This window comes from Aethalodelphis obliquidens, unplaced genomic scaffold (genome assembly GCF_003676395.1).
Source record: "Aethalodelphis obliquidens isolate GAN/ISIS:26980383/991018 unplaced genomic scaffold, ASM367639v1 scaffold42, whole genome shotgun sequence".
Taxonomy (NCBI): Eukaryota; Metazoa; Chordata; class Mammalia; order Artiodactyla; family Delphinidae; genus Aethalodelphis; species Aethalodelphis obliquidens.
In genome coordinates this window covers 12376000-12498583 of record NW_020837986.1, presented here as the reverse complement: position 1 = coordinate 12498583, position 122584 = coordinate 12376000, and the positions used below count along the sequence as shown (strand labels likewise).

Genomic DNA, 122584 nt, shown 5'->3' with positions numbered 1-122584 from the left:
AGCCAGGTGTCCCAAGCCCAGAGCCCATCATGCCATAATCCTCATATTTCACTATCTCTAAGCATGGGTCAGGGCAAAGGAGCTGATTTCAATAGCTCTCCAGAGGTTAATATCGGTCAGCTGGTGTGTGCAGAGGGAGAATGGTGTGTAAATGGGATGCACATAGTGTATCAATTGAGCCTCAGTTGGACTTGGCACCTCTGAACCTGTTTCTTCACATAAGATAGGTTATAATCATGGCCACCTCCATGATTGGAGTTATGGGCCTTAATAAGGCCAAGTTCAGAAAGGGTCTGGTCCAGGGTTGGAGAATGAGAAACCAGCTATTTTTTTAGGCACTTGCTGGGCTAGGACAGCTCAGGTGCAAGTTGCCATGGTGAGACGATTGTCAATTAGCAAGCCGAGCCAGGCTGGCGCTCTGCTCAGGTGTTCAGGCCCCAGGGGCCTTGGCTGCCCTATTAAGCCATCTTGTATACAGTACTGCACCAAATGGCAGGCCAGGATGAAGCAAAATAAACGGCCTCGGCCTCAAAACCCCAAGAGAGGAGATGAACTAGCTCTTCAGGTGAGGGGCCCTTGGGTGTCCTGGCCTCCCTGTGGGCAGGCTAGCGGGGAGACCTTGTTGGGGCTGCCGGGGCAGTTCTCTGTGTTTTCTCAAGATGGGGGCCAGGTTTGGATAACAGTGATCCCAGGTCTGGGGCCAAATGGAGAATGTAATGAAAATTCTGATCTTGGGGAAGTAGTTGGTTTGCACCACAAGTAGGCCTTTTCTGAAAAAGTCTTCCAGTTGCCTGCGGCTGTATCTGGGGTCTGGCATGTTGTATCACTTGGGCAGGTGACCCTTGGAATTTTTCATCTCTATAAAAGTGGGAATCATAAATCCTACCTACTTCCTAGGCCTGCTGTGAATGTTCAAGGCTGTGATCCGGGTAAATTGCTTTGCCTGGTGTCTGGCACGTAGTAAGCCCTCACATGTGATAACGAAACCCATTAATCAATGCAGTGTTAATGACGGTGCTGGTAGTGATGGTAACATCCAATATTAATGTATTAAAGTCTTAAAAAGGAAGGACAGGTAGTATTCACCTAGGTGTTTCAAAGGAGCTGGGCTCAGATGCTAACTATAGCAACAGCAGCATCTGGCATTGAAACTGTGTCCGTCACCCCCCTCCCCTCCATCATATTGGGGTCCCCGTGCTCCTTGTTAGGGAGAGTTGATGGGGGTGGCTTTGGCATCCGACACTCAAGAGACCTGTGGAAGGGATCTTGCCTGGGGGTGCAGGGACTGATCTCTGGACAGTTTCTCCATGGCTGTTTGGTGGGGGATGAGCACTAGATAGAGAGGGTGCCCCACTCTACCTCAGTCCCTCTGGTTTTCCAGCCAACTGCTTCTTGAGGGATTCTCTGTTCCAGGCCTGTGTTTCATCCTTGATTCCTCTCTGCAGCCAGACTGGATGCCTCTCCTGGCTTCACCCCCTCCTTATTTGTGACGTTGGATGGGCTCCATAGCCACTCTGTGCCTCAGTTTATCCAGTGTAAAATGGAGATAATAACCTCATAAGGTTGACGTGTGGATCAAATGATTCAGTGTCTGTGAAGCACATGCAGAGTGCTTGCGGGTAGTGAGTGCGGAGTAAATGGCGGCTGCTTTATTGTTTGCTGTTAGAGAATCCTCCCAGCAACCCTGAAGTGAGGCAGTGATTATTGTGATCATAGGTAAGAGAACTGAGGCTCAGAAGTCTAACATACCCAAGGCCACACAGCCAGTGGCAAAGGAGGTGTAAGTTAGAATCTGTTCTGTGAATCCATTGGTCTCACCTGCATCTCTCTCTCTCTCTCTCTCTCTGTGTGTGTGTGTGTGTGTGTGTGTGTGTGTGTGTGTATGTTTGGATCCTGAAATTACCTGCTGGCCTTTGCAGCCTATGGTACAATTTACCTTTCTTGCTTCTTTCCCTTCTTACTTTTTTCCAGCTTACCTTCCCTCCCTCCATTCTGCCTTCTTTCCTTTCTTCCTTCTTTCTGTTTAACTTTATTACTGGAGTTGGGACTACTTACTCTGAGTCTTTGCATGTGCTGTTCTCTGCCTGGAACAGCCTTCTCCACTTTGCCAGACAGGTCCTCCAGTTCTCACCTCTTCCAGGAAGCCTCCTTTGCCTCCACTCTAGGCAGCATTAAGAGACATCCCCTAATCTGAGCCCTCCTTCCCTGTGGACAGATAGAAGAATCCATCTCAGCACAAAGCACTCTGTATTATCATTTCTTACTTTTGCAGTCCTCTCCTCCATGAGCTTGTGAGGTCCTCAAGGCAAATGAGACCTGACACCATTTTTTAGTTCAATAATCTTGTCATACATTTGGAAAACTCGGGTCTTGAAGTTATAGTGTTTTGGTTTTGTTTTCGGAGAGGAGACTCACGATATCTATCTGGGAAAATGAGATTACCTCATACTTTAAAACGGTAGCTTAAAGACGCATAGTAAAGTCTCCCAAATTTCACCTGCTGGATGGAAGTTCTTTTTTCTGTTTACCCTCTGGCCTTTCTCAGTCAAAGCTTAATCTGACCCAGACAACCTTGGCTAACCGCCTCAGGGAGGAGGGTGGAGCCTGAGGAGATCACGTGACCCTCGCTCTTTGGGGAGCTGTCTCCTGGGAGGGTAGATGAGTTTTATTTCAGAGGCCCTCGCTCAGAAACCTGTGATGTCCTGTGTCTCCAGAACCAGGTTCAAACTCTAGACTGGCACTTGAGGCTCTTCTTGACTTGGCTTTCATTCCCCACACCCATTCCTCCCCCACCCAAAATGGCTTTTAGGTACTGCTGAGAACAATCAGTTGACAGTAATTGAACGTTGACATTAATCGAAAGGGACTTCGAAATCACTAACATTTATTGAACACACACTATGTGCTAGGAGTGGCCTAAGAACATTACACACATCATTTGATTCTAACTCCTAGCAGAGTCAGGATTTGAATCCAGGCCTGCTGGCTTTGCTACTTATGAAATTCACTGAAACTGTTGGAAACTTAATGTCCTTGTGTATAAGATGATAACACATTATATTGCCCAAATCACTTATGAATATCTTTACTCAATTATCCAGACTTCGTATCAATTCACTATAGTGCTAATATTACTACTACTGCTGTAATCATATGGTTACAGGGCTCTTTGCTGCATCCTCTTGTTTGTCTATTCCTACCCTTACTCTTGTGCTGGGTTAACGTCTCATATTTTAGGACAACTATCAACTCTGAGAAGCCTTCCCATACTCCTCAGGTGAGGTCAGGTCTCATGCTGCACTCTTGGAGCGCTGCGTACCAGAGACTACCCAGCTGTATACTGGTGGTTAAAATATTGAAGTGCCTCCTGGCCAGTTGATAAATAGCTCCTACCCCAAGCTCCCCAACCTATTCTTCCCTGAACATCTCTCCAGGCCTCAGGGGAGGGAGAGACCCAGCCCAGAAGAGGCCTCCGGGACCCCACCTCTTGCAATGCAGGTGCCATCACTCCTGCCACAGCCTCCTCCTGCCTAACACTGTCTGGTTTGTAATTAAACAGTGATGTGTAATTAGTTATGTGCTTTGCCTTCCCTGCTGGACTGGAAACTTTAAGAGCTCAGAGGCTATGTCTGGTTCTTGGTCATCACCAAAATCCTAGGGCCTGATTGATCAGGGAAAATAAATATTTGTTGAACACAAGAATAAATGATATTTGGACAAGGAAACCAGCTAGAAACCTGGATCAGTCTTTGTGATGCTGGGCAGTTGACCTCTCTGACACTCAGTTTCCTCTTCTGTAAAGTGGGTGTAATTCATTCTTTGAGCAAGTCTCTACTAAGAACCTCTGTATCAGGCTCTGGGACACGGTGGGAACAGGACTGAGAAAAGCCTTGCTTCCGTGGAACTAACGGAAAGGCAGACAATAAAGGCAAAAACAAGATGATTATACTAAGAAAAAAACGGATGATGAGGTTGTAGGGTCATTCCAGATAGAATAGTCACAGAATGTGTCTCTGAGGTGACTTTTAAGTCCTTCCTCAAAGCCCGTATTGATTTATTTTTTATCCAATAACTCATTTTTGTAGAAATTCATTGTAAAACCAATTTTTTTGGCTACTGGGGGTGTAGAATTTGTAACTGGATCCCGCCTTCTAGGCGGAGTCACACCGGCACGAGGAGGGATCTCATTGGTTGCGGCAGACCACGCGGCTGCATTGCCCCGGCAGCCGGCGCCCCGCCCCTTGGGCACTCCAGCCGTCGATCAAGTGTCGGGCTCCGCCCCCAGTGCGCGGCTTAGTCCCTCTCTATAAAAGGAGCCGGCGGGCGATGACGAGCCTTTACGTCGGCGCGTAACGGGGGGGTGCGTGTGAGGTCATCGCGCGGGCGGGCGGGCGGGGTCAGGCGGTTTGAACGAGACGAAGACGGAACCGGAGCCGGGTACGGGCAGCGGACGCGGTCCAGCCGAGAGCCGGTGAGCCGGCTAGCGGGCACGGGGCGGCGGCCGGGGGCGGGCGGGCGGGCCTCGGGGCGGGTAGAGCCGGCGGGTTCTGCGAGCGGTGCTCGGGCCGCTCCCCTCAGCGGTGCCGTTCGGGCCGGGTGGGGGAAGGGCGGGGCCGTGACCCGGCGCGCGCGGGCCAAGCTGGGGGAAGCGCGCGGGCCAGGCTGGGGGGCGCGCGCTCTCCGTTCTGCTGGGGGGCGGGGCCTCGGGCCGGAAGTGGGGGCTGCTGCTCGGCGGCGTGGGGGCTTATGGGCTGCGGCCGAGGCGTGGATCCCGGACGGCGGAGGCAGGAGGTTCCGGGGTGGCTGTGCCGGGTAGGGGGCGTGTGTAGTTGAAGTGGGTCCTGCTGGGAGCTCTGAGGACCCCCACTGTAGGAGACGGTGCTGCCTGATTAAGAGTTCGGGTTTTGGATTCATACCTGTATTTAATTCCCTGCTGTGCGATCTTGGGCAGGTGTTTTAATCTCTCTGGGCCTCAGTTTTCTCATCCGTAAAACGGGGGACAAAGATAGTACATGCGGAAAGCTCTCGTCGTGGTACATAGCAAAAAAGCAAAAAGCAGGCCAGCTCACTGGACTTCCTCCTTTCTTCATCGGTATTTGTTGAGCGTCCACTAGGTGCTAGGCACTGTGCTAAGCGCTGGCTGTACACCCAGGAGCAGGAGGGCAAAGACTTGCTTTCTAGGAGTCTACATTATGGTGGGAAGACAGGAAATGAGAAAACTAATACTTGGAAAAGATAATTTTATATGCTCACTGGGAAGATAATATAACAGGGTGACATGAACAGTGCTTTTTCAGTCCCTGCTTCACAGCTGACCTGGGGTGCTGCAGGGCAGAGCTTGGCTTCTCCTCCATTTTGGGAATGAGACTCCTGAGGCCCTTTGAAGGAAGGTACACCGGCCCTGCCATCCACCTCTGTAATGGGGTATCTCTAAGAGTAGTAATAATAGCTGTTTGCTAATTGGGCACTTGCTGTGTGCCAGGTGTTGTGTGGCATTATGTCATTTAATATTACACTGTCTCTAAGAGTTATTATCTTCAGTTTACAAATTAGGGGACTGAGGCTCTGAGAGATGATTTGCTTTATGGTGTCCAGCAAGTGGCTGAATCCACGTCTGTGACTTTCTTTTTTTTTTTTTTGCGGTACGCGGTCCTCTCACTGTTGTGGCCTCTCCCGTTGCGGAGCACAGGCTCCGGACGCGCAGGCTCAGCGGCCATGGCTCACGGGCCCAGCCGCTCCGCGGCATGTGGGATCTTCCCGGACCGGGGCGCGAACCTTTGTCCCCTGCATCGGCAGGCGGACTCTCAACCACTGCGCCACCAGGGAAGCCCGTCTGTGATTCTTGAGTCCAGGCCCTTAACCTCTGTATTATGCTGCCTCCCTGAGGATCAGATCTAGACGGCATGTTTTATCCAATGTGCCCTTTGCGGTGGTGTGTCAAAGTGTGTAGTGGTTTCTGGCACATAAGGAAGCTTAGGACATGCTGTGCTTTCACTCAGATTCTCATTTAATCCTCACCACCACCTTGTGAAGATATTGTTCATCTTTTACAGGTGAGCTCTTTGTGATCCGGAAAGGTGAAGTATTTACTTAGGGTCACATTGCTTTTTTTCTGGTGGCACCTTCCTCCCCCTCTTTCCATAGGGCTCAGTATGGTGCCTTGAAAGTAATAGGTGCTCATCAGCCATCAATGAATCAAAGTGGGTTTGGGGGCCTGCTAGGAGACCTGCTGAAGGAGAAGAGATACCTGGAGAGGCAAGGGGGAGCTTTTTTCAAGGCACTTGAAACATGGATCAAGGAGCCTTTTAAGGGGGTGAGGTTTGCGTGATGGTATGGGGTCTTCCATTGAGGCCAAGCAGTGGGATCCTTGTAGAGGAAGAGTGAGCTATCACGAGCTGTAGCTGAGGCTCTGAGAATTGGGCTCTGTTTTGATTGCCTGGAAGAGCCAATTAAGTAGTTGAGTTAGTGGATGTTTACTGCACATCTACAGGGTGCCTAACCCCAGTGGGGTTAGTGGCTGCAGAGTTTGCAGAGCACATGGGGCCAGGTATTAATGTACTGCTAATGAAAGAGTTTTGAATTATATGATGATGAAAGACCATTAATGTTTTCTGAGCTGGGGTGTGGTCAGGAGACACACGTGGCTTAACCAGCTGCTTACACTTTATGGCAGCGTGACACACACATTACCCGATGTATGTATATATGAATGTCACCAAAATAGATTACAAGTGCTCAGCCTGGGACCGTGGTGGTTTTTATTTGGATGTGTCTCACCTTGGTACCTGATAATAGCATTTTGCGCACAGTATGCATTTCATTTATTCATTCATTTGGGATTTTAAACAGAGGAGACCCTTGGTCTGATTTTTGATCCAGAAGATTCTCCCTCACTGCTGTGTAAAAACAGTTTGAGTTAGAGACTAATTTGATGGCTGTTGTGGTGGATGGAGATGAGAGATGGTGGTGGCAAGTCTCAGGCACTGTTTTTGGCGCTGGAGATAGGAGGATGAGTGAGACAAGGTCCCTCCCCGCCCTGGCGCTTGTTTATTTAATACGAAATAATTTTTTGTGCATTATCTCATTTAAACCTCACCTCACCCTTTTCAGATAGGTAGCATTAACTCACAAGATAACTGAGGTGTATTGAAGTTAAGTAACTTGCCCAAGGTTATACAACTAATGAGTGACAGCCTCACGTTCAAACCCAGGCTTCAGATACTCAATGGAGCAAATTGCCTACTGGTCCACATCTCATCCGGGAGTGATTCAGAAATGAAGAGGTAATGACAGTTGCAGAGGTTTGAATGAAGTGCTGTGGGATTAATTTCCCAGTGGAGTTAGGAACTAAATTGTATTGGCTCCTTGTATAACGTGGTTTTCTCATTTGAGTTTAAGTAATAGTGTTGATAGTTTGCTTTCTGAAAAGAGTTTACACAGACACATTTTTCTCTCTCCTGCCAGCCTGAAAACAGGTAGCATTTACTGAGCCCGTTGTGTGCAAGTCAGTGTGCCGAGTGCTGCGGGGAATGTGGGATGTGAGGGCACAGACCTGCCAAGTCATTTATCTCTCTAGACCGCAGTCACCTCTGTTCATAAAAAGGGGATTGGATGGGAGATCTTCATCTTCTGGCTCTCACATTCTGTAGCTGTGTGACTCGTGAGGCGTGCAGGAGACACGTGGAAGTCTAGCTAGTTGCTAGGTGAAGGAATGAAGGGCCACAAGAGAGCATGGCGGCCCATGGTGGTTCCAAATTTGCTCTGAGTTTTTTTCCTCCTGTTGGTCATATTGATGTCACATGAAATGAGGAAAATTTAAATGTCAAGATCATCTTGAAATTTAATATTTTATAGTCATGTGTCCTCATGGTAATTGCCCAGGGATTTCATTTAGATCTGGATACACCTCCCCTTATCTCATATTGCTTGAGTCTTCCCTTCCCACTGTCTGTTCTCCACCAGCTGTCAGGGTGATCTTTTTCTTTTTTTTTCTTTTTCTTTTCTTTTCTTTTTTTTTTTAGCCACACCGTGCCAGCGGGATCTTAGTTCCCTGACCAGGGATCGAACCCGTACCCTTGGCAGTGGAAGCATGGCGTCATAACCACTGGTCTGCCAGGGAAGTCCCAGGGTAATTTTTTCAAACTTAAACGAGAGTGTGATTCTACCCCACTTAAATCCCCACAATGGATTCCTTAACAGTTAAAGAATAAAATCTAAACTCCTCAGCACAGCCTGCAGTCCTAACAGGATCTGGCTTCTTCACTTCTTCTCCCACTTCTGTTCCTGCTATCCCTCTACTCACTGGCCTGTAGGCACCCTTCTTCCACATCTTCGCGGGGCTGCCTCCTTCTCATTCTTAAGCTCAAACATCAACTCCGAGAGGCTTTCCCTGACCACATTCCCCTCCACCTTCATTATGTAAATGGTTGCCTGAAATGACATTTGTGTATGTGGTCAGTGTCAGACTTATACTAGAAAGTGAGCTTCCTGTGGACAGGCAACTTGTCTTTCCTGCATATCTGTTTCCCCTAGAACAGTGCTTGGTAAACATTTTCAGTTAATGTGTTTCTCTGTGCTTGTTGTTTTGAATTGGAAAGCCTGGCAGAAAGGTGAGGGGCAGATTTTCTAGGGGCGGGGAAAGAATGTGGATGATGGGGCCGGGCAGACTTGGCTGCCACTTCCTAGGGCTTCTGTGCTGCACCTTTTTCCTTATCTGTAAAATGAGGAGAATAAAGTGAGCCTTGCAGTGAGTTGTTGGGTTAAGTGACAAGTGTCTGCTAAGCTCCTGGTGCTTAGTAGGCCCTCAGATGCCCTGTCTTCAGGAGGCTCAGCAGAGAATTGGTACTAAGGTCTCTTCACTGTGAGGTCATTGCCAACACCTTGTAGTACTTAGGTTATTGAAAAGGTAATTTACTTTTTTGATTATAAAAGTGGACATAGTCTTTAAAGAAAATTTGGAAAACTTTATAGTGGAAACTAAAGAGAAATTAATACAAAAGCCCACCATCTGAAGAAAACTGGTGTAAACATTTTGATATGTTAGTGGACAAACTTGGATTGACGTTTTCTAAGCAGAGAACATTTTTGCTTGTGCATCAGCCTCCCTTCATAAAACAATCATTCCTTTACTTAGTGTCTTTTGTAGCTTAAAATTTTATGCCAATCACATTAAAACGGGGCCTGAATTTTAGGCTGGCTGGTGTTGGGTATTTCATTTCAGGTCATGTTTATTCATGGAAATCCAGGCTTGTGGCTGGAATCCTAGTGTCTCTGGTTTGGCCTGTTGGGGAAGAAGGTGAGGCTTATAAATTGAGTGTCCCCACAGGTCTGCCCTGGTGACTCCAGGAAATGCTTGCTCCTTCTTGCTGCCCAATAACACGAGTCCTTCTCTTTTCCTCACATGTGTAGAAGATGGCAGTGAATGTGTACTCAACGTCGGTCACCAGTGATAACCTCAGTCGACATGACATGCTGGCCTGGATCAATGAGTCTCTGCAGTTGAATCTGACAAAGATTGAACAGTTGTGCTCAGGTAAGAGAAATCAGTAGGCCCCTTTTCCAGGAAAGTCTGCGGGTCCTTCAGGGATGCACAGGCCCGTATCTGATTGCAAAAGGTGCAGGTTCAGGTTCTGCGTTGGGGCTGCCCGGTTTCTTTCAGCTCTGCCCTGATTCCACTTCTGAGAGGAACTGTGCTTAAAAAGAGCGTGCTCTGTTCTGGCCTGTGTGTCTACCGTCTCCTGCTGTAGAGGCTCCATTCTGAGGCCTGCAACTTAGTCCCAGCTTCTCCATCTGCACTGTTGTGCATCCAATTTGAAGTGACTTATTTAAGGACAATAATTATAATTGTTCTAGTTCTATATTAGTTTATCAGTGGTGTTTCTTTTTTTATTTATTTATTATTTATTTTTGGTTGCATTGGGTCTTTGTTGCTGCGTGTGGGCTTTTCTCTAGTTGTGGCGAGTGGGGGCTACTCTTTGTTGTGGTGCGTGGGCTTCTCATTGCAGTGGCTTCTGTTGTTGCAGAGCACGGGGTCTAGGCGTGCAGGCTTCAGTAATTGTGGCATGTGGGCTCAGTAGTTGTGGCTCACGGGCTCTAGAGCACAGGCTCAGTAGTTGTGGTGCATGGGCTTAGTTGCTCCACTGCATGTGGGATCTTCCCGGACCAGGGCTTGAACCCATGTCCCCTGCATTGGCAGGCAGGTTCTTAACCACTGTGCCACCAGGGAAGCCCTCAGTGGCGTTTCTTATTCCCAAGTAGCACAAGCCCAAACTCAGGCAAGTTTGCCATTTCAGCCACAACTTTATTGACCTACTGTTTACTAAGAATCTGGCAGAGAGGTAATGATTTAAAACAAGAACAAAAACATGTTCTGTTTCTGTCTATACTAATTGTATAACCTTTAGAAAACTAGAGAGAAGAAAATAAAAAATGCCGGTGGTTTCATTTTGAGAAAGCCACTGATTGGGTGTTTTCTGTGCATATATATATTTGTATATATTCCAGCTTTTTTTCACTTAACATTAAATTGTGGATATTCTCTAGTTTCTTTCACTGTCTTGGAAATAATTACGTTTAATGGCTGTATACTATTTCTTTCTGTAGATATGGTGGAGTTGTTTAATATCTTCCCAATTTTTGGACATTTAGGTTATTTCCAACTTTTCTTTCTTTTTTCTTTTTTTATAAAATAAATATTTATTTAGTTTTGGCTGAGTTGGGTCTTAGTTGCAGCATGCAGCATTTTTTAATTAAGTTTTGTAAACTTTCAGATGATTGTAGAAGTGTACAGGCATACCTCGTTTTTTTGTTGTTTCTGTTTTGGTTTTTTCTTAAATTTATTTACATTTATTTATTTAGCTGCGTCGAGTCTTAGTTGCAGCACGTGGGCTCTTTGCGACACACAGGCTTCTCTAGTTGCAGCGCATGGGCTTAGTTGCCCAGCGGCATGTGGGATCTTAGTTCCCTGACCAGGGATCGAACCCGTGTCCCCTGCATTGGAAGGTGGATTCTTTTTGATTTTTTTGGCTGCGTTGGGTCTTCACTGCTGCATGTGTGCTTTCACTAGTTGCGTCTAGCCGGTGCTACTCTTTGTTGCGGTGCGCGGGCTTCTTATTTTGGTGGCTTCTCTTGTTGCAGAGCACAGGCTCTAGGCGCACAGGCTTCAGTAGTTGTGGCATGCGGTCTCAGTAGTTGTGGCACACGGGCTTAGTTGCTCTGCAGCATGTGAGATCTTCCTGGACCAGAGGTCGAACCTGTGTCATTGGCAGGTGGATTCTTTTTTTTTTTCTCTCTTACATAAGTTTTTTTTTTTTTTTTTTCCTTGTGGTATGCAGGCCTCTCACTGTTGTGGCCTCTCCCGTTGCAGAGCACAGGCTCCGGACACGCAGGCTCAGCGGCCATGGCTCACGGGCCTAGCCGCTCCGTGACATGTAGGATCTTCCTGGACCGGAGCACGAACCCGTGTCCCCTGCATCGGCAGGCGGACTCTCAACCACTGCACCACCAGGGAAGCCCTGGCAGGTGGAATCTTAACCATTACACCACCAGAGAAGTCCCTGGAAGGCGGATTCTTAACCACTGGACCACCGGGGAAGTGCCCAGGAATCTTTAGTTGTGGCATGCGAACTCTTAGTTGTGGCATGTGGGATTTCGTTCCCTGACCAGGGCTCGAACCTGGGACCCCTGCATTGGGAGCGTGGAGTCTTAGCCACTGGACCACCAGGGAAATCCCTCCCCTGTGAGATTTAATCTCAGTTTTATAGATGGTCAGAGAGGCTAGATGTGAAGTTGTACAGTGAGACAGGGTTGCCCAGGAGTCATGCTTATTAAACATCAGTTGCTTTGTTAGTCTTAGGCACTGGCTGTTAGTCTTAGATCCGTGCTGCTTTCCCCCTGCTTTCTGTTAATTTCCTCAGTTTCACTGCCACATCCCCATTTGTTGGAGGCTTTTAAAGCACTTGTTTGCCTGGTGATTAATGGGGGGGATGAGGTCATCTTAGTTTTCTTTGGAGCCAGCTTTTTCACCAGCAGTTTCTCCCTAAAAATTACCTCTTTCTATTATAAATATACTCCAAGATGTATTTCACTTAGTTAATTCAAAAATGAGATCTCTTTTCACATGTAGATAAGTTGTATATGTGCTGATCTGGCTCCAGATTTGTCTCATTCAGACAGGGAGCTGTCATGAGTAGTCAGGACTTGGCATGAAGAGACTTCAGTCTGCACTGAGCCATGTGACTTTGGACGAGCCCCATAACTTTAAAAAAAAAATTATTTTATTCTTACTTATTTATTTTTATTTCTTGGCTCCTCCGTGCAGCATGTGGGATCTTAATTCCCCAACCAGAGATTAAACCCACACCCCCTGCATTGGAAGCACGGAGTCTTAACCACTGGACCACCAGGGAAGTCCCAAGTCCCATAATGTTCTGGTTCCTCATCTATAAACTGGGGTAGTAGGATCTGGTTCACCTTTTGCGCTGTTGTGAGGCTCACCTGTAAAAATAGCTCTCAGGGCTTCCCTGGTGGCGCAGTGGTTGAGAGTCCGCCTGCCGATGCAGGGGACGTGGGTTCGTGCCCCGGTCCGGGAAGATCCCACATGCCGCTGAGCGGCTGGGCCCGTGAGACATGGACGCTGAGCCTGCGTGTCCGGAGCCTGTGCTCCACACGGGAGAGGCCACAACAGTGAGAGGCCCGCATACCACAAAAAAAAAAAAAAAAAAAAAAAAAAAAAAAAAAAAAGCTCTCAGATACTGATTCTGCACCAGACCCTTGAGGTGAACCTCGATCTCTCAAGGGGCAGGACACATTCTCGTTTTACACAGGAGGAGACTGCGCGGGGCACAGCTTAGACGTTATAGAGCCTGATTTTGAACCCAGGATCTTTCTGACCACACAGCCTATACTCTTTCTGCTGTATACATGCTGTGTCTTTTAAAAGAAGCATTTGGAGGAGAGTTGAACAAATGTAAATTACATATTATCATTTATAGTGATATTGTCTCATTAAAAATCTGTGAAGAGTTTCAACTTTGCCTGCTGCCTGCCATTTTTCTTATCCTAGATAAAGGGCTTTTCCCCAGTAGAACGTACAGAATACTTCTTTTTTTTTCTTTGAAAATTTATTTATTTATTTATTTTTGGCTGCGTCGGGTTTTCATTGCTGCGCTCAGCCTTTCTTGTTGCAGCGAGTGGGAGCTACTCTTCATTGCGTTGAGTGGGCTTCTCATTGTAGTGGCTTCTCTTGTTGTGGAGCACGGGCTCTAGGCTTGCGGGCTTCAGTAGTTGTGGCACGTGGGCTCAGTAGTTGTGGCTCATGGGCTCTAGAGCACAGGCTCAGTAGTTGTGGTGCACAGGCTTAGTTGCTCTGTGGCATGTGGGTTCTTCCCAGACCAGGGCTCGAACCCGTGTCCCCTGTATTGGCAGGTGGATTCTTAACCACCAGGGAAGTCCCAGTGCAGAATACTTATGCACGTGATTTATAAACAAACTTCTGTTCACAGCTAGTTCACCTCTTGAAAGCCGTGTGGAACTTTTCTCAGAGTATGTAGAAGGTTGTGTTGTGTTTCACATTGACGTGTAGGAAATGGGGTCTCAGCTTCCAGTATGAGACCAAACAGGATGAGCCGCAGACACCGTGTCCCTGAAAAAGGTCTGCTGCCTGGGGATTGGAGTCAGAGAGAAAGTGAGGCTCCTCAGATTCTCGTGTTTACTGAGGCCCGAGGAGAATCCGAGTGACGTTTAACACTGGAGCCTGGTCCCTCCTGATCTTACTTCTGATGAGCAGGGGGTCATGCAGATCAGAATTCTCTACCAAGCCCAAGCTTTGAAAGGTAGGAATAGGTTTTTCCCTTGAGAGGGCAAAGCTCTGAGGTCGTACACTACTCATGTGCTGGCTGCCTGTGAAATGGCTGGGTTTTATCAGCATTGTGGGCTCCCTGCCTCCAACAGTGAAGTGAGCCATTGCTTAGCCTTGTAGTGAGATAAGGTGAGGATGACTTTCAGTGATAGAGTGGCCGCTTGTTTCAGGATTCATTACATTCCGTAGTCTCTCTGTTTTGGAGAGTTAGTCAAGTATTTTGAAAAGATAGTCATCAAGGGAAAAACCCCGATCACAGAGAAAGATTCTGATGGGATCGCTTGTGTCAGAAGGGGGATGCTGAAAAAAAAAGGGAGTTCCTTGGTGGCCTAGTGGTTAGGATTTTAGGCTTTCACTGCCGTGGCCTGGGTTCAATCCCTGGTTGGGGAGCTGAGATCCTGCAAGCCAGGCAGTGTGGCCCAAAAGAAGGGATGGGGGTGGGGGTGCCATTTGCTTTCCATTCCTCTCTTCCTTCGATTCCAGTTCACGATCAGGCCCCTCTGCGCTTTTCCAAGGGCTCAGCGTGGTGCTCTGAACACGTCAGGTGGCCCTCACTGAATGTTCTTGGATCCCCCTTCCTTGCCTTCTCCCCTCCATCCTGACCTCCTTCACAGTTCTGTGCTGTACAGAGTAGAAGAGCTGTTTGGATGCTCCCAGGCAAAAGCTAGGTTTCCTTTTTTCTTAGCTCATTGTGGGGCCCTGCCAGCCCTCAAGTTGATATAAAATAGCTTGTCAGTCTTGCTCCCAGAGCTGCTCTGAGAGTGAGACCAAGAGCCTGACCAGGCCTCACCCATTTTGTTTTCTGCTCAAGTTGGGCTCCCTTTTCCAGACACTCCGTTTTGGGCCATAATTCCACCCTTCTTCTAGTGTCGCAGGCCTGAGAATCATCTTTCTAGGCTAACTCACAAAATTCTCTGTGTCTCCTGCAGGGTCTTTTGCTGTAACCCCTTCTCAGTTTGCAGGCTGCTGCCATAGTGGCCTCCTAACGTTCCCTGCAGGCTCCCCTCCCCCACTCTTCTTTTACTGTATCAGATAGTCTGCAGCCTTTCAAAGAGACCATTTTTTATTGTCACTTCTCTGCTCAAGGAAGTACCTCTTTAAATTATTTTGCCTAATTCTTCAAGTACCTCTTGGTGTTAATTAAAGCAAGAGACAAGAAACTTATTTTCTTCTGATTATAAGTAATGAGGTCTTCTTCATAGAAACATTAAGAAGAAAACCATAATCTGCTGTATTGTCACAAGTGATAGTTATTGTTATCTTTTAGCTGCATTTTTTCCCCCTAATTATGGTTTAATTTATTGAACTCTTACTATAGGCCAGGCACTTTCTAAAGTGCTTTACCTATATAACCTCGGTGTGGGGGGTGGGGGGGAGGTAAGGACTGTCATCACCATTTTATAGATGGAGAAACTGAGACAGAGAAGTTAAACAGCTTGCCCAAGGTTACTCATTTTAGCTGTACGTTCAGTATTTTCTATAATTTTAAAACATAATTGACATACTTTTTGAATAACTGAAAGTCTCAAATGGTTTACAATTCAAAAGGAACAAAAAGATAAACAGCAAAAAGTCTCCCTGTGAAAAGTAAGCCCATCTACTAGCCACCCAGTTCCCCAACCCTGAAGTAACCAGTGTTATCAGCTGGGTGGCCTCCAGAGAGAGTGTATACAAGCAGAAACATCCATCTGTCTGTGTTTTGTGTGTGTGTTCTCTTCCCCCCTTTTACACAAGTGGTAGTGTTTAATTGCACTGAACACTCTGGAGAGTGTTCCATATGCATGTAGCAGGTGCCACTTTCCTTTCTTTTATGGCTGTGTAGTGCCATAATTTCCTTGGATCAGTCCCCTATTAATGGACATTTAGTTTGTTTCCAGTCTATTGCTATTACAGACTGTTGCAGTAAGTAACAAATACAAGCACACAATGTTGTATGGTTTTGTTTCTTGCTTTTAAAATTAAAATAGGATTATGTTTCACTTGTTAAAATGTCTCGAGGCCGACTTTTTTTTTTTTTTTTTTGCTGTACGCGGGCCTCTCACTGCTGTGGCCTCTCCTGTTGCGGAGCACAGGCTCCGGACACGCAGGCTCAGTGTCCATGGCTCACGGGCCCAGCCGCTCCGCGGCATGTGGGATCCTCCTGGACCGGAGCACGAACCCGCGTCCCCTGCAATGGCAGGCAGACTCCCAACCACTGCGCCACCAGGGAAGCCCGAGGTCGACTTTTAATGTCTGCATTAATGACTCCTCACAGCCTTCTATTTCCAAATTTTATTCATCCTTTAAGATGACTTAAGCCTCACCTACTTCCAAAAGCCTGAACACTTTTACATTTAATAGAGTGTTTCCTTTGTGTAAAACTTTGAGGACTCTTAATCTAGAGTTTTCTGATAGGAAGGCATTTATCCTTTTTTTTTTTTTTTTTTTGGCCGTGACGGAGCATGTGGGATCTTAATTCCCTGACCAGGGATCGAACCCATGCCCCCTGCACTGGAAGTGCAGAGTCCTAACCTCTGGACCGCCAGGGAAGTCCTGAAAGGCATCTATCCTGTGTAGAATATTGACTTCAGCTTTCATCTAATTCTCCAAGGGACCCTTGACCCAAAAGGGTTGAGAGCCAGTGCACTTGAGATATTGCAAGCTTTTGGAGAAGGGGCTGCATTGTGCCCTTGTGTGTTCTGTGCTTGTAGCACAGATCCTGGCAGAATAGGGCTGCAGTCAGCGGAGACTTGGTGGTTGGTGCCATGACACAGCTGGTCCAACACTAAGTCTGTCTGCATTTTCCAGCCACAGATTTTACATAGACCTGTTCTCCTGCCCCAGATCATTGGGACAGCAGCCATGTAAGAGGGGTCCTCTTCTTTTTTTTTTTTTTTTTTAATTTATTTATTTTTGGCTGCATTGGGTCGTTGTTGCTGTATGTGGGCTTTCTCTAGTTGTGGCGAGCGGGGGCTACTTTTCGTTGAGGTGGATGAGCTTCTCATTGCAGTGGCTTCTCTTATTGCGGAGTACAGGCTCTAGGCGTGCAGGCTTCAGTAGTTGTGGCATGCGGGCTTCAGTAGTTGTGGCTCACGGGCTCTAGAGCATAGGCTCAGTAGTTGTGGTGCATGGGCTTAGTTGCTCCGAGGCATGTGGGATCTTCCCGGACCAGGGATTGAACCCACGTCCCCTGCATTGGCAGGTGGATTCCCAAGCACTGCACCACCAAGGAAGACCTGAGGGGTCCCCTTCTTACCCTGCTTATGTTGCCAGCCTTTGTTATTAAGGCAGAGACTGGAAGGAAAGCCCCTTTTAACCTCTTCTGAAACAAGCTGAGACATCTACAGGCCAGGAGTTTTGAGCCCTTTTGTAAAAAAGCAGCTGACAGACTTCTTTGTAAAAAACATTTACCTTCTTTTTTTGTGTTTGATTATAAAATAATATTCATTGTAGTACATAATTAATATTTTAAAAATAGAATGTATTCAGTACCAGTCCCCAGAGATGGCCACTGTTCAATCATTTTTGATCTAAAAGCAATAACTTTGTATGGTTTAATGTAATACATTGTGTTTTTTATTTTTTAATATTTATTTATTTAATTTATTTATTTTTGGCTGCATCAGGTCTTAGTTGTGGCACGCAGGATCTTCGTTGAGACATGCGGCATCTTTCCTTGCATTGCGTGGGCGTCTCTCTAGTTGTGGCATGTGGGTTTTCTCTCTTTAGTTGTGGCACACGGGCTCTCTCGTTGAGGCACGCAAGCTTAGTAGTTGTGGCTAATGGGCTTAGTTGCCCCGTGGCATGTGGGATCTTAGTTCCCTGAGCAGGGATTGAACCCACGTCCCCTGCATTGGAAGGTGGATTCTTTACCATTGGACCACCAGGGAAGTCTCCACATTATGTTTTCTTCTAGTCTTTTTTTTCCTATGCATATATATTAAGGTGGATATTTTTACATATATGAAGACATTTTATAGATATGTTTTTGTATCTTGCTTTTTCTTGTAATATTAAATCTTGAGCTTTTTCCCCCACAATTGAAAAAAAATGTGCTTTGAATGCTTGCATAATATTCTCTTAGGTGAAGGTGTGCAAATTACATAATTGATTGCTCCTATTTTTGGACATATAGGTTGCTTCCATTTTTTACTCTTGTAAATAAAGTTACACAAGTTTCATGTGTAAATCTTTGCTGTATTTTTTAAAAATTGGTATTACTTTATTAAATTCACTTTTTTTTTTTTTTTGCTGCACTGGTGGCTTGTGGGATCTTAGTTCCCTGACCAGGGATTGAACCCAGGCCCTTGGCAGTGAAAGTGCAGGGTCCTAACCACTGGACTGCCAGGCTATATTTTCTTAAAAATTCATTTCCTTAGGTTGGCTCCCGATGTGTTTATCAGCTGTTTACATTTTTTTGTGTGAATTGTCCAGTTGATTTGTCTATTTTTAGTGGGGTCTCAGCATTTTTCTTTGTTAAATCTTTTTCAGTCAGAGTGTAGCAGCATGGTATACCTCTTTCTTCCCTGATTCGGGAAATGCTTCTTTATTCCAGGGTAGGGTGTCCTAATATGGTGGATAATGACATGGAAAAGAGCAATGGACCAGAAGTCAGGATACCTGGGGTCTGGTTCTAAGCTTGGTCTCTTGCCTCTGTAGTCTTTGGCCACAGTTTTTGGTCCTCAGTTTTTACATTTATAATGGCTATAAGGATTCTTCTATCACTAAAATAAAAACAACATTCTTCAAGCAGGTTTTTTCTGAGAAGCAGATGACTGCCGTTTTGAATGGAAAGTCCCACGAATGGCCTGAGAATTTAGTAAATGCACATTATTTTGCTGGTTCAGAAAGAATATCTTTCATGTGTAAAGCAGTGCTGTGGGTATAGATGCTTAATAGATTATCTTCTGTGTGTGTGTAAGTTGATTTGTATGCATCAGGATCCGAACCAGATCTGTATATTGCAATTGGTAAATTATGACTTTTAAATCTCCTTTATTTTTTTAAAATTTATTTATTTATTTTACTTATTCATTTTTGGCTGCGTAGAGTCTTCGTTGCTCTGAGCAGGCTTTAGCTAGTTGCGGCTAGCAGGGGCTACTCTTCGTTGCGGTGCGCGGGCTTCTCACTGCGGTGGCTTCTCTTGTTGCGGAGCACGGGCTCTAGGTGCGCGGGCTTCAGTAGTTGTGGTGCCTGGGCTTCAGTAATTGTGGCTCGTGGGCTCTAGAGTGCAGGCTCAGTAGTTGTGGCGCATGGGCTTAGTTGCTCTTGCGGCATGTGGGATCTTTCTGGACCAGGGATCGAACCCATGTCCCCTGCATTGGCAGGCGGACTCCCAACCACTGCGCCACCAGGGAAGCCCAGTGCCTCCATTTTAAGAAGCATAAATATTGCTAATTCATTGCCTGGTACGTAATTCCCACAGTATATTTCTGTTGGATGAGTAAATAGCCACCTCAAGAATCAGGCTTTCACTTTCTGGTGCTCTTTTCTACTAAGCATGTCACTCTGGTCATTGAAATGCTTCTGCTTTCTTTGTATCTTTCCAAAAATAATGATAATGACACTGTTTATGCCAGATCTGGCAGAGAACAAATTTGGCCTGATGTAAAATAAGTTGAATATGCATATTAAGATGGCCTCGTTCTGCAGAACACCTATTGCTTAGTCGCTGGATTTCTTGCCTCCTTTCCTGAAAGGGCAGTAAGTGTACATGAAGCCTGCCCTGTATTAGGAGAGTGTATTTTGGTAGGCATTAGAGAAGTAACATTCCTGGAAATATTAAGTGCCAAGAAAACACTTTTGGGGATGGTGATGGATAAAAATGGGCAAGTGGAGGAAAAATCGGGGAGCAAATGAGATGAAATATATGCATTAATTTCTTATAGTGGCCTTTAAAATTGAAAAAATTTAAGTGGAGGAACACAAAAATGTCTTCTATTCACCTTTGTTTATAAAATAATAGGTAAGTTTATTTAGAGATGTAAAAAGCTCAGGGAGGCAAACATCTTAGAAAAAACTTTTTTTTTAAACCTGTGTCAGAGGATGGATCTTCGAAATACAGGGGAAATCCCTCCTCCCGCTGACATTCATTTTTCTTTGTAGTTGTCATTTTATTATCATGCTGGTTTTCTTATAAAGAATAGTTTTAAAATTTCATGGGAACATTCCTCTTTTCATCATGGGGTTCCAGGTTGCAAGTGTGTTGTAGAACTTACCAGGTAAAACCACAGTCCTATTATCAATTTTGAAGTCAAGTGGTAATGAAGCTTTGGGGTTTTGTAGGTCCACTTCACAACTTTTAAAATTTAGTGGGTTAAGCAGGTTTGGGTAAATTTTCACTCTGCTGCTTTAATAGCTACTGCATTTAATGACCTAGTGTGTATTTTCTTCTGTTACTCATTCAGGGGCTGCCTATTGTCAGTTTATGGACATGCTGTTCCCTGGCTCCATTGCCTTGAAGAAAGTGAAATTCCAAGCTAAGCTAGAACACGAATACATCCAGAACTTCAAAATACTACAAGCAGGTTTTAAGAGGATGGGTGTTGACAAAGTAAGTAAACTTTATTCTTTCATTTAGGGTGTTTCTTAACTAGTGGTAATTACTAAGGATACAGATTCTGGGCCATGACTTTGGACATTTTTGTTTTTCTTTTCCCAATTTATATGGTTATCTTTTCTCCAGTTAACAGAATTTACTGGGAGCAAAGTTTCCCTCTGCTCTCCTACCCCCGGTTCCCTTATGGTCTTCTTTCTTCATTATGAAATTGGTAACTGTCTGAAAGATCAATCTGTAAATCTCTACCCATGATTTTTTTAAAAAATTTTATTACTGTTTACTCTCTATTAGTCTGAGGTCTAACTCGTTTAATCTCTGAATTTACTTCTGTAAAGCATACCATATGGTAGAATAAGTAGCTCTAATAGAGAAGATTCTAGAACTACTTGATTTTTTTTTTTTTTTTTTTTTTTTTGCTGTACGCGGGCCTCTCACCGCTGTGGCCTCTCCCGTTGCGGAGCACAGGCTCCGGACGCGCAGGCCCAGCGGCCATGGCTCACGGGCCCAGCCGCTCCGCGGCATGTGGGATCCCCCCGGACCGGGGCACGAACCCGCGTCCCCTGCATCGGCAGGCGGACTCCCAACCACTGCGCCACCAGGGAAGCCCTAGAACTACTTGATTTTTATAGTAAAGTACAAAGAAGATGGCTGGCAGGTGCTGGAATGTTCCCTTTTGCTCCCAAGGTTATTTGAAGCTACCAGAAACACAGACCACCAGGCTTCATTAGGGTAAATAGCTTTGTTTTGGTAGATAACAGATTATTGCAAAATTAAGTAGTTTCCCCCCATTAGAAGGGCTTATCCTTTAAGCCATTTGGGGGGGGGCATTTTTTTTACTAAAGCTTGTAATCGTCCCCTGATTATCTTACTGCTGTATCTGGTTTTTATTTACTTTGAAATCAGTCTTATTTTTATTTTAGTTTTGTCTCTGTACAATATATAAAATACACATTTGTGTTGGAAGAATATCATTTAGTTATCAGGCATAGTTTAAACTAGGTGTAGCTTATTATATGCAGTAATTTTTCTTTTTATGGAATTTATTTTTTTGAATAAGGAAAATTTTTGAAGTATATAAGTTAGAATAGTGCAGTGATCTCCCATGTACCTCAGTGATTATCAACTCAGGGCCAATTTTGTTTCATGTATACCTCTACCCCTCCCCCTGTACTCGTGGATTATTTTGAAGTGAGTTACAGACATAACATTTTATTTGTAAATGTTTCAGTATCACACAGAGAAATTTTTAAAAAATTATTTGCTCAGATGGGTGGGTATAGTTCAGATTGTAACTGGAATCCTTGAAGAGTTAAAAGATAATTAAGCTCTGGCCAGCAGTCCCACCATTTGAAGTAATACCTGGTAACACAGTATTCTTGTACAATAAAAAACTTACAGGTCCTTTGAAGTATGTTTAATAGGACTGGAATTACTTGAAAAACATACCATTTTGTAGAAGTCTATCCCAGGACTGATTCTGTACGTTGACCTATTTTTAATACAGAATTTTTTTTAGCACAGTTCATCGTGGATGCCTGTGGTTAGTTTGTGCTCTGGATTTCATACCTTGTGACAGGCACCGTGGCTGTGCAAGTTCCATGGGAGCTTTACTCTTTACAGTGGAATGACATATCTTAGGATGTGTTTGGATGTGTATATGTGACTTAATGTATGATACTTGTTTCTTTTGCATTTCTGATTTCTTTTGATGGACTTGGAGGGGGACTGGCTGCTGTTAAGTTCTCTGTGGAAGGCAAATTGAATGAAACCTGCTCTACAAACTTCCAGGGGCTTACTTAGCACTTAGTTCTTGCCTCTAAAATATTTTTTTCTCCTTTGGCAGAACTTTATACTGATTTGATGGACATGTTTGATGCTTGACAGAAGCTTCTTCTTGCTTTGGGCTAAATAGTCTTTTGTTTCTCTGCAGATAATTCCTGTGGACAAATTAGTAAAAGGAAAGTTTCAGGACAATTTTGAATTCGTTCAGTGGTTCAAGAAGTTTTTTGATGCAAACTATGATGGAAAAGACTATGACCCTGTAGCTGCCAGACAAGGTCAAGAAACTGCGGTGGCCCCCTCCCTTGTTGCTCCAGCTCTGAACAAACCGAAGAAACCTCTCAGCTCTAGCAGTGCAGGTAAAACAAACGAACAAACAAACCAAACAAACCCCAGAAACCCCCACACAAAAAATACCATTTCCAAATACATTCATTCTTATAGTAGTCAGTCAGAAGGGTTTGGGTAGCCGTAGGCTTAGGGAGCTTAAAGAGCATAAGCCCAGCCACATGGCCGAGGCATGGATTGTGGCATCAGGGCCCTGTGTTTGTTCTTAGATCTCTGGAGGCCTGTGTAATCACTTCACCTCTACCCTGCTGTTTCCTCCTCTGTAAAAGGGGAATTTCAGTACTTGCCCCTAGAGGGCTGTTCTTGAGGCCTGAATGAGTTACTGTATCGATTTGGCCAACACACTTTAGTTGGAATAGACGTCCCTCAGGTTAGCTCACATAAAAGAGAGTTAGTTTGAACACAAGGGCATTTCATCTTAGAGCCCTCGGATGGGAAGTTACAACCATACCTGAACTCCCAGGAACTGAAGGAGCTTTCTAGGTCTCTTGGGGACTGCTCTTGGCTCTGTGTCATTGTTCTGTCTGCAGACCAGCTTCCTGCGCTTACTCACGGCTTCCCTGCCGTCCCTAGAGTGCTAAGTTCTGTGCTGCCAGCAGAATCTAGGAGTCAGGGGGAGGCTGTTTTTAGACACTTTCTTTAAAAGTCTTGTCCTGGTAGGTTTCCCCAAATTGTTTGCAGTAGTACACTCACAGAACATATACTTTGGGGCAGGGTGGATGTTCTGCAGATGCTAACTCCTCCTCAGAAGGTGGCAAGAACGTTACTTAAAGTCGTGTAGTACCTTGAGAGAGGCTGATCCATCTGGTAGGTAGAGAGGGACATTGAGTACTTTGTAATTTTGATAGCTTTATTGAGCTCTGATTCACTTACCATACAATTCACCCATTTAAAGTATACAATTGAATGGTTTTTAGTACATTCATAGGTGTGTTCTACTATTGCCATAATCAGTTTTAGAACATTTTCATTACCCCCCAGAAGAAACCTCATGTGTGCTTAATAGCAGTCACTTCCCATTTTCCCCCAACTCTCCTCCTTCCCTGCCAATCCTAAGCAACTACTAATCCACTCTCTGTCTATGGATTTACTTATTCTGAACATTTCTGAGTGGGATTATAGAATACATAGTCTTTTGTGTCTGGCTTCTTTCATTTAGCATAATGTTTTCAAGGTTCATCCATATTGTATCATATATCAGTACTCCATTCCTTTTTATGGCTAAATAACATTCTATTGTATGGTTGTAGCACATTTTATTTATTCATCAGTTGATGGTGATTTGAGTTCTTTTCAGTTTTTAGCTCTTAGGAACAATGCTGCTATGACCATTCATATACAAGTTTCTGTGTGGGCGTATGTTTTCTCTTGGGGTATATATCCCAAGAGTATATACTCTTTTTTTTAAAAAAATTTTTTTAACGTCTTTATTGGAGTATAATTGCTTTACAGTGGTGTGTTTCTGCTTTATAACAAAGTGAATCAGCTATAAATATAGATATATCCCCATATTTCCTCCCTTTTGTGTCTCCCTCCCACCCTTCCTATCCCACCCCTCTAGGTGGTCACAAAGCACCGAGCTGATCTCCCTGTGCTATGCGGTTGCATCCCACTAGCTATCTATTTCACATTTGGTAGTAGGTATAAGTCCATGCCACTGTCCCACTTCGTCCCAGCTTATCGTTCCCCCTCCCCCTGTCTTCAAGTCCATTCTCTACGTCTGTGTGTTTTTTCCTGTCCTGCCCCTAGGTTCTTCAGAACCATTTTTTTTTTCTTTAGATTCCATATATATGTGTTAGCATACAGTATTTGTTTTTCTCTTTCTGACTTATTTCACTCTGTAGGACAGACTCTTAAGTCCATCCACCTCACTACAAATAACTCAATATCGTTTCTTTTTATGGCTGAGTAATATTCCACTGTATATTTGTGCCACATCTTCTTTATCCATTCATCTGTCAGTGGACACTTAGGTTGCTTCCATGTCCTGGCTATTGTAAATAGAGCTGCAGTGAACATTGTGGTACATGACTCTTTTTTTTTTTTTTTTTGCGGTACGTGGGCCTCTCGCTGTTGTGGACTCTCCCGTTGTGGAGCACAGGCTCCGGACGTGCAGGCTCAGCGGCCATGGCTCACGGGCCTAGCCGCTCCATGGCATGTGGGATCTTCCTGGACCGGGGCACAAACCTGTGTCCCATGCATTGGCAGGCGGTCTCTCAACCACTGTGCCACCAGGGAAGCCCCATGACTCTTTTTAAATTATGGTTTTCTCAGCGTATATGCCCAGTAGTGGGATTGCTGGGTCATATGGTAGTTCTGTTTTTAGTTTTTTAAGGAACCTCCATACTGTTCTCCATAGTGGCTGTATCATTTTACACTCGCAGCAACAGTGCAAGATTCCCTTTTCTCCACACCCTCTCCAGCATTTATTGTTTGTAGATATTCTGATGATGGCCATTCTGACTGATGTGAGGTGATACCTCATTGTAGTTTTGATTTGCATTTCTCTAATGATGTTGAGCATTCTTTCATTTGTTTGTTGTCAATCTGTAGCTCTTCTTTGGAGAAATGTCTATTTAGGTCTTCTGCCCATTTTTGGATTGGGTTGTTTGTTTTTTTGATACTGAGCTGCATGAGCTGCTTGTAAATTTTGGAGATTAATCCTTTGTCGGTTGCTTCATTTGCAAATATTTTCTCCCATTCTGAGGGTTGTCTCCAAGAATATATACTCTTGGAGCAGAATTGTTGGGTCATATGGTAACTCTGTGTTTAACCTTTGACAGAACTACCTGACGGTTTTCCAAAGTGACTGAATCATTTTATTTTCCCATCAGCAGAGTATATGAGGGTTCAGATTTCTCCAAATATTGAATACTTTTATTCTTTAGCTTCTTAGAATGGGGAACTGCATAGATAACCCTGTGCATTTCATGTTTCAGATGCTGCTAACAGGCATGTGGAGACTTGCATTAAGTATTTAGTCTTCAGGTTAAACATATGCTAGAGATCCTCCAGCGGAAATGCCTGTTACTGTGGGTGAAAGGCCTGATGGTTATTGAACAGTTTGGGATGTCAGGAAAATGAGATATTTTTAAGCCTGGCATAATGTACAAGCTTTACAAAATACTTGCTGAATGAATAAAATCATGAATGATAAATTTACCTTGAGGTAGCCCATTCTTGATTATTCTTAATTATTTTAACTTGTAGATAGATTGGCTCCTTGTCGCTTTTTCCTCGTCTTTGTCTGTTTTGGCCATTCATACTGAGAGAAATCTTTAAGTACTGGTCAGTGTGCTGCTTTTCTCTCCTAACCCTTCTAAACACCTTTTAAAAGGGAAGCAGGACGGGGTTTTGAAGTCATTAGTGGTCAAAGCAGGCTCTACCCTCTCATCTTCCCAATCCAAGGAGCCTGAGGTTCTGAGTTAGGAGGCACCTTACTTTCCAGATGGGGAATTGTGGGCACCCCACAACAGCTGGGATTGTGAGCTCCTGGCCTGAAGTTTTCCTTTGCTCCATAAAGCTGCCCTGTCTGTGGATGTGGTTGGAGCTGGGTTAAGGTAGATCATCTGTATGTACCAGGATGACTTTGCCTCTTTCAGATGATAGTCCTGTCCACCCCAGCGGAAAAAAGGCCACGCCAAAGGACTTATTCCCAGCACGAAAGATCGTGGCTAAAATTGGTACTTAAATGTGCTGCCAGGATGAAAAACCACTTTGGGCAAACATGGGGTGCAGTCTTGCATGCTGGGCTCTCTCTGTTGGGTCTCCTCACTGCATAGCTGTGGAGGGCAGTTGGTCACAGCCTCCTTTTGTTGTCTGGTGGGTTCTTTTTTGTCTTGAAATTTCTCCTCTTAAAAAAAAAAAAAAACAACTCTGCTCCTCTCAGCTCCACAGAGGCCCATTGCAACACACAGAACTACTGCAACCCCTAAGGCTGGCCCGGGCGTGGTGCGGAAGAATCCTGGTGTGGGGAACGGGGATGATGAAGCAGCCGAATTGATGCAGCAGGTAGGCACCTCTTGTGTCCAAGACAGGAGCCACCTTGGGGGAAAGGTGCTTGCTGCCCTGACCAGGGAGGCTTGTCTGTGTTCTTGTGGGAAGACCTGCCTTGTGTGCATACCAAAGCAGTCTTCATGACACGTGTGAGCACTTTGGAGCTGGTGGGCACTGCGAGCCTGGAGGTGACGATGGAAGAGAGAGGGACCCGGCATTTTTGAGTGCTGTTACATCTATTTCTGTTAGAAACCCATGTCTGTTTGGAAACCTGCCCATACGATGGAACCCTGTTGAAAGTCTTTGGAACGCTGTCAGGGTTCTGTGGGATTCGGAGAATGTCTCCTGAATTTTGGCTCTGACAAAAGATAGATTTCCCTTCTAAATGATAATTTAAAAAAAGATTCCGCAGTCTCTCTGCTGAAATCCTGGGCCACTAGAGTATCAAGTTGAGAGTGGAACTGGTATGCAAAGCCTATTGCTTTTCTGTTCTTAATAGGTCGATGATTTGAAACGTCTTCAGGATTAAATATCCTGAAGGTACTTGGGAGAGGTCTCTGTAGATCAGAACAAATTTTAGACTTTTAGACATTTTCTCACTAATTCTTATAGTTTTATTTGTTTGTTTGCTTTTGGATGATTCTCTTGATTAATTCCAGATTTAAAATCAAGGATGCTCTGTGATTCCTGTGACTTCGGGATTGAACCCTTTTACTTTCCTTTTAAAAGCCAAGTCCTAAAGCCTGGAGGAAATGGCCTCACTTTAATCCAGAAGCTCTTGTGACCCAGATCATACTTCTGGGAAATCAGGACACAAAAGCCTGCTCAAAGATCACATTTGGTCTTTTTCATTCTTTGATTTGTGTGTGCCTCATGGTCACAGGTGCCTTGGGAGCGTGGAAGTGACAGGGTCACCATCCCCATTGTTGTGGCAGCCTCAAGCACCCTGTGGGCACTGTCACTGTGAGTGCATAAGTCCTGGAGAATAAGGAGCCTTCCCTGTAACTGTTGGTGTCCAGGCACAGGTGTACACAGGAAGCAGTCTCAGTGAGAAACAGGGTAAAGAGGTGTCATTGCCGAGGCCTGGCAGCCAGCACTGGGTTGGCCTTGTGCTCTCCAGGAGAAGATGCAGTGGGTTCCATGGGACTGCTGTTCAACTGGTGTCCGGTGTGAGGGAGCACTGACTTTGGGTTGCGTAGATTTGGGGCGCATCCTGGCTCTGCCACTTAACTTCTACTTGGGGCAAGTCAGTTAACCTCTCCGAATTCACTGCCTCGTATGCAATGGGGCTAATACTTTGGTCACGGTATTTGAGCGGATTTCATGAGGTGATGTTTTGCCAAGTACCTGGAAGGGTGTTTGGGATAAATGGGATAAATGGCAGTGGATGAAAGACAGTTGTGATTGTTACGGTTCTTGTCTATGGGCTTGATAGAGTGAAATAGGTTCTGAAGTATGTTTTTTTTTTTTTTTTTTTTGCCGTACGCGGGCCTCTAACTGCTGTGGCCTCTCCCATTGCGGAGCACAGGCTCCGGACGCGCCGGCTCAGCAGCCATGGCTCACGGGCCCAGCCCCTCCGCGGCATGTGGGATCTTCCCAGACCAGGGCATGAACCCGTGTCCCCTGCATCGGCAGGCAGACTCTCAATCACTGCGCCACCAGGGAAGCCCTGAAGTATGTTTTAAAAGTTCATAGGAGTTAGATTTTTTTTGGTGAAACACACAACTGTTAATAGCAAAAACAAAACTACCGTTTTTAGAGTGTGAGCGCCAGTGCTCTTCTAAGCATTTTCTTTCATTTTTGCAGCAGCCATGTGAAGTGTTACAGAGGACAGTGCGGCTTGGAGAGGTTAAATAGCCTGAGTTGAGGTTTGGACCCAGCTCACAGCCAGCTGGTCCAGCCCTGCCTCAGAACTGATTTGTTTGGCCTGAACAGGGTTTTGATTTTTATTATTATTCTTTTTAATATGAAGGATTTTAGATTCTTTCCAGGTTGCCAAAGTCCTGAGCACACCCTGTTACTGACTCCCATGGCTCATTTACATGATGTCTCTAACCCTGAAAGTATTTGAAGTGGTGACCCTTCTTGATAAAGGTGTGGAGGTCTGGGGGACACGACTGATGTGGGGAAAGTAGAGCCACATGGGCTTGGTGGGCTAAGAGGAGAACAGTGTATTCTACATAAATTACCTTGTGGTGTTCATAAACTTTGGGAGATCTGCAATGATTCCACACTGTTAAGTCATCCTGGAGAAATGTTCTTTTAGTTGATTTTAGTCCAAAGCACTGATGTTCAGTAGAAATAGAATGTAAACCAGAAATGTGAGGCACATATAGAACTTCAAGTTTTCTGGTAGCCACATTGAAAAGAGTAACAAGAAACAGGTTAGATTAATTCAAATAACACATTACCCAATATATCTAAAATATTAGCATTCTGACATGCGATCATTACAAATAATTATCAGTGAGATGTTTTACATTTGAACATTGTACTAGGTCTTTGTAATCCAGTGTGTGTTTGATCTTTACAGCCTGTCTCAATTGCACTGGCCACATTTCAAGGGCTCAGAACACCACATGTGGCTCATAGCTACCTTATTGGCCAGTGCAGGCCCAAAGCATTCTCCTTGGGCTTCTTAGGTTACAGCTGTTACTTAACTATAAGAGAGTGTTCTAAGAGTGACGCTGATTACTGGCCACAGATTTTTAATAACCTTATAAATAAGCAGTTAGAAGAGTGCCAAGTGAAAGCTGATGACTTAGTCTATGCGTGTTGTTTCTTGTGGATTCATAGTTATTGAGTGATGTCAAGGAGGGCTGCTGCTTTGGCCTTGTGGGTGGGACCAATCCGGCTGGGTTCTGGTGCCCTTGTTGATTTGTAGGCCAGAGAAGTGTTCAGTGGGTTTGTGAGGGAGGCACTAGTGTAACGTGTGTGTACAGATGGACTCCAAGCCACTGTGCCTCGTGAAGCTGTTTTGACTTCCCTTTCCTTCTCTTGTGACTAGAAGGCCTCTTCCCTGGCTCATGGACCTTGGGCTGAAGATCCAAGGCAGCTTCCACTACTGGGGATAGTCTACTCTTGCCCTTTTGTCCCCTTCTTGTACTCACTCCACTTTGGGAGTGACTGACAGTTTAAGGAAAGGCAACAAATAGCAGTTAAAGCAGGGGGGGGGGGGGGGGGGGCAGATGGATGATTTCGTTTTGCTGGTGACTAGGTGGTGTTAGTACTTTATTGAAACTTTCAATTATTTTTACTTATTAAAACAAATTTTTTTTGGATTACTTTTTGGCCGTGCGGAATGTGGGATCTTAGTTCCCCCACCAGGGATCGAACCCATGCCCCCTGCATTGGAAGCGCGGAGTCTTAACCACTGGACTGCCAGGGAAATCCTTTCAGTTATTTTTAAAAGTGATTTCTGTGGTTGCTAAAGGAATAGTGAGAGGGTGTCTAGAACCTTGACTCTAGTTTGGTCTTTTCAGGCCTTTGATGTTGAACGTTGAAATTAATTCTTTGACAGAATGGTCCTGGTGGTTCCAGTCACCTGCTTCTGGATCATCTCTGGATGCTTCTCAACTGCAGGTTACGAAGGGACAGGATTTGATCCCTTCGGTTGGGTCTGGCTTCTTCATCAGGGAAGCTGGATAAGCTGTTTCCTTGTTTTTGCAGCTAGAAGTTCAGAAGGTAGACTAGATTTCTCTGGTGTTTCTGGCTCTCAGAATTCCCTGCTACCCAAATTGTTCTCAGCAGCTGTACCTTTGATTCCCTAGCTCGGCCTTCCACGGGGCCCTAGCCTGTAAGGCCTGTGAGGATTTTATGCTGCACCCTATGCCATGTATTTTGCATTCGGTGAGAGTTAAATTGAATTCACATTATAGATTTGAGTATACTGGAACGAAGACATACCGTGCTTAAAATACACGAAGGGCTGTGAGAGTTGTTACGACTTCTATTACTTGTGGCTGGATAGAGTCCTGGCGCAAGCACTGAGATTTATTTCTTCATTGCCCCTTTGTGGAAATTAGAGTCCCTCAATGGGGCTCCTGGACGATCCTGCAGCACAAGTGGTGTGAGCTGACAAGATGCTCAGGGGAGCTAGCGGTGGAATGTGGTGGGGTCTGCTCCCTGCCCCTGCTGTCTTCTCTCCCTTTTGAAACTCTCTTGGGAGAGAGAGTGATGCAGGGACCCTCTCATCAGAGGATGCTTTTCTTTTGAGTCATGGATCGCCCCCTAGCCCCAACATACTTGGGGGGAGAAAGAACCATTGAGTTTCCATGCCCAGGCCTGCCTCAGTGCTAGCTGTCTTTGGCCAGTATTAGTCATCTTTAGATAGTTTTCCCCTCCTGGCTTATCATTTCTACCCTGCTCCCTTGGACCAGACCCTCTCTTACCATTGACTTCAACTTGCAGAAAGACCTGAACTTGATTGACCAAGTGCCCTGGTAAGGACTCAGTATATGATGGGCAGCCACTCTGCTGGGCCAGGTTGTAGATTCTGCTTCTGTATTTGTCTCAGGCTCCTATGGGTTTTTCTCTTTGATCTTGTCTTAGTCCCTGAGAAGTTCCTGCATGTTCCATGATATAGCCTGTCCTTTCCTGGGAATTGTTATAGTCAGGGTGCCATGAACAAGCCCATGTTATTTATCTGGGGCTGAAGAAAATTGACATTAAACTGAAGTGGGGTTTTGTCCTTGTTAGAGAGTTTGATGAAAGCCCACATCTCCTTTTGGGTTAGAAGTTTATCTGATGTGTTGTTGGTGCACGAATGCCAGGTGTCTAACCCTTTCTAATGTTTTGTGCAGGTCAACGTATTGAAACTTACCGTCGAAGACTTGGAGAAAGAGAGAGATTTCTACTTTGGAAAGCTAAGGAACATTGAATTGATTTGCCAGGAGAACGAGGGGGAAAACAACCCTGTATTGCAGAGGATTGTGGACATTCTCTATGCCACAGATGTACGTATTGACGTGAGGATATTTTCTTGCCATTTTGCCACCTAAGAGAAGATAGAAATATTTTTTCTGGTTGGTTTCGGCAAACTCAGTACTGATGCTTGCTGTGTTTCAGCATAACATTCATCAAAAGACTTCATCTTTGACCCTTAAAGTCAGCCAGAGAGGGCACTACTGCCCAGCTTCAGCCTCTACCTTGAGGTCTGTGAGCCTTTGAGGCAGGCATAGGACACTCAGGTGGCTGGCTGCCCTGCTTCTGTAGTTTGTGACCACTGATAGGTCATGAGTGCCACAAGGTGCTCTTAACCCCCCTATCCCCACTCCACCCCTTTCAGCTTGGACCCCTCAGCCTGAGGTCTGCCTTCTTTTTAATAGGGCCCTAGGCGTGCCCTGGAGAACCAGGCACATGACCCCTATTTGATGTCTGCTGCCCACAGCTGTCAGAGTGTACCTTTTTCCTCCCAACCTGGAGTGTATCTGGTTCCTATTTCCCCAAAGTGCTTTGTGGTCAAGTTTCTTGGGATCCATGTGTATTACACAGCCATATCTGCTGATATTAATCATGCTATGTTAGCTGAACAAGGAAAACTGATTTTCCCTAGATTTAGGATTTGACATCTTGCTGTGTCCACTGTTTAATGGCTGCAATTATTTATAATTCTTCTGCATGCCTAGCAAGGTCTTTAGGATCAAACTACAGTATATGTCTACGTGTTTCATAGTATGTGGCAGTATACAAATATAAGGCAGCATTAATGCTGTTACTAATAGTGTGCTCTAAACATATCAAGTGAATTTGGGGGGATTAAGACAGATGACTGAAAAGTTGATAATTTGTTCAATAAATCCTTATTTCGGGCTTGCTCTGTGCCAGATAATACAAACAAAGGGGTTGAAGATATAGGTGTCCTCGATCTAGTCTGAGTATTATTTTAGTAGAGTCATAGCTTAAGTAAATTTAGCCATAGATATTTAGTTAAAAAAAAGATGGGGGTTGAAGGGGAAGTCTAAATTCTTATGGCATTGTGGCCATTAGCACATGCCAGATGCCCTGGAGTAAGTTTGAGGTGGGAGCCATGGGTGTGATGTTTTCCCATGCTTCTGATGTTGGCTCAGCCTTGCAGCTATTACGTGTGTTGTGGGTGTTTTGGGTAAACAGAACACCCACAACACCTGCAGTAGCATGTGTGCATGGTTCCTAAGTGCAGGCAAAAAAATGAATGAAGGAAAAGCTGGCTGTATGGACAGTTATTGAGAGGAGATGGTATGGCACCATTATGGTGACTTCAGGGATTTTTGAGGGTAAATTTTCTTAAACAACTTTATTGACATAATGAACTGCACATATTTAAGTACAACTTGATGTGTGAGATCATCACCATAATCAAGACAGTGTACACATCCATCACCCCTGAAAGATTGAGAGTAAATTTGTGCTCAGTTTTTGCCTTTTGTGGGATGTGATTCCACTGCCTAACTAATAAAATAGTGGTCACTTGGCCTTGTGCCATTAAATGCCAAGTGTGTGGTAAAGACAGGACGAACAGTTGACTTTGAGAGGCTTTAAATATGAGGAAAGTGAACCCACAGTAGAAACTGATCTTTCATTCAGCCTTGAGTAATAGCTTTCCCCTCTCATTTTCCCATTTCAGGAAGGCTTCGTGATACCTGATGAAGGGGGCCCGCAGGAGGAACAAGAAGAGTATTAACAGCCTGGACCAGCTGAGCATCATCCGAATTCTTCACTCCAAATCATGTGCTTAACTGTAAAATATTCCCTTTTATTATTCTTAGAGGACTCACTGGTTTCTTTTCATAAGCAAAAAGTACCTCTTCTTAAAGTGCACTTTGCAGAAGTTTCACTCCTTTTCCAATAAGTTTGAGTTAGGAGCTTTTACCTTGTAGCAGAGCAGTATTAACATCTAGTTGGTTCACCCAGGGAACAAAGAGGCTGACCATGGGGTTCACTGTGTGGATGCTGGTAGCACTGATGGCTGGAGAAGGGGGAGACCTCAGTAGAGAAGTGTAAAGACTGGTTTGAATTTTAAGCTAATGTGAAATCTTGACAGAGAACGTTTTAATAAATAAATGCCTTAAGAGTATTTAAAAGATGCTTCCATATTTCAAAATGTCAAATGTAACATGACAGGAGCTTCTGTGTGTTTGACATTGTGTCTGGGAAGGAAGGGCCAGAACCTGGAACCTTTGGGACCTGCTGTTCCCAGCCCTCACGGGGCTGCCTGATCCTCATAGGCCCAGACCTTGGCCCAAAAGGAAAGTTTGAAAAGTTGCTTTGTAAAGCCATTTAGTGTCCTTGACCAGTTGCATCCCTGATAAGAAGCAAGAGGCATTGTTGCCTGGATGAATAGAGGGGTGTGTTTCAGCCCTGAGACATGTTGAGTCGAAGAGCTTGATTTTCATAGAACATTTCTCTGGTGATTTTTCCAGTTATCCCTGGTATTTCTATGTACTGTGTTTTGTTGTTGTTGTTGTTGTTTTTTTTTTTTTTTTTGAAATGAGGTGTGTCCAGTTTTTAAATCTAACAACTACTTTTGGGGACTTGCCCGCATCTCTGGGATTTGAATGGGGGTTGTGTCCCATTTTACTGTCTTTTAAGTTTACATTTAACATGTTTCTCTTCTCTGCTCCCCTTGCCCACTGGGGACTCCTCTTTGGCTCCTTAAAGTTTGCTGCTTAGAGTGGAAGTTCAGCAGGCAGGTGATCATGCTGCAAGTTCTTTCTGGACCTCTGGCAAAGGGAGTGATCAGTGAAGGAAGGCCACTGCTACCTTGGGATCTGCAAGGCTGGGTGTTTTCGGTACCTGCTGTCCACAGCCCTCCACTGTTATCGGAATACTTTGCCAGTGCACTAATCTCTTCGGAGATAAAAATGTTAGCGTGTTACTAAATGTTAATTTTCTTTTGCAGAAAATACAGTACCATGTCTGAGTTAATTATTAATATTTAAAATATTTCATTCCTTAACTCCCTCATTTGCTTTGCCCACAGCCTATTCAGTTCCTTTGTTCGGCAGAATTCTGCAAAATGTGTTACCCACTACTGAGATTGTTCTGCCCCTGATGTATTTGTATTGATTTGTTTCTGGTGGTAGCTTGTCCTAAAATGTGTGTAGCAAGCAGGTATTTTATGATAAAATTGTTGTGTAGTGCATGCTCTGTGTGGAATTCAGAGGAAAACCCAGATTCAGTGATTAACAATGCCAAAAAATGCAAGTAACTAGCCATTGTTCAAATAACAGTGGTGCTATTTCTCTTTTGTGGCCTTTTAGACTTTTGTTGCCCTAAAATTCCAATTTATTGGGAACCCATTTTCCACCTGGTCTGTCTTGACAGGGTTTTTTACTACTTTTAAACAGTTTCTAAATAAAATTCTGTATTTCAAGAGTGTCATGTCTTCTGAAATTTGTCTTGCCCTGGGTATATTATTTTAGGTTCAAATGGTAAGGTACCCACGCTTCCTTCTTAAATTAGGACTGATCTTTTGAAATCCTTCACTGTTTTTTTTTTTTTCAAATGTGCTTATTTGTAAGGCTGTTTCTTTTTTCTCCATTCTTCACAGTACATTTCTCAGCCTCCTGCTGTTTCACACTCTCATGTTACTGTGAGAGGTCTTTCAGAAGTCCAGGGCTTGGCCTAGCTACCGTGAAACCTTTTCAGGCTGTTTCCTCCAGAGGTATATAGGACAGAGCTTGGTGGATACCATGGGGCAATACTTTTTTTCCCTGAAAGTATGTTTCAAAGGCAGTGAACACAGTCAATCTGTAACCTGAAGTCATCACCATTTTTCTTCCCTTTTAAAATTCTGTGCTGTAAGAAACGAGTTCAGAAGGTGACGTGCTGCCATTTTCAGTATAAAAGAAAGTTAAATGGTCAGAAGGTAGTTTTCTATATGATCTGTAGGGTACCCACCACAATTATGGATGCTCTGTAAACCCAACTAGATGATGATTTTGACTAGGGTTACACCCACGTTACTTCCTGTAGAAGTTAACGGTATGAAACCTTCCTTAAAATGTTACACATCTTCAAGAAGGAATTGGAAACCACATGTGTTTGTAATTTACAAGAGGCTACCTCCAGGAGTGCATGGAGTTTGCGAAGATAATTTTGGGTAATGTCAGCTGAGACGTTACCTTGGGAAGAGTGAAGCTGTTAACTGTGTGTATCTCTGACCTAGTAAGTCCATTGGCCTGACTCTTTAGGCTGAGGCACAGTCTTCTAATGTGACTAATTCAGGTTGGGTCACTGGTGCGGTGAACTTGAATTAGCTGCTTAGTTTGCTTGGCAAGTTCTGTGTTGCATGCAGTATACGTAAACAGATGACTGGATTTAGGATTCACTCGTGCTGGTGGTCCTCAAACTGATGGGCTTCAGAATCACCTGTAGAACTTGATTGACATTCATTTCTAAAGTCCAATCCCAGAAATTCTGAGTCAGGAGATTAGAAATCTGCATTTTACTGTATACCTCAGGTGACCGGGGCTTAATGTGGTCCTCAGACCTGTACTTTTTGGCCTAACATTTATGCCTGCAAGTTCAAGTCTAATTCTGGCAGGGGGGATATCAGATTGGAGTCCTTGTAGGTCCCTCCTAGCTTTGTGACTTTTGAGCTAATTGATCCCTTTTCTTGTTCTGACCTGCTAAACAGGGATGATGGTGTTGGCTGCAGTGCCTCCCTCACTGGGTGCTTGTTGAGATCAGAATGAGCTGAGAAACAAAAGGTGACCACAGCGTTAGGAAGCCCTGCACGGGTTCTTGATCCAGTCTGAAATTGTTTATAGATCAGAAAAGCTTAGGGCACAATTCAGGAGGGTGATCCTTAAGATAGACTTGGAGTTATTTTGTAAAGTAAGTAACAAGTTCTTCTAATGTTTCTTTTTCAGCTTGCGGGGGATTGATGAGTCCAGCTCCTTTTAGTTTTCAGACTATGATTTTCATCCTGTTTTTCCCCCAGGTGAAATCGTGTTCTAAACACACACCTTTCCCCTTTTTCTTTTAAATGAAGATTCATTGATTCAGTAATTGATTCATTGATTTAAAGATAGGTATTTCTTCAGGGTTTACTCTCTAGAATATAATATGGTGTTGGAAAGGAAGCAGTTTTCTTTTGCTATAACCAAAATGAGTCTAGGGAAGTTTTTCTTTAAGGATTGTTTTGTGAGATTTGGTATGAGGAGCTCCTTTTGTGATGTTTACCATATTTCACCATAGTCTACAAACAAAACCTAGGCTTTAAGCCTGATCAGCCTAATCGGATTAATTTGCTAGTATGTGGGTGACCCAAATCTGACTGCTGTCAACAGAGTGGAAGTAATTGCTTTGCAAGCTGAACCTGAGCCTTCGGTTAGTGTTCGTGAGTCACCAGTCATTTTGCTGGTCTGGCACTGTTGCTGTTGTTTTAAAATTAGGAGTATGTCGTACTTTTGAATTCATACATTCCAGTTATAAAATTTTAAAACCCGATGAGTTCATATTTATTTCTTACACTTGCAGCTTTTTTCTCAGTTTTCATATGTGACAGTATAGATGAATATGCAGAGTCCTTGTCCGAAAGAAAGCCCACAGAGGAATTCTGTGCTTTTACATTGAACTTGACTATGCTTAGAACCATTATCCCAGATGCCTTCAGCCAGATTGTTACGCAGGTATAATTTGTGAAGGTCTGTTTCCCTTTTGGCTTAATCTGAGTTGGAAAGCAGTGTTACCTTAGCCTGGAGCACAGAGCTTTCTGTTGAGGTTGTGGTCAGGTTGCCTCATTAATTTCGTTATGTAGGTAAGCAAGTCCAGCCCTACACACACACATTTAAAGTAACCTATATTTCTTTTGTATTGGATGCTCTGATGTTCTGAATTGTAAAATGTAAGTAGCCTTCACAGACATGTTTCTGCAGGTAGGGAGAGGCAAATCTTTGTCTTGTGATCAGTTGAAAAGCAAAGCAAGTTAGCCATCAAAGCCTAGAACTTTGTGAATGGTATCAAGAGATAGATTTAGAATTACAAAGTGATCTGTTAGCAGTTTGGAATTCTGTAGGATGTCTTACCTTAAAAGTTAAAAATTTTTTTCCTTAACTTTTTCCTGGTTTACTTTGAATATTTTTCGCAGTCTGTGGGAATTGGTGAGGATAGGCTTGATGTAGGTATGAGGAAAAGGAGGAAGAGCGGTTTATTCCATTTGCTGATGTCTTTAATTTTTAGTTTTGGTGGGAGAAGGAGATTTGGGAAGCTGTAGTGAGATTCAGTCCATCGGGGTAGGTCTTAACAAAGCTGGCTTTGTGGCTCTTACTAGTTTCCAGCGGGGACAAAGATGAGTTTCTAAGATTCGGCTTTCATGGATGATTCACAAATTGCAGTTTAGACTATTAAAGTTAAGCCAAGGTCAGGCATGCAAGTGGGTAGACTGAACATATAAAGGGGAGCCCTTCTCCAAAATGAACAAGGGAGAAGTGCTGTGATCAGGAGGCCAAGGATCAGGACCAGGGTCCTTCCCAAGGCCCTGCATCCTTGGTCTGCAGAGCATGGCTTTTCATTGGCTCAGTGAAGAGATGAGCGAGGATGGTTTCCCTAGGAACCTTTCTGAGCCAGGAAAACTTACTTAGGTCTGTAAAAGCCAGTAGGATACCAGAGCCAGAAAGAGTGGGAGAGTGCCCAGTTCCAGCAAGTGTTGCCTCTGGAGGCCAGTTTTCAACAGTTGAGAAAGTTTTGGTTCAGAGACGAGCACAATGTTTCTCAGCATCAACTACATACATTTTGCATGTGAAGTTTTGAAAAAATTTGCACTGACAATGAAATGGTTTGTAAAGCGTACATCCTTTTGTATTTTAATAAAAGTTTTGACTCTAAAAGAAGAGATTTTGACAGATGAAGTAAAAAGTGGCTCAACACATGTGTTTGGCTTTTTTTCCCACAGGCTGCAAGCTGCAGGGAGAGCTTTGCTTAATACATCCATCCCTGAACCACCATTTAGTGCAAGAATCTAAATATGTTGCACCCAGGATCTGTCACCGTTTATCCTAGGCTAAGCTTGGGTGACCTTCAGATTTCTTTCCTGTCTTGCTTCACAGTTGTTTCATCACGTTCATATTTATATTTCTCCGATTGGGCCCATTTATATATTTTGGAGTAGTTCTAGTGATTTTAAGATCCAGCATACCTCAGGGTCATCTGGATTTTAGCATTCTAAAGGTTTCTAAACTGATATTGCCTTTTTTTTTGTATTTTATATGTTTTTTTACAACGTAATGTGAATTAAACGTGTAATTATATATGACTCCTGTTTTTACTTTGAAATTTTAAACCCTACTAGGAAGAATGGAATAACCTGTTTTTTACAGGTAGCTATAGGCTAATCGCAGCTTGCCCCTGTGTGTGCGCCTCCCTCCCTAGTAATTTTAAAGGCTGAGAGAAGAAACAATAATTCAACGTTGAATGAAATAAAAATTATTTTTAGAAATTTCCTAAGAATTTGTAACTCTCTGACTTAATTTCTTTTCTTTCTTTCTTGGGGAGGAGATGGGTAATTAGGTACTGAACCACCCCAAGAATCTGCTGTTTTTCTTGAATCATGGTATTTTGAAATCTTTGGTATGTGAATCCTGAGTACTCTTTGGCAGTGTGGTAGGAAGAGCATTGTTTTAAATGTCATGTGAGTTGAGTTGTTAGTCTCAACTAAAGGTGTGATCTTGACATTAATCCTCAGGGTCCCCTCCAGTTCCAATGGTCATTGGCTTCTGTCTCGTTTATTCGATTTTGAAAAGAAAAAAGCCTGTCTTCTTAGCTATCAAGTTGCGCCTTAAAATTTTCAATAAATTTTATAAAGCTGAGAAGAATAATTGCAGCTTTACTGAAGACTAATTCACACATATAAATTGTATGTTAGGTTACAATTTTTGACGTTTTAAATCCCGCAGTGGTAAAGCTGGCGAGGACAGAGTTGGCGCTGCTGCTGAGTGGAGTGGAGCTGCCTTCCCTGGAGCAGTGACTGTGACCTTGAAGCCTTCCGGCAGCATTCCATCTCCGCTTTTAGGGAGCAGAGTAGAATCTCCTTAGGATCGGCAAGCGATGCCTGAACTAGTCTCAAGTAGCACTTTGAACTTTTTTCCAGAATTATTTTGTGCAGAGGTTTATCTACGAGATTTTTTTCTTCTTAAACACCTTCCCTCCTGCTTCTTGAGTTAATAAACTTGAATTATTGATGATCACGATTTTATTCGTTTTAGATGTGGGTTTTCTGAACTTTTCCTTACCTAAGAAGTGGAATGAATGCATCTTACTATTTCCCCTTTGTTCTCATGTTTCTTCTTTGGGAAGGAAAGTTACATTTATTGTGATAGAATTTAGCATATTTTGGCCCATGTAAAAATGTTGATAAACGCAGGGGCTGCTGTAAGTAGAAATGATAACATTGGATTGGAAAGTGAAAGCCCCAAACCAAAAGACAGTGGGGAATAGTCAAATCGGCCTTGTCTCTGTTTTTTTTGTTGTTGTTATTTTTTAAATAAACCCTTCTCGTTTATTAATACCTAGTTTAATAAAACTCTGATTTAAAAGACCTGCATCTTTTATGACATTTCATTTCATTGAAAGTCTTTTGTCTCCACTGTTGATGAAATGGGAGCAGGAATTTTTTCTCTATGTGGGTGCTCTCTTTGTGGTGAAGATATGGGGAGGGGTCTTGGCTTGGTGAACAGTTAACATTTTGGTAACATCTAGGTCATCGTGAAATGTGATTCAGCTGGGTATCTTTAAGTCTGGAATCCATGTCCCTGGTTGAATTCTGCCCAAGAGATTTGCCTTTGGCCAGCTCATGCTGCTGAATTGTGCCAGGGGCAAGATTGAACAGTGCTGTATCAAGTCCAGGCCTGCCATGAAGTCTGGGTTTATAGGACTCCCATCTTACACACAGTGCTCTTGTAGTCTTCCTCTTTTCAAAGAGTTGCAGCTCACGCATCTTATGTTGAGAGAGCTGCTGTGCCTTCCACTGTCCTCCAGCTGTGGGGGCTAGTTGGCCTTTTGGTTTCGCTGCTTTATCATTAAGCTCCCAGGCATTTTCCACAGTTTCCATGAGTTGTGGGCGCTCTGTGCTGTATTTGTCCTATGGGCCGTTCTCCACTCATACTTGTCCTGGCTTTGTGTGCTGTAGCTCCTCCTGTCACTGTCTGCTGTAAGTTCAACTTCATCCATAAAAAGAATGTCTCAGATTAGATGAAGCATGGCTGTGGTTATGGTTTGTGGGATGGATTCTGCTGTTCCGTTTTGTGTTCTGCGTATGGAATTCTATCTCATTTTCCTGGTTCTAAGTGTGGCCAGCTGACCCTGCAGTCAGGTTGAGGCCCTCGGAGTTCACAGAGACTTCATAGAGGAGCTACTTTGGACTTGGGGACAGCTGTCAAGATGTCTCTGTCGAGAAGGAAGTTGAAAACCAATAAGCCTCTGTCAAATATAGCCAGCAGTGTTAACTGGGGAGAGCAAATTGGGTCAGGGTGAGTGAGGGTTTGGGGTTAAAGTCATCTCCAAAAGATTGGACACCTGGGCCCTAAAATCCATTTGCCTGAGATTAAAGGCCGAACAGGAGAGCTGAGCCTGTCTGAGCTAGATTTCCAGGACAGCTTTAACTGCATTTGGCCTTAAGTCATCTGCCCCTGTAAATTCTTACAAACGAATTACTTAGCAAACCAGTTTTTCTCCCATCCTCCGCCTACTTCCCTAGTGGCAGTTCTAAGCTCTCACCCCTGTTTCCAGGTTTGTACCGAACCCCACACCCTGGCCCCCTTCCCCTCAGAGGAGGCTTCCTCTGATCTTACCTGGTCTCATTCCAGATAGATATTTAACTCTACAGCTGAATCTTCTCTTCCTTCCAGTATCAGAGGACTAGTACTTCTCTTTGCTTCTTACTCTTGTGCTTTGCTCTTGGGTGTCTCTGTTGCCCTCAACCAATATTTTTTCCCCTTTGTGGCGTCCGTCCACGAACATACAGAGCTCCTCCCTTTCTCATAAAACTCGTAGTTTTAAAATAATTATTGTAGTTTTAAATAATTATTGTAGTTTTAAATAAATTTAATTATTATAGTTTTAAATAAAATAATTATTGTAGTTTTAAAATAATTATTTATAAAATAATAAAAAGATTTAAATAGTTGTGAGAATAGTATAAAGAACTCCCCTTTGCCCAGACTGACTAATATGGTGAACATTTTGCCGCATTTGCTTTATCATCGTATGCATTTGTTGAACCATCTGGGAATAAATTACAGATATTGTGTCCCTTTACCTTTAAATACCCAAGTGTGTATTTCCTAAGACCAAGGATGTTCTCTTGTATAACCACAGAACAGTTGTCAAAAGCAGGAAACAACATTAATTCAATATTATCTAAGAACGTAGTCATGTTTAAATTTTGCCGATGGTCCTAATAAAGGCCCTTAGGCCTTTTCCCCACCCAGTCTAGGATCCAGTTCAGAATCACGCATTGCCTTTAGTTGTTAGCTCTCTCAGTCACCTTCAATCTGGAACAGTTCCTTAGGCTTTGTTCTCCATGACACAGATTTTAAGAGTAAAACCCAGTTACTTTGTAGAGTGTCCTGCAGTTTGGGGTTGTCAGGTTACGTATGTTTGTGGAGGGTACCTCGGAAGTGGTGATCTTGAGACCAGCGCGGCAGGAGGCAGGGCCTTCGGCTCCCTCATCAGTGATGTTAACTTTAATCACATGTTAACCAGGACTTTAAAGCAAAACAAAGTATACTTGATTTCTGTATACATACCAATGCTTTGCTGCTTAATATAATTGTGGTGATACACGTGCCTTGTGTTAGTGCACCTTTTTGTATTCCTTTATTCTTGGCCTACCTTTTTTTGCCACATTGGCCCCCAACTCCCCATAATCCATATGTACTCATAATTTTGTATGTATTGACAGTACAGTACCCCCTTAGACCCAGGCAAGAAGGGCCTCTGCCCCGGGCTGAGCTTCAGGGCATCCCACTCTGTCCCTCCTCTGGCCATGTCCCTCTCCACCAGATGAGGTAGGTTCGAGGGGCTAAGCGGATGGCCACTCAGGCCCCACCGGTGTGCTGCCCGCTCCCCCCACCCGCCGTCCCCTGCTCTAAGTACTGGAATTCCCCACCCAAATCACTTCGAAGCTGATTCCAGAGTCTTTGTAGGCCTGTTCCTCAGAGCGGCATTTTTGAGGGCAGCCTTGCCAAGGCTTGCAGTGACCATGGAGCAGTGGAGGCATGGGGGAGATGCAGCCTGGGTGTATGGGCTGGGGTGTCCGTCCACATGCCACCATCCACAAGCCCCCTCAGCAGGATGGAGAGGACATGGGGTTGGGCAGAGGGCTTGGAGGCCACACTGCCAAATTCTGTCAGTGAGCTGAGGAATTCAAGAGTTCTAAATTTGAACCTGGCCTTCCAGCTTGTTATGAAAGTGTATTTGTGAAGGTAGGAGAATAGAATGTATTTTATTTAGCAGTGTAATAATTTATAAACGTTTTAAATAACTAGACTTGCTATGTGGACCAATATTTGTTCTTCTGCTCTTGGCCCCATAATTATTAAGGGTAGTCCCATTTACAGATGTGTGTATGTGTACACACGTACTTATATGTATAAGCATGTACCTGTTTGTCATTCTTTTATAAATATTGGCATCATTCTGTGCACTCTTTTTGTATCTCATGGAAATCCCTCCTGGTCGTCTGCCGAAGGTCAGATTCATCCTTTTGATTCCTTGGATAACGTCCTGAGTGCAGGTGTACTGATTTATTCAGCCATTCCTCTACTGATAGTCATTCACTTTATTTTTTTGCTGCTCTGAACGATGTTGCAGCAATGACTTTTTTTTTTTGCTGCACTGCATGGCTTGCAGTATCTTAGTTCCCTGACCAGGGATCGAGCCCGGGCCCCAGCAGTAAAAGTGCCAAGTCCTAACCACTGGACCGCCAGGGAATTCCCAGCAACCACTCTTGTACAACGGTCTTTCACAGATGAGTAAATTGCTACCCACCATTCACTCCCTTGAAATAAATCATCTTTTTTTTTTTTTTTTTTTTGTGGTACGTGGGCCTCTCACTGTTGCGGCCTCTCCCGTTTCAGAGCGCAGGCTCCGGACGTGCAGGCTCAGCGGCCATGGCTCACGGGCCTAGCCGCTCTGCAGCATGTGGGATCTTCCTGGACTGGGGCCCGAACCCATGTCCCCTGCATCGGCAGGCGGACTCTCAACCACTGCGCCACCAGGGAAGCCCGAAATAAATCTTAAAGATTGGTATGAACCTTTTTTGAATTAAAAAAAGAATAGAGAAATGCATGATTTTAGACTATAGAAATTCTCTGTAATCTCACCTGCCAGAAATAATTGACATTACATTTGGAGTTTATTTTTCCAGGCTCTCTTTCCATGCAGGTGGCAACATATACAGGTATATATTCTGAACAGAAATGGACTTATGAATACACCTCTGCAGCTTTCTCACTGGTGACCTTTCATCGCCGTGTTCAGTGGCCTTCATTTCTTATCATCTTGGCTCACTCTGGAGCATCCCAATCTTCCTGGTTGACTCTGTCTTTTGTGTGTTTCCCCTCCTCTCTCTATGCCCTAAATGTAGCCACTCAAGTTTCAGTCCCCGTATTTCTAGGTATTTGTTTTTTATTTCTAATTGGACAGCCCAGCATCACATGCATTAAGCCACTTTCCCTCATTGCTCCGTTTTCTGGAAATGTTTCTGGCATTTCCCTCAGTTACCCTGGTTCCTGGCTTCCAAGTCTCCTTTCCTTTGGCTCTTCTCTCTCCTTTGGTCCTTATAGCTGAGCTGTCGCCAAGACACGGTTAGGTTAGGACACCATGGGCCAGTCTTCCTCCTCCTCTCTTCCTCCATCTTATGCTGATGAGTTTTCATAGTTGCCTTCATGAAAGTTTTCATGCCATCCTAGAGTGCCCTCTTGATTCCTGCTGGTGGTACTTGCTGATGAGGTGGATTGACACTCCAGTAATCCTAACACAATGCTGTCTTCCATCATCTGTGGAGGTGCCATTGACCCAGTGGAAATGTGCCCTTTGTATTCTCATAGCAGAGCTCCATGGAATGGACCCCTCCCACACTCACACCTGACCCCGTGCTGCGTGAGGAGAAGTCCTGCCTCCAGGGGCACTGAGGGCAGGTGCGTGCACACAGTGGAGAGTCAGGGGCCCATCTTGCCCCACCTTTGGTGCATGTGTTTGACCCTTTGGAAATGTGCTTGCCCCAGACCTTATTTCCCTAATCTGTGAATTATAGTTGGACCCCCACATGGCCTCCTAAGCCTTTTCTAATTCTGAAGAAAGGGTGACTCCCTTTAGGAAGCCTCTGGCATTAAGCCAGGAGTATAGTAACCTGAGAAGCCTCAGGGCCTCAGGACAACCCTTTCCCATCAGAGGAAAGGCGGCTCACAGGTATAATAAGCTCTAGAAAAACTCCCTGTTGGAGGATCCCCTATGAGAAGAGGGGTGCTCATCAAATACGGGCTGGGGGTCCATGGGCACGGGGCAGCCATCCTCTCCCTTGACCTTGACTTTTTTCCCACCCTCCTGTGACTCAGCTAGGTCAGCCTCCCACATGGTCCTTACAAAGACTGGAGTTAAAGCAACTATGATTCCCTATTCTAGGTCAAGACCAGTGTCTTCTGAGGACTTCAGAGAGAGCTCTTTATCTCAAAAGGTAAGAAAGCCATCAGAATTGATAACGGGAGGGGGTGTTCCAGAGCCACCAGACATCACTCATGGGCATCCAAGTCTGGCGGTTATCAGCTTATCAGCCTCTGCACGGGGAGATATTTACAAAGTAACAAGTCTACTGCAGTAGGCTGGTTTTCCCTTTTAAAGCATTGTGTGGGCCAAATGCAATAAAACTGAGGCCACCAATTTGCAGTCTCTACATGGACTGTACTTAATTTTGTCCAGCTAAGTTGTGATAATGGTGGGGTGGGCTGTACAAAGTATTATGAAGCCAGATGAGTATTTAGTGTCCATTATGTGCTTGGGGCTGGGGAAAATAGAATTAGTATAGATTAAACCAAGATAATTTTAAAATGCCCTGGCCTTCAAAGAGCTCACTGTGAGATGGGGAGTAATAACAGGAGTTCTCATTGATTGTGTAATACAATTTGTTGGGGCTTCACATGTGTTCAGGTGTCATTTTATCTCACTACAACCCTTCAAGGTGGATACTGGGGAGAGATTTTGCAGATAAGGAAACTCATGGCTCAGAGAAGTGATGTGATATGCCCATGATAAATTAGCTTGGGAGCAGGGAGCCAGGCAGAATTCTAGCCCAGAGAGCTCTGGGACTCTACAGCCGTGTGTTTCCCATCACACCTTGCTGTCACACATATGGATAGACATGCACAGGTGTCAAGCATGCAAGGCAGATAGGAGCAAAGAGTTTGGAAGCACAGAGGTGGCAATGATGACTCTCACCTGAAAGTTATTGAAAAGCTCCTTGGAGGAGGTGTCATTTGAGCCAGAGTTTGAAGCATGGGTAGGAGTTCATCTCTGGGGATGATGGTCTGTGTTGCATAGAGGGAAAGACGTGAGGAGAAGTGGAATGCTGTCTGTGTGTTGGGGGGTGGTGGAGAGCAGTTGGCGTGCCTGGACCATGGTGTCTGCATTACAACTAGAAAGACAGATCAGGGCTACATTGCAAAGGGCTTTGAGTGCCACACTCAGGAGTTGGGGATGATGGGAGTAGCCTGGAAAGTGTCAGCTGGGATCGAGTCGTGATCAGATTTGCCTTCCAGAAAGATAATTTGTGCGAGTGTTTTGGGAGGTGGATTTAAAGGGAAGACCAAATTCTGGTCCCAGTTGGGGAAGGTCATTGTACTTGTCCCAGCAAAAGGCTAGGGTTTAGGGTGGGGCAGGGATGTGGGAGAGGAGGGTCTAGATATAGGAGATGGATCATAGTAAGAATCAATAGGAAGGACAGTAAGAATGCAAGGGAGGCAGAGGGAAGAACCAAAGATGGCGGTGCGATTTCCAACCTCGGGGCCTGCGTGGCTGGTGAGAGCATTAACTAGCTCATCTGTTGGGCTCCGTGAAGGCAGGTCTCCACTCTGTTCGATGGTGTGTCCACAGTGCCTGGCACTCAACGAATATGCCTAGACCCTGAGGGAATGAGGGAAAGTTCACAGTTGGAGGAGCACTGCGTTTGGTGTGACTGGGGTGGGGAGAGTGAGTAGTCCAAACTCCACCTTGTCTTTTGACTTTCTGAACCGAAGTCTTCTTCACTGCCCAAGGCCCAAAGCAGTGCATTTCAGTGGGCAACACCCAATGGTTATCACATAGTCCACACCTGGAGTCTTTTGGGGGAGGTGGCCTTTGATGACCTGAGTCTTCAGGAACCTGCAACACTCTGCTAAGGGTCAAAATGAGTCACGTGTAGGGGCGGCAGAGGGGAAGCTTTGTTGAGGGCTGGGGGGATGGGGAAGGCTGGGTGGAGAATGCGGGAAGGTGAGCAGGAGGTGGCGGAAGCCTAGAGCCCCCGATGGAGGGGACTGCGTGAGCTCGGCTGTCGCGCACAGGTGATCTGACCTGATCCGGGGTGTCTGGGCTGGTCAGCACAGAATCACATTGGCTGGAGAAGATGGAGCTGGATTCCTTGGGCTCTTGAGTTCTGACCACTGAAGATTTGAAACTATATAGTTACTCAACTGAAGCACCTTGTCGAGTCCTGTGATGTGTGAGGTGGGACCTTGGCTGTGTCTGCTAACCTCGCTGAGCCTCAGTTGTGGCATCTGTAAAAGGGGAACAGTAGTTAACTCCCCAGAGTCAGGAGAAGCGGTCTAGATCTTCCTTGGGCTTCCTAGGCCTAAAAGTGGTTAAAGACTTACTTGTTTGCATCAGTAAGTAACACACCACAACACTACCTACCCCAAAGGTGTGCTCTTTCAATAAGATGTGCTGAAACTGTTCAGCTCAGGAAATCACCCCTCTCAGGGCCTGGTTCCTGTAGTCAGCTGTGTTCCAGGTGTCCTCTGCAGGTGGGTCCCAGAAGAACAAGGAGGTTCTCAGCTCCCCGACACCATCCGTCTCCCTTAGCCAGACATCCGACTTCCAACACGAGTCTCAGCTGTTCACTGAGCCACACCTGGCCCAGATGGAGAAAACGTTTCAAGATGAGGTCGACTCGACTGGAGGTGAGGCTACGTCATGGGCTCAGCCTCTGGCTTCTGCACAGGGAGGGACCCAGGACCTGGTGTAGGTGAAGGGTGCAGACTTGACAAGTGTTTTTATATCCAGTATCTCCTTTAAAACTTTTCGTCGTTATACTGTGTGGGTATTGTAAGCCTACTAGAGGCTATGTGGGACCGAGGAAAAAAATACCCCTAATCCAAACACTTGGGTAATCTCTATCAGCATTTCAGTATGTTTTCTTCCAAACAGTTTCATATGTATGCTTCATTTTCTATTGCTGTGTAGCAATATTCCCACAAAATTAGTGGCTTAAACCAGCACTTGTTTATTATCTCACCATTTCAGTTGGTCAGGAGTCTGGGCACAGCTTAGCTGGCTTCCCTGCTCAGGGTCTCACTAGGCTGCAGCCAAGGTGTCAGCTGGGGTTGCAGTATCATCTGGGGCTTGACTGGGAAGGATCCACTTTTTTTTTTTTTTTTGCTGCGTCGGGTCTTAGTTGCAGCAGGCAGGCCCTTCGTTGTGGCACACGGGCTCCAGAGCGCATGGGCTCTGTAGTTTGCAGCACGTGGGCTCTCTAGCTGAGGCGCAAGGGCTCAGTAGTTGCAGTGCATGGGCTTAGTTGCCCCTCGGCATGTGGGATCTTAGTTCCCCGACCAGGGACTGAACCCGCATCCCCTGCATTGGAAGGTGGATTCTTAACCACTGGACCACCAGGGAAGTCCCGGAAGGATCCACTTCTAAGTTCACCAGGTTGTTGGCAGAATTCATCTCCTTGAAGCTGCAGGACTGAGGGCTCTTGTTTCTTCCTGGCTATTAAAGGGCCACTGTTTTCAGCTCCTGGAGCCGCCCAGTTCCTGGCCCTGTGGGACTCACCAACACGGCTGATTTCAAGACTCAAGTCAGGCAGGAAGATAGCAACTCCAGCACGATGTGTGCTACAGTCTCATAATCATGCACACACAGTCCCGTATATCCTGTCACCTTTGCCGTATTCTGTTGGTCAGGAGCAAGTCACAGGTTCTGCCACACTCAAAGGCAAGGGATCACAGGAGGGCATGAACGCCAGGAGGTGGCCATCATGGGGCCACCATCAGCCTCTCTGCCCCAGATGGCTATGTGTGTTTTCACATGTCTGTAATTGTACTTTATGTAATTTCAGACCCTTCTTTTTCTCTTAATGTTAATTCCTTAAGGGTTTTTTCATACTTTATGTGGTCTTCTGAATCATCCTTAGCAGTGAATGCAAGTGCTCTACTGGTTGACTAAGCCATTTCCCTAAATGAAACATTTAGGTTTTATTGAGTTTAAATAACATTGTGAAGAACATCCTTTGTGCATCAAACTTTTTTTCTCTTTAGAGCTTGATTTATGCCCTTGGGAAGATACACATAAACTTAAATTATTCCTATTGGAATACTTAAAGTCATCTTCATTTCTGTCCACTAGACTCTGAGCGCCAATGCTGGGGCCATGTCTGCTTGCCCCATCAGTTTGAGTATTACAGCCACACCGTGTTTTGGCAGGAAAGGGTAACAAATGGTCAGTTTAAGAAGAGCAAAGTGAGGTGGGGGAGGGACAGTTTGTGTCTGACCTGAAACTGAGATTGTCCCTAATCAGAGTTCTTCGGGTGTCGGTGTTTGGCGGCCAGGAGGTGCCACCACTGTGTCTTAGAGGACCCGACAGCCCCAGCTTTAGCCACAGTTTTTATTCTGTTTGTCTTTTGTTTTGAACAGGTAATATAGGCACACAGTTCAAAATTCAAAAGGTGCCGTTACCTCTCCCTCTTTTCGAAGCAGACCACCATGCAGTATTTTTACAATGCTGCATTACAAACGTTTTCCAAAAAAAAAATTCAAAAGGCACTTTTCTCATGATACCTTTTCTTGGTATACAGAGAAAATGTCTCCCTGGGCCAGACTGTGCTGCTCCATCCAGCATGCAGTCCCTGCAGGCGTTACTGCCTTCTGTTTCCTGTGACCTTCAGAAGCACAGAGTGCCTGTAGTTGCTTCCCCCTCCTTTTCATATGCACTACTGTCTACACTGCTCTATTCCTTGCTTTTTTTCCTCCAGCTTTATTGAGGTATAATTGACAAATAAAATTGTAATGTATTTAAAGTGTGCAAAGTGATGATTTGATATCCGTATACATTGTGAAGGATCTGCACAATTGTCTACTCCTTGCTTTTTTTTTTTTTTTTTTTTTGTTTTTTTTTTGTTTTTTTTTTGTTTTTTTTTTGCAGTACGCGGGCCTCTCACTGCTGTGGCCTCTCCCGTTGCGGAGCAACAGGCTCCGGACGCGCAGGCTCAGCGGCCATGGCTCACGGGCCCAGCCGCTCTGCGGCATGTGGGATCTTCCTGGACCGGGGCACGAACCCGTGTCCCCTGCATCGGCAGGCAGACTCTCAACCACTGCACCACCAGGGAAGCCCTACTCCTTGCTTTTTTAAAAAATAATTTTTATCTAGTTTCCCTTCTTGAATATGTCTTGACCTGATATGTCTTGAAATCTTTTCCTATCAGTGTAAAAAGAGCTTCCTCATTTTAAAAAACAAAACAGAAAACTGGCCGTGGTTTTAAAATGGAGGAAAGGAAAATTCACTCTTAGCTGATGGAGGGTAAGGGAAAATAGGACCCTTTTTCAGAAACCTTTAAAAGAGGTGAATTCTGAGCATGGGCTTGAAACCGTTTCTCGGGAACCCTGGCCATTTGTGCTTGCCTCGGAGGGAAGAGGGGAGATACATGGTTCTCTTCCCTGTTCTGCAAGTTCCCTTTTTGGGCTGTAGTGGTTTTGCTGGTCTTGAAAGTGTCCACGTACCCCTGGCCCGCTGCCCGGTGGGGCCTGCCTGGGGGAGGCTGCAGGCTGCTCAGGGGTCGTGGGAGAACCATCGGGCTAGGGGGCCCTGCAGCTCGGCCTGCAGGCAGGGGGAACTTACCTTCTGCTCAGGTGCTCCTGGGTGGACGTGGGTGGCACACAGTCTGAGTGCCACCCACCCTTTATGCCAACAGACATTTTACCAAGCTCTGCCGGGCCTTATGGTTTATATAGGCCTCTGCTGGATTTTATTCAGTTCTCCCAGAAGCCCTGTAGCAGGGGTCCTGACTGTCCGCGGGAGGCACCTGGGGGCTCTGCGCAGACAGGCATCAGCCACAGGCCCCGACAGAGTGGCCAGTCCTGTGGCACCAAAGCCTGTGCCTTCTCGGGCATCCCCACCATGTGGAGCACCTCAGATGCTAAAATAGATGAAAGAAGGCCCCTTCAGTGAGAGCAGGGCTGTAAGTCCAGTGTGCAGCATCATCCTGTCCTCCATGATCTGTGTGCTGAGAAGGGCAGGCATGCGCTCTGGACAAGCGTGGGGAACAGGTACTTATTTCCCCTGGAGGGCAGAGTGGAGGCTAGGAAACAACATTTTTCTTTTCATTTCTTTCTTTTCTTTTTTTCAATTGAAGTATAGTTAATTTGCAGTGTTGTGTTAGTTTCAGGTATACAGCAAAGTGATTCAATTACACATATATATTATTTTTCAGATTCTTTCCCATGTAAGTTATTATAAAACAACATTTTTCTTAAGTATTTTTAATTTAGCATTTATTTTTTTAGATGCTTATAAGTATATAAAAAACAGAGATAAATAATCCATTATCCTACCTCTTGGCATTACAAAGAAAGGAAGAGAAAGGGGCGGGGAGCTGGGGGCACTTGGCACTGGAAGAGTACATGGGTAGAAAGTTCAGACAACACAGAGAGGTGTGGGTGCAGCGGGAGCCTCTCCCCCTTCCTCCACCCCTGACTCCTGCCCCACTGTGTTCAGAGGAGGTCATCCTTGACCTGCCTGGAGAGGTGAAGTGGGAATTTCCCAGGAGATGGGGAACAGGGAGGGTCAAGGCAGGGGCCTGGCATAGAGGTGTTGCTGGGCTAGAGGGCGAGCGGGGCATCCTGGAGCAAGGCTGGGGGGCCAGGTGGCCCTGGGGGGCTGGTGGGTGCCCTCGGGTCACAGGGCCCTGAACTCCGGCAGTGGGGCTGATGGGGAGGTGGCACATCTAGGCCTGTTTGAGAAAGGTAAGTGTCATGGTGGCCAGGAGGTCGGGCTGGATGTGGAGCCTGGGGGGGTTGTTGAAAGAGCTCATCATGTGATGGCCTCACATGGGGTCCTGGAGATTATAACAGAGAGGAGAAAGTCTTCTGGTTTCAAATCCCCGCTGCACCACTGTGTGTCCTTGGGCAAATCCCGCACCTCTTGTGCCTCTTGTGTGCTCATCTGTAAGATGGGGAGAATGACAGTGCACCATTCTAGGACCACAGGACTCACCCCTCAGGTGTTCTTCTTGGGTGACTGGGTGGAGGTGATGCCGTTATCAGAGATGGTAAACACAGGAAATGGGAGCAAGTTTCGGGATAAAGATAAGAAATTGGATTTTAAACATGCTGAGTTGAAAGGGCCGGGGGGACACTTGGAAATATTCAGGGACATGGAGAGAAATTCTCTCCTGAGATGTAGAGATGGGTGAATAGATGAGGTCGTTCAAGGAGAGTGTCCAGCAGAAAAGAAAGGGACAGTGATGGGAAGAGCTGAGGCACGTGACGAGCGACAGGACAGAGCAGGTGACGGAGCCTGGGGGAGACGCAGCAGCCCGGGGAGGCGAGACTGGCTGGTGCTTGGCTGCCAGAAGGGAGGAGGCCCCGAGGGTGGGGTTCGAGGTCACTGGGGCCAAGAGGAGTGAGCTGGCAGGAGTCAGGGAGCCGCCCAGAAAGTCCCTCCTGCCTGATCCTAGGGAATGTAGGGGCCCCCTCCGCAGGGACATGATATTTCCACTTTTGTGCTTCGAGAGCTGTTAGTGAACCATTTGGTGTGAGGGGTGAGCACTTCCTTTTAGCCGTGATGAGCAGGGGACCTGACTGGCTCCCACAGTGTACATTTCTTTTCCAGGACACCTTTGTGTCTATTCTCTTGTTATACTCAAATTTTTTTCAGTAAACTGTTTTTAAGAAGGATATTAAAATAATACAGCAGCGGACAATATATACAAGTTCTTAAACACCAATGAAAGGGGCTCTCCCTGTAGTGTTGTCAAGAGGAGTTTGTTCATTAAACCCGCACAAAGGCCCTTTGACTGCCAGCTCTTTCCAGAGGGGACAGCTCTGTGCTCGGGGACTGTCCCCTGACATCCATCTGATACACGGAGGGGCTGTTACATGTCACTCAAATGTGTAAGGCTCTTGGCTGTCGCTTCAGGTCAGCAGGATGGCTCCTTCTTTAAGCAGGGCAGCTTTCGTTCAGGCTTTCATTTGTTCCTCAGTTTAGCAGTAAATGTTGCTGTAGTGCCGTGCTGGGTGTTGTATGAGGAGCGTGGAATAGGGTGAGAGCGTGACCCCAGCTTGCTGGGGATGGTCTGGGTGCCATCACTCACCAGCTGTGTGACCTTGGGCACACGATCCCACCTCTCTGTGCCACAGTTTCCTCACAGCACCCCCACCCCGCCCCCGCCCCCACCCGCCACCATCAGGTGATCAATAAGAATAAACGCAGATGGTAGTGGTCCCCAGTCATAGTCATCATGTCCCAGTGCCAACAGAAACACTCTGGGAACAAACATTTGCTGCGTGCTGAGGACCCAGTCAGAGAGGGGACAGGCTCAGCCCTGCACTGCCCGAGCTCATGTCCAGGCTGGTAAGGAGGAAGGTTTGGGGGGAAGTAGGAGCCAGGCATGGGGCTGGGCCGCCCCCTTCGAGAGTCCCTGGGAAAGGCTTCCCTGTGGAGGAACCAGATGGTGCAAAGGCCTTGAGGTGGCAGGGTGAGAAATGGTGTGGGGACATGGTGGCTGGAGCAGAGAATGAAGGGGATGGTGGTGAGAGGTGAGGTCCGAGAGGAGCAGCCTTCAGGCCATGGCGAAAGCTCCAGATATTTGGAGGGGGTTCTAGAAGTTCTTTTTAAAAACTGTGATTCTTTTTAAAAAAATCTAGACAGGAGTAATTGATCCATTTGCAGACAGATACCCCTGTAGCCACAAAACCCAGCAGGGGAAGAAATTTTATCCCAGCCCCTCTGCCTCTCCCCTGCCCATCTTTCCCTCCAGCCCAAGTTTGTATTTTCATTGCCTCTAAAAGATGTGTTTCACCTCTTCCTCTATAGCTTTGAATTTATTTATGTCCGTTTGTTGCCATTGTTTACTTATGTTTTTTTTCTTTCTGTATTTATTTATTTATTTTGGAGTTTTCATCAGTTTTCTTTGTCTCAATGCCTGGTCTGTCTGATTTGCTCAGAAATGGGATCTGATCTTTTTTAGTACCCACCCCCGTCACTGCCGTGGGACCAACATGGTGCTTTCACGCGGCAGGTGTGCAGCCAGTATTTTTGGGTGATCGCATGTTGAACAGATGAGATGCAAAAGATGACCCGGCAACGTGATCCTCTGTGTGTTCCCCCTCAGCACCCAGATACCCAGGAACGCTGTGGCTGGTGATGGGGCCGAGGGACTTTTGGTGAAGTGGACGGTGTTCTTCCTTCTCTCTTTTGAAGCCCTGGACATGAAGACTTTCGTTAAGGCTGTGAAGAAGATTCTGAGCAATGCGTCCATCGAGATGATAGAGGCGCTGTTTTTGAAGGTGGACATGAACTGTAACGGCCTCACCTCCGCTGCTTCAGGTGGCTGGAGGGTGCAGTCCTTGGCTGGTCAGTGGGGCACGTGGAGGGCTGAAGAGGGGGGTAGACTCTAGGGGGCTTGCTGGATAGAGGGAACACTTGGAGTCTTTGAGGGGGCCCTCCTGAGACCCCTGTGAGCTGGGCTCACTGCAGCTTGTTCCCCTGCCAGGGTACAGGAGGGTATGTGACAAACGCTAGTGACCCCTGCCCGAGACTGGCTGAGCACACAGCAGTGAGCGGCAAGGACCCCTGCCTGCCACGTGGCTCTCCTGCACACCAGCCTCCCATTTGGCTCAGGGGATTCCAGCCGGTGCCACAAACATCTCTTAGCCCTTTATGGTCACTCAGTGGCTGTTAAATCAAAAAATGTCAGGGTTGGGCTTCCCTGGTGGTGCAGTGGCTGAGTCCACCTGCCGATGCAGGGGACACAGGTTTGTGCCCCGGTCCGGGAGGATCCCACGTGCCGCGGAGCGGCTAGGCCCGTGAGCCATGGCTGCTGAGCCTGCGCGTCCGGAGCCTGTGCTCCGCAATGGGAGAGGCCACAACAGTGAGAGGCCTGCGTACCGCAAAAAAAAAAAAAAGTCAGGGTTTTAGAGCATATTAATAATAATGCTTTTTACCCCTGATTTTAAATGTTCTACAGTGCATGTACAGCATTTAAGAATGCAAAAGAACACAGTAAAGTACAAAAAACCAGTCTGATGTATTGATGTAGCAATGCTGACAACGATAACTAGCATTTACACCAGACATTGTGCTAAGCAGTTTATATATTATTATACTTAAACCTCACAGGAATCCTATGGGGTAGGTGCTGGTAATGTACCTCCATTTGACAGATTGGGAAACTGAAGCAAGAGAGGAATAAATTGGGCCAGGGTTACAGAGCTAGTTAGCAGCCGGGCCAATCTTCAGACCCAGGGATTTTGCCTCAAGAGCCCATGTGTTAACAGCTCTGTCATACCTCCCCCTCAGCATAGATGTACATTCTGTTTCTTTTTTTTTTTTTTTTTTTTTTTTTTTTGCGGTACGCAGGCCTCTCACTGTTGTGGCCTCTCCCGTTGTGGAGCACAGGCTCCGGACGCGCAGGCTCAGCAGCCATGGCTCATGGGACCAGCCGCTGCGCGGCATGTGGGATCTTCCCGGACCGGGGCACGAACCCGTGTCCCCTGCATCGGCAGACAGACTCTCAACCACTGCGCCACCAGGGAACCCCTACGTTCTGTCACTTTATGTGTGTTTTTTGTTTTCATTTCTCTTAATACTCTATAATAAATATGTTTCCAGCACTCTGTCATCTACACAGTGATCTTTCTTCATAACTCCCTGTTTTTTTTAAATTAATTAATTAATTTATTTTTGGCTGCTTTGGGTCTTCGTTGCTGCGCGTGGGCTTTCTCTAGTTGTGGTGAGTGGGGGCTACTCTTCCTTGCAGTGCATGGGCCTCTCATTGTGGTGGCTTCTCTTGTTGCGGAGTACGGGCTCTAGGCGCGCAGGCTTCAGTAGTTGTGACATGTGGGCTCAGTAGTTGTAGCTCACGGGCTCTAGAGCGCAGGCTCAGTAGTTGCAGCTCGTGGGCTCTAGAGCTCAGGCTCAGTAGTTGCGGCTCGCAGGCTCTAGAGCGCAGGCTCAGTGGTTGTGGCGCACAGGCTTAGTTGCTCTGCAACGTGTGGGATCTTCCCGGACCAGGGCTCGAACCCGTGTCCCCTGCATTGGCAGGTGGATTCTTAACCACTGTACTACCAGGGAAGTCCCCTGTCTCTTGTCATAGCTTCATATGGTGGCCCATTTCGGCCTTGGCCATATTTTCGTGAGGCTGGTCAGTAGAGTCTAGATTTGCCTTCGTGGCCTGGCTTATGGGTCCTCCCCAGCTATTGACTTCTTGATATATGAGCTGGGGCAACTCATCTATACTTATATGGGCCTTAGTCTTATTATCCATAAAGTGGGGTGAATAAAGAGACTCAGATGCAATGGCAAATGTGGAGCGATGTGAGGATTATCTAGGATTACAGAAACGCGTTGAGGGAGGCGCTGCTGTGCTGTCTTCACAAATGCACGCACAGAGGCCCTTTGCCGATCCAGATCCAAGAACAGCTCTGGTGCTTGGCTTCTTCCCTCGGCCAGAGCCTCTGGGGGCTCCCGGAGCCCCTTGGAAGGGGCTGGGAGAGACGGGCGAGGCACTGGAAGCCGGTGCTCTGCCAGTTTGGCCGACGCCCTCCCTGCTGGCGTTTCTTCCTGAGGCAGCAGGAGTACCTGGACTACGTGATGCATGAGTTCAAGGGGAAGGAGAAGATGATGAGAAGCCAGTGCTACCTGCGCTTCCACCTTCCCATGAGGATCATACCCCTGTAAGGAGCCTCTCCCTGGGCTCCCTGGACTGAAGGTTGTGTCTGGACCAGGCTGGGGCCAGCCCTGCATCGCCCCTTCCTAAGTCCCCGAGCCTGTCTGTGGGGCCACTGTGGGCCTGGCACCACGCCTGCAGCTCTGTATTCTTTAGCTTGTTTCAGCCTCACAACCCCATAGGTGGGCTTGAGCAGCCCCTCATTGTGTCCCCATTTTTCAGACAAGGAAACTGAGGCTCAGAGAGGCCAAGTGACAGTGGTGGGGTTGCTCTGTTGGACCCTCCGTATCCACAGCATAGATGCTGCTCCCACTTTCTGCTCTGGCTGGGGCTGAGCAGGTCTGTGGTTTCATCCACAGGGTACAGATGGCTCACATAGCGGGGACAGGGCTTTCCCTTGAGGTGACAGGAGTGAGGGCCATCACAGGAGACTGCTCAAGCCCGCACCGGGCCTCGGGAGCAGCCCCTGCATCACTCCTGGCGCAAGTGGCTCCTGTCCCTGCCTTGATTTGTGCCTGACCCGCGGGCGCTCTCCTCCATGTGGCTCCTTCTCTCTCTGTGCCCTGGCCCTGTTTGCCCCCACCCCTCCAAACTCCCTAAGAACGAGGAACATTCTAGTGGATCCAGCCCGTGGGCCCAGGCTTCCTGAGCTGGGCTGCTGCAGGCCTCTTGCTCTCCTCCCGGAGTCTGCCTTGGTTGGGGCACCAGATGCCCCGTGCAGGCGGCCGGGGCCTGGGAGCCAGGTCCTGTGGTAACAGGTGTGGTGGCCTCCATTTGTGGCCTGGTTATAACCAGAGGGGCTGTGGGTGAGTTTGTCTCTGGGGACCACACCCAGAGCAGGCCACGGAGAAGACCACAAGGGTGTCTCTGCCCTCAACCAACCTGAAGTTTAATAGAGAAGATGGTGCGATGAAAACCACGGAAGGGTAACTTTGAAAACAATTTGGTCAAGATTTGAGGAATAGCCAATAAATATGAGTGATGACACACTTTGCAACCGTAAATTTCTACATGGAAACTTTGCTGGGTGTCGTCATACCTTTGCTGGTCTATTTCCTGGGACGTTTGATTCCCCAGGGTGATCCCAAGGGCCTGAAACAAGAAGCTTGTCCCTGTTTTCTCCTGTTTATTTGCTCAACCTCCTAACCTGGAGGGCATGTCCAGCTTGGTGGAGAAAATAGCCAAATAATATTTCATCACCATCAGGAAGGGGTAACTTTGAAAACTGGCTCACCTGGACTGAGCCTGGGCCAAGCTCACCCAGCGCACCATCTCCTTGATCCCGTGGAGGTGCTGTCACTGTGGAGATGAGGAAGCTGAGACCTCAGGAGGGGACAGCTTCCTGGGGCACTCTTCACTTCAGAGCTCTCACCTCTTGGGTCTGTTCCCTACAGTCCCTTGGCCCTGACAGAGGAGGCAGAATTGGAAGGGACGGCTAGAGAGGTGACTGAGAAAATTGGTCAGGCTCTGAGCAGAGCCGTGGGCTGAGGGCAAGAGAGAGGGGAGAGCCGTGTCCAGATAACGAGTCCCCGTTTCTCGTGCAGAGTCTGTAACACAGTAGAATTTCCCAGTGACGTGGGTTATCCTTAAGTCACGGCTCAGCTCACATCCATGGCAACGTGTGGAAAGGGCTCTGGCTGGAGTCAGAGTCGAGGTGCCTGGGTTCTAGTCCCAGCTCTGCTGGGAACCAGGACACAACTCCAGGCAGTTAGCCCCTGGCTCCCTGTAGGGTGAGGCAACATCACCTGCCCTGCTGGGGCCCAGAGGTGTGGGCACATCGAGTGGGAGAGAGTGTGCTGTGCTGTGTCTGGCCCTTTAATAGCCAGTTGGCTTAGCCAGCTTGGGGACGGGAAAGAAGCCACTGGAAGGTGGCGTTGAAGTTCGCTGGGAAGGCTGTTCAGTGGCTTCCTGTGAGGCCAGGCATGCCCCAGGAGCTATTAGCTATGCTCAGGGCATGATTTTGGAGATGAAGAGTTGGGTTCACAAGGCCCTGATTTCTCACTGTCCCTTTATCTACTTTTATCTCGTTCTTGGACCCTATTCCCCCCTCCATCTCTAAGCACTAGAGTAGCTGCTGGAAACACTGTTATTTTGCAGTTTTCCTCACAAGCCCCACTCCACTCGCCTCCTGTGGGCTGTTTTTCCTGTGAAAGGACATCTGGCCCATCCCATCATGAGGAAGCTGACTGGCTATTTCATGGGATAAACTTACTGCTCTGGGAGGCCCGTGTCACCCCAGCATCCCATGTGGGTCTCCTTTCCTTCTGGCCACGGTTGTCAGCGGTGACAGTCCCCTTTGGAGGAGGGGCAGAGCCCACGTCTCACAGAAACTCACCCGAGTTTCTCATGGTGCCTGTGAGGGAAGCTGTGTCCTTCCTCCTCTGTGCTCTTTGCTCTGGTTTGGTTTGGGCTCCTCTCTCTTATCACCTTCTGCAGGAATCATGGGTGTGAGATTGTGAAAGTGGAGATCTTAGTCCAGCGGCGCAAGAAGATAGGGCATTTCCTGACTGTCACCAAGGACGGGATCCTGCAGTTCTGGTCGGAGTCCTTCTCGCTGACCAGCTCCTTTAGGGTGAGTGGGGCCCACGTGGGTGGTTGGAAAGTCTCTGCCTTCATGCCCTGGACCCGAGTGGGCTCCTTCTCTGGACCCGTGGGCTAGACAGCCACACTTGCTCCTGGGAGCAGGTCCTGGCTTCCCCATGGGACCATGAGCCTCGCATTTCTTTTCTGAAAGCAGGATTCCACCTGGATGTCCATTGCACTTAGATGTCCAACAGATAACCTAAACCCACTTTGTTCAAATTGAATGTCACTGTAGCCCTCCCTGCCCACCAGGCTTCCTTCTCCTGTGCCTCCAGGTCAGTGAATGGCATCGTCAACCACCAGGGTTCTCGTGTTGGAGATCAACCTCCTTTCCTTTCTCTGTCACACCCATTCCACCACCAAGTCCTGCTGGTTCAAATCCTCTGCTTGGAGCAGGGAGGAAGTCGCAGTGACTGTGAACATGGGCTCCGGAGCCCAACTGCCAGACGTAGAGCTCTGACTGTACCACCCCCCAGCTCTGTGACCTTGGAAGTTACTATATTGCTCTCTGTGCATCAGTTTCCTCATCTGTCAAGTGGGGTTAATAATAGTATCCCCTACAGGCAGGGTTGTTGGGAGGATTTAATGACATAATCCATGCCTGGTGCTGGGAGCAGGGCAAGGCACGCAGCAAGCACCCGATAAACATAAGCTGACATCGTCATTGTCATGGTCGTTTGTGCCGTCAGCTCCTGGCCAAGCGCGGTAAATGATAGAATGCTCGGGAAAACCCCTGTGTACTTGCCTTTGCCAGGCCAGGCCAGAGTCCTCCAGCAGATTAGGAGGGCCCAGCTCTGCAGAGAAGGCTGAGTGAGCATGCTCTGTGTCTGCAGAGTGTTTCCTAATTGCATCAGGGGTCATCCTTTGGGGCAGGAGGATTCTGTATCATCCCCCTGACCCCAGTTGCCAAGGGAGAGAACCAAGGTGTGTGGAGTTCTAGTGACTCTCTTGGGTGCACTTGGTAGCCTAGGATCAAAGGGGATTCTCACCTGTACTCCCGAGGCTGGCGTTTCTGGCACATTCCACCCTCTTTTTCTCTGTGTGCTTATCAGGGGGGCACATCATAGCCTGAGCTCCTGCTTGTGGCTACAACATGGTCACCTCAGCTCTCCTGAGGGCCAAAGCCTGGGAGGGCCAAAGAGGACAGAGGGAGGCTCCCCAAGAAGGCCCACAGACCTGGGCATCCTTCCCTGAGGGGCTGCTTTGGCAAGTAGATGTTGGCAAGAGTGAGCCGCCAAGCACCATCCTCGGGCACTCACTGCATGGCCATGGTTGTGCAGCCGGAAGGCCCTGGAGTCTGGGCTTCGCTTACCAGCTGTGCAGCCTTGGGCAAGTCTCTGAGTCTCCCCAGGGCTCTCAGTTTCTGGTGTGAACGCGGGTCTTGGGGGTGATGAGCATTACCATCACCTCCACTGTGTGTGGGTTAGACCCCAGCCCTGGGCCAGAGGGGGGCCTAGGGGGCCCTGGTGCATTGTTTTCCCTGCCCCAGCCGTTAGCTCAGGCCCCTGCTCTTGGTGCTCTGAGCTCTGATGGGACAGTTCGGAGCCCGCGTGGCGCTACTCAGGGAGTAAAATACAAGTTCCGCCGCTGGCCACACCTCACTCATGGCCCGTCCTCTCCAACCCAGACCTGTCGGGCTGGCCCCCTCTTCCCTGGGCGTGGCAGCTCATTTCTGCTGACTTGCCTTTGCTTGTGGTGTCCCCTGCCTGGAGTGCCGGCTCAGATTCTGTCTGTGTAAGGGTTGTGTGAGGTTGGCACCAGGGTGGGCGGCACCCATGCCGGCCCAGCTCCTCCCAACGCCGGCAGCACATGGATGCTTTAGCTGTCACGGTTCCATTCGTTCCTCACAACCTGGCAGGACGGTTTCTCGTTAATAAGCCACTTGGACCAGGCAACACTGGCAGGTGGTAAACAAGATTTGGACAAAACAAACAAAACGAATACCAGTGTTATACGTCAATTACATCTCAATAAAAATCAGAGAAAAAAGATTCAGGCAGAGAGGGGCAGGTCGTGGAAAAGTCGGTCTTCCTCTCTCAGACCCTAATTCCTCTCTGGAGGCAACTGCTGTGGCCACTTTGGGGGTGCTTTTCCGTGGACAGCCTGTACATACACCGACCCCTTCTCTTTAAATACACAGATGGTAGCACGTTATAATGCTGCTCTTCACCTTGCTTTTTCACTAGTAACAGGTCTAGGCAACTATTCTGCATTGTATGTACACAGCTCCCGCGTTCTTCGAGTCCGGGCCGTGATCGGTGGTGTGGGTTTGTAAGGCGTCATTTCCAGGCAGACTCTGGCCTGTTGCTGTTGTAACTGGGCAGCAGTGCCCGTTCCTGCTTACACTTCTCTGTGAGTACCTGCAAACACATCTGTAGATGCCTCTTGGAATGGATCCTGGGATCACAAACTATGCACATTTAAAACTTGATGAGCTTGTCAAACTCCCTAAAGGGTTGTGAGGATGAGTGTTCTTTAAGCTCATTTTACAGATACGGAAACTGAGACTCAGAGAGGTCAGGGAGTTTAGCCAAGACCCCACCGTTGGTAGTTGGTGGTAAGGCTGGGCTCCACACCAGGTCTGTGCTTGGCTCCAGGGCCTTGGGTGGCAGGAGAGGGTTTGCGGGGAGGCTGTGCTCCTGGCGTGCTCTCCCGGGGAGCCTCCGCAGCCCAGGTCTCTTCTGCTCTCCCTCTGGCAGCTTTACCAGATCCATCCGCTCCACAACCAGCAGATGCGGGTCATCGACATGGTGTGTCTGCACAACATGAACCTGGTTGCGATAGTGTCGACCGACCAGAAGATAGGTGAGGCCCCGAGGTTCCCCAGGCCGGTGCCTGGCCACTGGAAGCCATGCATTTGCACTTGGAGAGCCCTGTCACCCAGCCAACTGTGAGCATGAGTTAGAGTCCCCTGGGAGTATTGCTGGGTGGTGAGTAGTGAGGCTTCTCACTGTCACCAGAGACTCCTGAGGCCTGGGACATGGGTTTGGGTTCATGTGTGCCTCCCCTTCTGTCTCTTCCCCAGAGTTCTTTGATATCAGTAACCGTAAATGTGTCTGGGCCTTCACCTTCATCGATCTGGACAGTTGCGTCCTGACCTTGAACTACTGGTGAGTCTCGTGGGAGACCGGGGCAGGGGCTTGGCAGCAGTGGGGCTGGGACCCCCAGAAAGCCTCTCTGGAAGCAGCACTGGAAAGATCCCCACCCTCTGTGCCTGTGTCCTCTTCCCCTCAAGCTGCTCCTCTCTTGGGTCCCCTTTCATGGTCACTCAGACCTCAGAGTTGTTGTCGGCCCCTCTTCCTTTCACCAAGTCAGCCATCAAACCCAGCCTGTCCCGCTGTGTCTCTGGGAACATCATGGTCCATCAGTAGGGTGACTTGACAAAGAGCAGCTGAAGGACCAGGGATTCATTTATTCTGGTTAAGAAAAAGTGCTGATTTCTCTTGGACCTGGTTCACCAACGCTCTGGATCTGGGCGGCTGGGCCCACGTTTGTCAGCTGTTGAGGTCAAGGCTGGAAAGTTGTGTGGGATCTGCCCTCGCTCCCAAGGTGGAGAAGGGCCTTGGAGGCCGGCGAGGGGCGGAGGGTTGCACTGGACACACCCAGCCGGCTCCGTGGCCTCTTCTGTCTCCTTCTTTTCCCAGGTCTGACTATCACAGGGCTGTGTTCTGCTATGGGGACACCAAAGGCAATGTCATCGTCTTCACCTCCAACGATGTGACCCATGGGCTGTTCAACCCCTGAATCCTCCCCAGGACCTCCAGATGGGGTAGCGGAGATGTGGGGAGTGGGGGGAGATGGTCCTGCCCTGGGAGCTCCTTCCCCTCCCTGCTTCCCAGTTCGAGAGTCCCTGGGAAGGCGGTGCACCCACATGCTCAGCTCAGAGCCGCCTGTGGGAGATGGGGTGATGGCGTGACAGCGGGACACGGGACGGGGCTGGGGAGATGGGCAATCTCTCTGGAGGTGGGAAGTAGTGCACATGAGGGCCGGGGCGGAGGTGGGGGCGCTTCAGGACCCTCCTCATACCAGGAAGAAAGAACCTGTGGCAGCTATGTGACCCGCTCTGGGCCCTGGGGAGGTGGCGCTAGCTTCCTCCATGGCGTGAGGAGGGTTCTGCTCTCCTTGGCTGGGAGCTGCCTGTGGGTGGGTGTTGGGGTGGGGCGGAGAGGCTGCCCAGGAGGCTGCGCTTCCTCGCAGCGCCTGGAGGAAGGCCCGACTCCGCACGAGCAGCGTGAATCAGCACAGGGACACTTGCGGAGCCCTTGGGTGCTGAGCGCTTTGGGCAGTCACCTCCTGCAGTTCCCGCCTGCTGCCAGGAGGGGCTGCTGTCGTCACAGCCTGTTAAGGGAGGAGGAGCCGGGGGTTTAGGGGGAGACGCGCTTACACTGGCCCCACAGTGGCTAAGCGTGGCTGAGATCTGAGACAGGCAGTCTGCGCCAGAGCCTGCACTTGAACCACTTGCTAGGCTGTATCCCAAACCGACTGAATGCTGGAGGATGCTGTCTGGGGCTGCTCTGCCTAGGGGCACGAGATCCCGAGGCCTCGGGGCCTGGGGCTGTCGGGGACATATCTGAACTGGACCCTGCCTGGGATCGAGCCTTCGACCCGCAGTGTCAGGCCTCCAGGCCGCACCGTGTCCATCTGGAGGGGGCCCCAGCCCCCAGGGACACTGACTCCTCTCCATCCAGGACTCCAGAATGGCCACTTGGGCTTCTAGCCAGAGTTTCTGAGCAGGGGCTCCAGGGGTCCCCAGGCCTCAGTGACACCTCCTGCCCAGCTTGTTGGGGCAGCATCCGCCACTGGCCGGACAGAAGGTGGATCCTGCCCTGGACGCAGCAGGGGGCTGGCACCCTGCTGTGTCCTGTCTCGTCTGCCTCTGCCCCTGGTGCCCGACCTGCCCTGACCCAACCCACCGTGGTCGCTCTGTGCCACCCTGGGAATTGGCACAGGAGTTGGTGGTCTTTGAGCTGAGTGGTGGACAGGAAATTGGAGGGGAGGCAGATGAGGCTAGAGTGTTGGATGGGAGTCCTTCCATGCCACATGCTGACTGAAGGCTGGGGACAAACAGGAAGGGGGGCCCAGCAGCATGCTGACTTGGGAGGGGCTGGACAGACCAGCTCTGTATGACCTAGATCCAGTTGCTTAACCTCTCTGTGCCTCAGTTCCCTTATTCAAATGGGGTAAGCACAGTCAGTTCATGGATTTGTTAGAAGGTGGAAGGAGAGAGAAGTGGGAGGGCAGGGCTGTGCTTGCTGCGCAGACACGCTCACTTTACGACGCATGTGTGCAACTTCTCCTTCTTGGAACTTGCATTTGCCAGACAAGGGGGGGCGTGTATTCAGTAGTTTGAAGCATGATGGCAAACTCCCAAATGATTATTTTCAGAATGAATAAGAGCCCAGGATCTCAGTTCATTCTCCACTCCAGCAGAGTCAGAGCTCCCTAATGGAGACTCAACCAGCTGGGGAGAGTGAGGAGCCCCGAAATCTGGTTCCAGCTCTGCTAGGAGCTGGCAGGGGGACTCTGGGCAGCAGTGTTTATTGGCCCCGGTCTGTTTTCTGGGTGCCGACTTCACCCCACTGAACTTACCAGGACACAGGGAGGCTTGAGTGAACGTTTGGATGGGAAAGCCTTTTGGGGTGCATGGGAGTTGCAAACCAACTCAAGGGTTCTTCTGAGGTCTTGCTTATTCTACAAACAAGGAGAGCTGGTGACGTGGGCCTTGATTTTCTCCCCTATCAGATCACTGGACCGATGTTTCCACACGGAAGCTCTTAAATGAGAAGTCCCCTATGTATAGAAGTTACCGGCTGAGGGTAAGTGGGATCTTTCCTTGGCTGTAACCATGGTAATTAGCTGTACACAGGTAAAAAAACAAAAATGCAGCAGGTGGATCTGCCCTTCAGTCTCTGCCCTTGGGGCTTGGTCTCTGGGGATGGGGTGGAGGCAGCTGCTGGATCCCGTCCGCTCTTTGTGCAGAAGCCAAACCATCCCAGGTGTGACTGGTCTCTCTCACCGCCTTCATTGCTCAGGCACCAGCCCTCCTGGGTGGCTGCAGCGGCTTCTCGCCGTTTCCCCACGTCCTTTCTCTATGCAGTGCTTTCTCCATTCAGCAGCCTCAGGAATCCTGAGCTAGAAATACAGTCATGTCACTCCTCTGCTCAAAATCCCCCAGTAGCTCTCTTGTCTTGCACAGAATCTCAAGTGCTCCCCACGACCATCAGGACACGAGCGGACCTGGCCCCTGGCTTGTTCCCAGTCTCGCTTTCTACCTTTCTCCTCCTTTCTCTAACACAGAGACGCCAGCAACCTGGCTGTTCTCTGAACACGAAGCCCTTTCCCACCTCAGGGCCTTGACACACGCCGTTCCTTCAGGCTGCTGTGCTCTCCCCCCACATACTGTACGCCCCCCTCTACTTCCCTTGGGTCCCCAACCAGCCAGCCTGGAACAGCCCTGCTCCATCAGCCTCTGCCTTCACCCCTTCACCTGCAGTGCTTATAGGATTCTGACACCCATTACAGCGTGTGTTTTTTTCCCACATCTCCACGCGATTCTCTGACACGAGCTGGGTGTCCTACAATTCAACTCAATTCTGACACTGTCTACCCCAAGATAGCGTCAGATCCCGCAGTTTAAGGGTCCCACAAGACTGCCCTCCCCTTCAGATGCCAGTCCCAAGTTCAGGTTGTTACCTGTGCTTCTGACCCACTGGCATTAATCAGAGGTTTCCACGACCCCCTCCTTGGGTTCGATTAATTTGCTAGAACAGCTCAGAACTCAGAGAAACGTTTTACTTTACTAGATCACTGGTTTATTAGAAAAGAATATAACTTAGGAACAGTCAGATGGAAGAGATGAGGATGGCAAGGTATGTGGAAGGGGCACGGAGCTTCCATGCCCTGTCCGGGTCTCCACTCTCCCTGCACCTCCACATATTGTCCAGCCCAGAAGCTCTCAGAACCCCACCTTTTGGGTTGTTATGGAGGCTTCATTACACAGGCATGATTGATTATGTCATTGGCCATTGGTGATCAAATCATCCTCCAGCCTTCACCACAACAGACACTTGGTGAAACAACTCATGCAAAACCCAGCTCACCTCGCCTCCATTCTTGTCTTGGAGAGGAAAATCTCCAGATTGGGAGGCCAAGCACTGGGCCAGAACACAGAACCTGTCCAGCCAGGCCATGCACTTGACCTGTGGGTCCCAGACTTTATTTTTTTTTTCGCTATACCACGCGGCTTGCGGGATCTTAGTTCCCTGACCAGGGATCGAACCCGGGCCCTGGCAGTGGGAGCGCGGAGTCTTAACCACTGGACCGCCAGGGAAGTCCCAGTCTCGGGGAAGTCCCAATCTCGCCCAACTTGTACCAGATAACATCCTCGCTCACTGCAAACCACTTCCCGACAAACACGGACAGCGGTGGGGCCGGGAAGCGCAGGCTCACCCATGGTGGGCGCCCCGTGGATGACAGCGACTGTGGACTAGGCGGACTTGGATCCATCCTCCCTCCCCCTTGGCATGGGGCCACAGACAGTGGTATTAGGATGGGCCAGACCTTGCCTGTCCTCTAACTTATAAGCGAGAGTTCACCTAACAGCAGATTTCAGTGCTTGTAACCTGTTCCACTGATAAATGGTGGCCACACACCCCTGATCACATGACCTGGGCTAGGACTGTGGGGCTGGAGCACTTTGTCAGAGCTGTGATAACTAGAGGGGCATAGACTTGGGGATCTCTTGGCCCCTCCAGCCCATCTGGTGGCTGGGCCCGGATGACCGTCCTTGGGTTGGGTCTCCCACCACCACTGCTGTCTTCCCAGGCTCTCCACCCCAACTGGTGTCAACAGGTCAAGTTTATCCCCCAGCGGAACCTGGTGGCTTCCTGTTCAGCCATCGAGGAGTCCTCTCTGGTGCTGACCATATTGCCGCCCGAAGTCCCAGAGAGCCTCAAGTAAGGAGCACCTGTCTCCAGGCAGAGGTGGTGGGGCTGGGAGGGGGTGGGTGGTGACAGTGACTCCGGGACTCTGGCTTCACTTCAGCCGCAGGTGGCCATCCCTCCTGAGAGGGGACCTGCCTCCGGGACAGTGGCATCTCCTGTGGGCAGTAATACCGTGTCCTGTGGATCATGCTGGGTCCAAGGAAGCACTGTGTGTCCTGTGGGCCAACAGTGAGGTGTGGTGGTTAGAACATGGGCTCTGGAGTCTGTTTTTTTTTAAATTGAGGTTGTCAGTTTTGAAAATTGACATATAACATTATATTAAGCTTATATTAAGACGCATAACATAACGATTTGAAATTGTGAAATGATCACAAGTCTAGTTAACATCTATCACCACACACAGTTGTGCATTTTTTTCCCTGTGATAAGAACTTTTATGGAATCTGGTTTTAATCATTCTGGCATTGCCACCAGCAGCAAAAATATGAGGCCTCTGTTATCCACCAATTTATACACAAAACTCAGCACAGAAGCTAGCACATGGTGTAAGGATACAGTCAGAAAAATGTTTTCTGAATGAAGGAATGAATGTGAGTTGCTTCACCTCTGTGAGCCTCAGTTTTCTTGTCTGTAAAAGGGGGTGATAATAGCCCTTCACTTACCTCAGGGCTTACATGAGTGAGTGTTGTACATAGCGTGTGTTCACTAGTTGGCCACATTAATTCTTTGGAGATGGTTCTAATCTATTTCCTTCATTCTAGATTCCTCTACCCCAGGGGGCATCTTTTCATCTTCTGTCTTTTTTATTTTTTAAAATCAGCTGTTGGGAATTCCCTGGTGGTTCAGTGGTTAGGACTCTGCACTTTCACTGCTGGGCTCGAGGGTTCAATCCCTGGTCAGGGAACTAAGACCACGCATGATGAGCAGTGCGGCCAAAAAAAAAAAAAAAAATACTCAACTGTTAGTCACACAGGTATATGTACATATGTAAAAAATTCAAGCACTAAAAATAAAGCCGGAATCCTGTGGGCTTTTCTCCCCGTTCCCTTATCCAATCCCCAAGTCCTGGAACTAACTGCAGGTTGGAGGAGGGGTGTGTATGCCTGTGGCAGTGGGGAATCTTCTGTCTTGGTTTTTGTGGTTTGAGTGGGGCGGTGTGGTGGGATTTTGCTTGGAGCTGGTTTGCCGAGGTCCATCTCTCTGCTTTGGTGGGAGTATTACCTCATGTCTGTGATATGTCTTTCAGCTTCTTGTTTTATTGGGTCTCAAGGGCAGGAGGCTATGACAGGCTCCTTGGTCTGCCTGCCACCTTCCCACTCCAGCCACACGGGGCCCCCTTGTGGCTCACACATGTTCCTGCCCCCAAGCCTTTGCATTGCTCCTCTCTGCCTGTTTTTTTGTTTGTTTTTGTTTTTTAAACATTTTTATTATGAAAGATTTTTAAACACACAAAAGTAGAGAAATAGTATAATGCTTTAATATCACTAGTACTAGTCCAAGTTAATCTTTACCCAAGTGTCTCAAAAATATCTTTTTATGATTATTTGAAATCAGATATAGACAAGGTTCTAGGATGGTTCTGAGCTGAGGAATGGTGTGCTCTGGCGTGTGGGAGCATCCTTCTGGCTGCTCTATTGCAAGTGGAATGTACGTATGTGGGCAGGAGGGGAGATGGGGACACCAGTGAGGATGCCATTGTAATAATCCAGACTACATGTGATGGTGGTCTGGAGTCTGCCTGGCGTGGAGACGGAGAGATTTGAGATATATTTTAGGGGTGGGTTGCAGAATATAGTTATACACATGAGCACACACCCCGTTCCTTCTTGTCTGTATGAAGTACACACACTGGCCAGCAGGTGGCACCATTGACTGCTGGCTGGTCTCTTGTTCTGGTGATGTTCTCTTGGGGCGTAGCCTCTGCAGGTGGGGCCTGGCACTGCCAACCCAAATTCTGCCTCTGGAGTGGCCTTGTAGACTTCTTCCCTTCGTCCCCTCTGACCTTCCAGTCCCTTCTCTGCACAGCAGCCATCTGTGCAGAGACCTGGTCTCCTCCAGCCAGCCGTCATGTCAAAGCCACCTGCTTATTTCCCTGCAGGACTTGCCATGATGTGTACATGTCCGTCTCCCTGTCCCTGTGTTCCTTTACTTGCACAGGCTGTTTTCCTCTAGAAGAAAAGCTCCAGTGAAGGCAAGGGCATCCTGTCTGCACCTCTGGTCATCCTGGAAGGGCATAGGAGCCAGGAAATCTTTGTTGAATAAATGGGTGAATCAGGCTGAAATGATTTCTAGTAACGTTTTGTGACTGTTCTTCCAGAACATTTCTCTGCACACATAAGCATGGAGGGAGACTTATCTGGTTTGACAATACAGGTATTTGGTATGCTCTTCTTGAAGTTTTCTAATGTCCTTTTTTCTTTTGGCCACACGGCGCGTCATTCAGGATCTTAGTTCCCTGACCAGGGTTTTTTGGTGAAGTTTTGACTTTTAGAGGAATCCTTCTGGCTGTGGAGTGGGGAGCTCAGGGGAGTGGGAGCAAGGGGGGAGGTCAAGAGGCCCTCCTGGGAGGCTGATGCAGAAACGAGGGGGCCCTGGGCTGTGGTGGGATGTGAACAAAGAGGATTTGGGGCCCAGGTGAATAATGAGAGCGCAGGAGAGGGAGCCTCTAGGGTGATAACCAAGCTTAGTTCCCTGGGGAGTAGCAGAGGTGCAGTTCAGGGGCGAGTTCAGTGGAGAGCATGCTGCGTTAGAGGCCTTGGAGTTGAGTTTTGAAGGGAGAGTTTGAGTGGAAAGAGCTGGCGGGGCAGGATGTGTGGATGTGAGGGAATAGCACACGCAAGGCACAGAGCTCCCAGGGCTCTGGGGCCTGTGAGGGCTGTTGGGCCTGACCTTTCCCCTGATCTTCCCAGAAGCCCTGCCTGGGTCCCCTGGCCCTCCTGAGCACCCCGACGGCCTCCTGGCTCCCCATCGCCCATCCCCCGGGCCTCCAGCCCTGCCACACCGTTTCCTGTCCTGGAGCTCTGGTTCCTGAGCCTACTGCCTCTCCCTGCCACGCCCACCCTGGGTCTGAACACTGACCCCCCCCCACCTTGCCAGCCATGGGACCTTGGGCAAGCTCCTTTATTTCCTTCTGTGTCCTCATCACGGCACAGGGCTCATGACAGTCTTCAGGGTTGTGTGAGGGGTCCAGCCTGGCTGGAGTCCGAGGCCTGGACCCAGGACAAGGTCCCAGCGCAGGCCCCCAGTGGCTGATACCCGGTTTTCAACTTCAGTGACTGGTGGCCATGACCCCCTCATCTGCCTGTGGAACCCCTTCTTCTCGAAGAAGCCTGTGTGGCTGATGAAGGGGCATGAGACCTCGGTGACACACATTCTCGTGAACAGCAAGCACAGCAGCATCCTCCTCAGCATCTCCAAGGACAAGGTGTCCTCAGGGAGCTCGGCCCTGACGCCCGCCACTAGCTCCTGTTCCCCAGCAGAGATGCTGGCCCAGGGAGAACGATCGAGCTCAGCCAGCCAGGGAGCTGGCTGCAGTTGGCAGGAGCCTGAGGCCCAGGGCAATGGTGTGACCTCCCTGTCCATGGTCCCACCCTGGCCTGAGGCCTAGAGGCAGGTACCCCAGGTGGCACCATGAAGGGGCCGTGGGTCTCTGACCACCCCCATAGGGTCCTGAGCCCAGCTCTGAGCAGCCCACCAGAGTTGGGCAGGGCCCTTCCCTTTATGGGGTCTCAGTCTCCTCATCCAGAGAATGGGTGTTGAGTGGTTTAGAGAAGAGCTGCTGGTGAAAGAGCAGAGGAATGTCTGGCGCATAGTAGGTGTACAACAGATGTGAGCCTTTCCCTCCCCACAGACCCGAACTTGCTCCTCTCGGCTCTCCCAGTGACCACGGCTTGGCTGCCCTGGCTACAGGGCCTGACTAGACCTTTTTCAAATGCCCGGGGTTCCCCTGATCAGGCCCGCTCCTCTGCTTCTCTGAGCTGTGGGTTTAGGGTCTCTCCCCACCTGCTGGGGGATGCAGGCCAATGGTTCCAGGTGCCCTCCTTCAGGGGACAAGTCTGTGTCTTCTAGGACTCAGTAGATCAGGAGCTGGCAGGGCCCTGGTTCACCAGGCCACGCTGCCCACACATCCCCACACTTGGTACTGTCTGGAATTCTCCTGGCAGCGCTGGGAGCTGGGCATCGGCACCTCTGATGAAGGCTCCGAGGCTGGAGGGGTCGGGGACAGAAGTAGACTTGCCCAAACCTTCATGGGCAGCGATGGGCAGAGCCACGGTGTGGACGGCAGTCTGTGGACTCCACGCCCATGCCGTGTCCAGCTTGCTGCTGGCGCCCCGAGTGAGGAGTGTCCTGGAGGGACTTCCACGGGGCCCCTCTGGGGACACTTCCTCAACCTGGGAGGAAGTCGAGGGGGACAGGTGAGCCTTTTGGGCAATGATGTTGGCAGCTCTTTCTGTGCCCTGCCTGGCTTTACTCGAGGGAGGCTGGGGTGGGAGCTAGTGAGGGTCTGCAGGGGCAAGTGCTGCCTGTGAGGTCTTCATCCTCAGCCAATGAGCAGCAGCTACTCGAGCAGGGTAGAGACCCTGGGGGAGGCTGGGCGGGGGGCGTGCCTCGGTTTCCTCATTTGAGCATAAGCACAGCGTCTGTCTTAGGGCTGTGATCCATGGCAGTCACTTAGCGTGGTGGGTGTGTCTTGGAAGTGCTTGCACTGGGTGCCCTGGCCCCGCTCCCAGGAGAACCCCAAGGCCTCAGGTGCCAGCTGCATCCCCGAGAACCCACTCTTGGCCTCTTTGCCTGTTTCTCACCCCCGCAGAATATTCGCGTGTGGGACATGCAGGACTACGAATGCCTCCAGTCCTTCTGCGGGAAGCATTTTGCCCTGGGACACTGCCCCATCACCAGCGCATACTTCCACAAGGATGACGACAGCCTCATCTGTAGCACCTACTCAGCGCTGCACGAGAGGGAGGTGGGACCGTGTCTGCACCCAGAGGGGAGGGGCTGCAGCTGTGTTCTGCAGTCCCATGGGACACCGAGGGGTGGTCACATCCCGTCCGTCCTGAGACTGCTTCGTGCCATGAGGACAAAGCTGCTAGACTCTGTGGGCTGGTCCTCAAAGCTCTCGTCTCCTGGGATTTCCTGGGGGACTGTTGCTAGGCCCTCAGTGGTCACCCTCTATGCTGCTGTCCTCCTGACCCGTGCATCCTCCGGACTCTCCTCAAAGCCCACCTTGAGGCCCGGGCTGGCTTAGAAGACCCCGCCCGCCCCCACCGCTCCATGCTCCCTTGCCTCCCCTTGATCACGGCCCTTATAACTCTGTCCTGTCGTGGTTACATGCCTGTCCCTCCTGCCAAATTGTGAAGCCCAGGAGGGCAGGGCCCACCCCCGAGCAGCCCCTCTGAAGGAGAGAGCCTGGAGGGACCTGCTGTGAACACTGTCTATGAGCCATGACTTAGCTGGTGCCCATGTGAGGTCTGTCCTGACTCTGGAGGACAGGACAGCCTGGGAGAAGCACAAGGGGCTGACCGTCCAGGGTGACAGGGGGACCTGTGACAAGATGGGAGCTGAGGGGACTGCAAGGACAATCAGCAGCCAGTAGAGGGGGAGGTTCTATCTAGAAAGGGCGGTGAGGGTGTCATTTGTGGTTGGGAGGAAGGGGAAGCCCCACTGAGACCTCCTTCCCTCTGTTGGCCGGTGACACACACGCTGTCCTTGTGCCCTTGGCTGGCTCTCCCAGGTGGCAGGTTTTTCTTGAGAAGGGAGTTGGTGGGTTCCTTCGTCTCTGCTGAGTGTCAGACTGGCTGCCAGCATTTGTTGAATTAAATAGACCTTTGAAGTTCATTTCAAATCATCACACATTATCAGCCCTCTGCTCTTTGTCAGGAGCAGAGAATATATTAATTAGGCACTGTCCCATCCCTCAAGGAACTTATGGGGTAGTAGGAGAACACATAACTTTAGTAGAAAATGCTGTGTGTTATGATGGAGATGTGTGCTAGGTGCTTCATCGAGCACAGAGAAAGGATCCTTAGCCTAGCCTGAGGCAGAGGTAGTCAGGGAAGGCTTCCTGGATGAGGGGACACCAGATTGAGGCTTTATGCTTTTCAGAAGTTATAAAAGGGACCTTGGACTTGGATTTTGATCTTGTGGGAACACGAGGCTTTGGGAGCCCTGATCTCAGGAAGTGGGGGCCATGGAGTAGGGGTGAGCTATCAGCAAGCCTGTGTGTAGTTGAGGATATCTTGATGTCTCAGGTTACTGGAAGTTTCTCCCTGGGGCAAATCACTGAGGGCAGGCCCCTTCTGACTGCCCAACTGTCTGCCCCTCCTCACCTGTAGATTGGCATCCTAAAAGGGTACCTGGAGACGCAGGGGCCTGGGAGAGCAGAGGAGAAGACCACGACTTACAGCACGCCCCTGTGCGCCATCCTCTACAGCAAGGTTTTCAAGCAGGTAAGTGGTCAGCAGCTCGTCTCTGAGGCCAGCAGGGGGTGGGGTGGGACGGGACGCTCATAGCTTGGGTGGTGGTGCAGGACAGTGGGAGGTGGGCGAGCAGCAACCCTGCAGAGGGGTCACCCCGGGTAAGATAGGAGCTCCACCACGTGGTCAGCGGGTCACCAAACTCCTGTGAGCCTGTGCGCCCCTGGCTACCGCCCCAGGTCAGTTCTGGACAGGCAGCCTTCTTTATACAGTGTGAGATGGAACACAAGGTGTGAGCTGCTCTTCGAGGCTCCCTGGGTGGGTGTGGGTGCTGCTCCTGGGGGCCATTTCCAGGGAAGCCCTGGTTCAGCACTGTCCATCGTGGGAGGGGAGGGAGGCCCAGGCTGTGGACAGCCCCCTGGTCCTGAGTAGAGATCTCTGCATTGGGCAGGGCAACTGGGAACATGGAGTCTGAAGTGTGGGGATAGATAGGGCGCCTGGGCCCTCTGCGCACTGCCACTGGGACCCCTTTCCTGGCCCCACTGCGTCTGCTGCAGCATGGCCTTGGCTGCGCGAGGCCAGAGCTCACCTCTTTGGGTTTCCCTCTCATTCGGACCCCTGGCACCAGCACCCCTTATACCTTAGGGCTCTTCAGTGCCTTCCAGCAGTTTCAAAAAATTCCCCTTCCCCAGCTTTCTAGATGTTCTCATCAGGAAGGTTGGTCTGAAGTAGGCTCACCTGTTACTGTTTCATTGTAATAGTTGTCGCCTTAGGTGGAATGATGTACCTTTACTCAACATTTCCCTACTTAGGGGACAGTTAGTGTATTTCCTGTTGTTTTTTTCTATCCCCCGTGATTAATGACTTTGCAGTAAATTTTTTTTCTGAATTAGAGATTATTTTCTCTGGATAGATTCTGATAAATGCCATTTCTGAGTTGAAGGGGATTTCACCAGACTGGTTCCTTCTGAAAAAACTGTGCCTGTTTGCACCGCTGTGGGCCTCAGGGCCGAGGAAAGCCTGTTTTCAAGAGTGGCTTATCCCGCAGCAGGAGGGCCCAGAGCGCCTGTCTTCTCGGTACACAGAGTGGCAGCGGAGCTACCCGCAGTCACGCCAGCTGGAGGCTGCCCTTGGGAGCGGGGGCCCTCTCCTCTCCAGGAGCCCTGGCTGTGTGCACCCCCACAGGTGGTGAGCGGCTGCCTGAGCGGCGTGGTGAGCGTGTGGGAGGTCGTGACGGGCAAAAGGATGACAGAGTTCTCCGTGACGCGACCAGCACGTGGAACTGACCGCCACGCCCCTGGATGAGTGAGAGGCCTGCCTGCTCACGGGTCTGCGTGATGGCGCCACGAAGATGTGGAACTCCAGCGTTGGTGAGTGCCTGCTGACCTTCCCCAGCCCGGACCAGATGGAGGTCAGTCTGGTCCATCAGCTGGGGCCTGGGGGCCCCTCACAGCTCCTGTGACCCTGGGACATGCTATTGTCCGTGCCTCTCTGAAAGGTTGTGCACACAGACTGCCTGGCCTCGTGCCTGCCTGACCCTTTGTGTCCTTACGCAAAAAATGAAGACAGGTAACAGGGCCTGTCCTTCATAGGTGTTCTACAAATGTTAGCTACTCTTGCTCTTTTGGTGTGTTAGCACTTCTTACCCTACCTCTTAGAGCTTTGGATGGCATTGCTAGCAGTGGGGTCACATGATTCAGAGCCACCCGTACCCCTGTTTGGGAAATGACTGCCAGGGTTATAGGGATGGTCTGTGGGTGTGGCAAAGTGCAAAGCAGCAGTCCCACTTTGGGACTTGAGCCCGTTAGTAACCCCTGTGACACAGTCCTTTAACCAACCCAGAAGGAGCACTTGGCCGAGAAGCCGGGGATTTAGAGGACTGGCCCAGATCCTATCACTCAGTCGTTTGACCTTAGCCAAGTCACTTGTCTGTTTCCCTGCTATCCCCCTGTAAGAGGGACATGGATACCTACCCAATCTGCCCACTCCAAGTCCATCAAATGGATAATGGGATGTGAGAGCACTCTGAAAAAAATATGGTGGTATCACATCTAGGGAATTCTCATCATTATGGGGAGTTTTGATTTCTTGCTTGGTATAATTAGGAAGACATTTGGGGCCTGGAGCCATTTCCTCTGAGGTACCTTAGAGTTCTGTCTTCTTTCAACTTCAACAGATTAGTGGGATCGTCCGTATGAACAAAGTGTTCTACATGACCGGATGGAGTAAGAGAATCACTTATTTCACTTGAGTAGCCAGGGTGCACATGGGAGGTGAGGGCAGCTAACTGTTCTCTCCTGACTTCAGATGGGTTCCTCCATTCCTAGCTTTGCTGGTGGTTGGAACACCAAGCAGGAAATTAGTGCTGGGTGATGTCTGTTGCTTCACCCTCTCATCTGTCCATTTATTCATCACTCCATGCAGCCGATATGTTCTAGGCTTTGTACTAGGTGCTGGGGACGGGTATAAACAAGCATATGGAGTCTTCATCCTCCTGGAGCTCCCAGGGGGAGGCAGACACTAATCAAATAACTTCATTTGTGATAGTCTGTTGAGTGCTATGGAAAAAAGAAAAAGTACAGGTTTCTATGGGGAGGGGACAGAAATCTGATCTAGTCTCAGGGGCCATCAGAAAAGGGTCAGCTGAGGATGTTGGGTGGAGTGGGATCTGAAGAGTGAGCAGGAGGGGTCTCAGTGAAGCAGTGAGGGGCTAGGGACAGGAGGGACGTTCCAGGCAGAGGGAACAGCATGTGCAGGGTCACTTCCTCTTCAGAGGGCTTTTCTAGGCCCATGGTTTCCCCTTCTTTCAACCTGAATCCTTACTCAGGTGTCTGAATGGGGCACATCTGTAAGATTAGTGTATATAAAGCCCCTAGGACCGGACCTTTAGAGCAGGCACATAATAGGTGCTTAGTAAATGCAGTCGCAGGGCAGAGCTTCATCCCTGATCTACACCTCCTCTGGAGTGTCCTCCTCTGGGTCAGCGCTCCAAAGCCTAGAGGCCATGATGGTTTCCCAGGAGACCAGTAAGGCTGAGCTCTCAGCCCTTCTGCCTCTGGCCATGTGTGCAGGTTCCACAAGACCAAGCCAGCGCTCTTGTGCTACCACTGGCAGACCTTCCACACGGAGGATGTCCTGAGCATGGCCAGGTACCAGAACCAGTTCCTTGGAACCTCCTCCTACAATGGGGACATCCTCTTCTGGAACATCAGCATGTTCGGGCCCATCCTCCATTTCAACGCCTCTCAGAGCCCCTTGCCCTCGCTGCCCAAGAGGGTAAGGTCAACAGAAACAAGCTGTCCTCTTCCTTCTCTCTCAGCTGTGGGCCAGAACCACGTAGGGCTTGGGGGTGGGTAGGGGACACCCTGGGGAGTGGAGGGAATGGTGGTGGCTTGTTCTGGAGGAGGTTGGGAGCTAGGGACGTAGGTGGTAGTTTTTATAATTATCCTCATTTGACAGATGAGGAAACTGAGGCACAGAGAGGTTAAGCATCTCGCCTAAGGTCACACAGCCAAGAAGTAATAGATCCAAATCCAGGCAGTCTGACTCCAGAGCCTGGTGGTGCTAGTCCTGTTCTCCCGAGATTACTGTCCCCTTGCAGGTGGCTCACTTCTGACCCATCACTACTACAGCTTACTGCTCCGGTCTCACTGGGCTCTTGGTAGGACTTAGGAAGCCATACAGTCTCTGAATGACCATATCTTTGCAGATTAAAGCTGGAAGGGGCCTTCGGGGTCACCCCGTCCAGTAGTTTTCCAAACATGTTGTGGAGAGATGCTTGGAGGCTATTACAGCGGCTTCTCCAGAGCACTTCAGCTTTTTATCTATTTTACACTTTGGAGTTTCCTTTCAGATTAAAAAATACCTCAGAAATACTTGGAGGGCTTCCCTGGTGGCGCAGTGGTTGAGAGTCCGCCTGCCGATGCAGGGGACACGGGTTCGTGCCCCGGTCCGGGAGGATCCCACATGCCGCGGAACGGCTGGGCCCGTGAGCCATGGCCGCTGAGCCTGCGCGTCCGGAGCCTGTGCTCCGCAATGGGAGAGGCCACAACGGTGAGAGGCCCGCGTACCGCAAACAAACAAACAAACAAAACATTCTTGTTAATAACAAGGCTGGTTCTCATAAAAACTATGGAAATAATGCCAAGTTGCATATGAATGGCTCCCAGGTCCACTTGTTGCTGGGAGGGGGCAGGGAGTGGCAGGAGGTTGAGGTGACCCCTTGAAGCCACCCTGACCATGGAGACCATTAGAGACAGGCCCTGGGACTGGGTGCTGGAGGGTTCCCAGGGGCTGGTGAGGAGCCTGCCTGATGGCCAGAGGGATGGGTTCTGCTGCAGGACAAGGGCCTGTCCGGGGTGCTCTCCCAGGAGATAGTGTATTTCTGATTTATCCGCCCTCCTAATGTCCAGCTGAACCCTTGCCAGCCTCTCCACCTGCCTCCCCCTGCCTGTATGGAGTCCCTCCCTTGCAGGTTCCATCCCTGTGCCCTTTGCGGCTTGAGCAGCCGGCCCGCTTCTAGCACAGCGTCACCCCGTCCCCGAGTACTGGACCTCCTATCACCCGCCTGGGGCCAGAGGTTAACAGTGATCATTTACCTTGGTAATCATTTACCCATCATTTACACAGCACCTACTGTGTGCCATGCTCTGTGCTGAGAGCTCCATGGGTGGAACCGTGATAGACACTCACAGTAGATACTGGCTTTAGCACTTCCATAAGCTCTTAAGTAAATACTAGAACAGGTGAGACTCAGCTATGACAAAGATTATGCACATAAGGAATGAGTGACTGATTGAGGGAACAGGAACAAAAAAATATTTACATCTGCATTTCTAATCGTATACAGTGATGACATGGAACACGCTATCAGAATTTATAGAATTTTCTTACAATGTTTCTAAAGTTTCCCAGAGTTTTTCCTTTACAGGATTTCAGATATTTTATAATTTTTTTTCAAGGTTTAAAATTGTGGTAAAATACATGTAACATAAAGCTTATCATCTTAACCTTTTTAAAGTGCACAGTTCAATGGTATTAAATACATTCATAATATTGTATAACCATCACCACCATCCATCTTCACAGTTCTTTCCATTTTGTAAAACTGAAATTCTGTACCCAGTAAACACTAACTCCCCATTCTCCCCTCCCCCAGCCACTGGCAACCTGTCTACTTTCTGTCTCTATGAAGTTGACTAAGTATCTTATAGAAGTGGAATCATACTGTATTTGTCTTTTTGTGACTGGCTTATTTTACTTAGCATGATGTCCTCAAGGTTCATCCAAGTCATGGCATATTGTGGAATTTCCTTCCTTTTTAAGACTGAATAATATTCCATTATATGTATAGGCCACATTTTGTTTATCCATTCATCTGTTGATGAACACTTGGGTTGCTTCCAGCTGTTGTGAATAATGCTACTATGAACATGGGTGTACAAGTATCTCTTTGAGACCCTGCTTTCAGTTCTTTTGGGTAAATATCCAGAAGCAGGATTGCTGGGTCATATGGTGATTCTATTTTTATTTTTTTTGTGAACTGCCTTACTGTTTTCCACAGTGGCTGTACACACCTTCCCACTAATAGTGCACAAGGGTTCCAGTTTCTCTGCATCCTCATCCACACTTACTGTTTCTGTTTTTTTTTTTTTTTTGATGATAGCCATCCTAATGGGTGTGAAGTGGTATCTTATTGTAGTTTTGATTTGCATTTCCGTAATGATCAGTGATGCTGAAACACTCTTGTGATGGTCAAGTGTGGGATTTCTCATCTCCCACATCATCTGATACAACAGCCATAATTCTGTCCCCATTGTACAGATGGAGAGACTGAGAGGGCTGGGTCTTGCCCAAGGTCACACTCAGGTCAGGGGCAGAGCTTGACTTGAAGCCAGGAAGCTGGGTCATGTATGGGCATCAGACTGCCTGGGGTTGAATCCTAGTGCTGCCATTTGCTGGCTGTGACTTCTGGCAAGTCATTTTTTTTTTGCTTGGAGACTTCATTGTCCCCATCTGTGAAATGGGGACTCATGGAGCTGCTGTGAGGGTGCCTGGGTACCCAGCACATGATTGATAATTGCTAACTGAGCTTCAGACATCAAACCCTAGCCCACCCTCACTTTTCGGGGCCAGAGGACACTCAGACTTGGGCCGGGGGCGTGAAGAATAAACTTTAATCTCTCTCGGAGTGGGGCCTCTAGTTAGGCTGCTCTCTGGGTGGGGTCACAGAGCCGTGCACACGCACTCGGTATAGGCAGGTGAAGCGTGGGTTCCCCCAGTTGCTTGATATCTTCATCTTGACTGCTCCAAAAGTCCTGGGAGGGTGGTTCTAGAAAAGAGTCACAGACGGGGGGCAGCTCGCCATAGGCCCCCACCCGGCCTGTCCAGAGGAGTGTTTGGGAGAGAAAGGGAACCCTCCATTTCCTCAGGTGGGGAAACTGAGGCTCAGAGAGCAGAATGTCCCAAAGCCACACAGTAAGTTGCTACTCAGGGGCTGGGATGGAAGGGGATGAGGCCAGAGGACAGATAGACTGTGATGAGGAATGCGTCCCAGCACAGTACGTACGTGCTCCGGGACCCTGGGCAAACCACGGCCTCTCTGGGCTTCAGTTCCCCGTCTGTAAGAGGGAGCGGTAATATCTGCTTCTCAGGGTTGCCGTAAGCGTGAAATGAGATCTTGGGGCCAGATGGCTTACTGGCACCTGGCACACAGTAGGTGCTCTGTAAGTGCTTTGCCCTCCCCTTTTTGCACCCTCCCCAGAGGGGATGGAGCCCAGTGCAAAAGGGGGCCTTGGCCTGTGAGATCTCACTGGATGGTCTCAACCTACCAGGGAATTACACCAGGGGAAACTGAGGCCCAGAGAGAAGGGGAATGGCCTGAGGTCACAGAGAACGTTTGGTTGGGTCAGGATTTGGGTCAGGGTTAGCCTGATTCCCAAGCCTAGACATCCCACTGAGCCTCAGGGCCATTCCAGCAGCCACCCTCTGGTCCTGCTTCTGTCCCCAGCTCCCTCCCCTCCAGGCCTCAGCTTCCGCAGCTGTGGTTGGACCAGGTGCTGATCATGTGGCCGCCCAGTATGGAGACTCTAAGTTTGAGGCCAGCAACCCTGGCCTGACGGGCCCCACCTGCTCAACACCTGCTGTCCCTGGGAGGAACCACAGTGGGAGGGATCCTGGGCAGGTCAGGGAAATGGAAGCGAATAGGTCTCCTCAGGGTCCTACACTAGGCCCTGGGCAGTAGCTCTATCACTCTGGGCCTCAGTTTCCTCATCTGTCAGTGGGTTAGTGACAACTGTGCACCTCCTCGGGCTGCTGGGAGATGAAGTGGGGGCCCCTGGGTAAAGCCCTGCACGCAGTGTGTGTTCATCAGGTGCTCAACGTGGGCAGCTTTTCCTAGGTACCTGGAGCTGGAACATCTGAATGATGTTTTCTGGCTGAAACTGGAACGCTCCCAGGAACACCTCCTTCTTTGGGGAAACTTCCATGCCCTGGAGAATCAGAGCCACAAAGAAAGTGTCAGGCACAGGTAGGACATCTAGAGGGTGCTGCCTTCTCCCAGCCGAGACTTGCACACCTCCCAGGATGGGGAGCTCCCTACCTCTTTGGGCACCGTTCCATTGCAGCACAGAGTAATGAATAGGAAAGAGCATTGGACTGGGAGTCAGAAGGTTAGGGGTCCGCTTCTAACTCTGCCATAGACTTGTAGGGTTTGATGTTTCCCTGCCCTTTCTCTGAATCTCCAGTTTTCTTATCCGTAAAATGGGGGCTTAATGGTCTCTGAAGACTAAATTGGCTCTGAAAAGCTTGGGTTGAAATAAAGTACTGTTTACCCCCTTTCCTTGAAGGCTGTGATCTGACCGCAACCCTGGCCATTCCCAGCCTTAAGGTCCAGCCCCTGCAGGCTTCGGGAATTGTGCAGACAGTTTATCACAGTGCCTGGAATACTGCCATTATGAGCTGTCCCCTCCCTCAGTTAAGCATTGCTCCCAGCCAGGGCATGCTCACGTAGATGACGAAGTCCTTGGGGGCAGTGTCCAGGCTGCCTGACAGTGAGATGGTCTTGGGGATGTGCTGCAGTGTCAGGTTGGACAGGTAGACCTTCTGGGCCAGTTGGATGGTCACCTGGCCTCTGTCACCCGAGAAGGCCCAGCAGTTGCCAGGTGTCATGTTGGGCTAGAAGTGGCAGATGCAATGAGGGCTTTGCTGGGTGGGTGGGTGGGTGGGGGAGAGCAGATTCCTCATCCCACCCTGGGTTCCTAGACCTCATCGGCCCTCCTGGATGAGCCAGATCCTTCCTGTCTACAAAGCTTGGCTCGAGTACCACCACCACCAGGAAGATTCCCTGACTATAGGTAGCAAGGATAAGCCTTCCCCTCAGCCCAGTGCAGCGAGGGCAGGGGCCTTCTCAGGGCCCTGAGGGTTCCCTGCCCTCAAGACTTGAGGGCTGGGGGAAGGGCCCTCTCCAGTGCCAAAGCAGGCTGTCCTTGCCCCTGTGCCTGCACCCCCAGGGGTCCCTGCTGTCTGCACTCGCCTCTTGCCCTTGCTCCCTGACTTTTCCCCAGAGCCCCCCCTCGCCCCATCAGTTGCCCCCTTTCTCTGCCTCTGCACCCCGCTCTCTTGTTCCTACCCCTGCCCCAGGCCCCCACCCCCTGCACTCTCGCTCCAACCTCTGCCTTCAGTTCCTGCCCCCAGGCCCCTCTCCCCAAGTCCTGCCACTCTCCCCAAGTCCTGCCATTCCTCCTGCCTCAAGGATCACGTCCGGGGGCTGTGCATAGTTCCACAGCCGGATCCAGTTCCAGTAAGAGCGAGCCTTGTCGTGGTTGTATGTGGCTGACGTTTGCTCATAGTCGATGGAGGCCCCTGTATGGGAGGTGATGGTGCAGGGTTGGGGGGAGAGGTGTCTCAGCTGAGCAGCCCTGGCTTCTGCCTGGTGGAGGGGAGACTCACTATGTGCCGGGGGAGCACTTTGGAAGAGTCATTGGTGCTCTCTGGACTCTAGTGTTCTCCTCTGGGAAATGGGAGTAATAATAGTAACAATAATAGTAGTAATGATAGCATCCATTTCATAGGGTTGTTGTGAGGTTACAAGGAGTTAATACACCAAACTGTTTTTCCAGCAGCGCCTGGTGCGAAGTAAGGTGCTTGCTCACTTACGTCAGCCTAGTTACTATAACCCGGTTATTATTACTATGGCCATGATTATACCCATTTCACAGAGGAAGAAACTCCGGGCCCGAGAAGTTAGACTGATACTTTCTGACCCTACATCTCCTTGGGCCTGCGGGTGCCTGCGTGAGCTGGTACTGTCTGCACAGGGCAGCCCACCCTGCCGGCCCACCTCCCTGCTTTCCACACAGCCCCTCACAGGGGCATCTTTCACGTCGGTTCCCTTAGTCTGGAACGCTTTTCCCTACTCACCAGGTCTCAACCCAGCGTCCTCCTTCCCACCCCTCTACTGCAGCCACTGGCTTTATTTTTCCAAGGCACGATTCCCAACTGTGATTGGTCCGTGGTCAGTCTCCCCAGCCGGGCAGGGACAGCTCTGCTGACCCCTGGATTTGGAGGATGATGGGTGGGGGAGGGCTGGGGAAGGGCCTCCCCTCCCCACCTCAGCTGCCATGGGAGAAAACGGAAAACTGTAACAAGGAGACCAGCTGGGAGGCAGAGGTTAGCTCTGAGGACAAACTTCCCAGCAGCAGGGTGTGCCCCAGACCAGAACTGAAATCACCCTCTGAAGGGTTTCTAAGGAAACTGGAGGTGGGCCGATTGGTGGGGCAAGGGGGAGGGGGAGGGGGGCAGGGGGAGGCACTCACCTATCGACTTCAGGGCAAAGTCCGGCTTTTCAATGTAATCTCCTTGGATCATCTTCATTATTTTCTGGGCCATTTTTTGCTGAGAAGGCAGAAAACCCAAGCTGTGCACTGGTGCGTTCTTACGGATCATGGTCCACAGGTGTGTTCACACCAGGTGATGTGTGCCTTCAGGACTCCCTCTTGTCCCTACCTGCTTGCCCCTGCGTGGTCCACACACAGGGCTGCCCAGTGCTATGCTGTGAGGAAGCCCAGGGCCAGCCCTATCCCACCCATGGGGTTACTTAGTATTTTCACACCCACGGTGATGGGATGTCACACACGCAGGACCAGGGGTCTCAGTGAAGTTAAGGGCAGGGGAGCTGGAGTCAGACCTTTCCTGCTAAGAGCCCTTGGGCTATTTACCGCCCCCTGAGTCTCGATTTTCTTGTCTGTAAGATGGGCTGATAATCGCGTCCACCTCCTACTTTTGCAAGGATTAGAGCTGAGACTCAAAGCCGCTACTGTATGCCAGGACTGTCTTCGGCTTCACGTGTGGTCACTCTTATGCCCCCACAGCAACCCTAGGAGGTATGTACTATTATCATCCCCATTTTAAGGAGGAGAACCCTGAGGCACAAAAGGGTAACTTGTCCAGGGTCACACAGCTGTTAAGAGGCAGACCCGGGACCTTGGGTTCTGGAGTTCAGGCTCTCAACCACTATGCTCTGTTGCCAGAGAAAGACCGCAAAGCATTTAGCATAGTCGGTGCTCAGTAATCACTGGCTATTATTCTGTTAGACTCTTCACAGCTGTGACAGATTGTATTTTCTAAAAATGGCTGCAAAAATGTCTCCCGTTCCCCGCTCCTCCTTCAGTGTGGCTTTGACACCCTTCTCATGGAGACGTGGGACTTCAGTTCCCTCCCCATCGGTCTGGATGGGCCTGTGACTATGGCAGGAGTGATGCTGTACGACTTGTGGGCTCAGTCCTAAAAGGTGAACCGCCTGCTTCTCTGGGGACGCTCACTCTTGAAAGCCAGTTGCCGTGTTGTGAGGAAGCCCGTGCCATACGAAGGGACCACTATGGGTGCTTTAGTCAACAGCCCCGAGTTCCCAGTCGACAGCCAGCATCAACCTCCAGACAAGTGAATAAAGATTCCTCCAGATGATTCCAGACCCAGCTATTGGGTCACCCCTAGCCTTCAGGTCTTCCCAGCTGAGGCCCCAGACATCATGAAGCAGTGACAAACCATCCCCGCTGGGTCCTGTCTGAATTCCTGACCCACAGAATCTCTGAACATAATAAAATGGTAGTTTTGCACGACTATGTTTTAGGTTGGATTGTCATGCAGCAGTGGTAACTAAGATGATAGCTAGAGTGTTATAGGGCAGTGATTATTACTCTATTTCGTTGATGTGGAAACTGAGGCACAGAGAAGAGCTGAACTCCAAAAGGTAAGAAGAGATTTTGCTCATAAAAAGATAAAAAAAGAAAAGATATTGCATCTATAAAATAAGAATAGGAAAATAAGAATATGAAAAGGAGCACCGAGAGAACAAAGAGGAAACCGTTACGAATTCAGAATACATTAGCAGAAATGAAAAATTCAGTAGAAGGTTTGGTAGATAAAGTGACAATGTTTTCTCAACTGTAGAGCAAAAAGATAAAGAGAGGAAAATGGGGTGAAAAGAAAAAAATCCCAGAGTATTAGTTTAGGAGTTTGACATCCACATAATGAGTAGTTTCAAAACTGAGAATAGAGCAACCAGGGCCAGGGGGAAATCATCAATTTAATCACATGATTAAAGAACATTTCTTTTTTTTTTAATTGAAGTATAGTTGATTTACATTGTTATGTTAGATTCTGGTGTACGGCAAAGTGATTCAGTTATACACATCTATATATTTTTCAAATTCTTTTCTATTATAGGAAAAGATGTTGAATATAGTTCCCTGTGCTATACAGTAGGATCTTGTTGTTTATCTATTTCACATATAGTAGTGTGTATATGTTAATCCCAAACTCGCCCTCTAATTTATCCCTCCCCCCTTTCCCCTTTGGAAACCGTAAGTTTGTTTTCTATGTCTGTGAGTCTGTTTCTGTTTTGCAAATAAGTCCATTTTTATCATATTTTAAATTCCACATGTAAGTGATATCATATGATATTTGTCTTTCTTAAAGAACATTTCTTAGGACTAAAGAACACATGTTTCCAAATTAAAAGGGTTCCAAGTGTGGCCAGCCCATAGGCATATTATTGTGACATTTCAGCTATAAGGTAAGATGTAGGGCTTCTAGGTAAGATGTAGTAAGTTACAGAGAACCAATGATCCCACTAAAAACAACTAGAAAAAGCCAGATAGTTTACTAAATCATATTTTAAAACCATCACTGAGCTATGAAAGAAACAGGAACAGAGGGACTAAAATTCTAGAGAGGGGACAACCACTCTAAAATGTGCTGACATTCTTAAAAAAATCCCTGGGGCATTTGATGATTCTGGGCATGGGTTGAGGATCTGAGTTTGGGTCAGACAAGGGGCTGCTACTGGTAAAAGAGAAAGTAGCAAAGTTTTTAACAGTTACATACAGTGGGTGAGACAAAATTGGAGATTTGAGGAGCCTTGACCATGACCACTTTCCTCCATTAGATGCTAACTGAACCCCAAGACTATGTAAGAAGCTAAAAGGCTACTTTGAAAGCTTCTGAAAGGCAGAATAAAACTTCCTGGTCTCACAAGCCTTAGTAAACAAAGTCCCTCTGAGGAAGTGGACCCCAAAACAAAACAAGCAAGAGGTTAAAGCCTTAGAACAGTGATTCTCCTTATTGTGTGCCAGAATCACTGAAGGACTTGTTGAAACATAGATAGTTGGTTCCCATCATCAAAGTATATGATTTGGTAGGTCTGGGTGGGGCCCATTAATTTGAAAATGTTAACATTTTTCCAGTTAATGCGGATGCTGCTGGAATAGGGGCCTCACTGTAAGAACTCATGCCCTAGAAGAAATGCTAAATCAATACTGAGTAGCTACAGCTGTGCTTACCTGAGGGCACTACACCAATTATGGGTACAATTAGAGGCTGAGAATCCAAGCTTGACCCTGGCAGGTAAGGCTTCCAGTGGGGTCAGAGATTTTGTATCCAAAATTGGAAACTCAAAGCCCAGAAATAAATCCATCCACCTATGGTCAATTAATCTTTGACAAAGAAGGTGAGAATATATTGATACAATGGAGAAAAGACAGTCTCTTCAGCAAGTGGTGTTGGGAAAGCTGGACAGCTACATGAAATTAATGAAGTCAGAACACAGCCTCTCACCATACACAAAAATAAACTCAAAATGGCTAAAAGACTTAAATATAAGATATGATACCATAAAACTCTTAGAAGAGAACATAGGCAAAACATTCTCTGACATAAATTGTACCAATTGTTTTTCTTAGATCAGTCTCCCAAGGCAAAAAAAAAAGCAAAAATAAACAAATGGAACCTAATCAAACTTATGAGCTTCTGTACAGCAAAGGAAAACATACACAAAATGAAAAGACAACCTACAGACTGGGAGAAAATATCTGCAAATGATGCGACCAACAAGGGCTCAATTTCCAAAATATACAAACAGCTCATACAACTCAATAATAAAAAACCAAACAGCCCAATCAAAAATGGGCAGAAGACCTAAATAGACATTTCGCCAAAGAAGACATACAGATGGCCAACAGGCACATGAAAAGATGCTCAACATTGCTAATTATTAGAGAAATGCAAATCAAAACAACGAGGGACTGCCTCATACCAGTCAGAATGACCATCATTAAAAATTCTACAAATAACCAATGCTGGAGAGGGTATAGAGAAAAAGGAACCCTCTTACACTGTTGGTGGGAATGTAAATTGGTGCAGCCACTATGGAAAACAGTATGGAGGTTCCTCAAAAAGCTAAAAATAGAGTTGCCATATGATCCTACAATCCCACTCCTAGACATGTATCCAAACAAAAGTATAATTCGAAAAGATACATGCACCCAATATTCATTGAAGCACTATTCACAATAGCCAAGACATGGAAACAACCTAAATGGCCATCAACAGATGAATAAAGAAGGTGTGGTACATATACATATATAAAGTGGAAGACAACTCAGCCATAAAAAAGAATGAAATAATGCCATTTGTGGCAACATGGATGGACCTAGAGATGATCATACTAAGTGAAGTATGTCAGAAAGAGAAGGACAAATACTATATGATATCACTTATATGTGTAATCTAAAATATGACATGAATGAACTTATTTACAAAACAGAAACAGACTCACAGACATAGAGAACAGACTTGTGGTTGCCATGGGGGAGGGGAGGTGGGGGAGGGATGGACTGGGAGTTTGGGACTAGCAGATGCAAACCATTATATATAGAATGGATAAACAACAAGGTCCTACTGTATAGCACGGGGAGCTATAATCGATATCCTGTGGTAAACCATAATGGAAAATTATGAGAAAGAATATATATGTATGTATGACTGAATCACTTTGCTATATAGCAGAAATTAACACAACATTGAAAATCAACTATATTTTAATAAAATAAATTAAAAAAAATTGGAAACTCAAGAGGCCTCAAACACATGGCAGTCTTTCCCATCAAGACATTTACCAGGACTTCCCTGGTGGTGCAGTGGTTAAGAATCTGTTTGCCAATGCAGGGGACATGGGTTCGATCCTTGGTCCGGAAGTTCCCACGTGCCATGGAGCAACTAAGCCCGTGCGCCACAACTACTGGGCCTGCACTCTAGAGCCCACGAGCCACAACGACTGAGCCCGCAAGCCTAGAGCTCAAGCTTCACAACAAGAGAAGCCACCACAATGAGAAGCTCGCACACCGCAACGAAGACCCAGCACAGCCAAAAAAAAAAAAAAAAATTACCAATTTTTGAAACTGCACGGGCAGGAGGCTAGAGGGTTAAACTGAAAACCTCTGACTAAATCCTATAAAAATTGCCATCCAGGTCTGAACCAGTTCAATGCATGTTTACATAGAAGTGATCAGTATACTTCATCTTCCTTACAAAGAAAAGGGAGAACTCTCCCTGTTTGAAATTATAATTATCTGGAGCATCTAGTTCTTTTGTAAACAATGTCCAGAAAACACTAAAAAATTACCAGACATGAAAAGGCAAGACGATAAGATTGATACTCCAAAGAAAAAACGGAAAATAGGATACCATAGATGATCCAGATATTAGATTTAGCAGACAAGGATTTTAAAATAATTGTGACCAGTATGTTAAATAAAATAAAGGAAAAGACGGACAGCATAGATGAAATGATGGAGAATTTCACCATAGAATTAAAATCTATGAAAAAGAATCAAATATATATTCTAGAACTAAACAATACAATATATGAAATTAAGAACTTAATGGAAAGTTTTGAGTAGATTGGACAGAACAGACTACAGGATTATTAGTTAACCTGAAGAAGTATGAAGAGGAAGTATCAAAACTTAAGCACATAGAGAAAAAGAATGAAAAAACAAGCAAACCAGGTAATAATACAGGAATTATGTGGAAAGCACTCTAAAGTTTAGCATAGATGTAATTGGAGTCCCAGGAGAGGAGATAGATAATGGGGTAGAAACAATATTTTAAGAAGATAATGGGGTAGAAACAATATTTTAAGAAATAATAGCTAAGAATTTTCCTAAACTATTGAAAAAAAAATCAACCCAGAGAGTCAATAATTTCAGCAACCCCCCAAGCAGATTAAATATAGAACACTGGAGGTAAAAAGAATATCCTACAAACTCTCAGGAATGAAAACAGATCACACTCAAAGGATGAATAATAAGAGTGACATTAAACTTCTCTAAAGCAACAGTATAAAATAGAACACAATAGTGGACGTCTTTCAAAATCCTCAGGGGAAAATTTCCTATCTAGGATTCTATTCCCAGCCAAACTATCAAATCAAGTGCAAGAGTAGGGTAAAGATGTTTTCAAACACGCAAGTTCTTAAAAAAATAATATACTTCTTATTTTGCTCTTCCCCAGGAAATTATTGTGGGGTATACTCCACCAAAACTTGGGATATGAGGAGTGGGGCATCAAACAGAGAGGTCAGGTGTTTGGGGCAGAATGGCCAGCATCTCACCTCATCTGACATGGCTTCCATCTTCTGGAGCTTGGCAATGAGCTGATTCAAGTTACCTCGGAGGTCCTGGATTTCCCCAGCATGATGTTGCACCTTTTCTTGGTACATCCTTATGAGGAAGGAGTGAGAATATGGACTGACCAATTTGTGATGATGCTGCTATTACCCTCAGCTTCTACCTTTGCCAGTCAGCCCACAAAGAACTAGCTTCACATTTTTCCACTCTCATGGGCCCATCCCTGAACCTACCCAGAAAGTTCTTACCTCTAAAATATTACTCATGCTCTTCCTTCTGCTTGGACTATCCAACTATCCTTAAACCCATCTCATTCCTTCTAAATATTTGAGTATTTTGTCTGCATTTAAGGATGCTGCCACCAGGTGGTATCTTTTTGGTTAAAATTTCTTATTTGCTGAGCACTAACTATGGGCCAGGAACTATTCAAGACAGTTTACATCTTCTTTAATACCCATAATTACCTAGAACAAGGTGGATGTTATACCTCACTCATAAATGGGGAATCAAAGGCCCAGAGATGTGACGTGACTTGCATAAGTTTAGCCAGGTAGGAAGTATGGAAGCTGGGATTTAAACCCAGGTTTTCTGGCAGAGCCCACATTCTTAGCCAATACGTCTCAGGTCCTGGCTATAGCTCTGGTTTTTAGGTGATAATAGGACTATTTAGCAGACTCTTCTTACCTCAATCTCTGCAGTGGACCATTTATGCTCTCATCCTGGTGGGGTGTTGAGGAAAGCAAGGGATCTTCTTCAGATGACCTAATCTGGGCCCAATAGAGTTTCATCCATCCATCCTCCCACAACCATAAATCCATCCACTCATCCACTTTCCTATTTATTCTTCCACCCACCGACCCACCCATCCACCTGCCATACATTCAAAATCCAATTTACCCTTCTTTTCATTCATCCATCCACATACACTTCCATCCACCCTTTCCCATCCATCTGCTCCTCCATTTATCCAATCTTTCTTATCCATCTACCCTCCTATCCATCTGCCTTACCTTATCCATTGACCGTCTCATCAATCCATGCACGCATGCATCCCTCTACCCTCCCATCTATCTACCATCCCACTCAACTATCTATTCATCCATCTATCCATTTACTCAGGCTATCCCATCTGCCCTCCCATCCATCCACTCTCTCATCTGTACACTCTTCCATTCATCCATCCATTTTTTCCCCCCATCCCTACATCCATTACTTCCATCCCCCATCCATTCACATTCCCATCTGGCCATCAAGACATCCAGCGTTGATCGTGTCCACCCTGTGCCTGGCATTGAGGTGGACATTGCTGGAATGAATCAGACCTGGCTCTGCCTTCAAGGACTCCTAATACAGTTGGGGAAATAGTTATTACCAAAAAATTGCATTTATGTTTACAGAAAATTGTGGGAGAGGGGAATGTGACTACCTCTGCTTAGGTGTTCCTGGAGGAGGTGACATTTTAGCTGGATCTTGAAGCATATATATGATGAAGTTCATGAGGGGAGAAGAGCAGAGGGAAGGACAGGCCCATCAGATCCCCTTTCTCTCTAGGGCTCTTTTCTGTCCTTAGACAGGGAGCTCTGGCCATTGGTTTCCTCCTCCTTCTTCTCCAGGAACCACAAAGCAAATGGTCTCATCTCAGTTAAGCAGAAGAACAAACTGCCTTGAATAGAGAGAAATGTGTTCCCTGGCCTCACCATCCCACTCTAGGTGGGGGCCTTGACAAAGAAGAGATGGGTCACTTCTGGGAATGAGTGACAGGAGAGGCGTCCTGGAGGAGGAACCATGCCTCTGGTCCTCAAAAGTCACATTTTGGCAGGAGAAATGGGTTCCAGGTGGGTGGCATGGCAAAGGCAGAGATTTGGAGCTGGAATGAGTCAGGAACTGAGTAGGGTCCAGTTGTGACCCTAAGAGTGAAAGGAGCTTATGAAGGCGACATTGACTGGCTGGGGTGAGGCCAGTCAGTGGTGGGGCCTGAAGAGAGCACACACTCACCTGCCAGACATCCATTTTGGACAGCAAGTGCATAGAAAACATCCAGAATCCTGTGGGGATGGGGGAATGAGAATGAGCCATTTAAGGTGAAAGGTTAAGAGCTCTGGAGTGAAGCCATCTGGATTCAAATCCCAGCCTTGCCACTTACTAGCATTTGGGAGAAGTTACTTAATCTCTCTACACTTCCGTTTCCTCCTCTGTAAAATGGGAATAGCAGTCATATGCACTTCATGATTGAATGATATCATATATGCAAAGTGTCTCCCATAAACCAAATAATCTGTCTCCTCTCTCTCTCCTGTCTCAATCTTACTGGGGATAATTGACAGAAGAAAAGGGGGTGTGGTCTCCCCTGCATTTTATGATATCTGTGCTGCCTGAAATCTCATTATTCAAGCCATTATTAAAAGCTTGTAAAACCCATTGGTTGTTCATGATAAAATACTCAACAAACCAGGAATAGAATGGAGCTTTCTCAGTCTGAAAAAGGCCATTTATGAAAACCCACAGTTAACATCATACTTAATGGTGAAAGACCGGAGGTCTGCTCTTGCCAGTTTTCTTTTTCTTCCTTCCTTCCTTCCTTCCTTCCTTCCTTCCTTCCTTCCTTCCTTCCTTCCTTTCTTTTCTTTCTTTCTTTCTTTCTTTTTCTCGCTTTCTTTTTCTTTCTTTCCTTCTTTTGTTCATCTTCCTTCTCTCCTTCCTTCCTCCTTCCTTCCTCCTTCCTTCCTCCTTCCTTCCTTCCTTTCTTTCTTTCTCTTTCCTTCCTTCTTTCTTTCTTTCATCTTCCTTCCTTCTTTCCTTCCTTCCTCCTTCCTTCCTTCCTTTCTTTCTGTCTTTCTTTCCTTTCTTTCTTTCATCTTCCTCCCTCCCTCCCTCCCTCCCTCCCTCCCTCCCTTCCTTCCTTCCTTCCTTCCTTCCTTCCTTCCTTCCTCCCTTTCTTTTGACAGCACCGTGCAGCTTGTGGGATCTTAGTTCCCAGACTAGGGATTGAACCCGGACCCTGGCAGTGAAACCAATGAGGCCTAACCACTGGACCACCAGGGAATTCCCTGCTCTTGCCATTTCTATTTAACATTATCCTGGAGATTATAGCCAGGTCAATTAGCCAAGAAAAAGAAATAAAAGGCAGATGACATGATGTTGCATATAGAGATCCTAAAGTATACAAGACTGGTGTCTTGCCCAGTGTCAGCAGTAACACATGAATTTGGCAAGGTTGCAGGATACAAGATCAGTACACAAAAATCAATTGTACAGTTGATCCTTGACAACAAGGAGTTGAACTGTGGAGTTCACTTACATACAGATTTTTTTCAATAAATATACCTTCAGCTCTCCATGTTGGGGGGTTTCACATCTGCAGATTCAACCAACTGCTGATCGAAATTTCCATCTGCAGTTGGTCAAATCTGGGGATGCAAAACCTGCAAGTAAGGAGGGCTGACTGTATTCATTGTACCACATGAATTTATATAAGGGATTTGAACATCTGCAGACTTTGGTATATACAGGGGTTCCTGGAACCAGTCCCCCTGAGGATACTGTATTTCTAAACACTAGCAATGAACAATCTGAAAATGACATTAAGAAAACAATTCCATCTATAACAGAATGTCAAAGAATAAAATACGTAGGAATAAATTTAACAAAAGAAGTACAAAATTTTCACTCTGAAAACTACAAAACATCATTGAAAGAATTAAAGGAGGCATAGAGTTATTCATCAATAATGGAAAGACAGCCCAATGTTCATAGATTGGAAGACTTAACATTGTTCAGGTGACACTACTCCCCAGATTCATGTGTGGATCAATGCAATCCCTATGAAAACCCCAATGGCCTCTTTTGTAGAAATGGAAAAGTTGATCCTAAAATTCATATTGTAATGTAAGGGACCCACAATAGCCAAAACGATTTCTAGATTTCAAAACTTACTGTGAAGCAACCAATCCAGGGTAGTACTAGCAAACAGATAGACATATAGGTCAATAGCATAGACTGAGAGTACAGAAATAAACCCTCATATTTATGGTCAATTGATTTTCAGTAAGAGTACCAGACAATTTAATGGAGAAAAGAAGTCTTTTCAATAAATGGTGCTGGTACAATTGTATATCTACTTCAAAAGAATAAGGTTGGACCCTTACCTCACACCATATACAAAAATTAACTAAAAAATGAACCATGGACCTAAATGTAAGGGCTAAAACAATAAAAATTTTAGAAGAAACATGGGAGTAAATCCTCATCACTTTGGGCTAGACAATGGTTTCTTAGATATGACACCAAAAGCACATATCACAAAAGAAAACACAGATAAATTGGACTTAATTAAAATTTACAATTGGCCTTAATCAAAGGACTTTATCAAGAAAGACAACCCACAGAATAAGAGAAAATATTTGCAAATCATATATCTGATAAGGGACTTGAATCCTGACTAATAAGGAATTTTTAGAACTCAAGAATAAAAAGTCAAACAATCCAATTTAAAAATGGGCAAAGATCTGAATAGACCTTTCTCCAAAGATATACAAATGGCCAATAAGCACAAGGAAAGATGCTTAACATCATTAGTCATTAGGGACATGAAGTAAGAACCATAATGAGATATCACTTCTCATGACCTAGGATGGCTGATAAAAGACAGACAATAATGATTGGAAGGGAGATCAGCTCAGTGTTTAGTGTCCACTTAGAGGAGTGGGATAGGGAAGGTGGGAGGGAGACACAAGAGGGAGGAGATATGGGGATGTATGTATATGTATTGCTGATTCACTTTGTTATACAGCAGAAACTAACACACCATTGTAAAGCAATTATACTCCAATAAAGATGTAAAAAAAAATAATGATTGGAACCCTCACATATTGCTGGTGGGAATGTAAATGGTGCAGCCATTTGGAAGAGAAGTTTGGCAATTCCTCAGATAGTTAGAGTAATCCAGCAATTCTACACCTAGGTATATACCCAATAAAGTTGCGAACACGTGTCCCTGCAAAAATATTACAGGAATGTTCATAGCAACTTTATTAATAACAGCCAAAAAGTAGAAACAACCCTAATGTCTATCAGTTGATGGATGGATAAACAAAATGTGGCTTACCCATACAATGGACTTTCAGCCATAAAAAGGAATGAAATGCTTACGTATGCTACAAAATGGATGAACTTTGAAAACACTGTAAGTGAAAGGAACCAAAAGACAACATATTGTATGATTCTATTTATATGAAATGTCCAGAATAGGCAAGTCCATAGAGTCAGAAAATAGATTAGTGGTTGCCTAGGTCGAAGGGGAGGGGGCATGGGGAATGGCTGCCAGGGACTGGGAAGTTTCTTTCGGGGGCAATGAAAATACTGGAATTTGTTAGTAGTGATGGGTGCACTACTTTGTGAATATACTAAAAACTGCTGTATTATACACTTAAAAATGGGGTTATTTATGATATCCTTAATAACCTTAATAAAGCTATTTAAAAGAATCTTATCTGTTGGGTTATGTTGCCTAGGAATTTCTAATTTCCTAGGAAATTCTCCCCCCGCTCCAAACCCCGTGGTGCCCTTAAGTGGAAGGAGGAGATTCCTTTGCTTGAAAAAGCAAAGCTGTGATGCGGTGGTGGTGGTGGTGTCTGGTAGGAAGCCATAGAGACCCAGAGAGAGAGAGAGAGAGAAATGAATATCATACATGGTCTGGGGAGAGCTTTACAGTTTTCAAAGTTTTTCTTAGCTTTCAAAAGATTTTCTTGGTCATTGTTTCATTTAATCTTCCGAGCAACACTGATTAGACAGATGAGGAAACTGAGGCTCCTAGAGGGGCAGTGTCTGACCCAGTGTCACATAGTCAGTGCCAGAGCCCTCACTCTTTCCCTTCCCAGGATGGGCAAGAGCCCAGGGATACCTCCACCTGGGATGGGGCAGGGCTCTGGATACACACCAAAAGCGCAGAGGATCAGAACACCTGTCTTTCCCATGAGCTTGCAGAGGGACAGATTGCATCTGGAAGACAGAGAAGCAGTGGTCAAGGCGAGGTAGGGCTTTGCACAGCCTAGTAAGTCTTAGCCTGGCTCTTGCCCCGTTCCCACCCCAAGAGACAGGCTCCTTTCTGGGCAATGACACTCTCTCCCTAATGCTGGCCATATTCTGTGGCTCCACAGCATCTCAGAGGAAAGAAAGCTCTTACCTCAGTATCTGGGGCCATCAGAGATCAGCTCACAGTGGTCACCCATGTCCTTCTCACTCCCTCCATCTATATACTGTTTGTCCCCTCCCTTCTTCTTTCCCGGGAAGTGCACCCTTCAGGGTTTTGTTCAAATGTCCCCTCTGCCTACAACCTCCAGAGTCAACACTTCCAGCTTGGCACTGTTTTTGGTGTCTGCCTGCCCCACCCAACTGAGAGCTCATGAGTGATGGAGGCCAGGTTGGGCCCAGAGTAGGCATTAAGGAAGCGTTTAGAATATAAACTTTAAATGAACGACTGAAGTGGAAAACTCTTGCAGGAATTTAGAGGCATTTGCATGGGCAGGGAACAGAAAGGGAAAGAATGGGACAGGCATTGCAGGCGGGAAGAACGGCCTGTACAAAGGTATGGAGGTGGGAAGAGGAATAGTGGGTCCAGGGAGTGAGAATCCTAGCTGGCCCATTGTTGGCCCAATGGATCCACAGCAGAAAACAGAATAAGAGGAGCTTGGAAAGAAAGGGAGGGACAAGATTTCAGAGGGCTACAGGCTGATGTGCTGGAGCGATGGGGAGCCACACTGGGGTCTGGGGTGAGGCGATGTGATAAAAACCAGGTTTGAGATAGCTTATCTGAGGGGAGGTCCAAACCAGTGACGGGGCTGCCATGGTCACCAGTGCACGGTTCCAGTCCCCATAACCCTCCCCTCACCTGCCCTTGCTCACCTGCAGGTGTTGAACAGAACCTGGTGGGCCTGAGTCCTCAGGAAGCAAGCCAGGCGGCTGATCCAGGCTGTGGAGAAGACAGGGAAGCAGTGAGTAGCTGCACCCTCATTCTTATCCTGCAACAACTCACAGGGGTGAGACCCTGTTGTTGGGAGACCCTCTCAATTTGCCATTCGAGCCCAGGACAGTCCTTTGCTCTACTTATGGGTAAGCACCAGCTTGGAGTGAGTACTGGAACTATAGTAAACCCGCTAGCAACCGGTGGTTAATAAACACTTAAAAGTGACTCAGGCACATGAAAAGTCTGAGATGTCCTTGCTAATGTCCATTCCCAGACACTGAGAGCTTCTCAGTAGAAGAGTCCTTGTCTGGTTCATCCCCGGGTGCCTAGCATTGCCCCGCATTGGGGAGCTAGGCAAAAAGTAGGGGTTCAGGATGGATGAATAGGTGGAAGGATGCATGGATAAATGGAAGAATGGGTAAGAGAACGGCTTGGAAGATAGATGAATAGGAAGATGAATGAGGATGGGAGAATGAGAGGGGGGTTAGAAGGATGAATGGGTTGATGACTGGATGGATATGAATATTAACAAATAAAGGTGTGGGTGAATTGATGGATGACTCAGTGAACGGACTGGAGGGGTGGATGAACTAATGGGATACATGGATATCCCAGAAGGTGGATATGTGAACAGATGGTTGGATACATGACTGAGTGGATGAATAGTGGAAGTGTGGCTGGATGAACACAGAAGACTGATCTTTAGGGTGTGGTCAGAACCATGTCCTTGAAGTGAGGGTGAGTTGCATCAAATCATTCCCATGACTTCAGAGGCCAGCCTGGTGGCAGAGTAGAAAAGGCCTGGCAGTTAGCTTCTCCTCCAGACAGCAAGTCTCTCTCTTAGTCCCTCTCTCCAACCGTCAGAGAGCCTCGCTGGAATGACACCCCTGACACCTCTGAAGGGAAGACCCCCAGAGCTCAACCTGCAGCCCGACTTGAGGCTGGGCCCTCTTCCCAGGCCCATGTTGATGGCCCAGGCAGCTCTTCTGTGTATACGTACACATACATCCCAGCATGCACTGGGTCAGGCCTGAGGCATTGATGCGGATAGGCAACAGGAAGGTGTCACCTGCAGAGAGCACAGGGCTGTCATGTCACTGCCAGCCTCTGGGATATGGTGCCTGGAGACACCGGGGGAGCATCCCTGCCCCCTGTCCTGCCCCTCCCCTTGCTGGGTGACCCTGGGTTGTCCATTTGACATCTTTGAGCCTCAGCCCCTCACTGCCCACAATGACCCTGGGATCCCCTCTCCCCTCCCTTCTCACTTGTGTTTGACAAATCCTCCTCTGTCATCCTGCGGGTGTTCCGGCCTCGTTGGGTGACCCTGGCAACAACAAGATTCACAATTGCATTTTACAACTTACAAGGAGTGTGGAGTCCCCATTTTCTAGATGGAGAAACTGAATTGTAGAAAAGTTTGCTCAAGAACACAGGACTGCGAATCAGGGAGAGACCCAGGTCTGGCTGACCCCCGATGCAGGTCTCTTTAGAGGAAAGGACTCAGTTTGCTATGGCAGTCTTCCAAAAGCCACTCCCTCCTCTTACTGGCAGAAGGCTGGTTTTGGTCCCTTGTCCCCTTCTCCCCCGAGTGATTTAGATGGTCCTGATTGGTCTCAGCCTGTTGTATTCTCAGTCCCCTTGCTGTTGGCACAAGGATGGGGAAGTCTACAGGGGTGAGGTGTGGGGGTGGATACAGGGGTCTGGGACTTGGGGGAAAAGTTTTCTCACTGCTAAGCTGATACCTACAGGATGCAATACCCACTCTCCTTCCACCCTATATGACCATGCTTCTGTGTGACCCCTGGGACAGTGGTAGCCATCTTGTGACCATGAGCGGAGGCCAAAAGGGAGAGCAAAAAGATGGCAGGAGGGACTTCCCTGGTGGCGCAGTGGTTGAGAGTCCGTCTGCCGATGCAGGGGACACGGGTTCATGCCCCGGTCCGGGAAGATCCCACATGCCACGGAGCAACTAAGCCCGTGTGCCACAACTACTGAGCCTGCACTCTAGAGCCCATGAGCCACAATTACTGAAGCCCAGGCACCACAGCTACTGAGCCCATGGGCCACAACTACTGAAGCCTGCGCGCCTAGAGCTTGTGCTCCACAACAAGAGAAGCCACTGCAATGAGAAGCCCACGCACTACAATGAAGAGTAGCTCCCACTCGCCGCAACTAGAGAAAGCCCGCACGAAGCAACGAAGACCCAACACAGCCATAAATAAATAAATAAACTTAAAAAAAAAGATGGCAGGAACCTGCATCTTGGCTGGCACTGCAGAACCTCAGAATTAATGTTCTCTGGAGCCACCCATATCTTGGGACCTTTGAATATGTGAGATAAATTTTCTTTATTCCTTTAAAAATTTTTTAATTGAAATATAGTTGTACAATATTTTATAAGTTACAGGTGTACAGTACAGTGATTCACAATTTTTAAAGGTTATAGTCCATTTATAGTTATTATAAAATATTAGCTATATTCCCTGTGTTGTACATTTTTCTTTCTTTTCTTTTTTTAAAATTTTTATTGGAGTGTAGTTGCTTTACAATGTTGTGTTAGTTTCTACTATACAGAAAAGTGAATCAGCTATATGTATACATATTTTCTTTATTTCTTAATGTAATGGTCTCCAAACATCATTTTTTGTTATACTCCCAATGTTATTTATATATATATGTATAGCTATACATATATATATATATCTACAAGTGTGCTGATATATTATTTGCCCTTTCAAATGTACAAGCTTTATTTATACCTGCCTGAGGAATATAAATTAAGAGGATGAGCTAAAGGAAAATACATACTGAAGTTCTAATAATTTTTCCCCTTACCCCAGTGAACTGTTTTGTACACCCTCTTGGGATATACACCTGTTCTGGGGGCCCAGACGTAGGCATCATTTTGAGCTGGAATTTCCATCACCTGCAGCCAGAGGTCTCCTACAGATAAAGATGGCAGAGATGTGTGTTTTCTCATTTACTATCTGTCTCCCTCACGTGAGCTCCACAGGGGCAGGGACCACACCCATCTGGTGCAACGCCATGCTCCCAGCACTCTGCCCAGTGCCTAGCACACAGAAGGTGCTCAGTAAACGCGTGCTGAAAAGATAACCACTCCACCACTTCCTGGCTGGGAGACTTTAGGAAAGCCACTGTCTAATCTCTCTGACCTCAGGTGCTGCATCTGTAGGCGCAGCTGGTAATGCCCGCTGGCTTCCATGAAAAGGCTGAGGGGCAGCATTTTGTAAACTGTCAAGGGCTGGGCAGAGGGAGGGGATGCTGTCCTCACCTCCTGGATCTGACCTCCTTGGGGACGTGGACCACATTTCTGCGTGGGTCACATGAGTTCCCAGGGCTCCTTGAGGACCGGGGCATTGATGTCCTTCTCTAGGATGGGGAATTGGTGGCAGGGCTCTCTGGGAGTCGGTGAGGAGGAAATGGCTACTTCTGCTTCCACCTCCTAGCGTTCCCTGGAAGGTGCCATGTGGAATCTTCCCTGGGTCAAGGGGAGCTGTTGGCACTGTGACCTCACAGAGCAGGTGGGGATGGTCAGCCCAGTCTCTAGCTTGGCCCTGGAAGTTCCCCTTGGAGGAACCCATTCTGACCAACTTTCCACTTTAAAGATGGAGAAATTGAGGTCTCAAGAAAGGAAGGGCCATGCCAGGGATTCTGGGGCTGGACAGGGGAGAGATCTGGCATGCCAATATCCAGGCCATGCTTTTTCTTCCTCCCAGGCCCCTTTCTGCCCCAATCTTCCCACATTCTTAGGCTGTACATGAATTTATTCTGTAATGTCGAGCTTCTCCTTGGTGTTTTGTATTTTACATAATACAAAATGATGTTTATGTGTTGTTGTCTTAATAAAGTTCTACTTTTTACTGGTGAAAAAGAAGAGCATACAGAAGGCTGTGGTTTTTCAGTCAGTCCTGCCTGTGAAGAGCCTATTTGGATTGTGGAGCTAAAAATGAATTCACTTCTTCCCCCTGGTGGCAGTTGCTCAAATTGCAGGCTAAGTACCTGTGGTAAATAGAGTAACTGTCCTCCAAAGAGGCTCACATACTAAAACCTGAACATGTAAATATTTTAGGTTACATAAGGGGAACTGAAGCTTGCGGATGAGATTAAGGTTGCTAAGCAGCTAACCTTGACATGGGAGAATATCCTAGATTATCCAGGTGGGCCCAGGGTAATGATAGGGGTCCTTATAAGTGTAAGAGGGAGGCAGAAGAGGAGAGAGATGACAGCATAAGGAGCCTAACTTGCTGGTTCTGAAGATGGAGGAAGGAACCATGAGCCAAGGAATGAAGGCCAGGAAGTGGATTCTCTTCTAGAGTTTCTAGAAAGGAACAAAGCCCTGCCAATACCTTGAATTTAGCCCAGGGAGACCCATTTTGGACTTCTGACATCCAAAACTGTTAAGGTAATAAATTTGTGTTTTAAGTCACTAAGTTTGTGGTAATTTGTTATAGCAGCAATAGGAAACTAAGACAGTGCCCTGAAGAATATTTGGTGAAGGGGAAGCCCTGAAATGCTGCCACTGTCATTGTTACAAGGGCCTTTCATTGGTGCATTCATTTAGTCATCGAGCAAGTATTTATTAGGCTATTTGTTAAGCACAGGGGTGAGCAGAAGCAGCTCCTATTCTCGGGGTGGAGGGTAAAGTGGCTGCAGAACAGCCTGCACATAGCGGGTGCTCATGGAACAGTGCTTGTCATTGCTGGTTGGGAGGTGGGCTGGTGAGAATCTCCCTCCTTTGTTTCTACTGGCTGTCACCCAGTGCCCCCTGGTGCTTGAAATGTGGAGGAAGAGGAAGTGTTCATGCCTAGAGCAAACACTGAGAGTGGCTTTGGTCAATATTTGTGCTGCTTTCCACTGAGTCTGCTGTTTGCCTCGGCTACAGCGAAGACCAGGAGGGCTGGTCTTATGCATCAGTGGATAAACTGAGGCCAGAGGAAGGATATCAGGGAGCATGCAGCTGGCTCCGTTCATTCCTTTCTGCCTAAAGAATGGGGCAGGGGAGCATGGGCTAGGAGGCAGGGCTGGTCCAGGGGAACTCTGGTCTCTAAGGGGAGGGCTGGATGGTTTCTGCACTTCCTGTCAGCTCTGTGGGCACTAGTGGGGACCCAGCGTGGGTGGGCCTGGACTCTGAGCCTGGTATATGGGCTGGTGTGGAATCAGTGGGAGCCATGGAGGGCTCTGGAGTGGGGGAAGGCCCTGGGGACCCTTGTGTCTGTAGCCCAGGTGAGCCATGCGGAAGAATGGAAGGGCCTTCCCTGCAGTTCTGCCATCACCTACTGTGCACACATGTACGTGCACACACAAACACATATGCATACCCCGAATGTCAGGAACCAGTCCACTATGCACACATATACACACACGTACAGACCCACAGACACACTCAGTATACTAAGCCCACCTAAACATATTGTACACAAAACTCCCCACACCTGCACTCATGTAAACAGGCACGTGACACCATAAACTAAGACGGCAACACGTCCATTTCATGTGCACACCCACACACAAACACACACTTTCCTCTGATGCCAGTAATTATGACCTAGTACATGTGTGTATGCATGACTACGCACACACAACCACACACAACCATAAGGACACACATACCCCTCAGACACGCATGTATAGACAAACCCATTCAGGGGCACACGGTTCCCTGGGCCCCGTATAGCCAAGGCGGAGGCTGGAGTTTGTAACGCGGAAAGAGCAGACGGGCTCAGTCCTCTGTGAGTGGGATGTGCATCTGGAGAGAGGCTGAGTGTTAAGTAGCAGCACTGGGTCCTCCACACGCTCTCGTCTGCCGCCCTTTGAGTTCGGGTTCCACGTCTGATGAGGGCGAAGTACGTGTGACCAGGAACAGGGCTCAGTCGGTTGGGGCTCAGGTAGCCTCCTAGAAGAGCTGGGTTTCCGCTTGGAGGCACAGGTGGAGAGGTCAGTCATCCCCCTGGCTTTGGGCATCCCTTTCCTCCTGGGCCTGGCCCAGGGGCGATGAGGGGACCTCCCGGGGGCAGCCCTCCTTCTAGAGATCTGCTGATCTTTGAGGCCCCAATGCTGCCCGGCCCCAGGGTCTTGCAGTGGTTGTCAGCGGGCTTGCTACGTGGACGTGGCAGCCCCCCCCCCCACACACATGTGGGATCACACACTTCGGCAAAGGCCATGTTTGCAGGGAAAACACTTGCAACCACGAGCAAACCTGCCCCTCCCTGGATCCCCCACAGTGGGTCCTGTGTACCGGGGAGCCTCATAAAGCAGTTTCCACACGTGCCCCGGGCCGCGGAGGGCTTGGCTGGGACTGAGAACCCACCTACCCCGGGAACTGCCTGAGGTCGGAACAGAGATGCGGCTGGCACTCCTCCAGGGAGGAGCCTTGACTTTTCCATCTGGTCAGTGGGGATGCTACTTCCAAAAGCCTTCTGCAGAAGGGTCCATCCCTGGTCTTGCTGTGGGACACTGGGCAAGTGCCGCCTCACTGGGCCTTAGTTACCCACCTGCGCAGTGGCCCCCTGGTCCCGCCTGACTCCCTCTCCCCAAGTCCACCCAGCTGGGCTGGGTCGGGAGGGGCCGGGGGCCATGTGAGAGGCCTACACTTAGGACATTCCTCACCTGGCACAGGATGAGGTGAGGATTGAACCACCCTGGGTCCTCCTCTGGCTGGGTTCGAACAACTGGGCACCAGGCTGGGCTGGATTCCTGGCATCAGACGACACAGCTCTGGGCCTTGGAGTGCTGGGCCTGGGCTCCCTCCTTGAGACAGGAAGCTGCCCTCAGTCTCCACATCTGGGCGTCTCTCCATCCTCCTTTGGCACAACTTGGGTCCTGCACCGGGTCCTAGTTTGCTGTGTGGCCCTAGGCAAGGCCTTGTCTTCTCTGGGCCTTGGGGGCCGTTTCCAGACCAGATGCCCCCGTGGTTTCTGATGAAGCAGGCTGGGAAGGGGATTCTTGCCCGTGCAGAGATGCAAAAACTGACGTGTGGCAGGTCGTAAGCAGGACTGGGATCGCCACTCACAGCTTGTGACGTCCTGGCTGGGGTAGGTTTAAGCTGCCCAGGGCAGGACCACTCTGGACAAGTTCCCTGATGCTTGTCCCCACCCCAGCGCACAGATCCTGGGGGGGCAGGGGCCAGGGCTGCCATGGCTCGGGCACGCGGGCTGGACCTGCTGTTGGCGTTGCTGTTGCCCATGGTCAGTGCCTCCAGGCCAGACACCGTGGTCAGACTCAACAAGGAAGTGCTGAGCTATGTTAAGAGACGTGCCTCCAGGCTGTCCTGCGTGTGTCTCTGCATGAGCATGTGCTTGTGAGTCCATGTCTGTACGTGTGTGTACGATCCTAAGTGTATGCGTGCATCAATGAACTCAAAGCCCCACAGGGACCTGGATTTTCTCTCTTCTGCCGCTGTGTCCCCGGCCCCCAGACAGTGCTGCTGAACAAGTATTTATTAATGAATAAATAAATGAATGCGTGAGTGGGAGTTACATGCTGTGCCCGGTGTGCACATGTGCTCCCGTGGCCAAGTGATGTGAGGATGGGTCGGTTTGAGGGGCTCCTTTTGCTTGTGTGCGTCTGGTATGAGTTTGAAAATCCATGGAGATGTGCCCCCGTGTGTTGGGGAGGGTGCCTAACCACTGGCCTGTGTGCAAGGGCCACAGTGCAGGCCTGAACACGTGTACCGCTGTGGCTGTGCACCCTGGGTGTGTGTATGCCTGGGGGCCTGCATGTGCACGCGTGCTGGGGAGAGGCACATCTAGCGCTGCTGGGCTCACAGTGAGAACCAGCCCCTCTCTGGGCCCTTTTTGGGCGAGGCCTGTGTCCCATGTCTCTGTTCCTTCCTTCCAAGTCCTGTCCAGTCCTAGGGCAGAGGGCAAAATGAGGACATCTAGGCCCAGGAAGGGACAAAAGCTGTCCACCAGCTCTACCCGGGGAGGCTTTTGGGATCCCACCAAGGCTGGGTCAGCGGTGAGAGATCAGAAGCTCTTTTCCCCAAAACCAGACCAAACTCAGATAATAACGTGAGAAACTCAGGTCAGACAGTGGAGGGGACTTTCAGGGGTCCCAGGTCACGAAGCAGCGAGGCAGTGGCTCAAGGAAGCTGCAGGGTCCCCGTGGGGCACACACAACCTTCTGGAACCTTGCATCCGGGCAGATGGGCAGACAGTGAAAGGGGTCAGTGATCCGTGTTAGTGTGGCACGTGGATGACTGCAGGCAGGGACAGGAGGCCTGCTGCCCTCCCCTGGCTCCCTCCCTCTGCTGTGCTGTGAGAGCCTCCTTTGTCCCCAGACAGCCCTCTCCCTGCCGCCGGGTGCACCTGCCTGTGTGTTCTCAGCGGAAGCAAACTGCCGAGAACACATGCACACACCTCTTCCGTGGCCAGGCTGGTGGCTTTTTACTCCCGTCCCATCCCGCAAGCCCCAGAATTCAAGCCTCTGTCAGGGGAGCACTGTGGATGGAGTCCAGAGGTCTGGATGTGAATCTCAGCCGCAGACGGTCAGGCAGGAGAGGGGCCTCGGGAGCATGGAGACCACCACCTTTATGCTCTAGGGTCTGCGGAAACTGAGGCACAGGGACTCCCCAGGTCCCACAGCGAGTCCGAGGGAAGTTCGGGCCTCTGGGCTCTTCCTTTGATCCTCCCTGCCTGCACCACAACCTCTCATTTTAATTCTGCTCGTGTTTAATTGTTTAGTTAGCGCCTCTGTCAGCCCAGCAGCCCAGGTACGGGAGGAAGTCCAGGGCCTTGAAGGCCGGGTGCCTTGGCCCAGATCTGAGTTCTCCTGGCCAGGGTGCCCAGTGCTCGGAAAACTGGGCCTAATAATGTACTGACGTCACAGAATTTTGAGGAAAACTAAAGCCCGCAGAACAGTGTCTGGCACAGACGAGTGCTGTGGAAGCGCTAGCCATTATTACTACAAAACACAAGTAGCCATGGGAGCTAACACTTACTGTGAGCTGAGTCAGTCTTTACAAGGACCCCACGTGACAGGCACCATTCTAGTCATTGCAGATGAATAGGCGGGGGAAATGAGGCACGGCGCAGCCACACAGATGGCGAGTAGCAGAGCTGGGATTTGCACCCAGAATCTGAGGGACTCCAGAGCCCTCAGCCTCCGGGTGAGGCGGTCTCCACCGCATCCCCGCAGGACTGGGAAGTGCTCCTTCTGCCTACAGGCTTGTGGAGGCTCCTGGGGAGGTGGGGTCTGCTCAGATCCTTGCAAAAGGGCACAGGGTGTGACTGTTTTCAAGGAAAGGGTAGACGCGTAGGGTTTGGAGAGGCAGAAGTGAGAGGTGGAAAGGCACGTCTGGAGGGGCCTGGTGGGGTCGTGCACCCCAGGCTGGTACATGGGGAGCCAAGTGGCCCCCCATGTGCCCGTGGACAAGGTCACCCCTTCCAATCTCTGAGTTCTCTCTGCCCAAGGTGTGGGGCGGATGGTGGGCAGTGTGGTCTCTCTCGGCGTCTCCTGAGGACAACCTGACCTCACCCTGCTCTGGCCGCTCAGTGGCTGAAGCCGAGAAAGCCCCCCTCCAGCGCCCCCTGCAGGTCACTGTCCCACATTTCCTGGACTGGAGTGGAGGGGTGTTCCAGCCCACCAGGTGAGTGTTTCCCTCACCAGGTTAGATACTCCCACCTGCCGGCTGAGTGGGTACAAGAGGATTTACGAGATGTGACCAGGCATGGGGGCCTGGTGCCTCTCCTGGGTCCCCAGGGCTGGCAAGACCCTTGGCTACTTCCTCCAAAAGCCAGACACTGAATCTGGACACAGATCTGAGCTAGTTTACCCCTGCAGCCCCCTGTAATGCGGAGGCTCAAAGGCAGAGGTGGTGGAGGCACCCCAAACTCAGACACGTTTAGGGGCCGGGCTAACTGTGGGAACGCAGACTCATTATCGCCAAGACTCTGGATTTCCAAGAGAATCCATATATACATATGTGTGTGTGTGTATATATATATATTATATATGTATAAGAACTCATATATGAATATATATGTTCTTATAAAAAGCACATATATTTTCTGACTCTTGCTAGCAATAATTTTATTTCTTCATCATTGTGGTCATCGTCGTCAGCAACAAACATGCAGTTTCTTCCTTCTTCATACGTAGCATCGTAAAATGGGTGCTACAATCTGCCTATGGTACAAAGTTTATAAATGCAGTACACCGATACAAAGTTGAAGCCATTAAAAAGAGCTTAGGGCTTCCCTGGTGGCGCAGTGGTTGAGAGTCCGCCTGCCGATGCAGGGGACGTGGGTTCGTGCCCCGGTCCGGGAGGATCCCACATGTCGCGGAGCGGCTTGGCCCGTGAGCCATGGCCGCTGAGCCTGCGCGTCCGGAGCCTGTGCTCCGCAACGGGAGAGGCCACAACAGTGAGAGGCCTGCGTACCACAAAAAAAGTAAAAATAATAAAAATTTAAAAAATATTAGAATTATTTCTGTGCATTATATATATTCAAACTTGGAGCTGGGCGTTCTTATGTTAACTCCTCTGAGCTGACACTACCATTTTATGAGGGCTCACTGTGGGCCAGGCTCCAAGCAGGATGTTTTCACATGATTGTCTCCTAGAAAACTCAGCACAGCAGCCCTGTGAGATAGGTACCACCAATCTTGTGTCCATTTTACAGAAGAAGAAACTGAGGCTCAGCATGGGGAATGACTGGCACAGGGTGTTGCAGTAAGAGGGTACAGGGAGCCAGAGTTCACGGTCATCTGCTGCAATGTCTGTGACCCTGAGTGGAGTTTGGGAGTGCATCCGTCCTGCCCCAGGTGGGGCCATCTCATGTTGAGTGCAGGCCCCGCCTGTGTTAGATGGTCAGCAGGCTCTTGCCAGGGGGGAGGGTGGTGGTTGTGGGGTCTTGCATCAGTCAATGTGGGCTTGCTGGGCCGCAGTGCCACTGTGGCTCAGGACTGGTGTCCCTGCAGTGTCCCAGAGCCCCTGCATCTGATGCTACCCCTGGCACTGCTGGCCAACACCCCTGTGAACCAGGGCTCCATCGGGCCCCCCGTGGTCAGCATCTCCAGCGGCTTCTCTCTCTTCGACAAAGCCATCGTGCTTGATGGCTATAACAGGTGGGTGCCTGTTGGGGGCTGGGCTGCAGGATCCCAGACACCGAGGCCGTGGTGTCATTTCTTGAATTTTCTACGTCATCCAATCACCAAAACGGACCTGAGCAGCACACCCACCCGCCCCCTCAGTATCACACCTATTTTATGGCGAGCACACTGAGGCTCAGAAAGGGGGAGGAAGTTGCCTGAGGTCACACAGTGAGTTTGTGGCCAGAGCCACGTCCCCACTACTGCCCTGCACCGCATGACGGTGCACAGTGGCCATCAACATACTATATGGGGAGGGAGTCTGGGCTGGCAGCCACTGTTAGGGACCTCAGAGGGCTGCCCCTCCCTGCAGAAATGAGGAGTCTGAGGCCCAGGGAGGGGCGGGGCCCGCCAGGTTCTCCCCGTGAGCCAGGTGGCTGCTCCTGTTGGCGTCTAAAGCTGACAGTCGCTCTACTTCCAGAGCACCTGCTGTGTGCTGGGTGTGCTCTGGGCCCCTTCTGTGCATCAGCTCACAGTAGTCCTACCAGGTAGGTGGAAGCATTTCCCTCATTTTACAGGAGAGCAAACGGAGGCATAGAGTGGTTAAGTGACTTGCCTAAGGTCACACAGCTGGCAAACGGGTTCAAACCCTGGCAGCCTGACAAAACCCCACCGCTGCGAATTCCTCTGCATTAGGTCTACCCTCCCGCCCGTGGATGGGGGCTCATGGTGAGGTGGTTGAGTGCTTCAGAGACTTAAGAGGGTGCGACATTTACGCAATGACTGGACTTCTTCCTCAGAGAAGGCTTGGGTGTAAATCTATTCCCACCGGGGTCCCATGAGCAGCCCGTGTAACTCACAGCCCCCCACGACCCCTCACGGGCCTCATGGGTGGGGGCTGCTCGTGGTTCATGGACGGGGAGACGGAAGTCCAGAGTTTGATGCTGTTGAGAACATAGATGCCATCCTCCCACCTCCCCAGGAGGCCATTCAGTGAGGCTGGGAAGTGGCTACGGTCAGCATTTTAGGAGACCAAGGAACCGTGATTTCCAATGGATCCGCACAGAGAAACACTGACTCAGACCCACCTCTCAATGAGGAAGGGACTTTAGTAGGTGCGTCGCAGAGAAATGGGGCCCACGCAGGAAGCAGACCCGGGCCGCCAGCCCCACCCCCGCCTCACCGGGCTCAGTGGCCGTGAGGCCAGCTGGCCAAGGACGTGGCCGTGTCTGGCTTTTGCAACACCCTCTGTCTCCCCCGAGCCTGGCCTCATTCTTGCATCTCGGCCACTTCCGAACCTTGAGACCAATGACCCCCTTCTTGGCATCTCAGTTCCTCCTCTGTGGGGACAGTCGTGCCTGTACTGTGCCCGGCACATGGCAGGGTGTGGAGTGGGAATCACTGGCCCCCGGCTGAGGAGATAGTCTTTCCTCTGGGACCTGTGGTTTTGCAGAGACACAGGACCCAACGTGCCGACCTGGAGCTCAGGGGCACTTCCTGGTCTCTTCTTTTTGGGCCTCTCACTGTTGTGGCCTCTCCCGTCGTGGAGCACAGGCTCCAGACTCGCAGGCCCAGCGGCCATGGCTCACGGGCCCAGCCACTCCGTGGCATGTGGGATCTTCCCAGACCGGGGCACGAACCTGTATCCCCTGCGTTGGCAGGCGGACTCTCAACCACTGCGCCACCAGGGAAGCCCCCTGGTTTCTTCAGCACAGCCCCTGTGCTGCTGGCCCCGCTGCAGAATCACATCAAAGCTGTGCTGCGGAACAAGGTAAAGGACCTCCCACCAGATCCCGCGGAAGGCGGGCGTCGCTCACCTCCAGGCGTGGCTAATGAACGGGGGATCCCAGGCATGGGGGAGGTGGGGTGCTAGTGTTTTTCTTCGGTAGAAGGCCCTTCGTGGGGCTCCCCGAATTTCCCCATGAGGGCAGGGAAGAGGCTGGGGCAACGGTTCCGTGCAATGACGTGGGGACCCAAGCAGGGCGTGGGTTTGGGGCTGCAGGGGAGGGAGGCTCATCTTCTCGGACCAGCCCCAGGGCCGAGCTGGAGCGTGGGGTGGGGACGGTGCTTTCAGGGCTGCGTGGCTTGTGAAAAGAGAACACAGTGAGAACGGGCAAGGGCCTGGGCACCAGAGCCAGATGTGACCTGGCTTCCAATCCTGGTTTCCAGTTCTGGCTTCCAAGCCCTGGGCTGAATTTGGCCCCAAAGCTGCACAGTCCCCGGAACAAAGAAACCATAGGGAGTGAAGCATCAGCACTTCCAGGCTTCCACCAGGAAGAGAAGCACATCACTTCCGCTGACATTTCATCGGCCAAAGCAGGTCGCATGATCTTGCCTGACCTCAAGGAGTAGGGAAGTGTGATCAGGAGGAAAGGAAAAACAGGTATATCGTTGAGCACAGTAATGTCTTCCACACTCTCCCGTGTCCTCCTGTGTAGGTGAGGCTGGAGACGTGGCTGAGGGGCAATGAGGCTCCTGCTGCCATAGAGATTTTGCAGAAATACTAGGCACCTCATGCCTTCAGGTCCAAGCTGGGGAGGCACGGATGCAGCAGCAGCCCACAAAGTGAGCAAGGAAGCTCCCAAATCAGTTCTTTACAGAGAAGCCCTTGGTTTCTAGAAATAAAGCCCAGTGACTATACATCCAATGAAACCTAGATCTTGGCCGTGTATTGTCTGCTCAAAGCAACTGCTCCCCAAGCCCCATCCCACGGCTCCTGGAAACCCTATCTGCCAGACAGTGAGGGAAACAGCCATTGTCTCCATATTAAAAACAATCAGACAGCATTCTATAGAGAGACTCCCCTGCCACAGGACAGCTTTATACGTCACCAACCTCAACTCTGGCATCAGGAGGTCATTAAAGAGCAAGAACTTTGGAGTCAGGAGAATGGGGCTCACATTCCATCACTGTCACTTGGTTGACTCAGTGGGCCCCTTAGCCTTCTGATGCTCAGTTTTCCCGTCTATAAAATGGATAATAATAATAATACTCTAAAATGAGTGTGAGGCTATTTAAATGAGATCATTTTTTTTCTGAGGTGCTTAGCACTGAGGCTGGCACACAGTAAGTGCTTAATTCGTGCTTGCTGTGGTTAGAGCTAATTTCTAGAGTGTGAGCCTATGGGACCTCTTGCCTCTGTTGACCTAGAACAAATAGACTGCCAGTTATTTCTTCAGCAAAGATGGGCTTATTCAGGCACAGCAGGAAATTGCAATCTGGGGTCTGCCACCGTGGTGAGCCATGTGCAAGTCCCCCCGCAGCAAGGGAAGGAGAACCCTTTTATAGAGGGGGGAAAGGAAGTTGCTGGGGCTGTAGTGAACAAAGAGTCTGTGGCTTTTCATGGGCCGAGGAGTCTTTCTTCTTCCTGTTGGGCTCTGCTATTGTTGTGGGATGTGACAGGTCCCCTTTCTGGTCTCCCAACTCTAGTTAATTGAGGTTTCTGTTTATTGACTTTTACACCTCTGATCAGAGCCAAACTGAGAACAAGGAGGGGCCCTTGGCATGCTGGCAAGAGAATGCCCAAGGGATCTTTCCTAGAGCAAGGCAGGGGCAGATCTCCCAAACAGCTCCACGTCTATGTTTAGAGCCACACAGCACATTTAGAGCAGTTTTAACAGACTTATCTGATCCCAGCTTCTAGCCTTGAAGGGACATATAAATACTGAAGTCCCTTTCACACAAGTAAGATATTTCTTCCTCCCAGTGATTTTTAAAAAGCCTTTTCCCCCCATGTCTTGTTTTTTCTTTCACTTAAATGTTGGGGAGTTAAACTATTTAGTTTATTTGCAACAGTTTATTGTAACCCAATACATTGTGTTTATTGCTGGCTGCATCATTCATTCATTCACTAAGTGGCTACCAACGCTGCCCTCCTGGATCTTAGATCCTCGTCCACAAGACAGACCTATAATAATAAGGTCTAAGGAAACAAGAACAAGTAAATTAGTAAAAAAAAAAAAAAAAGCTATTTTGAGATCGTCTTGAGGGTTATAAGGGGGATAAACGGGGACACATATCAGGGAGGGAAGGGGGAGGGGGAGGCACGGCTGGGTGGGCAGCGAAGGTCTCTCTGAGGAGGAAGCATCATCAGAGACCCCTCTAGGGGACTTCACAGTCTATCACCCTTCCTTTCCCCAGGATCCAGGGTCTCCTTCTCTCCTGGTCTCCTTGGTAACACCCAAATCCTAGCTCCTGGGAAGGGGGCTCAAAGAGAAGTAGGTCAGGACTTCCTGTCCAGTCTGCCCTGGGAAAGGCTAGAGGGGAGGAAGTCCTGCCTCAAGAGGGCGGCAGGAACTTGATTTCCAGGCCAGTGGCTAAGGCTGCTCTGTTCCTACTTCCAGTGTTAGAACCCCTCCTACAAATCCTTGTGAATTCACCCATTTGTTTCTGTTCCTACCTCCACCTTTCTACCCCCTCCCATCATCTTTCCTCTGAACCACTGCTCCGGCCTCCTCGCTGGTCTCGCTTCTTCCAATCTCGCACCTAGTATCTTTCCTCCACTCAGCGGCCAGAAGGTTGGGTTTTTAAAACTGCACATCCAGTCATCTCCTTTCTCTGCTTCAAGCTCTTCTATGGACTTTTCATGGCACCCAGAGCAAAATGCAGACCCCTCACCACTGCTCACAGAGCCCTGCCAACTCTGCCCCCACCCCCTTCTTCAGCCCCATCTGTCCACTGGTCCTGTGCTGGAGGAGGGATGGTGAAGCCCTCCACATGGCCCTCATACCCCTTCCTCAGACATTAAGACACACCCACAACCTTCAACAAGTTTAAGTTCTTCTACTGTTTAATTTTTGAAAGAATTGAAACTTTGGGGGTGTGTACATTTTGAGGTTATAAATAACTCATTTCATTTCCCATCGGCTATGACTTCTCAAAAGTCAAAGGGCATGCTCAGGCATTCTTTCAAAGTGAGAAAGTGGATTTGGAAGAGTAGGGAAGGAGAAAGTGTTGCGGATCAGATTAGAATCTGGGCAGAGTAGCTTGGGGTGGACGATCCAAGTGGTAAAGAGTGGTCTGGCACGCTGGGACTTCTGGGGCAGTGCCGGGTATAACAGAGGAGTGAGGCTCGATGAGAGTCTTCAACACCTGGCCTGATTGTTCAGGCCTCAGACCACACTGCCCCCTCCTCCTTTGGCTCACGGTGAAATGGACCAAACCATCACTACATCTTGAGTTGACAGTGACAAAACCAAATGAACTGTTAATTTAAATTTAAAAGTGAGAAGAGGCTCTGTTAAGCATCTCCACCAGCTTTGGATGATACTGAGTTTCCACGGATAAACCAAGGATGATGCTCAAAACTGCAGGGATTCCAGTTCTCTGCGTGTGAGCGAGGCTGCTCCTTGAAGCACTGCAGCGCAGCAAACTTCATGGCAGGACATGCAATGAGACTTCTTAGGTAACTCCACTGCTGTCCTATTTCAGCTGCAGTTGATGAATAACAAATGCTAGAAGCCCTCCAAAGAGCTCACTTAGTAGGTGTTTCTGCTACTAATCTTGCGTAACAAACCATCTGAAAACTTAATGGCATAAAGCACAGTTTTAGTGTTTGCAGATTCTGTGGGTCAGGGCAGCTTATCTCTGCTCCAAGACGTCAGGCCTCAGCTGGGAAGAATGGCTGCGGTGACTTGCTGTCTGGGGGATGGAGTCACCTGGGGGGTTCCTCACTCAGCTGGCTGGTGGTTGATGGTGGCTGTCGTCAGAACACCTACATATGGCCTGTCCATGTGCTGGGTTCAAAGGCTGAGCATCCCAGAGGCACAGAATGGAAGCTGAATGGCATTTTTATGATCCAGTTTTGGAAGTCACGTGGTGTCACATCTGTTATACTCATTTAGTGAAATCATTCGCAAAGGTCCTTCCAGATTCACTGAAATGGCTACTTCATCAGAGTCTTGCCACAATGTCACAGAGTCCTGCGAGTGACCCTACTGCCTCTGAAATTCCTTTCTTTCCTTCCTAACTTCACCACCCTGGCCTTCAATCCCACACCTAAAATCTCAGTTGTAGGCTCACTAGGAGAAAGAGTAGTCCTCTAGTCCAATCCTTCCATTTCTCAGATGAATCAAGTGAGGTTGAGAAAGGGCAAGGGCATCCCACAGATTGAAGTAACAGGCACAACATGGGATGCTGGCACGTGTGATAAAGTTGCCTCTGAGGCTGCTGGTTCCTGGGAAATACTCTGTTCCAGTTATTCACCACTGATCACTAACCACTCCAAAACCTAGTGGCTTAAAAAGCCCGACAACTTATTATTTATCACGCTTCTGTGGGTTAACTGAGCAGCTCTTCTGTCACATGTGGTGTTGGCTGGGGCACTGGGATGGCTGGAACCTCCAGTGTTGGGCCTAAGGACTTCCCTTCGGCCCGAACAATTGTTTGGCATCTGTCAGGCATTCAGAGAGAAGGTTGGGTCCTGCCAGTGTCCTCCCGTAGAGCCTGCTTGTCCCAGGCCCTAGGTGGGCCATTTGCATTGGGCTTTGATGCCCTGGCAAGTCCTGCCAGTCCCTGCTTGTGCCCAGGTCCCACCTTGGGGTTGGGCACCAAGACCCTACCACCAACCCCAGAAGCACCGAGAAGCAGTGTGGAGTGGACTGTAGTCCCTACGGGCACCAGACCAGCCCTGGACTCCCAGGCTGAGCCCTTCTAGTTTGTACTGTGGACCCTTGACCTCTCTCTGACAACTCAAGAAGCTAAGTCCTTTGAATCAACATATCATCACCATCCAGGTCATCACAGCCATTTATGGAGCACTGACGCCGTGCAGGGTGCGGCACTGAGCGCTCGCAGCTGTCGCCATGGTGGTATGATTACTTCTCCTTCCCGTTCTGCAGACGAGGTAGTGGAGGCTCTGAGGGGCTAAGCTGCCCGTTGGCATGCAGTATGTGGGCAGCAGGGCTGACACTCTTTCCTAGGCCTACAACTCTAAAGCTCTACTGTCCAAAGATGACAGAAGTCCCCACGACATGGGATTGTCAGGAGGTTTAAATACAGGGTGCGCGGGAAGGAAGGAAGGAGTAGGGCACATACGAGATATCGATGTTTTCAAATGTTTTGCTGCTTCTGGGTTGTCGAAGGATAGACCTCAGAGAGTTCAGAGAGAAGTTGCCGACGATGACCCCTCCTGCGCTGCGGGGAGGTTGGGGGCACTGGCTGCGGGGAGGATGGCTGAGCGGCGTGGGTGGTGTGATAGGAGCAGGTCGCTGAGCTGTGAGTGACAACAGAGGAGCTGGTGTGCTGAGCGGCTGGACACCAGCAGCTCCAGGACACCCTGGACGGCAGGCAGCGAGGGTGGGCTTGGGGACGCAGGCGGTAGAATATTCGGGGTGGCACCGAACAGGCTTCACAGGGGCACAGTCGGGGTGTCAGTTGCTCTGGGGGGACAGCAGGAGGTGGTTAGCTGCGGGGGCGACGGCAGTGAGGGCTGTGGGGGTGGCAGCAGGTGGCAGGGATGCTGAGGGTGGACAACCCTGCAGCAGCTGCGCTTTGTCCGGAGAAGCCATGCGGGCCAAGGAGACTTCGTGGCCGGAGCAGCAAGGACGGCGCCGCAGTGCTAGGGAGGGGGCCGCGGCGGGCAGGGATGGGAGGAAACTTGCCTTTGGTAGCCAGTCCCTGCAAGTGAATGCATCTGGCTGTGGTCTTGCCGGAGGTGCGGCCAGCCGCGTCAACAAGGACACCAAGGGCTGAGTGCCGGAGGTGGGCTGAGTGCCGGAGGCGGCCTGTCGGCGAGGTTCCCTTGTTCGGAAAACGTTTCCTAGCTGGTTGGGGGTGGGGTGGGGGGGTGGCGACAGCTTGGGTGGCAGTGGTGGCGATGGTCTCATGGGGGAGTAACAAGGAATTGGCAGAGCGAGAGGGAGGCTGAGGAGAGTATGTGTGTGTGTGCGTGCGCGTGTGTGTTCCCTGCATGCGCTTTTCTGTGTCTTGGCTTTGCCTGGAGGTGATGTTATCCCTGTATTCCAGTGGTCCTTTTGCCGGGACCTCCACCGGGGATCCGGGGAGCGTTGCTCACAGATGATGTCACCCGGAAAGCAACGGACCGCATGGTGGACTGCACTCCCTGGCCAGTGGTTCCACATTCTGTGCTGCTCCAGCCGCAGGGGTGTCACTGCTCTGCGCGGCCCTCCTCCTGCCGGCGCCATCCCAGCCCGAGAGCGCCTCTTCTTCGAGTATGCCCTTCCTGAGACCGCTTCGGCCCTGTGCATCCCCGTGCTTCCGGACATGGTGGGAGCCCCCAGCTACCACCTGAAAGCCATTTGGGAACCTCGGAGAAGACAGCACCCACAGCAAAAAAAGCCTTCGGGCGTTATCGGGTGCGTCTCTGGATCAAAGCACGAGGGGGAGAAGGACGCTCCAAGTTTAAACCCATTAATGCAGGTCAGGTTTGACAGCGGGGAGAGGGTGGAAGGGGAAGCAGCACCCTTGACTAAAGGCCTAGCAAGTGCCAGGAATTTCCCACCCGTTGTCTTGTGAAATTGTCACAGCCATTCTGGGGGATGAAGGGTGTGATCCGCACTTCACAGATGAGCATGTGAGCTCCGGGAGTCTAAGTGACTTGCCGGGAACCTGGCCTGGGTTTGGCTTCAGAACTTGCTCTCTTCCACTGCACCGCAGTGTGTAAAGGCAGAGAGTAAGGAAGCCCAGAGGGTTTGGGGAAGAGAAAAAGCAATAGTCTGATCAGAGCAGGTGAGCAGCCTGGAAGGCCGGCCAAAGAGCTTGAATTTCCTCTGGTAGGCAGTGGGGAGCTATGGAAGGTCTTGCGGTGGGGGTGGGGGGTGGAAGGAACCTGACATGGGTGTTGGATATGCCGAAGTGGACAAGGCAGACCGCGGTGGGAAAGGCTGGAGCCTCAGTCAGGGCCTTGAAGGAAGAGAGGAGGCCACTGGGAGAGGCCTGGTCACCTGGATATCGGCATTTCCTTCTCCCAGGACTTCCCTGTGTGAAGAGGATGGCCACCCAATCTGAGCCTCTGAGGCTCCCCACTGCCGACCCCGAGGTCTAAGCTTAGGCACGGAAGGCTCCCGTGCGCCCAGCTACCACCTTCTTCCTGCCACACCAAAGAGTCTCTGACTGGACGCAGGCACTCCACCAATGTTGTCCAGTCTTGCTCTCAAATGGTTACACTTCCCATTTTGCACATGATTCTGGAATAGAGTCAAGGTGTGTGATTCAACGACACAGTCAACCTAAAAGCCCAGGTGTGTGTTGCTGGGCACCTGACAGATGCTCGAGAAATGCAGACCCCACCCCCTTGCAGATCTTTAAGCACAGCCTTTGCTGTTTGGAAAAAAGGGAAACGGAGGTCCAGAGAGGCAATGGGACTAGCCCAGGGCCACATGCCAGGAGTAGTATGGTAGGCTTAGGACCAAGTCCCCGGAGTCCACATCAAAGCTCCTTCTGCATCATCTCCGGGTCTCAAATCCTGGTGAGCACAGAATCCCCGGGCAGCATGTAAAGATGCAGGTTCCCAGGCCCCCTACTCCTCAGAGCTTCTGACTCAGTAGCTTCAGGATGGGGGACTGGAATCTGAGTTTAACAAGTTTCACAGATAGATTGGGGGAAAGACTTTGAGGAATATTACTTTAGTCTGCCATCCCCATTGTGCAGTCAGGGACAGAGGCTGGGAAAGGGCAAGCAGGTGACAGGGTTGGTTTTAGACCTGATATTCAATGCTCAGCCCTGAACTCGGTTGGGCTTGCCTTACTTGTAGGGTGTTTCAAGGGATTCCCCCCAAGCCCTTGAGTCTGTTCCTCTCCCCTGCATCGAGGTACGGACCAACTGTGACAGAGTTAACCAGCCTTCAACTCCCACCCCCAGTCGCTTTCCAGGCAAGAGGTGACTCTGAAAAGTGCAAATGCAGAAGTTGCCATGGCCTGGGCTTGATAAAAACAAACCAGGCAGGGGCTTCCCTGGTGGCGCAGTGGTTGAGAGTCCGCCTGCCGATGCAGGGGACACGGGTTCGTACCCCAGTCCAGGAAGATCTCACATGCCGCGGAGAGGCTGGGCCCGTGAGCCATGGCCGCTAAGCCTGCGTGTCCGGAGTCTGTGCTCCGCAACGGGAGAGGCCACAACAATGAGAGGCCTGCATACCGCAAAAAAAAAACACAAAACAAACAAACAAAAACAAACCAGGCAGTTGCCTTAGGGGAACTGCAGGGCCAGCGATAAAGAGCCCTTGTTCTGAGCCCTGAGCTGACCCTCGAGGGCCCCGCCCCTGCCCCTGCCCCACCTGAACGCTGACAACCCACCTGTTAGCCTGCGGCTCCCCCTGGGGAATTCTGCGTCTTTCTCCCAGTCACTGAGGTGGCACCCTTAGGGCTCTCTCTGTCCTCCCTCTACCCGCCTTCTTCCTCCATCTCAGACTTGCTCCAGCCCCCCCTCCAAGTTGCTGGGACCTTTCAAACTGTTCTGTTGTCCCTGTCCCGGTTCAGTCCTTGTTCCCTGGTTTCTGGACCGGAAAAGTCTCCCAGCTCCTGTCGCTACCCTATTGCGAGCCACACATCTGATTCTTCATCTAATGAGCAGCTGCTATATTCCAGGATGCATGAGTAGGACGGCCTCCCCTCCCTGCGATGCTTTGAATTTCGGCAGCTCTACTGCCTGGGGAGCCACGTTTGAGCCTGGACGTCTTTGCCCAGGCTGTGTGCTGGCACCTTGGCTCCCACACAGCCTCTAACCTCTGGGGTCCTATCCTCTCTCCAGGGTACTGCCGGGAGCCAGGTGTAGGCCTCGCTGCTTCTTCCCAGACTTGGGCAACCTGTCTCTCACCGGAGGGTTTCCAAAGCAGGTTGTAGCTGTGGCCTCATTTGACCTTTATCTGGGAACCGTGAGGCGAAGGAGGGATTGGGATTCGCGTTTCACAGAGGTGGGAACTGAGGCACGGGCAAGGTGTGACTTGCCAGGGCTACCTGGTGAGGAAAAGGCAGTGCTTGATGGCAACCCAGGCCTCCTGAGCTCGCCTGCGGGGCTCTTTGTGCAAATCCTAACAGCAACAGTGGATGAGTTTATTTGGTGCCTGGCAGCGTGATAAGCTCTTGGTGTGAGATTCATTCAGCCATCGCAACAGCGCTTCACAGCAGGTGCCACCATTAATTCCACTTTATAGATGAGGAGACCGAGACTCAGAGAGGGGATTTGCGGTCACCCAGCGCCAGCGAGCAGAGCTGAGATTTGAAGGCAGGTTATCCTGACTTTGCTGCACATGCTTCCAACCTAAGCCACAGAGATGATGGGGTGACATTTAAACCCAACCAAGCATGGGGTCCTGCAAAGTGACCAGAGGAGGTGGGGGTGAAGTTGATAGCTGGCAGCCCATGTTGCACCAGGGGTGTTCAAACTGAGCCCTCTCGTCAGTTGGCTTCTGCCTGGGTTGAGGTGATTATACTGTAGTATAATCAAGATGGAAAAATTAGTGAGGGCTTCTGGACAGCCCAAGTAGAAAAACAGAGGAGAGTGGAGCTACTTGGGTTGCAGGAAGGTGGGATTCAGAAGCCCTGCCACTCGGGCTCCCTCACTCCCAAGATAGCCTAATTAACGAGAATAATAATGGCAAAATGGTGATGAAGCACTACCGAAGACGGATGTAAAGTATTATCACAACAGCAGCTAAGATCCTCTGAGCACTTGCCTTGTGCTGGGTACCACATGGCCAAGCCCTTTATTTTCTTATTCTTTTATTTCTTTATTCTTGTCCCCATTCTACAAGGGAGGAAATTGAGGCTTAGTCAACTTAGTGAAGCAGTCTGAGAACACACCGATAATAAAGGGAAGACTCAGGATTTAAACCCAGAATCCACAGACACATCTTCCAGGCATCACTACGTTGTGAGTCCAGCAGGTTGGAGCAGGGATATAAAAAAACTGTCCGTGGGTTCATTTATGGGATATGTATGAGAATCCATTTACTGATTCTCAATTTTTCTATGTTCTCTTTCCCAAGAACCCTCTTTTCAAGAGTGGCTTCTTCCACAAACCTTCCCACCTTCCCTTCCTCAGGTGTTCCTTCCCCCTCCTTATGAAGCATTTTCTCTTTGCCCCAGTCCGTACTCAAGAGCATTGCCTTGGAACATCACCTCCAGGACTTGGAATAAATGGGCTATGAGTGATCCTAGAATGTCCAGGAAATAAGCCAGGTGGTTTTCAATTTTCTTTCAACAAAAGAAGAGTGTTACTACTGTTCCTAGTCTTAATCTGCTTGGAGTTGTTGAGAAACGTTTTTTGATAATACAACCCCACGTGATTTTTGTCATATACATTGAAAGCAGTTCAAAGAATTGAGCAACACTGTTTTAATCAAACTCCTCTCATGTCCATCTGCTTATTTGTTGAAAAAGTATACAGAATTTTTTGTAGCACTTAGATCTCAAAAGATGAAAATTAGGTCTCTGATGGGTGCTGAACCCTGCCTCCTTCTAGCAATGAGTAAAGTAATTCACAGATAAAACAACTAACTGGGAAAAAAACTGTCCATTTCATTAAAACATCCATTTCTCAACCAATACTTCTCTGTGTTAAATTATTATTAAAAATTTTAGTAGAATGCATGTGACCATTAATTGTAATGATAATGAAGGGCAGAATATGTGACCCCAAAATAACCTACTTTGGCCTGTAGATTATTTTGAGCTGAAGGCAGTCACGCCCAGCATACAGACTCAAGAAAAACTTTTACGTCTCCCTTAACCACCTGAAATAGTTAGACGGGGGGTCTGGTTCAGAGAGAGAGCTATTACCGGAGATAACTTTTATCTGAATACCCTAACCGTATGGCAGGGCAAACATCTAACTACCAAACACCTCCTCTTCTTATTGTCCTGTGAATTACCCTCCTCCCCTTTGAAGCCCCAGGCCACTGTCCCATTCCTTAGCTCAGGGTGGCATAGAAGTGTCAGCAGCTGGATTTGGCCTTGGTTCTCATTATTTTTATGGAACTCCCATACATACATAATTAAATTTGTTTTTCTCCTGTTACTCTGTCTTACATCAATTTAATCAATAGGCCAACCAAAAGAACCCAGAAGGGTAGAGAAAAAAGTGTTCCTCCCCTACAATAACAATCTAAAAGATTATTTTTAATATTTAGTGCCTTACAGTCAAGGGGGAATTTGAAAAAAAATTTAATCAAGATACATATTGTTGATGCAAAGAAGCACATCTCTCTCCTTGCCTGTCCTACCTCATCCCCTGTTCTTTTCCTACTTGTCAGCTTCAAGAAAGCTTTGCTGGCCTCCTAACTATTCCTCTAACACACCAGCACCTTTCCTACCCCAGGGCCTTTGCACATGCTGTCCCTCTGTCTGGATTGCTCATCCCCCTAGACATAACTATGGGTGCCTCTCTTACCCCCTGCAATCTTCTCTAAGTCACCTTTTCAGTAAGATCTTCTCTGACCTCTGTGTCTAAAATTTCTCTCCCTCCCTCTCAATCCTTTATATTCCCTGCCTGGCTTTTCTCTCCCTTAGCACCATCCTCTTCTTCTTATAAGGACACAAGGCTTACTGGATTAGAACTGACCCTCATGACTTCATTTAACTTAGTCATCTCTGTAAAGACCCTATTTCCAAATACAGTCACATTCTGAGGTCCTGGCAGTGAGGCTTCAACATATCAATTTGGGGGGTGTGGACACAATTCAGCCCATAATACGTGGGAAGCTTCACTTTAACCAGTTCCCCCAGCTCTATGCTTATGATGGTGCACTTTATGTCTGTATGCTCTGCTTCAAGAAAGGTGTGAGAGGTACATGGTTTTTAAAAATTCTATAACTCAGTACAAACAAAAAGGTTTGGAGTCCTCTCAGGTTGAAGTTGCTCTGATTAAAAATTATAGTGTAGGGCTTCCCTGGTGGCGCAGTGGTTGAGAGTCCGCCTGCCGATGCAGGGGACGCGGGTTCGTGCCCCGGTCCGGGAGGATCCCACATGCCACGGAGCGGCTGGGCCCGTGAGCCATGGCCGCTGAACCTGCGCGTCCGGAGCCTGTGCTCCACAACGGGAGAGGCCACAACAGTGAGAGCCCCGCATATCGCAAAAAAAAAAAAAAAAAAAATCATAGTGTATCTTCCGAGGCTGTGGAGTGACGTGCCGCATAAACCCTCGCGGCTGCGAACAGTCAGAGGAAGGGAGGGCCCACTAGGTGCCGCATCCAGATTCTGGGGCAGAGCCGACGGCAGGTTGGGGATGAGAGCTGGCCAGTCAGGTTTGCCCCACCATCAGCAGATACCCCTCCTGCCAACCCTCCCATATGGCCATCTCCAGACCCTGATATGCCTGTTTTCGAGATGGTGCAACCTGAGGCTTGAGAGCGGAAGGGATTCACCCAGGGAGGCATCCTGACTCTTCGGCTCTGCATACACTCACCCCTGACTCAGCCTGGTCACGCTGGCCTATCCCGCAGGCCTCGCATCACCCCACCCTGGCAGGGCCGTTTGTCTTCCTCCTGCTAAGTGAGGTGTGAAATGGGCCAAGAGTCTACAGGCAGGGCACAGACCAGCCAGCCCTCCCAGGCAGCCTGCCCAGCCCAAGTGCCCCTTGGCCCAGCACCTCGTGACTGGGTACAGCCTGGGTGCCTGGGAGGGATAAGGGAGTGGGCTTAGGAGAGGCCTACAGGGGTCAGAGGAGCCTGGTTTGCTGTGTGACCTTGCTGGGCCCCTTTGCCACTCTGGGCCCTGGCATCCTCTCCTCTGATTCCTCTCTACCCAGGATGGGCCCCGGGAGAGTCACACTGAGGATGAGCGAAAAGCAACAGAGACACCCATCCTTGTGGCCATAACAGCCCCTTCAATGGGTACCACCCTTTACAGTTTGCAAGTTACCCTCCCGTCCATCAGGGTACCGCTAAGGCCAGTACCTAGGGGGTAGCTGAGACCCAGCAACAGGAAGGGATACATTCAAGGTCCCACATCTGGCCTGTGGGACCCTAAGGCCCCAGTGCAGACTCCAGGTGCAGCCTGGGGGCTCCCAGACTCCCTCAGTGCCCCTTGGGAGGAGGGAGGGTGCTGGCGTTATTTCTGGCATTTCCAGAGAAATAGTGGACCTT

At 48.7% G+C, this 122584-nt stretch overlaps 3 protein-coding genes across 6 annotated transcripts; 2 read left to right on the top strand and 1 right to left on the bottom strand.

The window, feature by feature from the left end:
* Positions 1-4390: 4390 nt before the first annotated feature.
* MAPRE1 (microtubule associated protein RP/EB family member 1) lies at positions 4391-40039 on the top strand. Of its 4 annotated transcripts, none has more exons than XR_003427160.1 (8): positions 4391-4471; positions 9409-9532; positions 20245-20390; positions 22327-22534; positions 26413-26534; positions 31322-31474; positions 33124-33237; positions 39398-40039. XR_003427160.1 is itself a non-coding variant. In XM_027078603.1 (7 exons), exons 2-7 carry the CDS (start codon positions 9412-9414, stop codon positions 33178-33180), a joined length of 807 nt encoding a protein of 268 aa, XP_026934404.1. In that variant the 5' UTR covers positions 4391-4471; positions 9409-9411; the 3' UTR covers positions 33181-34877. The 4 variants fall into 4 exon arrangements, 1 of the variants encoding a protein (XP_026934404.1); XR_003427161.1 differs by lacking the exon at positions 39398-40039 and adding an exon at positions 38398-39243; XR_003427163.1 differs by lacking the exon at positions 39398-40039 and adding an exon at positions 34158-34877.
* On the top strand, positions 33199-77482 carry EFCAB8 (EF-hand calcium binding domain 8). Its single transcript, XM_027078051.1, is given in 19 exon segments — positions 33199-33227; positions 45126-45177; positions 47482-47650; positions 54165-54301; positions 56538-56638; positions 59068-59203; positions 61914-62019; positions 62240-62324; positions 62859-62983; positions 64957-65030; positions 67039-67169; positions 70067-70079; positions 70348-70581; positions 71968-72105; positions 73493-73606; positions 74759-74838; positions 74840-74984; positions 75750-75820; positions 76645-77482. Coding segments are annotated over 19 exon segments (2199 nt in total). The 5' UTR covers positions 33199-33225; the 3' UTR covers positions 76931-77482.
* Positions 77483-79730: 2248 nt separating this feature from the next.
* On the bottom strand, positions 79731-99877 carry SUN5 (Sad1 and UNC84 domain containing 5). Its single transcript, XM_027078595.1, has 13 exons — positions 99792-99877; positions 97765-97823; positions 97500-97568; positions 96439-96505; positions 95474-95535; positions 91534-91583; positions 90223-90257; positions 89523-89631; positions 83389-83467; positions 82320-82435; positions 81581-81748; positions 80977-81063; positions 79731-79904 (listed from the first exon to the last, which is right to left on the bottom strand). The coding sequence occupies exons 1-13, from the start codon at positions 99875-99877 to the stop codon at positions 79773-79775; spliced, it is 1119 nt and encodes a 372-aa protein (XP_026934396.1). The 3' UTR covers positions 79731-79772.
* Between the last annotated feature and the right edge of the window lie 22707 nt (positions 99878-122584).

Coding starts and splice junctions, on each gene's coding strand:
- MAPRE1 (XM_027078603.1), top strand. CDS start 9,412: ATGGCAGTGAATGTGTACTCAACGTCGGTCACCAGTGATAACCTCAGT. Junction 20,391..22,326: donor AGAGGATGGGTGTTGACAAA/GTAAGTAAACTT, acceptor GTTTCTCTGCAG/ATAATTCCTGTGGACAAATT. Junction 26,535..31,321: donor CAGCCGAATTGATGCAGCAG/GTAGGCACCTCT, acceptor TGTTTTGTGCAG/GTCAACGTATTGAAACTTAC.
- SUN5 (XM_027078595.1), bottom strand. CDS start 99,877: ATGCCCCGGTCCTCAAGGAGCCCTGGGAACTCATGTGACCCACGCAGA. Junction 82,436..83,388: donor CTTTGCCCTGAAGTCGATAG/GTGAGTGCCTCC, acceptor CCTCCCATACAG/GGGCCTCCATCGACTATGAG. Junction 81,749..82,319: donor CCCCGGACGTGATCCTTGAG/GCAGGAGGAATG, acceptor TGCCACTTCTAG/CCCAACATGACACCTGGCAA.